Source organism: Vulpes vulpes, chromosome 13 (genome assembly GCF_048418805.1).
Source record: "Vulpes vulpes isolate BD-2025 chromosome 13, VulVul3, whole genome shotgun sequence".
NCBI classification, from domain to species: Eukaryota; Metazoa; Chordata; class Mammalia; order Carnivora; family Canidae; genus Vulpes; species Vulpes vulpes.
The window spans coordinates 39,941,377-40,071,481 of record NC_132792.1 but is presented as its reverse complement, the minus strand read 5'-3'; the positions used below and the strand labels follow the sequence as shown (position 1 = coordinate 40,071,481).

The 130,105-nt window shown below is 40.4% G+C and overlaps 2 protein-coding genes and 1 pseudogene across 13 annotated transcripts; all 3 read left to right on the top strand.

Moving 5' to 3' along the window:
- The first annotated feature begins 3,385 nt into the window (after positions 1-3,385).
- On the top strand, positions 3,386-57,727 carry ESRP1 (epithelial splicing regulatory protein 1). 8 transcript variants are annotated; one of them, XM_026013762.2, is made up of 16 exons: positions 3,386-3,879; positions 4,258-4,386; positions 5,285-5,398; positions 8,337-8,451; positions 20,249-20,347; positions 20,483-20,537; positions 22,168-22,278; positions 22,397-22,529; positions 22,620-22,662; positions 25,272-25,573; positions 28,944-29,162; positions 31,267-31,465; positions 35,411-35,579; positions 43,289-43,439; positions 47,429-47,538; positions 56,199-57,727. In XM_026013762.2, exons 1-15 carry the CDS (start codon positions 3,748-3,750, stop codon positions 47,501-47,503), a joined length of 2,046 nt encoding a protein of 681 aa, XP_025869547.1. In that variant the 5' UTR covers positions 3,386-3,747; the 3' UTR covers positions 47,504-47,538; positions 56,199-57,727. The 8 variants fall into 8 exon arrangements, with proteins under 8 accessions (XP_025869547.1, XP_025869523.1, XP_072590410.1 ...); XM_026013738.2 differs by having other exon boundaries at positions 3,387-3,879; positions 31,267-31,453; XM_072734309.1 differs by lacking the exon at positions 43,289-43,439 and having other exon boundaries at positions 3,387-3,879; positions 31,267-31,453.
- A 2,901-nt stretch (positions 57,728-60,628) lies between these two features.
- Positions 60,629-60,808, top strand: LOC112932708 (U2 spliceosomal RNA; annotated as a pseudogene).
- Positions 60,809-68,545: 7,737 nt separating this feature from the next.
- DPY19L4 (dpy-19 like 4) lies at positions 68,546-129,054 on the top strand. Of its 5 annotated transcripts, none has more exons than XM_072734304.1 (19): positions 68,546-68,708; positions 73,280-73,390; positions 75,993-76,117; positions 79,375-79,402; positions 79,832-79,953; positions 80,051-80,196; positions 90,049-90,172; positions 92,385-92,519; positions 94,269-94,400; positions 94,497-94,595; positions 95,394-95,467; positions 98,991-99,149; positions 100,058-100,177; positions 106,514-106,634; positions 109,239-109,295; positions 113,229-113,311; positions 116,303-116,435; positions 123,110-123,268; positions 124,893-129,054. In XM_072734304.1, the coding sequence occupies exons 1-19, from the start codon at positions 68,693-68,695 to the stop codon at positions 125,055-125,057; spliced, it is 2,109 nt and encodes a 702-aa protein (XP_072590405.1). In that variant the 5' UTR covers positions 68,546-68,692; the 3' UTR covers positions 125,058-129,054. The 5 variants fall into 5 exon arrangements, with proteins under 5 accessions (XP_072590405.1, XP_072590404.1, XP_072590407.1 ...); XM_072734303.1 differs by having other exon boundaries at positions 79,375-79,465; XM_072734306.1 differs by lacking the exon at positions 98,991-99,149.
- Positions 129,055-130,105: the final 1,051 nt, after the last annotated feature.

The window sequence follows — 130,105 nt, the reverse complement described above, 5'->3', positions numbered from 1 at the left end:
AAAAAAAATTTATAAAAAGTGATAAAAGGAAAAGGGTCCTAGGAGTGTAAGGAAAATAATTAAAGGGATGCCTGGGTGGCTCACTGGTTAAGCGGCTGGCTTCGGCTCAGGGCAGGATCCTGGGGTCCTCCAGGGAGCCTGCCTCAGGGATCCTGGTGTCCCTCCCTCTGCCTGTGTCTCTGCCTCTCTCTGTCTCTCACGAATAAATAAAACCTTTTAAAAAAGGAAAAGAATTAAAAGTAGAAAAGATTCACAATGAAAGATTCAAGGGCTTGCAGTGATTTAATCTAAGAAAGTTATTTAAAAACACCCTTAAATGACTTGGGATTGTTATACAAAAAATTCCATGACCTTTATTTCCTTTTTACCCTAAGGAAAAGACAAAGAAAATGGATTCATTCTACAGGAAGAAGGGATTAGCTTAGCATAGAAAGTTATCAGAAAGAGCCTTGTTAAACATCAAATGGTGGTGGCAGCAAAAAGTTCTCTAAAAATTTTTCTAAAAGGCTTTAAAAGTTTCAAGGAATAGTATAAAAAAATTCCTTCACTCAGATTCACCAATGTTAACATTTTGCCAGATTTGCTTTATCATTTTCTGTCTCATCTAGATATACATATATACCAAATATATGGAATCATTTGAGAGTAATTTTTTTTTTTGAGAGTAAAATTATATACATTATTCCTCCTTCTCCCTAGAGTGGGGATTTCCTAACACAGAAAATACTCTCCTGCCAAACCATGGTAATATAAATATCAGGAAATTAACAGATAAAATTTCATTTTATTGTACAGACCTTACTCAAAATTTTCCTGTTATCTCAATAATGCCCATTAAAGCAAAAAGAAAAAAAATTTTTTTGCCCAGTCCAGGATCCCTGTGGCACATAGTTGTCATGTCTCATAAATTCCTTTCACATAGTTCTTCAGGGCACCTGGGTGGCTGAGGCAGGTAAGAGTGTGCCTTTGGCTCAGGTGTGATCCTGGGTTCCTGGATGGAGTCCTGCATGGGGCTCCCCGCTCTGGGAGGGGTCTGCTTCTCTTTCTATCCCCCCCCCCCCATGATCTCTCTCATGCTCTCTCCCCTCTAATAAGTAAATAAAAAGAACAGTTCTTGAGTCTTTGTCCTTTATAACCTTTCATGAATACAGGCAAGTTATTGTGTGGCCGGTCGCGCAATTAGGTCTCTGCTAACACACTCACACTCACACACACTCACACAAAACAGATTCTCATTTGTTTGGGGAGTTTTAGGTGTGGTCTTGAGTGAAGGCCACAGGTAGAATGTGGCCCCTCGTCAAGGACCCTCTTCTAGGCACCTCCTATTGATCACTCCCACTATATTAGAATTATTCTAGATAGTGAGACAAAAAAAAGTTTTGTATTCAGAACTGCACTGTGTTGCACAGATTTTCTTCCCTTGGCACTCGTGCATTTGCCGTATTTCACAAAAGTAGGTTTGTCTGTGCAAGACTTAGCACCTCCTCTTCTTAACCACCGGGAGACTTGGGTTCCCTGTGGGCTCCCGCTCGCAGAGACGAACCCTGTACCCGCGCTAGGAGGCAAGGGCCGCAAAAAATGGGTGGGTGTCGCCCACTGAGGCCTTTGCACAAATATTTGTGGAGTGCCCAGCGTCTGTCCAGCTGCGTCCCGGCCCGGGGCTGCAGGGGCGCCCAGGACAGCGCGAAATCCTCGTCCCCGTCTCCTCGTTGCACAAATTAGAATTTAAATCCAACACCTCAGAACCCGGGGACCAGCTTCCAGAAGCAGGCAGGGGAGCCTGGTCGGGAGGGGCCGCCCCAGACGCGGGTCCCGCCGCGGGAGCCCCGACGGGCGCGCCCAGCAGAGCCCTGGGATCCACCCGAGCGCCCGACGCCCCGGGGCGCGGCGGGGCAGGGGCTTCCCCCCACCCCGCCCCCGCGCCCAGCCCCGCGCACTGCACCGGGTGCAGGTGCCTCCCTCTCCCCGCCCGCGCACCGCAGTGGGGGCAGGTGCCTCCCCCCCCTCCGGCCCCCAGGCCCGCGGCCCCGCGCACTGCACCGGGTGCAGGTGCCTCCCTCTCCCGGCCCACGCACCGCAGTGGGGGCAGGTGCCTCCCCCCCCTCCGGCCCCCAGGCCCGCGGCCCCGCGCACTGCACCGGGTGCAGGTGCCTCCCTCTCCCCCTCGCGCACCCAGCCCCCGGGCCCGCGCACCCCGGCCGGGCAGGTGCCTCCCTCCCTCTCCGCCTCCTGCGCGCCCAGCCCCGCGCACCCCGGCGGGGGGGCCCCGGGGAACCGGCTCCTCCGGCGGCCGCGCCCGCTGCAGTGCAGGCTGGGTGGTTCCGCCAGGTCCCTCCCCGCCGCCTCCGCGCAATCCCTGCCCCCGCGGCGCCGGCGGGCGGGGAGCGCGGCTCGGGGACCCGGGGCGAGGCCGCCCCCCCCCCGCCCCCCGAGGCTCAGGGCTAGCGCACCCGTCCCCGGCCCCGCCGCCCCCTGCACCGCCCCCTGCGCCGCCCCGCCCGGCCCGCGGGGCTCCCCGGACTCCACCCCCGCCCCGCCCCGCCCCGACGGGTTCCGGGTCCGGCCCCGGCTTCGCCCCTGCGCGCCCCGCTGTTCCCGGACTTCGGGCTCCCGGAGCGTGTAAAGCTCGGGCGACGTCGGCCCCGGGGCTCCCCGCGCGTGGCCCGCCACGTGGTCTCCGCCTGTCCCCGACGTGCGCGCCGGGCGGCCGCGGGGGCGCTGGGCGGGGGCGGGCGGAGAAGGAGCTAGTCCGCGGGCGGCGCGGGCAATGGGGGGCGTCGTGGAGCGACGAGGAAGCGGGGCGCCCGGTGCCGGGGGGCCCTCGCGGGGACCCCCGCGGCTCTGCGCGAACCTCGCGGGGGGGCAGCGTGGCCCGGCTTCGGCCCGCGGTGCGCACGCGGAGGAGCGCTGGCCCCGCGCCCCCCCCGCCCCCGCGCCCCCCGGCCCGCGCCCCCCCCCGCCCCCGCGCCCCCCGGCCCGCGCCCCCCGCGCCCCGCGCCCCCCCCGCCCCCGCGCCCCCCGGCCCGCGCCCCCCGCGCCCCGCGCCCCGCGCCCCCCCGGCCCACTCCACCCCGCCCCCCGCTTCACCCCTGGCCTCCTTTCCCCTCCCCGCGCCAGGCCTTCTCCCCCGACCCGAGAAGAGAACCCCGGCCTCCCCGCGGCCCCGGCGCCCCCGGCACCCCCAGCCGCCCCGCCCGGCCACGGCTGCCCTCGAGGTGGCCGCCGCCCGCTCCCCGCTCCCCGCCCCTCGCCCTCCCCTCCCCATTCATCCAGCCATTGTCTCCCGCCCTCTCTCCCGGCTCCCCGGGCGGCCTCCTCCCCCACCGCTGCCACGTCGTGGTTTGAAGGAGCCAATGGGCCGGCGCCGCCAGGTGTCTCTTACCTGCACCACGTGGGGGAGGGGGAAGGGGCGGGCAGGTAGAGCCACATCCCAAAACAGAAAAGCTTTCAGCCATTGCGCGCTCCACCCGGGGTGCAGCCCTGCTCCTGGCTTTTTGCATAGACGCACGGGCGACCGCGTACAAAAAGGGCAGGCCTCCCGCGCCCTCCGTGCCACCCCTCCCTGCCCGGGGCGCGGAGCGCCGGCCAGGTGTGCGCCGGGCGGCGGTGACCGCTTCTGCACCCGCGGCCGCGCGGAGGGGGTGGGCGCTCTTTCTCGTTCTCCAAGGAGCGGCTTCGGCACCGGCCTCCCCGGCCTCGCCCCACCTCGCCGCTCCCAACCCCCCTCTCCCCTCCACGCCTACCGTCATGACGGCGTCTCCGGATTACCTGGTGGTGCTTTTTGGGATCACCGCGGGGGCCACCGGGGCCAAGCTGGGCTCGGATGAAAAGGAGCTGATCCTGCTCTTGTGGAAAGTCGTGGATCTGGCCAACAAGAAGGTATTTCTCTCCAGGTTTCTGGCCCAAACGAGCGGAACGGGGCCAGAAGTTGGCCCTACAAGTTTGGGGAGTCGGTAAACAAGGGTTCCGGTTGGGCCGCCTACGAGGCCGGGCCCGAGGCCTAGGGGTCCGGGCTGCAGGCGGACGCGTTGGCCGACGGCTTGGGCCCCGGTTGGCTGATCTCAAATCCGGCTCGGGTGGGGAGGCGGCGCGCGGAGCCGGGGGACCCCCGGGGCTCGGCCGGATCCGCGTGGGGGCAGGGCCGGGGCGCGCGGGCCCCGCCGCCCGAGCCGCCCGCGGCAGGTGAGCTCTGCTGGGGGGCGCGGGGGGCGCCGGAGCTGGGGAGCGGGACTGACCCCGCCGCTTTCCCGTCTGCAGGTGGGGCAGCTGCACGAAGTACTAGTCAGACCGGATCAGTTGGAGCTGACGGAGGACTGCAGAGCCGAGACCAAGATCGACGCGGACAGCCTGTCCTCCGCGCCGCAGCTGGACCAAGCCCTCCGCCAGGTGACAGCCCCGGGCAGGTGGCGCATCCCCGGGCAGGTGGCGGGACGCCGGACCGCGGGGGCGCAAACCCGGCCTGCAGGCCTGGGTGGGCCCTTCTGCTTGGGGGTCGCCGCCCCTCCCAGCCCCCCAGCCCCCGGGACCGCGGCCCAAAGTCTCTGCTTTTCGGGTCATTCCTGGGGGCGCCCGAGCCCGTCAGGTTTTACCAAATGAATGACGAGCGCACTTTGAATGCTGGCGCCCCAGGCCCTGACTCCGGCGGCGCCTGTCCCCCGCGGGGTTTGGGTTTGGGGCCCGCACCTGTAGGGCTGCTCGTTCGGGTCACCGTGCAACGGGCGGGATCCCCTTAGTGCAGCTTTAGGGCTGCTTTGCGGTTCTGACGGGTTACAGGATCCGGGGGCGGGGCGGGGCGCTGCTCACCTGTGCACAGGTGCGTGTCCGATCTCTCCGGCCCCCACCCCCAGCACACAAGTTGCAAATTATTAGGGGAAAGTTCTCCTTTTGGGGTTGCCAGGCTTTCCCCATTAATCACGTTTGTTTATCAGACGCTGGCATCCTTCTTAATCTCGGAACATACAAACATAAAGTAACAGCGGGGAATGATGTAATCTGAAGGCAACCTGCTGATGAAACGAGGACCCGACTTAAAAGTCTTGAATGTGGATTTGTTGCAAAAACGGAAGAGGGGACGGGCGGGCCGATATAGATACTGAATTCTCCTGTCCGGGAAATGTGGGTTGATTGGAAAGCTTTCCCAGCTAAAGGTCCCTTAGATGGTTTGTGGGAAGGGAGCTGCCCCAGCCCCCCGCCCCCCTAGCGGAGCGCGGTGTTCCTCGGTTATCAACACGTGGGGCCACTTTGGAAATCCTGCATCAGTTGCGTCGCTGTGTCTCGTTTTCAGTTTAACCAGTCCGTAAGCAACGAGCTGAATATTGGGGTCGGAACCTCCTTCTGCCTCTGTACTGATGGGCAGCTTCATGTCCGGCAAATCCTACATCCTGAGGCTTCCAAGAAGGTCAGTGTGCTGGCTTCTCAGGGAATGATTGGACTTTTGGGAGTGACCGGAGGCTTTTTTTTTTTTTATACCTTATTTTTTTTTAATGGTTTATCCAAGTATCTCCATTTTAAAAAGATGCATGTTGGGAGTTACTGTTTCACGGCAGGATTTCAGCTTGAGAAGATGACAAAAGAATGGTGGTGATGGTTTGATAACAATGTGAATGTACTTAATGCCACTGAACTGTACACTTAGATGTCAAAATCCGGTGTTATGGATATTTTACCACAAAAATATTCATGACCCTTCAATAGAGGTTATTTGAGATGGCGGGTAATTTTATAGATGCTTTGTGGTGACTTAATTAAAGTTTCTCTTGATGTTGAGTTTTGACCTAGTCTCCCTTTTCCGGAGCATATTAGCTGAATCTTTGACATTTCATTTACTAGCAAGTAGGAGAGAACATTGACTTTTCCATTTTTAAGACCTTGTAATCTCCTCTGTGTGGAAAATGCCTTATCCTAGAAAGGAAGGAGCAAAGCAAAAAGTTCAATGAAATCTTAATTGTAACTAATTCATTAAAGAGCTTTGTACTGGGTAGAGACTTAGCCATATAACTAGTGAAACATTAATTATAGCCTGCTGCACTTTGACTTAGCAAATGTTCAAAACTGATTAAATATTGTATTGAAACAGTAGGGTCAGCCTCATCTTTTACCTTGGCTAGTCTCCCTGATGTGGAAAAGAATATGGAGTGAGAAAAATACGACTTGACTGCAGCTTTGTGATTTCTCTCCCTGGGAAGGATACCGAGGGGCTGTGAGGAAATGGAGAGCACAGAGGGCAGGCCCAGTGTAGCCAATCATTGCTAATATAGTTGATCTTATCAACGTAATTAGCTTGAGCTGTAACTTTTTATTGTGGGTAGGCAAATACTGCACTTGAAAAGTGAAATATTTTTAAGGAAACTGGATGAGGCAAGTCTTCAAAGAAAGCTCTAGACTGACATTTGATGTCACAAGTATCATGGCTAGTCAGTGCAGACTTCCCTTTTTGACCTCACTAGGGAAGAAATGGAAAGATACATGTTAAATACATGACAATTTCAAAAGTCTGAAGGAGAAATTCAAGTTTCTATATCTTAAGAGTTGAGAAAACCACTCCTTTTACAGCAGTGTCAGTAATTGTTCCATTAAAAGGGGGAAGTGTGTTTCACTCATGCTAGACCAGTTGTTATGCCCTTGATCCAGAAATAGATAAGGATTTTTTTTTCACTCCCCCCGAACTCCTATAGAGAGGCATAAAACTTAATCCTTTCCCTGTTGGGCTGGAGGAAAACAGCTGTTTTTATTATTTTAGAGGGACTGCTTTAAAAATGGGAAAACCCCATATTTTCCTGAGTCACTTCTATTAGGATTGTGATAAAGAAACCTAAAACAATGTAGTATCCGAAAACAAGAAACTAGTTTAGTATCATAAAGTAATTCTATTTATTAAGAAAAAATAAGGAAAATGGTAAAATAATCTTGCCATTCAGAAAACTGTATTTTTCTCTAATATGAACATATTTGAAAATATTTTTCCAGGTTTCTGTAGAAAAGCAGAAAGCTTCTTTCTATTTTTACAAGGAGCATTTATACTACACTTTTTAGCCTACTTTATAATTTAATATAACCTCAGTATCTTCCTTTTTTAACATCAATATCTTTCATAAGAAATATATTTTACGTGGTTACAGCAATTTAAACTAATCTTTTATTGTTAAACATGTGAGTTATCAACAGCTCTTAAATGAGCATTTTTGTAGGTAATTTTGAAGATTCACCATTTTCTCGGTAACTGACCATGGTACAATATTTATTTTATTTTATTTTTTAAAGATTTTTAAAGTAATCCCTACACCCAGTGTGGGGCTGGAACTCACAGCCCCAATATCAAACGTGATATGCTTTACCAGCCGAGTGCCCTGATATCTATTTTAAATATAGCAGAAGCAGGTCTACATCTGATAGAATCCACTTTGGAAATCTGGAAGAAAGAGACATTATTGCGTAAATGTTACAGGTTGCAAACATTAAACAGTCTTTATTTCCTTGACTTTCTAATGTATAGAGGGGTAGAAATTCCCAGTGAGTGAATAGAAACGATTCTGAGATTTTAAGAAAAATCTGAATTCAGTTTTAAAGAATTGATCTTTCAAAGTTATTCAGTGTGGGGTCTCCCCCTCCCACTAGGAGAAGCAAAAACATAATAGTATAATATTTGCCCAAACAGTTGAACGTGCTTAATAACCACAAGAGTGGTGCTAGTAGCTGAGAACGGCAGGTAACTATTTCTCCTTTGCACTTGAGATTTGTGGTATCTTTTAAGTCTAATTTGAGTTCTCATTTATAGCCACAATCTTGGTCGGGGGAAAAATGTGGAACTGTTAACTTGGCACAAAAATCATCCTTTTTGGGTAATTAGGAATTTGCTATCTTACTGTGATTTCAGTACAGAAAATCTGTATTATACAAAACCAATATTTAAAAATACTATGTTTTGTGACTGAATCCAGTATCTAGGTAGACACTAAACATAGGTGTCTTTATGAGAACTGAAAGGGCTGACTGATATTGCTGCCTGAAAATACACAGGTGGGTATGGCTGAAAAGTGTGTAGTTCTATCAGTCAGGAAATATGACAGCCCAAATGTATTATAGCTTGAAAAGAATTTTGAATGGAACGCGTGATGGAACACAAATGTAACCTATTACCTTAAAGTAAGATCATTTTTTCCCATGATACTTGTATATAGGATATGATACTGTGCTAGAAAATAATGTCACTCATATTTGATTTTTAAAAACTTAATTGTGGTAAAATATACTTCCATTTAATTCTTAGGTTTCTAATTATTAAAGATCCATTGAACTAAATTCATCTAGTTAACAGTGTCTACCTTGTCCTTCCTCAGAATGTATTATTGCCTGAATGCTTCTATTCCTTTTTTGACCTCCGAAAAGAATTCAAGAAGTGTTGCCCTGGCTCACCTGACATTGATAAACTGGATGTTGCAGCAATGACAGAGTGTATCCTTTAAGTGATTACCCAAGAATCATTTGAAAAGGTAGCTCCAGATAAAATGGCCATACAAGAGATTTAAAATGTTTTCTAAAAGATTGATTTGAGAGAGTGTGTGCACGGGAGTTGAAGTGGAGAGAGGGGCAGAGGGAGAGGATCTTAAAACAGACTCCCCCACTGAGCTGGGCACCTAGGCAGGGCTTGATCCCATGATCCGTGAGATCATGACCTGAACCTAAACCAGGAGTCGGAGGCTCAACCAAATGAGCCATCCAGGGGCCCCTAAAATTTAAAAAAAAAAAAAAATTTATTTTACAGAGAGAATGTAGGGAGGGCAGTGGGCAGAGAAAGAGGGAGAGAGAGAATCTCCAAGAGAGACTCCTCACTGAGTACAGAGCCAGACTTAGGGCTCCTTCTCACGACCCTGAGATTCTGACCTGAGCCAAGGTCAAGAGTCCGTTGCTTAACTGATTGAGCCACCCAGCTGCCCCACCTCTAATATATATATGTATATATATATTTTTTTTACTTTGTGAGTGTATGAATGAAATACCCTGTCCAAAATTTATCTGTTGTATTAGGAAGAACTAATAGTACAATTACAGGCATTTAGTTAGATGGATTTAGAGTTGGATTTTTGTGAGTTGAACGCATTTAAACAGAATTGAAGTTTGTATTATGGGAGTGTTTGATTTTTGTTGTTGTTGATGGAGAATGTAGAGACCACCTTCTCTGATACTGATTCTAAGGCTACTTGTTCTTGACTTTCCTGGTTTTAGGGCTTACTTTGACCTCTTTTGAATGGATACAAATTTTTTTTAAGTAGTGGGTATTTGCTGTTTACAAATATTTTCATGGGTACTCCTTTTAACCTTCCTTGGGTTTCTTAAATACACATGAGATTGTGGTGACTATAATGAGTCATCTTTTGAGATGGTAAAATGAGGTTGATGTTTTACCCCCAAATTCTTTCATTACCAGGATAGTATATTTGATGCACTGTGTATTATAAAAGTAAATTTTATAATCACTAATCTCGTAGTCATGACTGACGCATCATCTTTCATCCAGTAAGTCTTTAAAGTGCTAACTAATAAGCAGTCATGTGCCAACATCAGATGTGAAATTGAGTAATAGAAGAGTTGGGCAACTCACCCAAAGCCACTATGAGAACGAACTTGAAGTCGGATTTAAGTTACTTTCAGGAACTTGTGGGTTATAGATGTTTATTCTTAAACTTACTCATTCTTTTCAGGAGCTGAAGCCTGATTCTTGTTTTATTTCAAAATTTCTTTTTCTGATTGGAAAATACTGTTTGTACGTTTTTTTCCCAACCCTTTGTAAGCCGGTCAAATCCATTGTGTCTGCCTTCTTTCTGGAAGTAGTTAGCTGGAAATTTGCTTTAGCATCATTAGTGCTGGGGAGAGGGGGTGTGTATTAAGCTCATTTTGAGGGGGTTCGTGTAAGAATTAAAAGGTTGAGACAGCAAAAAAATTCTTACTAATTGTTTTGTTGGTTCAAATGCTATAGTAGTCGGCTAGGGCTACCATAAAGATTCTATTAGACGGTGGCTTAAACAACAAATATTATTTGCTCACAGATTTACAGACTTACAGGGAAGTCTAAGATAGATGAAACAGAGAACCAAAAAAACCTAGAAAAAAAAATAGGTGGAAGGAAAATCTAATTAAGTTATCTAATTTAGAAAAAGACAACTTGAGTAGAAAAAGCAGTGTATCAAGAATTGTTTATTCTTGTCTATTCGGTAGCCTCTTTTTGGCAAAAACCATCTTCCCTTAGTGATTATAGGTCACATGCTGGTAAAAATTTCCATAGCTACAAGCAAGAGGTTCTTACATTTGGGTTTTTTCAGTTTTCTCAATGTGTTGACAGTTCAGGGAAAACTTAATAAAAGTTCATCTGTTTTGTTTTGTTTTGTTTTTGTTTGTTTTTTCTCCTCAGTTTCTTTTTAAGACCTTCACATGAATAAAATTTGGGATAGTAAACATTTTCAGTGTAGTAAACTGGACTTTTTTACTTGCACTGTGCTTTATTATCTACACACCAGCATATAGTACTTTTTAAATTAAAAAATTGAACTATCTGACATTTAAGTGAATAGATGTGATGCTTTGCTGATTTGTTTGCTTTTGTCATTCATTTTAATTCCAGCTCTACAATTATTTGTTGGTAGGTTTTTTTTTTTTCTTTTCTTTTCTTTTTTTTTTTTTTTTTAAGATCTTTATTTACTTATTCATGAGAGACACACAGAGAGAGGCAGAGACACAGGCAGAGGGAGAAGCAGGCTCCATGCAGGGAGCCCAGTGTGGGACTCCAGGATCACGCCCTGGGCCCAAGGCAGGTGCTCAACCACTGAGCCACCCAGGGATCCCCAGTAGTTCTTTTTTCAAGTGCCATGAAGATGAAAATCGGAAATACTTGCCTATAGTAAACAAATTAATTGTGAATAAAGCTAATAACTTGGTCTCCATTTCAGGCACTTGAACTATGGAGAAGGAGCTCATCGCCACTTAATAATGCATTCACTGGAAAAAAATAGGGCATTTTCTATTTCTTAAATTTCTTAATTATATCCTACTTTGGGCTTACATTGGAAGAGTGTTGGATTTACGGTGTTATTACCACCCAGAAAATAGAATTTTAATATTAACTTTTTATTAGTGTTTTATCTGCATATTTATTTCCCATTTAATAGGTAAGGATTCTTAAGCTTTCCTGTCAGTGTCCCCCCCCCCCCCCCCCCCCCACATTGCAGCTGTGATCAATTATTTTATGACTCATGTTGAGAGGAAACATTATTTCCTTGACCGGGCCACCAAAGTCCCCAGGTCAAAAACAATCCTACCCAATTTGACTATGCACTCGCCCTTCTCTATGCTGAGCATTTCTACAGTGTCTGAAGAGTCGTGCTCTTTCAAATCACTAAATATTTCCCTTTCTGATGGGGAAATGACACTGAATTTGGAAACGTTGAGGTGGACATTACACCTCCTCAGTGGTTTTGCCAAGTAGATGGGGAGTCATTTGCTCCTGAGGGATTACCTGTTCAACCAGGTAAACCGGGAGAGGGAGAGGCTCTTGGGAAGGAAAGTTATTTGCCTTTTCCAAGCCTCACTTTTAGCTCCTGTACTCCCCAAACTCCCAGAACCAAAACTCCCAAAAGGAAAGCTTTGTAAACCACCAGCAGCTATGTAAATGAAAAAGTAGGACTCCTTTGATGAAATAAAGGGTTTAGGAATTTCTTGAATGCGGTTCTAGTCCTTAGTTTTAGCACTTATTTCCCTCTTTTGTCCTCAAGTTGGTTCTGAGACCACTTAGGAGTTCTTCAAGTTGCCGTTTTGTTACCTGTGTTTTAAAGTATGTGGTCGCAGGAGAGAAGACCTCTGTTAGCAGGTGAACTGGGGGTAGCGTTTTGTAAGCTTTTTATTTAATCAGGTGAGATGCTAAGGGTGTGAAAATAGGAATTAGGATATCTGATTTTTTTTTTCTTTTAGATTTTATTTATTTGACAGTGAGTATACACAGAGGGAGAAGCAGACTTCTGAAAAGCGGGGAGCCCGACGCGGGGCTCCATCCTAGGACCCTGGGATCATGGTCTGAGTGAGCCCAAGGCAGATGCTTAACCATCTAAGCCACTCAGGTGCCCCTTGTTTTTTTGGGGGTGTGGAGGGAGGGAGGGAGGAGTTCTCTTTGATTTTTTTTGCAGGGAATTTATGCTGGTTTTCTTCTGTGAAAAAGACATTTCAAATATGGGACTGTTTGTATGAATGTCTTCTTTTATCCATTTTAAAAGAAGAGCAACCCTATTCCCCCGCATGGTAGATGGAATTACTTCCTCCAGTCTTTTTTTTTTGTTTTGTTTTGTTTTTTGTTTTTTTTTCCTCCAGTCTTCTTAACCCATGTTTTCTTTTTTTTTTTTTCCCATGTTTTCTTGGCTTTGTGATTCACAAACTAACTTATTCTCACTAATCAAGACCTTTTCCATGGTGTTTACTTTGTCAAGCTTAATAAGAACTTTTTAATAAAGTCTTGACCATGTAAGGAGAGCAGGTAAAAGAAAACGAGGGAGTTAGGTGCTCACCCTGTATGCCACCAGCAGCCTCCTAACAACCGGTAGAGGAACGTCCTCTCCTTTTTACAGCTGGGGAAACTGAGACTTAGAGGTTTTAAGTGGAATCGCCAGCATTTGAGCCAGAATCATTCTGATGTAAAAATCGTGCCCCTTGACCAGGGGATAATATTCTGGAATCTATAAAGTTCATTTGAGGGTGGGGCTGGGTCTTAACACAGAGGACGTCCCTTGTAAGTTCATGTTGTGTTTCCTGAGCACATAATGACCCAAGGAGTGTTCGGCAAGAAAGGGGAATTGATTTTGTAAAATTTCTATCCAGTTGCGTGTGTGTGTGCTGTGTATCATTAGCAAAGGCCAGTTGACTAGTGCAGTTTTCCACTGTCAGGATAAAAAGAAAAAAAAATCCCTAAACTACTCTTGTCTGCCCGTCTGAGGGTCAGTAGGTGTGTGTGTGTGGGGGGGGCGGCTGTTGGGCCACTTCTGATGGGGGTGAAGGATGCGTGTGTACCCACGTGCCGACACCGTGACACTGGCCTATTTTTCCCATACGTTAAAGATGAAGCTAGAAACCTTAATAGCAGAGTGGTGAAGAACACGGGCACTGGAGACCTACTCGTTGGGGGTGAACCTAGCGTACCCCGCAGCCTCCCTTTTTTCCTGTCTTACCATGGGCAGGACCTACGCCCACGCAGCCACTTTCCCACGTGGACTGTGATCCCTGGAGCCTCACTGGGTTGCTAGGGGGTCTCGGATGAAGAAAAGCAGCTTCCGAGGACTTAAAAGGACATCCTTCCTGATTTAAGACCTTATTTAAACCGTCTTACACTTAAAAACATTGAACTTTGAGTGAGGTGGGATACAGACCTTTAAAACCCTCAGCCCGGGTGGCCGCGGCTGATCTTGCAGGTGATTTTGCTTCCCTCCTCGCAAAGCCGGGGTTGGCTCACTCTGCCTGTTCTGACCCACGGAACCGGGTCTTTACAATTGCATAAACCCCCTGCCCTGCCTGAGGAGGGGAGGGAAGTGCTGAAGCCTCCTTGGGACCTTTTTGCGTATGAAAGGGATTTTAAATATCGCCAAGTGTACAGTTAAGCTCGGTTAGTAGTTGACCTTGTTAGCTGCAGGGGGAGGAATTATCTTTGGCATCACGTCGGCGTGATAGCAGCCAAATCCACAGATACTCTGGCTTGTGGTCTATCGTAAGTGACTGGAGAGACTGTATATTCTTGGCCAGCACTCACAGTTTTGTTAATTTTGTGTGGTTTGTTTTTATTATAAAACAATATTCTTTTAAAATAGGAGTTTGGGAATTTCAGGATAATTTTTTGGTTTGATTTAGAAGGTATTAGAACACTTGCTTTCTTAGTTTCTTTCTCTCCTAATTTGTTTATCCCACAGAAGTGTTTTTTTTTTTTAACTAAAGTAAAAATGGTCACTCTTTTGTTGCATTAGCCCCTACTTCTCTTTTTTTCTTTCTTTGAGGGTACAGTCGAGTTGTCAGTTCTGTGTTTTGTTACACTAATACCTCCTGAAGTAGTATTTGTTATGACGGGTCTTACTGTTTTTACTCTTGGAAAGAGTAAGCTTCTGAGGAATAGAGTCGAAACTATGGTTTTAGATTCCCCCCCCCCCCCCCCAGAATTTTATTACTGGTATGAAAAAGCTATTGTTGCCATGACTCCTAGTTATATTCTTGATTTGCTTCTTTGAGAGCTCACTTTAAAACCTAGAAGGTTATTTATAGGACCTATTTTTAATTTTTTAATTTTTATTTTTTTAAAGATTTTATTTATTCATGAGAGATACAGAAAGAGGCAGAGGGAGAAGTAGGCTCCCTGCAGGGAGCCCGGTGTGGGGGTGTGGGACTCCCTCCCGGTCCCGGAATCACGCCCTGAGCTGAAGGCAGATGCTCTGCCACTGAGCCCCCCAGGTGCCCCAGAACCTATTTTTAAAAATTATGTGACTCATTTAAGTGTAATTTATCACTTCTTTCCCTTCTTTCCTTTACACACTTGTAGGAAATTTGGTTCTTCTTTGGGGTACTAATTCCATCTTCCCGAATCCTGTTAGCTAGTCCTTTGTTCATTAACATAGGCATTTTAGCGCTCTTCGTCTGGCAGTTAAGCCATTGTGTTTTAAATAAGAGTAAGGGGAGGAAACAGACTGGTCTTCCGAAGGGTCTGTGGCAAGGTAAAAAAGGCTTGGGGTTAGAATTTTTAATTGGGATGCAGTCACGACAATGTAGCTTAAACTTGATCATCCCCCAATGTGCTTGTTATTTTTATACATGTGATTCTGAGTATAAACTAAAAATTTAGTTTCAAAACAGATTACTTACAAATGAAAATTTATAACCACATGTGTCCATCTGTAGGCAGTCAGAAAAGGTAACTCTTGAGTGGATTGACTCATCGTGGCAAGCCTTTAAGAGGTGGTTTTTGCTTTTGTTTTCTTGAGATGGATGAGCTTATATTGATGGACTCTGTAAAATCTTGCTTTCTGAATTCCACCTTCAGCCAATATAAGTTTGAACTGAATCCTGAAATCCATGTCACTTGAAGGTGGCGCTAGGGAAAAACGTCCCTTGCATTCAAATAAAGGCAGAGCCTGGATTTCTGCGTGAAGCTGTGTCTGTGTCGCATTTTGCTCCATTGTAGCCTGAGATGTTTGTGGTGTTCCCACCACGTCTGGCTTTAGCCTTCCGCATTTCCTCCTGGCATCTCCCATTTGTAAAGCTGGCTAAGCCTGTTCGTGCTGTTGTGGTGCCTCCGGGGCAGAATGAGTAAGTTGCATGATGAGCCATAAATCGGGAGGGTATAAGACTCATCTTTCCTTCTCTCAAGATCAGACGTGCAGCAAGTAATTCAATATATAATTATAAATTGATAGGGCAAAGAGCTGGTACTAAAACTTTTTTTTTTTTTTTTACTCTGTTATTCATGTTAAATTCTGGTAAGTATTAGGAATCGAACAAGCCTTCTGAAGAGAGGGTGTGTGTGTGTGTGTGTGTGTGTGTAAGTTTGGGTTTTGGTTTGGGCATGCAGGAGGTTGGGTGACTTTTAAAAGTTGTCAGGAGCTTAGGGCTGCTGATCCCCGGTGTGTGATGTCTTGAAGGGAAACATGTTGGGACGTGTCATGTAGAACCAAGTTAGCCAAGTGTCTAGAACATATCCCTCCTTGAAAAGTGGAGTTCAGTAAATAATTCTTCGTCTACTAATCTATGTCTACGCAGACAGTATGCTTTATATTTTTACTTTCGTTCTTTTTCTTATTTATTTATTTATTTATTTATTTTAAATTATTATTCATGAGACACACACAGAGAGGGGCAGAGACCCAGGCAGAGGGAGATGCAGGCTCCAAGCAGGGAGCTCGACTCGGGATTCGATCCCAGGACCCTAGGATCACATCCCGGGCTGAAGGTGGTGCTAAACCCCTGAGCCACCCGGGCTGCCCTCATTCTTTTTCCCTTGACATTTATACACACCTTGAGAAGCACCGCTGCTTATCTTAGTGTGGGGACCTCCGTGCCCGTCGTCCTGTCAGAGCTGAACTGTGACCCCGGCTCTCTCCCCCACCAGCCAGGAGACTGGGCGAGTTCCGGAGCTTCTCTCAATCCTAATGTCTTCATCCTTTTGGTTTTACCAGCGTTTACCTGGTAGGGCTATTGGGAAAATCAGAGGAAACAGCCAGTGTTTGGCATGAAATGGTGTTTAATGCCATCCGTTTAGGTCCATAAACTCTGAGACCTGCTAGATGCTGTGGTTGTCGATAGAGATCCGAGGAAGATGGGACCTGCGCTTGGGAGACGTGTAGCCCTGTTGAGGAGACAGTAGAATTTTATAGGAATGGTAATATCTAATCAGCTCTTAAATGGATGGTTGCGGCCCAGCGCAGTTAGAGAAAGTATCGGTGCTGGGTGGCAGTTACCTAGGACCCTACTGGTTAGGGGATTAGGAAGATGCGGGGGCTTCGTGGAGGGATCACCTGAGCAAAGGTGAGGAAGGCGAGATACCTCTTAGTTATAGAGAAGAGAAACCAGTGGTTGGAGTGAGATATCCTCTCCCACCCCTATTCCCTCAAAGCTTAATTTCCCTCCAATATTCTGTTTGGGGACAAAATGTTGTGATGCAGTAAGCATTCCTGTGGCATTCTCTGGTTTGGGCCAGCTGCAAGCAATTCCTTTGGTCTGAGGTCAGCAAACTTTCAGTAAAGGTCTAGATGGTCAAGAGTTTCAATTTTTGTAGACCGCATATGGTCTCTGCTCATAGTCTTCTTTTTTTCTATCCTTTAGCCATGTAAAATCCACTCTTTTTCTGGGCTTCACAAAAAAACAGGCTGAGGACCACGGGTTGACTTCTGTGTTTTTTCTTTCATTTCCTTTTTTTTTTTTTAAAGATTTTATTTAAAAAAAAAGATTTTATTTATTTATTCATGATAGAGAGAGAGAGAGAGAGGCAGAGACACAGGCAGAGGGAGAAGCAGGCTCCATGCACCGGGAGCCCGATGTGGGATTCAATCCCGGGTCTCCAGGATCGCGCCCTGGGCCAAAGGCAGGCGCCAAACCGCTGAGCCACCCAGGGATCCCCTTTTCTTTCATTTCCAAAGGTAGAGAGGGGGTGTGTGTGTGTGTGTGTGTGTGTGTGTGTGCGCGCGCGCGCGCGCGCGCGCGCGTGTACTGACGGGCTTTGAGAAAGCACTTTACTGGGTTTGTAGGTGGTGTTTCTTTGGCAAATTTTCTTGAAAATCTGTTCAGTAATGGTCTCATATATAAGAGCTTTCTCTGATCAGTAGATAGTAAGAGGTGAAGCTGGAACAACTGGGAACTGTTTGCCTCTACTAATGATTTTCAACCTGGGGTGATTTTTGCCCATTCGGAGACATTTGACTATGCCTGGAGATCCTTTTAGTCATAACTGGGGTGGATAGAGACCAGCATGCTAGTAAAAATCCTATAATACACAAGACCCATCCCCCACCCCCCCCCACACATACCCCAACAAAGAATTATCTGGTCTATGTGGCAGTAGTGTAAAGGTTGAAACAAATGGTGATTTATTCAATGGGATTGCTCTCCGTTTTTTGGATATTTTTGTCTTGACTCTGTTGTGTAGCCCCTGACAAGGCTAAAGGCATTATTAGAATCACAGCGTACCCAAGGACTGTTTGGTGGCAGCGTTTGTGTGATAAACTATGGTTACTCACAGCTAATCCTTCCTAGTTCCATACAGACTCTCTTTTTTTTTTTTTTTTTAAGATTTTATTTATTCACGATAGAGAGAGGCAGAGACACAGGCAGAGGAAGAAGCAGGCTCCATGCAGGGAGCCCAACGCGATGAGCCCTATCCCGGGACTCTAGGATCGCGCCCTGGGCCAAAGGCAGGCGCTAAACCACTGAGCCACCTAGGGATCCCCTCCATAAAGACTCTTTTTTTTTTTCCCCATAAAGACTCTTAAAGCCCTCCCACCCCCACACCTGCCTCGCCAGAACATTTAGGGCAGTTGTCTCCCCAAAATATCTTTATCATTTGGCTCTTGTTTCTCTGTCCTGTCATCATATTCCTTGAAAACAACACTGGATTAATACTTTATTGTATACCTTCTGTGGATAATCATTCCATCCTTTTTTTTTTTTTAATTTTTAAGATTTTTATTTTTAAGTAATCTCTATGCCCACTGTGGGACTTGAATGTACAACCCTGAGTTCAGGAGTCACAATGCTCTACCAAATGGGCCAGCAATGCCCCCACCCCCACCCCGCCCCGTAATCATTTTAATGACCCAACCCATGCTCCTTGCTCTGTTGCTTGAGCATCTCTTGGGGTGGTTTTTCTAATCCCTTAGCGGGCAGCGAATTTATTTCATCACTAGATGATGTAAAGGGTGGGATTTCAGGGGGTGGGGAAATGCAGAAATTATCTACCAAGTCAGCTTGATTGTTATCCTGTGAGTATACAAATAAGACATCTGGTGAATGACCCCTCAAAGTATGATTGTCATGGGTTATGAAAGTTGGCCACCCAAGGGTTCTAGGAAGAGGGGGAGGACATCACTTTTTATAATGCCTGCTTTGTGCCCTGGGCTTGTTTTATCTCATGTAATCTTCACAAAAATGCCCAGGGAGGTAAAGATTATCACAGCTTTGGCCTCTCAGATAAGCTGAAGTTTAGTGGGGTTCAGTAATTTGCCAAGGAACTTATGGCTGTATTTCTACCTGTGGCATGTTGAACTGCAGAGAAGTGTAGCTGGATGAGGGACAACCCAAAGTGAATTTGCCCAGCGCAGTGGGAAAACAATGTCTCCTTAGTGAAGCAAGAGGTGGGGTGAAGGGTGTGTAGGGATGAAATGGAAAGGGATATTGCTCATTGAGTTAACTCTTAAGATGTTGGCTATAATGCTTGGTGGAAGGGAGCTCTCTGAACTGTCTTAACCTTGTGTCCTCTGATTGCAGGGAAGTAGTACTTTGATGTCTGTCTTCATTTTTTACCCTTATAAAACATCAGTTAGAAACTAAAAGAAAAAAAAACTAAAATAAAGGCAAACGTTCTAATAACCACCTCCCCAGGTAACTCTTCCTTTTAAACTTGAGGAAAAAAAAAAAAAAAGAAAGAAAGAAAAAAAAAAGGAAAAAAAAAAACCTCGAGAAAAGACAACGTCCCAGAGTGTTACCTGTTGTATGCATTGTACTACGTCACGAAATTTATGCAAATTTACACACAATGCAGAGTGTGACTATAGTATCAAAACTTAAAAATAAAATTAAACATTTAAATAACCGTTAGCTTCTTCATAAAAATACATGCTTATTTTAGAGAGATTATAAGTTAATAAAGCTTGCTGGAAATCGCTTCTGGTTTCACCCTTCAGCTTCTTAAAAGCCTGTTTTCTGGCTTCCCCAAAACATGTATTCACTTGGTCAAATCCCACGTTGGCCATTGTTAGCTCTGAGTGTTTAAATTATTTCTATGAATTTGCCATCTAAGAGGACTATCCTATACGGCTCTAAAATTCTTCCAGTAGGGAAGTTCTCAGTAAGAGTGGCATTCCAGAAATGGTGTCATCAGTAATCTGAAGTGTCTTTTTTTTTTTTTTCAAACAGCCTAAAAAAGCCATTTGATACCTCATGGTCTTGACTATATAACCATGTCTTTAAGTCCACGTGTTCATTGCTTTGCATATGCTATAAAGATAACAGGGGCATGGAATTTACTGCTCTGGTGTATACTTCATGGTTCAACACTAAATGAAAGTGCTTAGTATTTCATGCATTTGCTACTACTCAATTATAGAAATTTTATTTATTCTTAAAGATTTTATTTATTCATGAGAGACACAGAGAAGCAGAGGGAGAAGCAGGCTCCATGCAGGGACTTGATCCCAGGGTCCTGGGATCGTGACCTGAGCCAAAGGCAGATGCTCAACCACTGAGCCAGGACCCAGGTGCCCCTCAATAAACAAATGTTACTACTGGAGGTGCCTCAGGACAGGATTGTTTTGGCCATTTTACTCTATATTTACCCAGGACAGTTATTGGAGACTCTAGGAAGTGTGGGTGAGGTTCAGACTGACACGAAGCGGCCCTTCTGTGATTTCAAATAATGCTCTGTCTTCGAGGCATTTTACTTGGCTTCTTGGCTTTGTGTGCATTAACCCTTGGGTTAGAAGCACTTCACTTTACTTCCTCGAGATGTTTCCTTAACTTGATATCCCAGGTTTAAATTTTGAGAAGAATAGTTTGGTCTCCAGGTATGGAGCCTCCCAAGTTGAAGATATGGGGAATATAATTTTAGCAATGATTTCAGAGCCTTATAGTAAGTATTGCTGTTGTAACAGCTGCAAACCCAGAATCCCCTCCTGCCATGTTTTCCTTGTATACCCTTGAAAGCCCTCCCACAGCTCTGTCTCCTTAGTAGCTAAAACGAGGACTTCTGTGTTCTCATTTTTAGGTCACAGGTTTTCAGATCCGGAGAGAGTAAATTACAAATTTGAAAGTGGCACTTGGTAAGTACTAGAGCGGTAATCCATTTGAGCTTTTTGTTTTGTTTTGTTCATATTCATCATGATATTTAGCTCCCTTTGTATTTCAGTAACTTCACTAAACCTTTCGGCTATCCGTTTTTTAAATATCAGGTTAATTTTATAAAAGAAGGTTGTATCTTAAAGTGAGCTTGGATGTTAGGATTAAACTTAAAAATATCTGCATCCTTAGTCATCATGACCCTTAGGTATCGTGTCGGTGCTTCGTATTTCAGCCTCTGAACTATTCATCCTCTCACAGGAAAACCTACAGAGGGAAAACCATAGGCTTTAAAAGTTCACGAGATTTTTACTGAGATAATTTAAAGTATGTCCTATCAGCCTGTACTTTAAAGCAAAGGAAATAACTGGCAAGAAGTATGAAACGGTGGTATCTCGGGATCCCTGGGTGGCGCAGCGGTTTGGCGCCTGCCTTTGGCCCAGGGCGCGATCCTGGAGACCCGGGATCGAATCCCACATCGGGCTCCTGGTGCATGGAGCCTGCTTCTTCCTCCGCCTGTGTCTCTGCCTCTCTCTCTCTGTGACTATCATAAATAAGTAATAATAAAAAAAAAATTAAAAAAAAAAAAAAGAGAAACAGTGGTATCTCTTCGTGATCACAGGTAGACCTGTTTGCTTGTGAATCACTGCAGTGAATTCCTGAGATTGCCTGGTGCCCAAAGTGAACAAAAACTTCTGACGTCACTGCCCATAGAGAGACATTAGGGTCTATTTAGTTGGGGAGAAAGTGACTGATTTGGAAAGTGTCGTGGGATTACTGGAGATAGGAATATGGGAGGAACAGAGCCCCAAAAGGTGTCAAAATGTAGATAAGGTAATTTGCAAACTGCTCACGGGTGTGGGAACTGGAACTCCGTGCGCTTCCCTAACCGCCCTACTTGATAGGGGAGATGGTTCAGTGGCAGAGCTCTGACTGCATGTGCGGGTCCCTCATGCGGGTTAATTGCCAACTTTATGCAGATCTTAGGTTTTGCTGTCAAACTGGATTGAAACCCCCACCTGGTATACTGGCTAGATCTGATAATCGATTTAAACCTATCCTTGGTTCTAGGAACCTCCTGGCTATCGGGGTTTTGGCAGAACTCTGCTTCCTATCCGTTTAGCCTGGGTCCTTTTGAGTTTATGGCAAGCAAGCGGCAACTCAGCCAGTGATTTGTTAAGTGGGCTAGTTGTGTTAGACCTACATAGGCATTTGGCTTTCCTTCTTTCTTTCTTTCTTTTTTTTTTTTTTTTTTAAAGATTTTATCTACTTATTCATGAGAGACACAGACACATAGGCAGAAGGAGAAGCAGGCTCCATGCAGGGAGCCCCATGTGGGATTCAGTCCCAGGACCCTGGGGTCACGACCTGAGCCAAAGGCAGATGCTTAACCACTGAGCCCCCTAGGTGTTCCAGCAGTTGGCTTTCTTTCTTTCCAAAGAATACTTTGAACAGTGCCCACATAATTTTGAGGTTATCAAATAAATCAGGCAGTCTTACAAGTCTGTCTGAATACCAAATAATACCTTCTGCATAACTAGGAAAATGGTAGCAGGGAATAGGTCAGAGTCTCTAGCGCTGATTAGGCAACCTGAAGTTCTGCTTTACCCACAGCAGCAAGATGGAACTTATTGATGACAACACCATAGTCCGGGCGCGAGGTCTACCGTGGCAGTCTTCAGATCAAGATATTGCAAGATTCTTCAAAGGACTCAATATTGCCAAGTTGGTTTTCTTTAATCTCTACGTTACTTAGTAATCCCAAAGGGATAACGGGTGTCCTATCATTTTTTCCTCACTGTACTTCCCACCCCCCGACCCCCACTCTCTGTCCTTTTCAAAGGGGAGGTGCAGCACTTTGTCTGAATGCCCAGGGTCGAAGGAACGGAGAAGCTCTGGTGAGGTTTGTAAGCGAGGAACACAGGGACCTAGCATTACAGAGGCACAAACATCACATGGGGACCCGGTACATTGAGGTATGTCCTTACAACTTGAGATCCTTGACATGTTGAGTATTCATGTTGGAAGGCTCAGAAACTGTATTTAATTTCCCTTTCTTTTCTTAGGTTTACAAAGCAACAGGTGAAGATTTTCTTAAAATTGCTGGTGGTGAGTGCTTTTTATATAATGTGGATATGAGAAGAATCTGAAATTTATTTATACACCAGAGTAGATAAATAGGGTCATGAATAGTTTTTATCCCCTAAAGAAACCTAGGAATTGACTTTTTTTTTAAGTTGGAAGAAATAGCACGTATTATCAGTGAGTACAGTGTATACACTTGCCCTAAGGCTTCAGTCAGCCAACCATAGTTAACTGGCCATTAAAAATAGTACCATTCAGGGATGCCTAGCTGGCTCAGTCAGCCGGTTGAGTGTACAACTCTTCCTCTGGGTTGAGGGTTCGATCCCCAGGGTGGGTATCGAGATTACTTCAAAAAAAGAATAGGACCCTTCAGGTATGCCTGGCTGGCTCAGTCAGTGGAGCATCTGTTTGACCCTCTTGATCTCGAGAGTTTGAGTTTGAGCCCGAGCCCCACACTGGGTATAGAGATTACTTAAAATCTTAAAGGGAGAGAGTAGTTTTTGAAAGAAATTAAATAGTCTGAAACCTACTTTTATTTATTTATTTTTAAAGATTTTATTTATTTATTCATGAGAGACACAGAGAGGCAGAGACACGGACAGAGGGAGAAGCAGGCTCCCTGTAGGGAGCCCGATGTGGGACTTGATCCCGGGACCCGGGGTCATGCCCTGAGCCGAAGGGAGACGCTCAACCACTGAGTCCCCCCAGGCGGCCCTGAAAACTACTTTTAAACAGCCATACTAGAGTACCTGGAATTGTTGGATATGTGCTTGTAGGATTTTTTTTCCTCCAGCTTCCAGAATTCCTCAATGGCCAGAACACAGTAGTTTTCTGGCTCTGATATATTTGTGAGTACATAGTGTTTGCAATAATGACATCAGAAAAGAAATGGAACAGATACTATCTTTATCTCATTAAGTGATTTGTTACTTTAAAATCTGTAACGATGCATAAAAAATGTTGATATGGTTTGACAGATTTTTTTTCTATACATAAAACTATCTTGTAAGTTTCTAGTTCTCTGTTTATATAGCTTTATAACTTTCTCCTTTTAGTATATTATGAATATTTTCCCACATAACTACATTTTTTAAGTGTTAATATACAGTATTATGTACCATACTTTTAAAAAATATCCTGGTGGACATTTATAGCTCGTTTCCAATTTTTCCCCATAAAGATGTTGCAGTGAATATTTTTGTATCTCTGTATATGCCACTCATTAGGATAATTCTCTAACCTTAGCATAGCTAAATCCAAGAATGTAGGTAGACCTTTTAAGAGGCTTTTGAAAATATACTATTGCCAAATATATACTAGAGTGACTTTCACTTAAATATGGAGAATGTGTGTATCTCAGGGATATATAGCCCTGGTTAAAATCCTTGGAACTGTGAATTCATAGCAAAAATCTCTCATTTGCACAATTTGCTGGTTTATTTCTGTTCTGACAATTCTTTAGATCTACAAAGACTTCCAAATTCAGGGCTTCAGGTTTGATAGTGTTTCCAAAACCCCAAAGTGATGTTTGATACTGGTTGGGGATGAAATATATTGGGAGTTGCATGAGGTTCCATGATAGACAGCAAAGTTAACTCCTACATTAATACCTGAGAGTTCATGGTATGTGGGTAGTATGAGAGTCTGCTCTTTTTATTTTTTAAAGATGTTATCCATTTGAGAGAGAGAGCACGCACATGGAAACAAATGGGGACAGGGAGGCAGGCTGAGAGAGAGAAACAGACTCACCAAGCAAGGAGACAGATGTGGGGCTTGATCCCAGGACCCCAAGATCACAACGCTTAGCTGACTGAACCATCCAGGCGCCCAGAGACTTTCCTCTTAAAGGAAAATGTTAATGGGACATCTGGATGGCTCAGTAGGTAGAGCATGCAACTCTTGATCTAGGGGTGATGAGTTCAAGCCCCACGTTAGTGGTGGAGCCTACTTTAAAAAAAAAAAAAAAAAAAGGAAAATGTTATGTGTACACGAGCTTGAAGGATGTGCCTCTGAATATTTGCTACCTGACAGTACTGTACAAGATGCTTTATGAGAGGCAGGATGTTATAAATCTTAAAACTGGCTGCTGTGCATGTTCATTATACTCCCTTTTACTTGAGTAGGTTTGAACTTTTCTTAATAAAAAGTGATCAGGAAAATAATAACAAAAATCACCAAAGTGCTTTATGTGTAGTAACTTATTTAATTATCATAATCTATGAGGTAGATGATTTTTCCCCCATTTTACAGATGAGGACATTAAAACATAGAGGTTAAACTAAAGTCCTAGCCTAGTACATAGCAAAGTCAAGATTGGGCCCGGGCTCCTTGACCTGTGCTCTCACCTAGCATGATGACTTCCTCTCCACGAGAAGAATACAGTGGTTTTCCATGATTTAATTGTCTGGCCACCTTCCTAAGTTAAGAAGTGCTTTATGAAAATGGTAGGGGAATAGTTGCAAATTGTTGAGGAGAGAATTTGGATTCCTAGGATGTTGTCATGAATTCAGTGGGAGTGGGAGTTTTAATTTTAAACTACTCAAGACACTGCCAAGAATCTTACCATTTTAAGTTTGGTAAAGTTGACGTCTTAACCATTTCTCCCCATGCTTCCTGGTATTTGTGTTTCCTAGGTACATCTAATGAAGTAGCCCAGTTTCTCTCCAAGGAAAATCAAGTCATTGTCCGCATGCGGGGGCTCCCATTCACGGCCACGGCAGAGGAAGTGGTGGCCTTCTTCGGACAGCATTGCCCCATCACCGGGGGGAAGGAAGGCATCCTCTTTGTTACCTATCCAGACGGTAGGCCAACAGGGGATGCCTTTGTCCTCTTTGCCTGTGAAGAATATGCACAGAATGCATTGAGGAAGCATAAGGACTTGTTGGGTAAAAGATACATTGAACTCTTCAGGAGCACAGCAGCTGAAGTCCAGCAGGTTGGTTTTTAAGAGCATTTTGGTGGCTTTGTGTGATTATTCTATTTATTTCCAAGAACAATCCAACATTATTGTGTTAAAACTTGAAAAATACAGAAACTACAGGTGCATTTTTTAGAAAGAATTTCATTCTGTAATTAAAAGATAACCACTGTAATTTTCTATACACACAGAAAAGATGCATGTGTTTTTATATAATTAGAATATTGCTGTAGATACACTTTGTATTCTTTTTTAAAACTACATATCTTGCAAGTTTACCCATGGCTAAAAAGATTTCATTTTTAATGGTATGTACATAGTTTATTTAGAAATTCTGTTGTACATTTAGGTTGGCTTCTTTTTCCCCCATATATAAGAAATTTCTAGATACATATGCTCATAAAACTCTCAATTTCTGATTCCTTACAACTGGATAGGATGAGCTCTCTTTCTTTTTTCTTTTTTTAAGACATTTATTTATTTATTTATTATGAGACACACAGAGGCAGAGACATAGGCAGAGGGAGAAGCAGGCTCCATGCAGGGAGCCTGATGTGGGACTCGATTCTGGGACTCCAGGATCACGCCCTGAGCCAGAAGGCAGACACTTAACCGCTGAGCCACCCAGGCGTCCCTGGATGAGCTCTAAAGGTTTTTTTGTGTATGTGTTTGTGTGTGTGTGTGTGTGTGTTTTAAGATTTTATTTATTCATAAGAGACAGAGGCAGAGAATTAGGCAGAGTAGCAAGCAGGCTCCCTGCAGGGACCCCAATGTGTGACTCAATCCCAGAATCATGACCTGGGCCAAATGCAGATGTTCAACTGCTGAGCCACCCAGTCTTCTCAGGGTCTTTAATATTGTACCGAATTTATTTCCCAGAGGCTTGATTAGTTCCATACTGCCAATGATGATGGTGTGAAGCACTCTTTTGTCCTATTATTACCTTTCAGAATTTAGAAATGTTTTTGAGGCACAGATGGGACAGTCAGTTGCCCAAAATGATCCAGGAAGGAAGCTACCTGTGGAGCTTCAAACTTTTTGGCTATTCTTCTTGACTTCCCAGCTGAAGGGGCTTTAAGGGTCTTCGTTTTTCTTGTGTATCTGAGGTTACGCAGACTGTTTCATGTGTGGCTCTTCCAACTTATTCCACTTGGGTCCCTTAATAGAACAGAGCAACTTTAGTGATACATTTCATCTTTTATTTTTACAAGCAGTTAGGATGCTGACTCTACTATTATTTCTTTGAGTTCATAGAATGACTTTGTCTAGCTTCTTTCTGCAAAGCCCATGGTGTATTGTGACTTGAAATAATTGCCCAGAGTTGAAAAGAACTTCCCATGTCAGGATACTGACATGATATTTATACCTGTAACAAACGCAGGTGACATTTTAAGCTAGTTCTGCATCCTCAGGTACTCGTGTTCTTGAACCCTAAACTGTGAGCATACTTAAAATTTAAACAATTCTGTTCCTTGTTGAAAATAAGTATTGTAAATTCTGACTTTCTGGGCAGCCCGGGTGGCTCGGCGGTTTGGCCCTGCCTTCAGCCCAGGACCTGATCCTGGAGACCCAGGATCGAGTCCCATGTCGGGCTCCCTGCATGGAGCCTGCTTCTCCCTCCACCTGTGTCTCTGCCTCTCTGTCTCTCTCTCATGAGCAAATGAATAAAATCTTAAAAAAAAAATTCTGAATTTCTAAAATATGCTAAATATGATCGAGGTTTATAACACTAGACACATCAGTGCCAAACTAGTGGAGGGGAAAATGGGATTTTAAATCTTTAATTGGGGGATCCCTAGGTGGCTCAGCAGTTTGGCGCCTGCCTTCGGCCTAGGGCGTGATCCTGGAGTCCCAGGATTGAGTCCCACGTCAGGCTCCCTGCATGGAGCTTGCTTCTCCCTTTGCCTGTGTCTCTGCCTCTCTCTCTCCCTCTCTCTCGCTCTCTCTCTCTCTCTCTCTGGGTCTCTCATGAATTAAAAAAAAAAAAGATCTTTAATTGGAAGCATAGTTTTATGGAAATCTTGGCCTAGAATTGACTCCTCCAGGGTCTTGGCCACTATATATTGTATTGGTTTGGGTGTAGAGTACGCTGCCAGAATATGACTTTACCATAATGCAGTTTGGGTGATAGATGAGCTTTGTGTCCAGCCCCCATCCTACTGATTTATGTAAGGAATGCTGAAGTCATCATATGCTCTGCACTGTCATCATTTCATTATTAATAATCATTTCGTTCAAGAACTACTTGCTCACCTCCTATTTGGTAGGTATCAGAAGGTGCTTGACCATTTTGTGTGCTGAGTTTGTCTACAACCACATGTATTTTCTATTCGTGCTTATCCTATAACATTTGTGCTGGGTCTGGATTATTTGTATAGTTTTTAAAAATTCTTGCTGTCTCTGAAGTTTCTTTGGCTGTGGTGTATTTGTCCTTTGATTTGTCACCTCTTAACTTTGATAGCAACTGGACAGGGTGGGAGTGGGGAATTTGTGGGGAGGGTTTTGAGTCTACATTTTCACTTTATGGGATGATTAAGGCTATAGTAGTAAGTTCGAGAAACCTAGTGATGTCACACACGCTATTTGCACAAGTATCTCCTACTATTATAAACTAATAGGCATGTTCCAAACTAAGGCAGAAGGAGACCAGAACCCTATAACAGAGTGTTGCTTGGGGAATAATCCTTTCTCCTAAATGTAGCAAACCTCTCATTCATTTTCAAGATAGCCTAATTCCATGACTTTAGAAGATAGTCAAGATGTTTTGTCTTGCACTGTCTCAAATTCACATCAAAACTGGTTATTTTTGAATTTTTTTCATTTTACATTACCAGCCATTGTCTTGAATTTGTTTTATACGATGTATATATTCATACATGTAAATACTTGTTTATATGTATAAACCCTTGCTTGGGTTTGGAGGTAGGATGTGATGACAATATTAAGGGGAAGGCTGTGCTTAGTGAAACGAAATCTAAGAGATGGCTACAGGAGTCCACATTTAACAGTATGTTCAGGTTTTTATAAAAGCAGCATACTTTTTAGGATATTTGTCCCAAGACAGTGATGTCCTTGTCCAGTAGACAAGCCCTTAATCTAAGCACGTTGTATTGCATATGGCATGTGCCTCAGCATGCATTTGACGAAAACGTGGGTATCCTGCTTCCCCAGCTAAAAAGTATGAAGCTCTTTCTCCATAAGTGCTTCTCAAACTTTAATATGCCTACAAATTACCTGGGGATCCTGTTAAAATGCAGGTTCACGTTCACTAGGTCTGGAGTAGAGCTGAGATGATGCATTTCTCGCGAGCCCCACAGTGCTTCTGTGGTTTGCAGACCACACTGGAGGAGCAAGGCTCTAAATCCCCTGTCTTTTGCTTTGAGTACAGGTGCTGAACCGATTCTCTTCGGCCCCTCTTATTCCACTTCCAACCCCCCCCATTATTCCAGTACTACCTCAGCAATTTGTGCCCCCTACGAATGTTAGAGACTGTATACGCCTTCGCGGTCTTCCCTATGCGGCCACCATTGAAGACATCCTGGACTTCCTGGGGGAGTTTTCTACGGATATTCGAACGCATGGGGTGCACATGGTATTGAATCACCAGGTAAGAAGTAACTTAATGGAAAGCCCATTTGCTTATTCTTAGGATCAGGCTCTCTTTCAGTTAAAAAAAAAAAAAAAAAAAAAGTACAGGCGTTCATCAGCTGTCTAGTGAGTCTTTAAGGAGAGCTTTAAGTGTAGATGCAGGAGGTCTTTAAGATAAAGTCCAGAAAGGATGCTGTCGTTGGTATGGTGATTTAAATTCAGCTCTGATTCCATCATTTATATCCATCAAACTATTAGTCTCAGGAAGGATGCAAATAATATTCTCTGTCTAATATTAACATTTTACTGTTGCAGCTACTAAGCTTTGTTTGCTATTGTAGCATGAAAGCAATTGTTAGGCTGTGTATAAACCAATGAGCATGTCTCTGTTCCAGAGTATTTTATCTATAGACTGTTTAGAAATTGTTTATTAAAAAACATTATTTTCTATATATGACATCAAATGACATTGAGTAGAGTGCGAACTTAGTAAAGATTTGTTGGAATGGTATGTGATCATAACAGGCGCTCAAATGTGTTAATGAATTGTTGAAAAGCCTCCATCGAAGGATAACCAGATTCTTATAGTATGCGAGTATCTATTCGAAGCGTATTAAAAATAGTTCCTGCCTTGGTGTCCCTTGATTAAATAAAATTAATCCCATTAGTTGCTGAATAGTTTACCAGCATTGTGTGCTATCATAAGCAGGACAGAATTTTTTAAAAACCTGTAAACCAGGTGATTCTAATTAAGGTTTTGAAAATCTTAAAAGCAAGGTTGCATTACTTTTTAAAAATGTTTTCTGAGCACTATGGGTTGAATATAGGTTTGTATTGGAAATACCAACGCTTTTTAAATTGCTAGTCTGAGTATGAGGAATCAGAAAAGCTTCTGAGCCCCTGGCTTGGTTTCCCACACCGGCACATGCTCATTCTAACTCTTATGTCAATATTAAGCTATGCAACTTTTAATCTATATACCCTCTCAGCATGCTTCACTGGTGGGAGTCCTTTTGAATAAAACTTCCCTACAATTCAGCATCGCCAGGAAATTGTTTGGTTTCTCTTTGAGCACCATTTCTAATAACCTAGGGGTTATTATTGTTCTTTGATTAACCACAGTGGACATATTTGCCTCTTATTGACCCACGTGACCTATTGTGATTGCATTTGGGAGAAATGCTTCTTTAATGACGAGCTTTTAGCTGCCTTGAAGATGTTAGGTTTCCATCTTGGACTGGGTCTCCCTGGTATCCCTAATTTCCCTGGTATGGTAACTCTTATGGTAACTTGCATGGTTATAATTTGCACTAAATAGTCCCTTAGAGACTTTTAAAGAAATCCATAGAAAAAAGAAAATCTTAAAAGCTGATCCTGTCTTTTTCTCCCCCATAAAATTTCCATGTTAAAGAAAAACCAAGGTGTTCTGGTTCTGTGAAACAGAAATCGACCAGCTTGGTTTTAAATAGGCTTTTTAGCAAGCTATTAGTAATCGAGGAAATACCTTTAAACACCTGTCCAAGGTTTAAGGTGGTGGTGAGAGAAGGACTCCTAAGCAAGGCGATGATACAGCTTTCCCCCACCCTCAGTGTGCCTTTAGTTCCCATTTCCTTATCCCCACATCCCAACCTACAGGAGATGTTGCAGGGCAGCGACGGACAACTGAGAGCCAAAACAGAACACTGGCTTATTCGGCTTCACATAGGAGCATACATAAAGCTCTTATACTGGTTCTGTTCCTAGCTTTTCTCTGTCACATAAGATTTAACAGGGTTTTCCAGAAAGGTGCAAAACCCCAATATACGAGCCTAGACTTCGAAGCCTCAGTTATAAGGAGACCCTTTCAAAAAGCCCTGTACATCTGATACTAATTAGCAGAAGCAAGAAAGGATCATTTTCGACTGTGAGCTCTCAAAACTTTGTCCAAGGTTTTTGTGGGCCATTCTGCTGATCAGGTGATAAAAATGCAAGTTAGATTTCAGTAGACAACACTTGTCACCCAGATTTTGTGGCTAAAATGTCTGTACTATGGGTGATTGTCACTTTGCATGTTTTATAAGCAACCATTTCCTTGTTGAAGGAGACAGTCTCCTTTTGTTTTTATTCTTCCCCCACACGCTCAGGGCCGCCCATCAGGAGATGCCTTTATCCAGATGAAGTCTGCGGACAGAGCATTTATGGCTGCACAGAAGTGTCATAAAAAAACCATGAAGGACAGATATGTTGAAGTCTTTCAGTGTTCAGCTGAGGAGATGAACTTTGTGTTAATGGGGGGCACTTTAAATCGAAATGGCTTATCCCCACCGCCATGTAAGTTACCATGTAAGTTTTTCTTGGGTCTTGGCGCTATTCTACGCTATATGCTGGTAGGTGCTTAAGCTGCTTTCATAACTTTCTGTGCCCCTGGTTCTTTCTAAGGCAGGTGAAGTGGTTACATAAGGCTTTCCCATCTGAAATCGGTAGTATCTGGTAATCATTTAAGACCTTGGTTGTGGACACCCATAATTAGAGATGCTATGGAAACCTCCTTTCAAATTATATTCTTGCTTTTCCAGTGATAAGCACTTGATTTCTGAAGCTTAGTGTGCTCAAGATAAGCACTGACTCTGGGAGGCAACCTGGCTATGTAGATATTTTAATACGCATTTAAAGGTAAAATAAGTATGGCTGGATCCTCGTTCTTGTCTTTTTTTTTTTTTTTAAACTTTATATTTTGATTTTTGAAGGGTGATTTGATGCCCATTTTACATGTTCCATTTTTTGAGCATTAAGTATTTCTTTGGAACGGACAATCTGGGGAGCACTTCTCTTGGTCTCCAGGATATCTGGAATAAAAATACAAATACAAATGCGTAAATAAATTAGCCAAAGTTTCCATTGGATCGCAGGATCAGTGCTTAATTTCAAGGCATGCTCTTGCTCATTGGCATCTGGGTGCAAGCCATCTGAAATCCTGTTTGAGAGGAATAAGCCCTTTAGTCTGGAGACTATGTTATGTGGTTAGTGACTAAGGAATATTTGGGGATCTGACATTAAAATTTGAATCTTTTTGACACAGTTTTCACTTTTGAATAAGACATACCTTGTTAGAAGCCATGCTGGGTATGTTTAAAGAATGTTGCACTTGGAATGTAGTCCAAAGATAATGGAGAAAGCCAACTGGATTATGTACTTGATCCCAATAAAATGGAGTGTGTTAGGACATTACTTTCTATACAGAGGGATCTATACCAATAAAACTATTTGATAAATTATTTTTCGTAGAACATTTGGTGGGGCTTAATCCTTTTTTTCCCCTCGGACTTCCTAAATGCTAATACTCCATTCATCTGCTGCTTGCTGTTGGTGAATATCTCAGAGTTGATAACTGATGAGCGTCAAGTTCTAAAAACTTATGATTGGGTTTAAGTGGTGTCTTAAAGTAATCTCAGTCCTATGTATTCTGTCCATAAAGCACTGATAATATCGGTAACTTTTATGATTTCCTTTAGTGATAATCTTATCAAACATTGTGAGATAAGGGAATTTCTTCATGCTGTGTAACCCAAATTATTCTGCTATGGTATCCTTTTATTTCTCTCTCTTCCTGGTTGAAAACTGGTCATTACAGACTTTCTTCCTAAGACTTTCATTCTATTCCTCTTTCCCTTTCCTAAAGCCCTAAAGTAACAGGAAAAAGTTTAACATGCCTTTTTCCACATAAAAATAGATTTTGATGTATTTTAATAATCTCCAAAAATGTTAACCAAAATTGACTACTTGCTATTTTAGTGAAAGAGTTTACTCATTAAAAAGAAAAAAAAAGTTGGAATTCCGACTGATACATGCTAATATCATGCCTGTTCTACTGGACTTTTTTTTCCTGCCATCTCCCTTAAGGTGATTTCCTATTTTTACAGCAACCAAAAAACTTAGAGAAATTGCATATGCTTTTTTAATCTACTCAAAACAACTAAAGAATTTAAAATAGTGATTGGTTAATCTGCACGAAGGAATTTCTTATTAAATCTGATAAAGAAAAAAAAATCTGGGAAAGAAATGCTATTAAGGTTTTTTTAACTTTAAGTTGTTTATTGACATTTTAACTTTTTCAAAAAGTTGACATTAGAAGGTAAATTCCACTTTTCTAATCGATGAATATACACATCTGATTCTCTTTTAGGAGTGTCATAGCTGTCCTTCCACTTGAGGAATATCCAAATCTGGGCAGCCTAATCTATTATCAAAAATTTCAACCTTTCTTTATATTGTCATAACAAATTGCATAGTTTTGAAAGCGAGATAGGGGCATAGGCTTATAATTTTCTATATGACTTAGGTGCCCCCATTTGTTTGCCCTTTTGTGGAGTTTTTAAGGTCAGGAATTATCATTTTAAATCTTTTTTACGTTAAGTATCGAGCATGCAGCACAGTTTTTAGTGAATTCTGAAGGAGATCCCTAAAGGTTGAATATGAAATCAATATGTTGGTCTTTGGTTTATGTACCCTGTACAGCAGACTCTCTTAGCCCTCCATACACATGTAGAAACTCATAAGAAATGAAAAAGACGGGCAGCCCAGGTGGCTCAGCGGTTGAGCGCCTGCCTTCAGTCCAGGGTGTGATCCTGGAGGCCTGGGATCAAGTCCTGCGTCAGGCTCCCTGCATGGAGCCTGCTTCTCCCTTTGCCTGGGTCTTTGCCTCTCTCTCTCTCTCTTTCTCTCTCTCTATCTGTCTCTCATGAATAAATAAATAAAATCTTAAAAAATGAAAAAGACAATAGAGATTTTTCTGTGAAAAGTTATTCCTTGAGCCTCTGCTATTTGCAAAATGTATTAGATGGTTATAGGTTTAAAAGTTAAAGACAAGAATTCCAAATTCAAGCAACCATTCAGTTATCTCTCCTGTTGAATGCAGATGGCCTGGATAGTTGTGTTCATTTCACATGTTAAAGCTACTAAGCCGTGACTAGTATCACTTAAAAGAGTTATGTGGCCTGGAAGATGTTGAATAACTAGAAGATAATAGAATTTCATCCTTTCTGTTTTCTATTTAACCTGAGTCCACTTTTTATCAGCCGACCCTCGGCTTTGATTTCCTTCCAAATCAGGAAGATTTGGGTGTGTATTCTTTTAGTTATTTTTCAGGTTGGGTACTATTTTTTTTTTTTAAAACCAGTCCAAAGATGTAGATTAGCTTCAAAGCCCATCTTCTGGGATTCATTTAGATGGAAATAATAATGCAGAGTTAATCTACTTTTAGGTCCGTTCACTCTGGCACCATCTATGCTTTGGCATAATGCATGGAATTCGTGAAATCATTTTTATCGTAACTTTTTCATCTTACACTGTACTACAGAATAGATAACAGGACGAAAGAGAAGCATAGCTCTCAAAAAAGCAACAATAGCAGCCCAGCTTTTAGTTTGAAGTTACACTACGTGTCAGTCCTATGTTTCTTTCCTCAAAGGGTTAGATTGTGGTAACTGGCACTCAGGAGTAGGGAAAAAAAAATCACATGTCATGAAATGGTTGAAAAGACTTTAAAATCCACTTGATAATCGTGTTTTCCCTATTTCTAGGTCTATATAGGTTTTGAGATTATCTTTAGGTGTTAACTATATAATCAAAAGTAAGTTGCATGGATGTTTTAATCACATTTTGTGTGGAAGATCAGGATTCAGTGATTGAGTTGAAGACTCACCAAAAAATGACCAACATTAAAAAAACTTTTTCAGGGTTCCTGGGTGTCTCAGGGTGTGACCCCAGGGTACTGGGATCGAGTCCCACATCATGCTCCCCGCAGGGAGCCTGCTTCTCCCTCTGCCTGTGTTTCTTCTTCTCTGTGTCACTCATGAATAAATAAGCAAAATCTTTAAGAAAAAATTTAACTCCATACTTTTAGAAATTTGAGAATTCACATGGTTCTAACAATTTCAACAAAGATTAAATATATACAAATTTTAAAAGTTGCTTGGGCTGACAACCTGTTAAAATGTTCATGTAAGAAATAAAATGTACGTACGTATGGACCAGTGAGCTTCTGGATTTTTTTTTTTTTAAGATTTATTTATTTTTCATGAGAGACCCAGAGAGAGGTGGAGGGAGAAGTAGGCTCCCTGGGGGAGCCGGATGCGGGACTCGATCCCAGGACCCCAGGATCCCACCCGCAGCCAAAGGCAGCTGCCCAACTCCTAGGCCGCCCGGGCCTCCCCAGCTTCTGGCTTTAATGCTAGCACGTGTGTCCGTTGTGACAAACATGTCTCAAAGTCTCTCTCTTTGCTTATCTAGGCCTGTCTCCTCCCTCCTACACATTTCCAGCCCCTGCAGCAGTCATTCCCACGGAAGCTGCCATTTACCAGCCCTCCGTGCTTCTGAACCCTCGGGCGCTGCAGCCCTCCACTGCGTACTACCCGGCGGGCACCCAGCTCTTCATGAACTACACCGCCTACTATCCCAGGTAAGGCCCCGGGGGAGTGGGCGTGAGGGACCGAAACAAAGGGCCCCTTTGAGCGCAGCGCCGGAGCTCACAAAAGAATATTGTCTGCCGCTGAAGGTGAGAATGGCAGGCAGCAGCTCTGTCCCAGCTCTCTGACCGACAAGGCTGTTTCGAGACCCAAGAAGTTCATTTTTTAACCGTATATTGAGCAGGATCTTTCAGGTCACCTGCGACGTTCCTCTTTTCCTCCTCCCATCTTACTAGTGGCACTGTCAGCATTGCAACACGTGGCAGTCTCCTGTGAATGGATTATAAACCCAGAAAATCCTTCAGAGCAGTTCTATTTTTAAGTAGCATCAATTCAGATGTCAACCCGTAATAAAAACTGTTGTAAATTTTATAGGACTCCTATTAGTTCCCCCCTAGATTAGTACGGACCAGTCCGAGATGTGATTCTTCTGTACTTTCTTAGAATCAACAGATTTTTAATCTGATTCATTCTTCTTAGTTGTGCTCAATTTCTGGAAGGCAGCAGGTATGATGGAGAGAAAGCCATTGGTCTGGAAGTTGAGAGGCCGGAGATTAGTCTCAGCTCTTATTCTTTTTTTTTTTTTTTTAAGATTTTTAATTTATTCATGAGAGACAATGAGAGAGGCAGAGACACAGGCAGCGAGAGGGGCAGGCTCTCAGCTCTTATTCTAACTGGGGCAAGTCACTTAACCTTTCTGGTTCTTATAAAATGATGCGATTGGCCAAGTTTTTTGGAAGTCCCTTCCGGGTCTGCTTGCTTGTGATTCTAACTTGGATGTATAATGATCTCTTGTTCTCAAATTTTCTTTTCAAAAATATCTGTTAAAAAAAAAAAATCTGTTGAGCCAGTAACTGATTCATTATGAAAGTAAACTTTTATTTCATTTTATTAAAATTAAAAATTTATTGAGATAGTTTTTTATTTAAATAAAATTTTACACCTGCTCGAGTGATATTGCTCAAAATTTTAAAAATTTGGCCACCCCTTATTTTTCCTTCCCCAGCTGTTTTGACATGTTTTGAGTACAGCCATAAATATATAAGCAAGATTTTTTGATAAGCCATCTGGAGGGAACCTATCTGATCCCTAGTTGCTATGTCACATTGTAGTTTTCTTCACTTTCCAATCTAGTTTTCTGGAAGGGAACAGAAACTGTAGACTCTCAGCAGTGAAGCTTGTAGCCTCTGTTTGTTACTTTGTTGTGTATTTTTATTTTTTTATTTTATTTTTTATTTTTTTAAAGATTTTATTTATTTATTCATGAGAGACACAGAGAGAGGCAGAGGGAGAAGCCGGCTCCATGCAGGGAGCCCGACGTGGGACTCGATCCCAGGTCTCCAGGATCAGGCCCTGGGCTGAAGGCGGCGCTAAACCACTGAGCCACCCGGGCTGCCCTGTTGGGTATTTTTAAAACATTCATAAAGGCTATTACACATATTCTTTATTCCGTTGGGGAAGAATGACGAGAAGGCCATAATGATTGTCAGTTGGTCGCCTTGAAGGTTTGAAAAGGCTCAGAAGCATGAATGATTCCTCCTGGTTGCGTGCTGTGTGAGGCGCCTAGGCCAGGCCCAACCTGTCACCTTCTGTGGATCCTGTGACAATCACTTGCTAGTTAGTGGACTCTGGTTATGAGAAAGATCTTTGTCTACCTTTCTTGCACCCTCAGAACGTCAGGAGTCAAATGCATTGTTCCTTTGGGTGCCTGTGGCTGCTTTTCCACTCTAGGATACATTTGTAGGGTATCCAATTCCATCATTGCCTTGAAATCTGGACCCTATGAGAAGAAGGAGTCCCTTAGAAATAGCTGGCATTTGTGACAAGATGGGAACTTGAGTCTTGAATGGCAGCCCCAAAGGCAAGAGGAACTGATGTTTCTGGTGTAATAGCTCCTGTAATTTTGGGTCCGTGCCTATAGGTTGATTTTTTTTTTTTTTCCCCTAGTAGTTTTAAAGTTTGTAAGGTCCTCTTGGTTAATTGTAAGAGTATAGAAGTATAGTGAGTGAAAGTAGACTCCCATTTGATACAGCTCTAAGTCTAGAAGCAGTCCTGGTTTGGTTTCATTACTGATTTGGTGATATATGGACACACGTGTGTACTTCTAAATAATGTGCGATACGATACTTAGCATGTACTGCTTACGTGTCCCTTTCTTTCTTTCTTTCTTTCTTTTTTTTGTTTTTTAACTTGCCACTATGTCCTTGACATCTTCCCTAAGGAATATTTATATATTTACCTCATAACTTCCACATGATGTCACAACGGTGGAAATACATCAGAATTTAACAATTCCTTTATTTTTAGACCTCTAATTTAAAAAAAAAAAAATTTCCCTATTAAAGAAAGCTCATATTGATCTTTAAATACTTTCATTTCTGTAAAATGAAAATTTTACAGAAATTAAGGGGAGGGAAAAGAGGGAGAGAGAGAAAGAAGCAAACTCACCACTGAGTGAGGAGCCTAGTGTGGCACTCAGCCTCACAACCCTGAGATCATGACCTTGAGCCTAAATCAAGAGTCGGATACTTAACCAATTGAGCCACCCAAGGGCCCCAGAAATGAAATTTTTAATTGAAGGTCGTGTGTATTAAATTTAAGTTTTTTTTTTTTTTTTTTTTTAAAGATTTTATCTATTCATGAGAGACAGAGAGAGAGAGAGAGGCAGAGACCCAGGCAGAGGGAGAAGGGCTCCATACAGCCCAATGTGGGACCCGATCTTGGGACTCTGGGGTCATGCCCTGAGCCGAAGGCAGGTGCAGGGATCCCTAACTTAAATACTTTCACGTAACTCCTATATATTTCATTATTTTAATTGATGTTTCCCTAATTGTAGTGAAATTACCCACCCAAAGTGTTTAAATATGGGAATGTTCTCTTATTCTGCAAAATCTAGAATAATTTAAAAACCAAAATCCAGAAAACTCTAAGAATAATTCATGGTTTTGTCAGAATTCCACTAATTTCTAATCTGCCACGACTAAAAGGCACTTGAGGCTATTAAAAAAAAAAGCTGTGTAAGTTTTCAAGTATATTTTGACCATATTCCCTCATGAATGGGGAAGGTTTAAAAGCGTATCTGTGAGATTTAAAAAGTATATTAATCAGACTAGAATTTTTGTCTCTTTTTCAATTAAAGTTTTTTAAATTCCCTCCTTTTTTATGAAATATGTCCGTTTGACTTGAGATTCATTCAGCGTGTTCGTTACTTTAAGAGGCTAATGTATTTTGCAGATTTTTAAAAAGATTTTCTTTGAGGGACGCCTGGGTGGCTCAGATGGTTGAGCGTCTGCCTTCAGCTCGGGGCGTGATCCTGGGGTCCTGGGATCGAGCCCCGCATCGGGCTCCCTCCTTACCAGGGAGCCTGCTTTTCCCTCGCCGCTCTCCCCTTGTTTGAGCTCTGTCTCTCTTTGTGTCAAATAAATAAAATCTTAAAACTGGATTAGTTTTATTTTGTTCCAGTTGTAAGATTTCTTTACATATTCTAGATGAGAGACCTTATGAGATATGATTTACAAATACCTTTTCCCAGTCTGTGGGTTATCTTCATTTTCTTGAAGGCGTTCTTTAAAGCACAAAAGTTTTAAATTTTGATGACAACCAGTTTATCGATGTCTTTTTTTCTCACTTACAGTTTTGTTGTAATATATAACCCGAGGTTGTGGAGATTTACTACATATTCTTGTAAGAGTTTTGTAATTTTAGCTTCTATATTTAGGTATCTTATTCAGCTTGGATTAATTTTTTATATAGTTTGAGGTAGAAGTATAAATTCATTCTTTTGTGCGTGGATATTACATTATTCTAGCACCATTTACTGGAAAGACAACAGGCATACCTTGTTTTATTGTGCTTTGTTTTATTGCACTTTGCAGATACTCGGGGTTTTGTTTGCTTTTTTGTTTTTAACAAATTGAAGGTTTTTGGCGACCCTGTATCCAGTCTGTCAGCACCATCGTTTTCACAGCATTTGTTTACTTTCTCTGTCACATTTCAACAGATTTTGAAATACTTCATGGTTTATTATTTTGTTATGATCGTCTGTGATCAGTAATTATATCTAGTGGAAAATTCAGGTGCTACTTGGCAGTTTTTAGCAGTATTTTTAAGGTACATACACTGTGTTTTTTTAGACCTAATGCTACTGCACACTTCATAAATTACAATACAGTTTAAAAATATGTCTGTTCCCTGGGAAACCAAAAGCTTCATTGGATTCACTTGTTTTGCAGTGGTCTGGAACCAAACTCACGACATCTCCAAGGTTTGCTTTCATATTCTTTCCTCATCAAATTGTCTTAAAACCCTTGGCAAAACTCAAATGAACCACACATGACAAATGTAAGGGTTTATTTCTGGCTACTCAATTCCCTCTCATTGACCATTGCCTACCTTTATGGAAAGACCACTCCGTCTTGATTACTGTAGCTCTACAGTAACTTTTGAATTTAGCAAATGTAATTCTGGCGTTGTTCTTTTCCAAAAGAGTGTAGCTCTCCTGAGTCCTTTGCATTTCCATGTATGTCTTAGGTTCAGTTTTTTTTGCTTTGTGTAAAAAACCACTTGAAATTTTGATAGCTATTAAATTGAATCTAGGTGTCAGACAATGTCATTTTAACAACATTAAGCCTCCTGTTTATGAACACGGGTTGTCTTTCCTTGTATTTAGATTCTTATTTTAAGCAATATCTTTTAGTTTTCAGTGTACAAGTCTAGCCATTCCTGAGTTATTTTTTCCTTTTTTTTTTAATGCTATTGTGAATAGAATTGCTTTCTTTCTTTCTTTCTTTCTTTCTTTTCTTTCTTTTTTTTTTTTTTGAAGATTTTATTTATTCATGAGAGGCAGAGGGAAAGAGGCAGAGACACAGGCAGAGGGAGAAGCAGGCTCCATGTAGAGAGCCTGATGCGGGACTCAATCACACCCTGGGTTGAAGGCAGGCACCAAACCACTGAGCCACCCAGGGATCCCCTGGAATTGCTTGCTTTCTTTTTTTGGAATTGCTTTCTTAATGTCCTATTTGTGTTTTCACTGTAGTGTGTAAAAATGAAATTGATCTAGTTTATCTATTGATTTTTTGTATCTTACAACCTTACTGAATTGGTTTTTTGGGTTTAGCTTTTTTTTTTTTTAATTCTTGATTTTCTACATAGGAGCTTACTCTATGTCTTATCCCCCCTTTATTGAAAAGATTTTATTTGAGAGAAAGAGTGAGTAAGAGAGAGGGCATGAGCAGGGGCAGATGAAGATGCGAAGCAGATTCCCCACTGAGCTGGGAACTTGATGCAGGGCTGGGTCCCAGAACCCGGAGATCATGACCTGAGTGGAAGTCAGACACTTCACCGACTGAGCTACCCAAGTGCCCCCTATATCTTGTCATTTTTATTTTATAAGTTATTTTTGTTGATTCTTATTTCAATAATCTGAAGGACTTTAGCATTTAGGTTGTTAGAAAATGCTTATTCTCATGTCCTGTCAGGTAGATACACAATTATTTAATTTTCTTAAGATGCCTCGCGTCTAGCAGGAATCCTAATGCAATAAACAAGGATGTGATTCCAAGGTTAGGGTTCATGAGAATGGGTGCTACCTTAGAGATGCTGAACATAATTGTCACTTAAAACCTTACATTTCCAGTTGGGTAACTTTTATTTTTCTATTTTGTCCTGTTTGTATTTTGAAAGTACTAGGCAACTAGACTTAATTTATAGGAGATCTTTAGCCAGAGAACTAGAATGTGCCAGGACGGAGTCACAGAAGTAAGTTGTAACAATCTGAGTCTCTTACTTAGTCCGTGTGAAAAACCTAATAACTATTGAATATACAGAGAAGGCTTGGTAGTCTTTGAAAATTAGTGTCTATCATGTATTTGACATGAGCAGAATATGGTCTTTGAGTGAATGGTGGTTGAAGAATCTAGGTGACTCTTCTGGTTTGGTGAAGAGCTAACTGGTTGTGTGACCTTTGGGAAATTACTTAACTCTTAGTTTCTGTTTCTGCCTCTGTAAAAATGAAGAAGTGTGTCTGAGTGATGGCTTAATTTCTACTCAGGTGTAAAGTTCAGCATTCCCTGTCTGTGCTCTCCTAGTTTGCACGTAGTCTCTAAATAGGCTCTCCTCATACAGAGTTGTAAACATCTCGCAAGTAATTCTGTTATGCAAACAAGTTGAGGCTCACTGTTTTATAGATTTAAAAGTTAAGGGCAGCTTGATGTCACAGAATATTTTCAGGCTCTGATATTTTTTTAAAATGATGGAATGATGGTTATGGAAATAATAACAAGAATGAGGTAATAAATTACTTCTCTTCTTCATTTTAATGATTTATGGAATAATTTTGATATATCAATAAATCTGAAGAACAATTCTGTGAAACTAGGAAAGTGCTGTTATCCCCATTTTGCAAATGATGAAATCGAATTTCAGAGAAATTAAGTGACTTGCTTAAAGTTCCTATGCTAGTAAAGAAATGGAGTCTGGAACTATATGCACATCTTGCAACATTCCTATTAACCCCTCAGTTTGGATTATGTGGGATAGATAATCTCAAAGATTTTTCGTCCCTTCCATTATGTGTTTACTGGTCTTTAAAATTGGATAATTACCTACTTAGATTTATGAGATTTAATAATCTGAAGCTGTGGGTCTTTATTGCTCTTTAAGCTAATAAGGTCTTTAAAAAAATTTCTCTATATATTTTCAATTATGGGTATCTGGCCACTAATTGTGATGGAAAACAGATTGGTGGGGGGATAGGATGAAACTCATTTCATAATATGGTAATCACTAGAGTTGCCACATAAGGAATAATTATGTATTCACTTGGCTTGTTCTCCTTGGAGATAATTGCTGCAGATACATTAGCAGATGCAAGCATCAATTTTCCCCTCGTGTTAATGGTGATTGATTTAATTTGTTATGCGTCCCTTCCAATTTACCCACTTTACTACCTTTTTTTTTTCCTGTCAGGTTGGAAGAACTAACGAGTGCTATAGTACTTTGTGTTTTGTGCTGCACAATTGCTTGTATATATGGGTAGAGCCGTCTATTCTTTGGAGCAAAAACTTTGGATACTTTTGGTCACTGTGGCTATGGTTCTTAGAAGTCCTTTGGATTCATGCCTTTCCATGCCTTACTCTTCTGGTAACAAGCCAGTTAATCATCAATGAGCTGGGCTTTGGAAATGGTGCTTTGTGGTTGAGTGACTGTGAAGGCTTAATTCTCTCCTTCCTGGCCCTTTAGGAATCTCAGAACCAGATCTCTGGGCACGCTTTGCACTTAACTCTGTATTAACTGTTCTACTTTTCAACTTTTGGCTTTTGTGGAAATGTGGGGCAGATGAGCTACGGTGTTCTTACCTGTCCTGGGAGAGAGATCTGAAAATTCTAAGAAAGAGCACCTTGAGAAAGTCTGTTTCCTTAAGTAACGGATGTTTTTATTTTTTTTAATTTTTTTTAATTTTTATTTATTTATGATAGTCACAGAGAGATAGAGAGAGAGGCAGAGACACAGGCAGAGGGAGAAGCAGGCTCCATGCACCGGGAGCCCGACGTGGGACTCGATCCTGGGTCTCCAGGATCGCGCCCTGGGCCAAAGGCAGGCGCCAAACCGCTGCGCCACCCAGGGATCCCGTAACGGATGTTTTTAGAGTAAATATTGGATATTGTCTATTCCTGTTGGTTCACTGTGCTTTCTCTCCCTTTAGCTCCCCAGGTTCGCCCACTAGTCTTGGCTACTTCCCTACAGCTGCTAGTCTTAGCGGCGTCCCTCCACAGCCTGGCACGGTGGTCAGAATGCAGGGCCTGGCCTACAATACTGGAGTTAAGGAAATTCTTAACTTCTTCCAAGGTTACCAGGTCAGTAGCTTGAAGAAGAAAAATACACAGTGCCCTTATTACTTAAGTTGGTTTGCCTAAAAAGAATGCGGCCAGGAAAGAAGCACATTCTCCAAACCTTGTGTGTACCTGGGCTAACAGATTTGCGTACAGAGGCAAAAAGAACCAGTGTCAAAGTCAGGGGGACTAGCTGGTTGTCTGAGTGCTGACTTCAGACTCACCCCTTTGACAAAATGAGGGCTTCTCCGTGCTCTTCGGATTGTCTCAACGTGATCTGTTGGTGCTCTTCTCTGAAAATTGGGCTACTTTGGGAAAGCTCTTTAGAGCACACAGTAGTGTGGATCATTTCATCTAGAATAGGATTGGCTGAGAAGGAGTTTTCCTCAAGGTCAAATTCTTAACTAAACAACACCAAAAGGTACTTAAACATGAAGTTGGAGTATTTAAAAAGTGGTTAGAAGCCTCTGCCTAACCTGGAAAAAACCAAAGGAGACTGAATTTTTAGATGCTAACTTACTAAAATGAGCTGTAGGATAATTAGCCTTTTATGAAATGATCTGCCCTAATTCTTGTGAAACGAATTTACTCCTACCAGATTTTTCTACCATTGCCCATGTCCATCAGTTTTCTGACTCAAGCTAAAAAAAAAAAAAAAAAAAAAAAGAGGTGTTTCTTGATAAGAGCTCTTTAATGTAAGAATTTCCTCAATGCCATCTCATTTGAGCACTCGCCATTCCTTCCTCAAATCATGGAATTATCTAGAACCCGAATTCCTTTCCTACGATGTCTAAAAATCAGTATCCTGAAGCTTTTTATATTGCATTCATAGCAAAAATTATCTTTCTTCTTGGAGCTGAACTTTGCTTGAGTCTCTAGAGCTGAGAAGTGTTTACAGACATAAACGTCAAATCCTAAAATAGGCCTTGAGCGTTTACAGTACAGCGTTGTATGGGTTGTGCCTACAAAGGCTGTTTCGCTATTCGAATGGGTCTACAAACTTGGCATCCGTGAATCATGGAGGATTGTCGAGTTCAGCTAAAATGATCTCAGTGGAGATGCTGCAAAGCCACCAAGTTGCTATGATGGTCTTATGGGCTTTTAACATAGAAAGTATTTTCTGGCAAATGAAGAAAATCTAAGGAAGGTTGGACAAAGGTTTTTTTTTTTTTTTTTTTTTTTGTTGTTGTTGTTGTTGTTTTTTGGTACTGTGTGGCTTAACACATTCTTACTAGAAGTAAGATTTTTTCAGAAATCAGTGAGTCTTTCTCCCATTATCTGGGAGAAATCTTCTAAGACCTGCCCCCCCCCCCCCTCAGTGGATGCCTGAAATTGCAGATAGTATCAAACCCTTCTTACATATGCTTCTTACTTTTGCATGCCTATGTTGTTTATGTGAGGTCCAGTGAGAGATTAATAATAATGAAGTACTGTAATGAGAGAGATGTGAATGTGGTCATTCCCTCAAACTATCTTACTGTAGTGTCCTCACCCTTGTTATGATAAGATGGTATGGGAAGATAAAATGCCTGTGTGGCGAGAGGAAATGAGGTGGGTGATGTAGCATGGTGATGTAGTGTTAGGATCCTCTGCTTCCTTTGGAGGGTAACTGAAATTGCTGATAAGGGGGACTATTGGAGATACTTTACTTCTTCCCTAAACCATTATGCTGCCTGTCGGGAGCTCTTGCAGGACTAAACAAAGTGACTTTCTAACCTTCTTATGAGATTCATGAGATTATGAAAGGAATAGAGCATATTACTGAAGGCTATTGAAGAGACTGCTTAATGTGACCAAGATTAACATTGGAGTTTATATTTTCTCCCAATGTTTTCCAATTCTAGAAAGTTACAGGCAGTTTTAAGTTTTAGGAGTCAGCTGAAGTAATTTTCTTTTTTGTTTTGACTAGCCAACTTTTACCTCCACACTGAATAGAATTAAGTGGTCGTATGCATAAATTAATCATGACATTAAACAAAATTGCTGTCATGAGGAATTCGGTGACTGGCTTTTGTGGGTATTTATTTTACTAGAAACAAAGCAATTTCTAGATTTATTGCTAAAAGATTGACATGCTTCAGAGTTGAGATCAGATAACTTAAGTTTGTAGCAGTTTATCTTCTAGTAGCTTCTTGGGAATCATTGAAGGTTAGAGTTATCTGGTATAATCAGAACTAAGAAGATTGTGCAAAATTATTTCATCCCAAGGCACTTGGCCTTCATTGCTCAATTGCTTAGAGTTTATGAACTGGATCAACAAACTAGGATTACGTAGGAACCTGTGGTGCTTGGCTAGCTCAGTCAGTAAACCATGTAACTCTTGATCTCAGGGTTGTGAGTTCAAGTGCCATGTTGGCCATAAAGCCTACTTTAAAAAAGGAAAAAAAGATTACGTAGGAACCTCACCCAATTAAGAATATCAAATTATTCAGTGTCTTCAGTAATTTGAGCTTTAAGGCACTTCCAGTGCATGCATCCAAAATCTTTTGTATCATTCTTAGGTAAAGGCTCTTATTTTCTGTCTTTTTTTTTTTTTTTTTAAGTACTCCGCTATTTTGGAACTAGCCACTAGCTATAGGATTTCAGATTGTTCAGGTGTAGCTTTACCATAAGACTGAATCAGTGAAGGATGACTTAAACAAAACTGTTCTCTTAAGTGTATTCTGTGTTTGTCTTTATTTACAAGCATTTTTCTTGATTTTTTTTTATTTAATAAGTTTTCATTTGATTTCTGGTTATTTATGATAATATGGTTATGTAATATATTCAAATAATTAAGCAAATATGTGGTAATAATTGGTTGCATGAATGAAATCTCTTGATAGTTTGATTCTGCCTTTAAAAAATATCTTGAGGTAATAATGGCATATGTCATTTTCTATAAACCTTATATTTAAATACAATTTTTGGATGAATGTTTCTTCTACCCTTAGCAAAATTCCTTGTATTTCAATTTATTTTTTCTATACTTCATATGTGGGGAGGGGATGTAAAGCAAGAACGGGCAAGGACTTACCAAAAGGGAAGAATTCTGACAGCCAAAACAAAATGAAGGAAGTGGGTTCTGCTTTCAAATCTAATTTGAAATGTGAGCCAACCACCTGGTTGGCTCAGTTGGAAGAGCATGTGACTCTTGATCTCAGGGTCGTGAGTTTGAGCCCCACATTGAGTATGGAAATTATTTTTAAAAAAAAATATATAAGACAAATTCTGTAATTTTGTAAAGTTAAAGTGCCCAGGTTGGGCCCATTTTGATAAATGAGATTTATAGAATGAGGACTGAATATAAGAAGACAAGCTACTGTGAAGATACTTGGTCAGGAGAATGTCATTTTGGTCATGAAAATAAATTTGTATCTATATTTTAGTTAATAGGCCTCTTAGCCTAGACTCTCCAAATCCTTACATAATTCCTTTAACTCTATTTGCTCTTTGCTTTACCCTTGACTGTTAATGGTTTTGCATTTTCAGTAGTGGTAGTTTTGTTTCTTTTCAAAATACTGACTTTAATCAGTAACCCTTTAGGCCTTTCACTGCTGATATTTTTGCTTACTGTCCTTCTGAGAGAATTAGGCTGATATTACAAGTAGCATCTAATATTTAAAGTTCACAGAGTTATTTGCAGATGCTAGCCTTATTGAGCAATACCTTGCAAATCGTTGGTACTCAGCTATTTTCTATCTAGTCACCCCGTGGTATCCTGGAAACTGTACTGTTAGCAAGATCTGAAAGTTTTGGTGTTTATTGTGTTACGTTATTCTTTTCTTATCCCTGTGTTCAATCTAACTTCTTTCTTAAAAGGAAGTTTTATGATATTTAGACATGTTAAGTTGGACATGGCGACTTGGGATGAGTGGTTACGTATGTGGGTCATACCAGAGTTTTAACCTGTTTCCTATAGTCTAAGTAGAGTATGATACTGTTGGTAGATCTATTCACTTGAAATACTAATTATCATCCATAGTGGCAGTTTGTCCATCTTTTGATCCTGTTTGTTCTAACTTGCATTTTAGTATGCAGCCGATGATGGACTTGTACACACAAATGACCAGGCCAGGACTCTACCCAAAGAATGGGTTTGTATTTAAGGGCCCCAGCAGTTAGACCATCCTCAGAAAAGAAGGTAAGGCACTATAATGTGAAAGCTAAATCAAAAAGGGCCAAATAGAAATCACGAATCTGAATTTTTTTTTAATGGATTGGGTCAGAAGTTTCCCCTTTTATCAGGTATGATGTAGGAGTGTCAGAAATCCTGGAAGAAATGGGATACTGGAATTTAGTGTGTCATCCAAGTGTCAAAGCAACATTTATGAATATTAATTTATGCTATTTTGAGCTAAGGGAAAAGTTTTCCATTTGGAAATTTATTTGCTGTTTTTCATGTGGAATGCAGACTGGGTATGCTGCTTTTTTTTTTTTTTTTTTTTTTTTTTAACTGTGATAAAAATCACGTAACATAAAATCCATAATTTTTAAGTCTACAATTCCTGGCATTTAGTGTATTCACAACATGTGCAACCACCATCTCTATATAGTTCCAAAACCTCTTCATCTCCCCAAAAGGAGACCCCATGCCCATGAAGTAGTATCTCCCTATTTTCCTTCCCCGTGGACACTGGCAACCAATGTGCTTCCTGTCTGCATGGATTTGCCTGTACTGTATATTTCATATAAATGGAATCCTATGATATTGACTCTTTTGTGTCTGGCTGCTTTTCACTTGACACATTTTTGAGGTTGATCCTTGTTGTGGCATGTAATAGTATTCCATTCCTTTTTGTGGCTGAATAATATTCCATCATATTGATAATACCGCATTTTGTTCATTTCTCTACTGATAGACGTTTGAGTTTGTGTCTACTTTCTTGCTATTATAATAGCAAGTGCTGATATGAATACTTAATATACAAATATTTGAGTACCTGTTTTTAATTATCTTGGGTATGCATCTAGGGGTGGAGTCACTGAGTCCTACGGTAATTCTATTGAGTTGGGTGTACTTTTTCCCTTTTTTCTTTTTTTAAGTAAGTATACATAGCATATAATTAACCATTTTTCAGTGTATAGTTCAGTGGCATTGAGTGCATTCACATTATCATGTAACCATTACCACCAACTAACTCCATCTTCTCAACCTGAATCTCATTTCCCTCTTCCCTCAGCCCTTGGCAACTACCTTTCTGCTTCCTGTTTCTATGCATTTGACTATTCTTAGTACCTCGTAAATGAAATAACATAATATTTGTCTTTTCATGATTAGCTTATTTCCCTTAGCATAATATTTTTAAGGTTCATTGTCTAAATCTAGAAGAAAGGGATCCCTGATTGTTTTTGAAAATAGTGTTTTCGGGCAGCCCCGGTGGCGCAGCGGTTTAGCGCCTCCTGGAGACCCGGGATCGAGTCCCACGTCGGGCTTCCTGCATGGAGCCTGCTTCTCCCTCTGCCTGTGTCTCCACCTTTCTCTCTCTCTCTCTGAACAAATAAATAAATTTTAAAAGAAAAAGAAAAGAAAATAGTTTTTTCATTGATAACCTTTTCTTAAAGGATATTGGCTTTCTGTGTGAGACTGCTTGAGAGAAGGTATTAGAGGGACATGGTCAGGAATTGGTATAGCTTATTAATTTTTTTATTTTTTTATGATTGGGCTTGCTGAAATTGGTTTCCTGGCATACCATTTTTAATGTTATCATTTTCATGGCTGAGGATCCTATGGACTTTAACCATATGGATTCTAAATTGGAAAATGTGGCTCCCAGTAGTATAATGTTGTTCTTGAGAAATGACAATTGGGATCTTAGACTCTCCTTTAGAAGTTTTAGAAACCCCAGTTCTGGAATGGAGGTGATGATTCTCTGTGATTTTCTGTGAGGTTTCAAGATCTCTTGGGTACCAGAGAACATCATCCCCACATACTTTGCAGTGAGAGGTGGGCTATTTTCTAGTTTAGCTCACAATGATGGGAGCACATTATTTCGGCCTTTTGTTTTAAGATTTTATTTATTCGAGAGAAAACAAGAGGGGGGAGTGCAGAGGGAGAAGCAGACTCCCCGCTGAGCAGGAAGCCAGATGTGGGGCTTGATCCCAGGACCCTGAGATTATGATCTGAGCTGAAGGCAGCTGCTTAACTGACTGAGCCACCCAGGCATCCCTATTCCAGTCTTTTTGATACTCTTTTCGGTACACACTTTGTTATTTAAAATGTTTTTTGGTTTTTTGTTTATTAGAGAGAGAGGCAGAGACACAGGCAGAGGTAGAAGCAGGCTCCATGCAGGGAGCCTGATGTGGGACTCCATCCCCAGACCCAGGATCACACCCTGAGCCAATGGCAGTTGCCCAACTGCTGAGCCACCCAGGCGTCCCTACCATGAAATGTTCGTTATTTAACTCTTAATGCTGTTTAATGGATTTGATAAGCATACTATCTACGTAGCAAAATGAATATATTGAATAAGAAATGGCTAGAAGTGAAACTTTTTGCTATTACATTAGAAATATCTGGGGTGCCTGGGTGGCTCCATTGGTTAAGAATCTGCCTTCAGCTCAGGTCATGATTTGGGGGTCCTGAGATCAAGCCCCATCCCACCTCCCAGAAGGGAGCCTGCTTTTCACTTTTCTCTCTGCTATTCCCCCTGCTTGTGCTCTCGCTCTCTGTCAAATAAATAAAATCTTATAATTAAAAAAATATATCCTAAATTGACTATAACCATTACTCACCCTTGATTCTATCTTTTTTTTTTTTTTTTTTTTTTTTGATTCTATCTTATGCTTGGAGTTATGATAGAATAGCAAATCAGATGCCCTGTTAAAATCCAGATTTTTGCATTTTATTCTAATTTTAGATTAATCTGCTTTTATGTTGAGAATTTTTAAAAATTCACATGAATTACTATGTGAAACACTTGGCATAAGTAATAAGTTACCTCATTTAATGATCTCAGTAACCCTGGGAGGTAAGGATCACAAAAGTATTGCGTGCTCATTTTTAAAAATTTGGAACATATAGACCGGTACAAAGAAGTCTCTAAAAATTCCGCCCTCCAGATATAACCACAACGAATATTTCTTTCAGCCTCTTTTTTTTGTATGCCCTCATGCAGTTTGGACCTAGTTTCTCTCCCCTTAACCTTATAGTGTGACTATATATTAATAATCAGATGTGTCATCACCAGTCATCTGTTATACCAATAGAGTGCCCTGTGCTCTCTAAGCAGTTTTATGTGTCCAGTGCTCCTTGGGCCTCATCACAGCACCGTGAGGCATCGGGGCAGGTACCCCATGCTCCATCTGACGGATGAGGACGTGAAACCCAGGAGGCTGGATAACGTTCAGAGTCACGTAGCTTATGACCAAGTGGACCAAAAGATCCATCACTTCTCGTTTCAGACTTGGTACTCTTTTTTTTTTTTTAATTAAGCAAATAAGAACATGCAGAGTCAGTACTTGTAGTGGACTGAATGGTGGTCCCAAATATATGTGTGTGTGTGTGTTTTTAAGATATTTATTCATGAAAGACACAGAGTGAGAAGCAGAGACACAGGCAGAGGGAGAAGCAGGCTTCTTGTGGGGAGCCCAAGGGGGACTCAATCCCAGGACCCCAGGATCACGACCTGAGCCGAAGGCAGATGCTCAACCGCTGAGCCACCCAAGTATCTCCCAAATAGATGTCTCAATTCCTGGAACCTGTGACTGTTATCTGGCCCAAAATGTAAATTAAGGATCTTGGGAGGAGGGGTTTATCCTGGATTCTCTGGGTGGGCCCTTAGTGCATAGAGGCAGAAGGAGAACAGGCAGATAGAGAAGAGGAGACAGTGCAGCTCTGGAGGCAGAGATTAGAATGATGCAGACGAAAGTCAAGGGGCATCTGAAGCCCTCAGAAGCTGAAAGAGGCGATGAATTTTCCCCAAGAGCCTCTGGAGGGTGTGCAGCCTGGCTGATGCCTTGATTTCTGACTTCTGGCTGCCAGAATTCTTTCAAGCCACCCAATTGCAGTAATTTTTTAAAAAGACTTATTTATTGGGGCGCCTGGGGGGCTCAGTGGCTGAGCATCTGCCTTTGGCCCAGGACATGACCCCAGGGTCCTGGGATTGAGTCCCGCATCGGGCTTCCCACAGGGAGCCTGCTTCTCCCTCTGCCTGTGTCTCTGTGTCTCTCATGAATAAGTAAATAAAGTCTTTATTTTTTTTTTAAAAAAGATTTACTTATTTTAGAGAGAGTGAGAAAGCGCACTTGTGGTTGCAAGTTGAGGCGGGGAGGGAGAGGATCTAAGGCAGACCCTGTGCGGGGCTCAGTCTCCCACCCCTGGGATTGTTACCTGAGCCACGATCCTGAGTCAGAGGCTCAACCGCCCCCTGAGCCACCGGGGCGCCCCGAAATTGCTGTCATTTGTTACAGCAGCCACAGGAACCTGGTAACAATAAAAATGTCTTGAAAGAACAAGGATCCCTGGGTGGCTCAGAGGTTTAGCACCTGCCTTTGGCCTGGGGCATGATCCTGGAGTCCCGGGATCGAATCCCACATCAGGCTCCCTGGGTGGAGTCTGCTTCTCCCTTTGCCTGTGTCTCTGCCTCTCTCTGTGTGTGTCTCTCTCACACAAATAAATAAAATCTTGAAAAAAAGAAAGAAAGAACAGCGTGGTTGCTGTCACAGCGTCGGGAGCGATGGTGAAGCCCACGAGCAGCTCAGGTGGAGAAGTTCTGCTTCACTTCTCGCATAGCTTTGTCCGATCTTTGCTGCGGACCCCAAGAACTACTGGGCTGTGTCTCTTTTTTGTCCTTAAAGACCCCCGAGGTCAGCTCACTGGCTCCTGGAGATGCCCCTGGGGAAGGAGGGCTGGGGGCTGGCTGGGGGAAGCGGTTCCTCCAGAGGCCACACTTGTGGGTGCCCCGGACCCCGAACCTCCCCCCCCCCCGCCCCCGTCTCCAAGCTGACACTCCCAGTGCGCCCGGGGGCCAGGGCAAGCTCACAGATTTAAATTTGTCAGCAGATGCTTGCGTATGACCATATTTTGCGTACATGGGAGATGAGCGTATAGAGGTGCTGCTTCCCTGCTCTGTAAGATGCACGTGAACATCACTTCTTCGCATGTGACCCAACCTTGCTAGGGGGTAAGAATCCGGTGGATTAATGTGTAAACAAGTCTGGCAAACTGTAAAGTCCTATAGGTAGACAGATAACTATTTTGTTGCTGTGATCACCATCATCATTACAGGAGCAGTGCTTGTGACTATGAAGTTCCAGACATTATTCAGATTTCTACCAGTTTTTCTATTAATGTCCTTTTTCTGTTCCCTGTTGCAGCTACCTGGCCTGTCTCCGTAGCGTCCTCTAGTCTGGGTTAGTTTCTTGGTTAGTTGTTTGTCATGACCTTGACAATTTTGAGGTATTCCGCTCTCGAGGTATTTTGTGGGTGCTCCTTCAGTTTGGATTTTTTTGATATTTTTCTTGTGGCTATACCAGGGTAATGGGGTAAGAATAATAGAAAATGATAGAATAATATTTACATAACAAATATATAATTCATGTACTATAATAAAAGAATAATTACGAAAGGATAATACCATAGAGGATCACCAAATATCCCAAATATCCCCTCACGTGGTATTTGGGTTGTTATACCCACGTGACATTACTGGCGGTAATCTTAATCTTGATAATTTGCTGAGTGAATATCTTGGTCCATTTGGGCTGCCGTCACAAATTCCATGGATTGGATGGCTTACGAACCACAACCTTCAAGTTCTCACAGTCCTGGAGGCTGGGAAGTCCAAGATGAAGTGCTGACAGTTTCCTTTGCTTTTTTGTGAAAACTTTTGTCTGTACTAGGTATTTTTGGAGGCTCTTACAATCTCTTAAGCCTGGTTATTCCCACAACAGTTGGGTTTTGTGGAAAGACAAAACAAGACCCAACAAACAAAAACTATGTCGCTCTCGTTTGGAGGGAGGGTATCTTCCATACCTGGCCTCTTCAGTGTATCGTTTAGATGGCTTTGTGGATGAAAATGATCTGTCTTTTGTAATATATAATTTTTGGGGGGGGGGGGATCAGTATAGTGACTCATTTTAGTTTCTGGCCAAAAAAGAAGCTTTCAAAAGTAGAGAGGATTTTTCTCTTTCTCTTCCAACTAGTATTTATAATATTGGGCAACAATAGCTAAGTAAATGCTTATTGTTGATTTAAGTAACAAAAAGGCTATCAAACAAATTTTCTTTAAGGAATCTGAGTTATGGGTTTTACTTTATCTTACATATGAGGAAGAAGAAACTGTTCCTTTGTCCTAACAAAGAAATCTCACAAAAGACTTAAATTTTTCAGAAAAGAGATTTCAGAATTACTATAAAGAAATAAAATATTACAACTAATCAGAACTGTAGGCTTTTTGAGGGGTTAGCTTCATGCCACAGGGCTTAACACCAATTGGTGAAATCTGGATTTTTTTTTTTTAAGGTTTATTTATTTTTAGAGAGCATGGGGGAAGGGCAAATGGAGAAGCAGACTCTCATGCTGAGATCATGACCTGAGCCAAAATCAAGAGTTGAACATGTAGCTGCCCGAGCCACCCAGGTACCCCAAAACCCAAATATCTTAAAAGATTTCTTTGGGGACGCCTGGATGGCTCAGTGGTTGAGCGCCTGCCTTTGGCCCAGGGGGTGATCTTGGGGTCCTGGGATTGAGTCCCGCATAGGGGTCCCCACAGGGAGCCTGCTTTTCCCTCTGCCTGTGTCTCTGCCTCTGTGTGTGTGTGTGTGTGTGTGTGTGTGTGTGTCATAAATAAATAAAATCTTAAAAAAAGATTTTTTGTACATGGTACTTTCGATGACAGTATGCAAAATAAAACATTTTTAAAAACAGATTTCACTGGAAAGGAATGACAGATTTGTGAACATTTGCAGTTGTAATTCAAAATTGTCTTTGCATAATAGTTTCCTGTTTTACTGTCCACTTTTCTGCACCTAAAGGAGAATAGGAAACTTTAGTTTTTTGTTTGTTTTGGAGGTTTTTGTTGGGGGGGGGGGCAGTTGGAGGTTTTTCAGGGTTTGTCTTTTGCTAGCAGCTTAGAGTCTACAGTTTCATTGCTAAATACTAAAATTGCATTAGATACTACTGGGATTAAAAAGCAGGCTTGAGAAGGCTAGACTTCTAATTTCTTTCAGACTTTTCTACATTTTCACAGAATATGAAGGTATAATTTTCAGCAAATAAGTTGGTTTCTTACTAGAATAACAATAATACGAGCTGGGAATGAGGAAGTTTTAATTTATTAACTGATGACAGACCCAGGGTTGACGGACTTGCCTGAATCCAAGGGTACTCTTGGCCAACCTCTATCCATGACGTACTCCCAGCAACACTTGGATTCCTGGGAGTCCAATTTAAGTCCAGAAGCAAGCCAGGAACTGAGCTTCACTGGCCTGGCCTTAAGTCCGTTTCAGAAAACACCATTGCCAGAGACATACAGGGCTCTGATTGGTCGTGTATGTCATTGTTGGGCTCCATTGTAAAGTTGCCGTGTTATGGGCTTGAGGATGGATGATGGGACAGATGTCATTTAAGGAAAATCCAAGTGTTCTTGCCAAAAGTAGGATACAGTAGATCTTAGACAGTTGTATTGCTAGGCCATTGATAGAAATTTTATTTGTATTTGGTATCCAAGGAGAAGGTTTCGATGTATTGTGTTTAAAATATGATCACTTTGTAAACCACATTTTAAAAAAAATATTTATTTATGAGAGACAGAGAGACAGAGACACAGGCAGAGGGATAAACAGGCTCCTCACAGAGAGCCCAATGTGGAACTCGATCCCAGGACCCTGGGGTCATGTCCTGAGCCAAAGGTAGACACTCAACCACTGAGCCACTCAAGCATCCCTGTAAACCACATTTTAAGGATGAATTCTAACAAATATTTCTGTTTTTTTAAATACCTGATTCTAAATTTGTATCAGTTTTTGAATCTCTTATTAAAGGAAATCTAACCTTGGCTACAATATCAAACTGGCCATACGAACTTCTGAACTCTGAAGAGCTGTTCTCGTTTCTATCTGCAGTCCTGTTTCCCATCTATGTGTGAAAGTATGCACGATATACCCAGTTAAAGTTTTCACTTTAAAGAAGTTTTTGTGTGGTGTGTAAGTGAAATAGCGTAATAGAGCCAATCTGCGTTCACATTCTGGACCTGCTGATTAGTGATTTAATCGCTCTGGGCCTCCATTTTCCCATCTGTATAATGGGGATAACATGGTAATCCAATAGGGTAGTTGTGTGGATAAATGAATTAATCCACAGGAAGGTTGTTAATTAGCTAGTCACTGACATACAGAGTTTTTGTCTCCTATAACGCCATGCCCTGGGGCTTCTTACTCAAATATTTTTGTTTCACATTATTTGAAATTTCTTCTACTAGAATTTAAATTTTTAGAATTTCGAATTTTTTAAAAATGGTCTTAATGGTTTTAATAATGGTATCGAGCCTCTGCTGTCAAAAGAATGCTGTGGTAACGTGGGGACCCAGACCAAGGAATGTCTGTGTGTGAATAGACGTAAAATGGTCTCTGCACAGAGGAGCTGAGTGAAGGTGAAAACATCCACGTTATCACACGTGGAAATACAAAGGATTGGGGAATTGTGGAAATGCCAGCTATGTCCGTGTAAAATAAAAATTTGGACCACCTTAAGGCTTTTTAGACCTTTTGTAATTCAAAATTATTTTTTTATAGCTCCCAATAATTGAAAAATTTAGAGACTAATATTTCCATTTGTTTTTTTTGTTTGTTTGTTTTCCCCAGTGTTTGAAAGATGTGTGGTGATCCCGAAACCGTCAGATACGACAACTTCTAGCAACGTCAGGGGAAGTTTGTCTACACTCAGGCTGCAGTATTTTCAGCAAACATGATTGGACAGTGGGCTTTTGCCCTATATTTGGGTAGAGTAAAAAATTTGAGCCAGTGAAGCCAAATCCTTGTAGCAAGCAGCATGCCTGGCTCCTTGCTGGTTGCAAATAGGCATTTAAAATGTGAATTTGAAATCGGGTGATGCCATTACTTCCAGCTAACATGGCATCATGAGTATTTCCTAAGTTTTAAGTCTTGGACCAAAAAAAATATTAGCGTCTACCATCTCCATGAGGAACTCTGTCGTGGAAGCTTCCTTCGTGTGTTTCCATTGTTCGTTCTCCATCTCCCAGTCTTCTGCACAAGCGTGCCCTCTTCCTAAGTCATTCAAGAATAAGGTCTTGGGATCTTTAAGTCACAAACTTAAGAAAAGAAATAAAACGAATATTTTCCCACTGCCTTGGCCCTCATGATGTCTTGCAGTTAAGCCAATGAAACTTGACTTTTAACACACCTTGGGATAAATCAGAAGATCTTGCGCACCCACCACCAAACATTCATAGCTTAAAAGTCGCATCGTTTTCTTCACGTACCAGTTTGTAAATAAGAACTAACTAGGGGCCAAAATGCGAAACCAAAAATGAAGCAGCTATGTGTAGTTAGTCATTTCTAGTTTAAACTGTAACGGAACATTGTGGCTTCGTATGTGTTATTTTATATTGTACTTTTCCCATTACTGATGGTTTGGACTTTAATAAGAGAAATCCCATAGTTTTTAATATCGTAAAATGAGACTATTTGAACAGTGTATTCTAGAAAGCAATATACTAACTGAAGTGAATGCTTGTATATATTAAGATAGAGCCTTAAACCTTTCTCTCTAATGCCTTAACTGTCAAATAATTAAAACTTTTAAAAGCGTAGGATTATAGTCAGCATGCTGGACTGAGAGGTAAACACTGAAGCGGTTAGAGCAGCTATTGATGCTGTCAGTGTTTAGCACTATGTGTTTAGCTACAAAAGTGCAATATTAGACACTAGCTAGCTAGTACTGCTGCCTCGCGTAACTCCAAAGAGGAAAATAGGATCTGATTAAGTGTACATGCGTTTCTTAAGTTCCTCCTGTTGTCCTTAGCGTTTGGATGCAATGCCCTGCAGATTTATGTGGCTGCTATTTTTATTTACTTTGCATTACTTTGATTAACATCTTGAATGGAGAGCCAAACGTTCCCTCTTCACCTAACCAGCAATGGCCCTTTAACTGCAGTAGGAAAAAAAAAAATAGAAAACCATTTTGTGTGAAGATTGGTGACAACTGGCACTTAAGATCGGAAAAAGAGTTGTTTATACCGGATGCTTTAAGATGCTGTCTGCCCAAACCTCTGAAAGACTTTAAGATAGGAAGTAATATCTAACCACACAATACCATTGAGTTTTCGTAGAATTGTTACATTTGATAATAAAAACCTGCCCGTTTAATCTCAGAATGTGTGTTCGTGCTTATTACTGAAAGAGTTCGGGTCATGGAGGAAGGGTAGGAGTAAGCCGTCTTTTTCCAAGGTGGTAAGCTTTTGTTTTGTTTTTTCCCGTTTGCCATAAGGATTTGTAAAAGCTATCAAGGAGAAATGCACTCCACATACAGTTCTTTTTCTTAAGATTTTATTTATTCGTGAGAGAGGCAGAGACCTAGGCAGAGGAGCCCGACGCGGGACTCAATCCCAGGACCCCGGGATCATGGCCTGAGCCAAAGGCAGACACTCAACCACCGAGCCCCCCGGGCGCCCCCCAGATACAGTTCTAACAAGTACCTTTAAAGCATAAATCATTGAAACTTTGATCTTGAAATGTTTAGCTGTTAAAGAAACCATTTTGCCCTTGCAGTGTATCACTGGTGCTCTGTTTGACCACGTAAAAACCCACATAAGCCCCGTAAAGCTAGCAAGACCTAGCGCCTTGCCTCCGAGTCCCACCTGGGGCTCCTGGGGCTCCCTGGGGCTCCCTGGGCTCCCGGGGCTCCTTGCCGGCTCCGAGTCCTGCAATCTTCTCAAATCCGAATTCTCACCGGTCCTCAGGGCCCCAGTTAGGTCTTGCCTGAGCATGCTGCTTGGGAGCCGGTGTGTTGGCATCACCCGGCCCGCACCAGCTTGTTGCAGGCCCAAGCACATCACTCCCACTCGAGACCGTGACCACCCCCCTCCAGTGGGAAGTAAGCCTGCATTTCCGTCTGTCCAGCCCCTTTCTGTCCTCACGGGATGCGAAGTGGCGGCCACCGGGGAAGGGTGCTCAGCCCTGCCTCGCCCATGCCCCTGGCACCTGACCTCACTGCGTCTCTGCCATCCTCCACAAGGGTGCAGCTCTGACCACCTTCCTCGTCTCTGCAGGCATTTAACATCGTCCAGTCCCCCCCACCCTTTTTTTTTTTTAAGATTTTATTTATTCATGGGAGACGCAGGCAGAGGGAAAAGCAGGCTCCCTGCGGGATCACCACCTGGGCCGGAGGCAGACGCCAACCCCTGAGCCACCCAGGCGCCCCTATTCCCATCCCTGAACCAAAGAGTTGTCTGTGCTAAGCTCATTGTTCCATTTACCTCCCTTACATAGCACACATGTAGCTGCTCTTCTCATGGCAGAAAAAATTAGGAAGATGTGGAGTAAGGGAAGGAAGAAAACGTGAGCGCAAAGAGGACTAGAGTATATGAGACGTTTAAGGCCCATCTCCTGGTTTGTAGCTGATGGCACAACTTCTCTCTACTTTTCCCAGTGCCTGGGGACAGACGGAAGTAGAACGCGGAACACTTTGTACCATTTTCCCGGCCTCCACTATGATGAACTCCAAGCCCATCTTGCCTCACGTCCCTTTCCATTTTCCCTGTTGTGTTCTTTCGGAGCAAATCCTTTGGGTCAAGTTTAAAATGGGGCACCTGGCGGCTGCAGGCCAATACTCCGTTGGAAGCACATGGGACTCTCGATCTCAGGGTCGTAAGTTCGAGCCTCACGTTGGGTGTAGACATTAAAGAATAAACGATCTCCAAGGTAAAAATTGGGCTACCCTAGTAGGTGATGCTGACAAGCAGAGGAGAAGAACCGAACTGAACTGGAGGAGCCCCTGGGTGGCACAGTTGGTTAAGTGTCTCACTTAGGTTCAGGTTGTGATCTTGGGTCCTTGGGGTCCTGGGGTCCTTGGAGCCCCGGGTCAGGCTGTGCACTCAGCAGGGGAGTCTGCTTCCCCCCGCCCCCCCCCCCTGCTCCCTCCACCCTGGCTCATGCTCTCTCTCAAATAGATAAAATCTTAAAAATCACTGAACCGAAAAAAAATTTTTAAAAAAAATCACTGAACCGCTGGAAATAATCTGTTTATGGGTGTCTTCAGTTCAAGGCTGAATCTGATCTGTTCATGCTATAGTCTCTGTGCTGATCCAGGGGGACCAAGACTAGACAGGAGATGATCTAAACTCTCAAGACCAGAAGGCAATCAGGATGAACCTGGAGAGCAAGAGCACTAAGTGGGTGCCTTGGGGAGAGAACTGGTTTTCTACATTGGTTCTGCTTCCTTGGTGTGGAGAGACACCGTGAGAGCCAAGATCCCAAAGCGTGGGCCTAGGGGGAAGGAAAGGTTCAGAAGCAAACTGCTTGACTTGCCCTGAGCTTAGACCTAACTTTTGTCCTTCTTTCAATGTAGTTCAGCACGTTTCCATTTGGTGGAACGTGGAGGGATATTTAGAGCCAAAAACCAAGCTGGGAGTCATTACATTGGAAGAGTAAGGTTTGGAGACGGTTGCTGTGGTTACCACTCCCACTTGCTCCTCCTCCTAGCACCGCACACACAGTGTCGCAGGGCAGGGCTTCATGGTGCTCCTTTGGCCTTTCTACTTTATCGCCAGCCTGCCACTAAGTCACCACCTGAATTATTCAGTAGCTGCATGTTGTTGCTGTTTGAGGAGTGAATGCAGGTAAATGGGTAACAAAACTTCTGGTTACACACTTGAATCTGAGCCAGTGTTTTATTTTTTTTAGACTTTTTAAAGATTTTATTTATTTATTCATGAGAGACACACAGAGAGAGGGAGATTGAGAGGGGCAGAGGGAGAAGCAGGCTCCATGCAGGGAGCCCAATGTGGGACTTGATCCTGGGTCTTCAGGATCACGCCCTGGGCTGAAGGCGGCGCTAAACTGCTGAGCCACCCCGGCTGCCCTGAGCCGGTGTTTTATAACCCAAACCCGGATGGCAGTAGAATGCAACAGCAAAAAGCACATTTAAAAAATTAATGTAGGGGCTCCTGGCTGGCTCAGTCAGTGGAGTGTGCAACTCTTGATCTCAGGGTCGTGAGTTTGAGCCCCGCATTGGGTCCAGAGATAAGTCAAATAAAAAAAAACTTAAAATGCGTATCGCTTCTCAGCCTTTTGGCTAAGATCAAGTGTCGTATGCGTTCTATCAGTTTAATATCTGTTACGTCTTCTCTCCAAGGACAATATATTAAATGGGTTTTTGGAGCAGGGAGATGGAATAGGAGTTTGCTCCGGGCACCGTCCTGCTCTTGCAGGTATCCAGGAACAGCGCACCTCCTCCGGGACAACAGTGGGAAAAAGGAAAAAATCAATGTGAAATTCTGAGCTTGTTCTTGTAGCCTCCCTTGTGATTCGCTCTTCCCTTCCTTTTTAAAATTTTTTTATTTTTTTTTAATTTAAAGATTTTATTTATTTATTCACGAGAGACAAAGAGAGAGGCAGAGACCCAGGCAGAGGGAGAAGCAGGCTCCACTCAGGGAGCCCAACATGGGACTCGATCCCGGGACCCTGGGGTCACGCCCTGGGCCCAAGGCAGATGCTCAACCACTGAGTCCCCCAGGCGGCCCTGAATGAACAAGTTTATGTTCATTCCCGAAAGTGAAAACAAATGGGATTCTAAAAAATACTACTAATAAAAAAGGTAATTCTATACAGCTTTAAGAATGTTTATAAATTTCCTCAAATTAAAAAAAAGAATGTTTATAAATTTAAATGTTACTAAATAGCAAAAACTGTTTTTCTTTAGCATCATTAAAAATGTAAAAATATATCAATCCGGTTATTTGTGAGATGCTTTTTATATTGAAGTCCGCATCCAAAGAGAGACAGTTTGGTATAAGATGCACCTAAACGTGATGATTTTGGCTGCTTCTGCCGCCTGCTGGACATGCAGTGCTACTGGTTCATCGGGGTCCTATTCTCAGCCCCAGGGTTTATCTAAGATTCCAAAAGGATTTTAAAAATTTATCTATAAACCCCTGGGTGGTTCAGTGTCTGCCTTAGGCTCAAGTCACGACCCCAGTGTCCTGGGGTGGAGCCCATGTTGGCTCCCAGCTCAGTGGGGAGTCTTTCTCCCTCTCCCCTTCCAGCTACTTGTGCTCTCTCAACTAAATTAAATATATATATTTTAAAGATGTTTTTTATTTATTCCTGAGAGACAGGAAATTATTTATTCCTGGGCCAAAGGCAGATGCTCAACCACTGAGCCACCCAGTCGTCCCTCAACTAAATAAAATCTTAAAGAAAACATTATATTTGAATTATGTCATAATTGATGGACTTTTTACAGTATTTAAAAAATAAATGTTATTCCAATTCACCTATTACACATAAACTGTTATGTTGCTGAGTCATGATTTTGGTGGAAAACAATTTTCCTCCCCAAATCATTATGCTCTTTTGGTTTTAAGATACCTATAATTTGGAAGTGTGATTAGTTCTCAACAAGGGCAGGTCTAGATATGCCTGGTAAGTCATCTGCCCCGGCGAAGCAGTAGTGCAGTGTTAGCTCCAGGAGAGCTCAAGGCCAAGCCAGGTCCGGCCTGAGCGCTTCACAGCCTGCTGAAACAGCAGAAACAGCTTGATATGTTGGGGCTCTAGAAATGACAGATTCTTCTTCCGAGTTAGTGCAATTGAGGTGTTCCAGGAGCACCTGGTATCTCACTGCCTTCCCTCTAGCATAAGAAAGAATTTAATCTGTTAATGACATGTTCCCAGAAAGCCTGAAGGTGGGACACCTGGGTGACTCAGGGGTGGAGCATCTGCCTTCAGCTCAGGGCAGGGTGACCACAGGGTCCTGGGATCCAGTCCCACATCGGGCTCCCCGCAGGGAGCCTGCTTCTCCCTCTGCCTGTGTCTCTGCCTCTCTCTGTGTCTCTCATGAATAAATAAATAAAATCTTAAAAAAAAAAAAAAGAACCCTGAAGGCAATCAATGCTAGGTGGCTTTCAGGAGGCAGTCTCCATCCATATAAATAGAGCTGCCACAGTTAGCAAAAACAAAACACCAGGCCAAACTGAAGGAAAAAGCTAAATACTCAATTAAATGGGAATTTCAGACAAAAACATAATTTTTAGTATTAAATATGGCCCAATATTACATGGGACATAGTTATACTAAAGCGTCCCGTATTTTATCTGGCAACTCTAATATAATTCAAATCAATTCAATTTCACAACTATTTTGAGGGTTTACTATCTGAAAGAAGGGAGGAAAGAATCTTGGTACAAAGTCAGCAAACTATGTCTACTAAAATAGAAGCTTTGCTGAGAAATTCTCAATAAGAGACCACTAAGTACCAAAAACGTTTCACTTTTATTTATTTATTTATTTTTAATTTTTTTTCTTTCACTTTTATTAATGGGTATTGTTTCATATGACCAGTTTGGTCAAAAATCTCTTCCTAGAGGAGTTTTAACTCTAGAAAAACCTGAACGCCAGAAAATATCCTAAGATACCTAATATGTCCAATTAAAACATATATAAATAGAACACACAGGTTTAAAAAAGATTTTATTTGGGGTTCCTGGGTCACTCAGCAGCTGAGCATCAGCCTTCAGCTCAGGGCATGATCCTGGGGTCCTGGGGATCCCCTGCAGGGAGCCTGCTTCTCCCTCTGCCTGTGTCTCTGCCTCTCTCTGTGTCTCTCATGAATAAATAAAATCTTTTAAAAAGAAATAAAAAAAGATTTTATTTGAAAGAGAGAAGGAACACAAGCAGGGGAAGGGCAGAGGGACAGGAGAGGGAGAAGCAGACTCCCCACTGAGCAGAGAGCCCAACGGACACAGGGCTCGATCCCAGGACCCCGGATCGTGACCTGAGCCAAAGGCAGGTGCTTAACCCACTGAGCCACCCAGGCGCCCCTAAAGAGAACACACATTATTATATATAATTGGGAGGATTTAAAAAAAAAATAATTGGGAGGATTATACATTTCATAGTTCGACTCTGCTTATATGCCTGTCAGTGGAAAAGGACAGCACGTCCTTATGAGGAGTGACCATAGGGAGAAGGTATTCAGGAGGCTGGGAAGCCACAGCTTCAAACAAGGAGGACAAAGTGAGGCGTGAGGCACTTGAGAAACAACCGCAGGAGCAACTGACAGTATCACCCTTCATCCCCTTTCTAAAGACAAGGTACAGGGAAGAAAAACCCTCATTAAGCTAAAATCACAATCAGAACTAGTGAACAGAATAGCTTCAAACCAAGGGGTTTGTTCTCATCGATACTGCCGAATATACAATTTATGTTGGTCTTCTAAGTCACACCTACATTATCATCAACTTTTAAGTCAATCTCCAAAATATTTGTCTACAATGTGTTTTCAGAGAGTTGAAAGTATGGGGATCAAACATGACCACAACACAAGCCTGAATATAATGGTGGTAAAGGTGTTACATGTTTCAAACCTGAATTGATCACATTTGGTTCAGACTTCACAAAGGAGATGGTGTTTGAGAATAATGTAAATATGCTGCTAACCAACAGATCATTAAGGCTTTATTATATAATAACGATAAAACAAAATTCCATATCTTTAATAGAAGAAAAACTGAACTGATACAAGGATTTACTAATTCTGTTACTACTTTTTCTTTTTTTTATTTATGATAGTCATACAGAGAGAGAGAGAGAGAGGCAGAGACACAGGCAGAGGGAGAAGCAGGCCCCACGCACCGGGAGCCTGATGTGGGATTCGATCCCGGGTCTCCAGGATCGCGCCCTGGGCCAAAGGCAGGCGCCAAACCGCTGCGCCACCCAGGGATCCCTGTTCTGTTACTACTAATAAGATGAAGCATTTGGTTTTTCTTTTGATTTCTTGAATTCATTTTATTTTTTTATTTTTTATTTTTTAAAAAGATTTATTTATTTATTTATGATAGACATAGAGAGAGAGAGAGGCAGAGACACAGGAGGAGGGAGAAGCAGGTTCCATGCCGGGAGCCGGACGTGGGACTCATCTCGGGACTCCAGGATCGCGCCCTGGGCCAAAGGCAGGTGCTAAACTGCTGAGCCACCCAGGGATCCCTGTATTTTTTGAATTAATTTTAAAGATTTTATTTATTTGAGAGAGAGAAAGAGAGTGAGAGAGAGAGAGAGAGAGGAAGCAGGAGCACAGGGGAGGGGGAGAGAGAGAAGGAGAAGCTGACTCACTGATGAGCAGGTAGCCAGATGCAAGGCTCCATCCTGGGACTCTGGGATCAAGACCTGAGTCAAAGGCAGATGCTTAACCATCTGAGCCACCCAGGTGCCCCAAGTTGAAGCATTTGATAAAAGAATGTTTTTGAAATAGACTTTGCCTGCATTTTGTTGGTTTCAAGCAGGTAAGTCCCCAGGGGTTTCTATTTTATGTTCTTCTCACATCTTGGCAGCACACTATACTTGGCATATAAAAACTACATGATTAATTTCAAAATAGAAACCTCAGGAATCATCTTCAACTCATCACGTATCACGTCCAATTTGTCATCAGGTGCTGTAGATTTTATCTCCGGCATTCTTTGAGTCCATTCTCTTTGAACATTTTTGTTTCCATGACCTTATTCCGAGTCTTTGTTCCTTACCCAGTGTACTGCAATAACCTCCTAAGTTCCATTTCCATGATTTAACTTCTTAAAACAAAGAGCATTTTATATCACTCCCTAAAAATATCCATTGCGTACAGAAGGGATCCTGAAACTTCCAAAGTTGGCAGAAAATCATACTGTTCTTCGAGAGCATATTGCAAATAAAAGACCACTTGGGACAGCAATAGGCCTTTAGGATTGGTCAAGGTGAGGCAAAAGGCAATGAAATGACCCTTCAGACTTTGGACTGAAAACTGGCAGTGCATGATTGCAAAGGTAAGATGATAATCAAGTTATCACCAGAAATGATCTTTGGGCCATGCGTCCCATGCCTGTGCCCACTGCCATCTGGAAGCAGCTGGTATTAGAGAATCATGGATTGAGCTGCTGAAAACTCAGGTATGATGTCTCCTGCAAGGCAACATCTTGAGCACTTAGGGTTCTATCTTTTCAGATTACATATATATTTTGGGAAAAAAAGCCTATTTCTCTCAGAGCAAAATGAGAGATTGGGGGGAAATAGAACGTTCCATTGTCATTTTCCTTATGTGGAAGTCTCACAGTTCAGGGAAGAACAATGGGGAACACAGTCAGGATTCCACTGATTCCTTTTTTTTTTTTTTTAAAGATTGCATTTATTCATTCATGAGAGACACAGACAGAGAGAGAGAGAGAGGCAGAGATACAGGCAGAGGGAGAAGCAGGCTCCATGCAGGGAGTCCAATTGGGGATTCGATCCCAGGACTTCAGGACCAGGCCCTGGGCCGAAGGCAGCGCTAAACCGCTGGGGCCCCCCTGGGCTGTCCAGGATTCCACTGATTCCTAACTCAAGACTGAATGATGATCTTTCTTCTTTCATGATTCCGTTTCCGTTTAAGAGGCTGTTTTCCCTCTGTGCCTGCTGCTGTTTAGAGCAGGCACATTTGCACGTAAGCCCCTCACCCGGAGGGGATCATGAGGGAACTGTAGGAGGAATGGCCATCACCCCAAGACTCTTGGAAAACAGCTGGCCTCAGTGGCCACGTGCTGTTCTCCAGGGAGGTGCAGCTGTCGCAGGAAGGGTCATCTGATAAGGCGGACACTCTGGTATCTCTTGCCCATGACTATGCATGCCCTCCCCCACCCTGTGGTTTCAAGGTCCACACGTTCTGTTCTCTCTGCTTTGATTCCCCGTCTTTTTGGGTCTACGGGCAGCCTCAGCCGTGATTCTTAATCCTGGTCCAGTGTTGTTTCCGGGCAAGACATATATACAGGCAACCAAAGGCATAGAAAGCGTTCCTGGAACGGATTTTTGCACAGCACTGACATGTAATGCACACATCCTCATTGATTTTTCTTTTCAGACTCTCAATGTTTTGCAAACCTGCTGGGTAGAAGTGTGATGTGCGTAAGTTGTTTTAACTTGCACTTCTGTGATTCACGTTCTTACACTTCAACCAGATTCGTATGCACTGAGTTGTCTGTTGTCTTTCACGTCTTAATTTGTAGTTCTTTATATATTTTAGAATATTTGTACATTGTATGTGTGTCAAATGTGTTTTCACATCCTTGATTTTAAATATATTTTTTTAAATTTTTATTTATTTATGATAGTCACAGAGAGAGAGAGAGGCAGAGACATAGGCAGAGGGAGAAGCAGGCTCCATGCACTGGGAGCCTGATGTGGGATTCGATCCCGGGTCTCCAGGATCGCGCCCTGGGCCAAAGGCAGGCGCCAAACCGCTGCGCCACCCAGGGATCCCGATTTTAAATATTTTTAAGGATGTCTTTTATGCCACCAAACATTCTAATAATACTACTTTTGAATGTAGTAAGCATTCTTTTCCTTCATGGTATGTACATTCCATTGCTCCTTTGAAAAATCCGTCCTGCTGAAATAATAAGGCATTCTCCACCGTGTTTCTTTTTTTTTTTTTAAGTTTTTATTTATGATAGTCACAGAGAGAGAGAGAGAGAGAGAGAGGCAGAGACATAGGCAGAGGGAGAAGCAGGCTCCATGCACCGGGAGCCCGACGTGGGATTCGATCCCGGGTCTCCAGTATCGGGCCCTGGGCCAAAGGCAGGCGCCAAACCGCTGCGCCACCCAGGGATCCCTCCACCGTGTTTCTAACTCCTGGTCCAGTGCTGTGTCCCGGCAAGGCCTACTTACAGGCGACCGAATGCATAAAAAGAGTTCCTGAAACTGTTTTTTGCCCAACTCTGAAAAGCCATAGCTTCTCTCAAACTATCCTAACTTGACAAGGGCGCTATGAGGGGAATCCTGCCGCCTGCTCAGAATGGGACGTCCATAATTACCCCAGGACTGGTTTTTTTTTTTCCATGCTCTAAAACGAGCATTTTGTCACTTCCTAAGTCTACTTCTGAATATTGTTGGGGAAAAGTTCCTGGTGTTTGTTAGAGAATGCCCAGATGCAATACAAGCCAGGGCATAACAAGTTAAAACTATGCTCCCCCGCTGTATCTAAATGCATCCTATTCCCTCCGCATCGACCCTAGTATTAATGGTTCTTTTTTTTTTATTTTTTAAAGATTTTATCTATTTATTCATGAGACACACAGAGAGAGGCAGAGACCCAGGCAGAGAGAGAAGCAGGCTCCCAGCCTGACGCGGGACTCGAACCCAGGACCCCGGGGTCACGGCCTGGGCCGAGGGCAGCCGCTCCACCGCTGTGCCCTCCGGGCGGCCCTGTTTCTTTAAAGACTATCATGAAATGCAAGTGAATTTAAGCTGTGTGGGGCGTTAAAAGCCCTCGATTCCACCTAGAAGCTTCTCTCCTCTACGGACCAAGTGGCTCGGAACCCGGGCGCTCGGCTGAGCTCGGCCTGCGGTGCAAGGGCGCGCGGGCGGGGTCGGACCTGGGGCAGGAATCCGACGGTTTCTCCGCCTGGCGGGAGCCACACGAGCCGCGGGGGCCGCGGGGATCCCACCTTCCCCTTCCGGGCCGGGGCGTAGGGGGGGGGCAGGCGGGGAGGCGGGGGCGCACGGAGGTCAGGGGGGCGGGGCGCAAGGCGGGAGGCCGGGAGGGCGGGGGCGGGGCGCCGGGAGGTCAAGGGGGCGGGGCGCCAAGCGGGAGGCCGGGAGGGCGGGGCGTCGGGAGGCCAGGGGGCGGGGCGCCGGGCGGGGGCGGGGCGTCGGGAGGCCAGGGGGTGGGGCCCCGGGCGGGGGCGGGGCGTCGGGAGGCCAGGAGGGCGGGGCTCAAGGCGGGAGGCCAGGGGGCGGGGCGCCGGGCGGGGGCGGGGCGTCGGGAGGCCAGGGGGCGGGGCTGAAGGCGGGAGGGAGGCCGGGAGGGCGGTGCGCAAGGCGGGAGGTCAGGAGGGTGGGGCGGGGCGCCGCGCCGGGCGCGTCGGCCGTGGGCGGTGCCAGCGCGCGTCGGGCCGTCTTCCTGCGCGCGCAGGCCTGGGTGCGCCCGCAATACGCTCCGGGCGTCCTCCGCTCCCGGCTCCCTGGTTCCCGGGCCCGCGGCGGGACGCGGTTGGCGGCGACACCCGGGGGGGCGGGTCAGGAAGTGGGGGCGCGGCGGCCGGAGCGGTCCTGGGGCCGCGGAGGGGTTCGGCGTCGCGGGACCCGGAGGGGCAGTCCGGGACTCCGCGGAGACGATGGCGGAGGAAGAAGGTGACGGCCCCGGGGTCCCCGCGCCAACCGTCGCCCGAAGTCCCGGGGAGGAGGGGCGGGGGGACCGGGGGGCGGGCTGCGGGCGGGCGGGCGGGGAGGCGACGTGCGGGAGCCCAGCCGGTGCCCCAAGTTTGGTCCGCCTGCGCGGGAAGCAGAGGTGGAGCTTAAAGTTGGGAAGCGGGTCGGAAGAGCCAAAGCTGGGGGGCGGGGAGCGGGATGGAGGGGGATGGGGGAGGGAGTGCGACGGGGAGGAGGTTGGAGAGGAAGAGGGGTGCGGGGAGGGGAGGGAGGGGTGCAGGGGGAGGGGGCCCAGCCGGGGTGAGAGGAGCGCCTGCGGGCCGTGCTGGCGCGGGACCCGGGCCCCTCCTGCGGGCGCCCCGCGCAGGGCGTGCAGGAGCCGGTGGGGCCCCCGCGCGCCCCCAGGGCTGTGGGGGTCGCGGTCGGGGTTGGGGCTCGGGCGGGCAGCAGGGAGGCGGGTTCCCGGGGGGCCGCGGGCCGACGGGTGGAGGGGATGGGAGGGGTTGGGCGCAGCGGGGGCTGCAGACGCTGGCCGGGACCCCCAGGGCCGCCGCTAACAACGTGGATCTCCTCCGTCATTACTGTTTTCCAAAGGAAAATGATGCGACGAGAGAGAAACGGGGAGCCGGAGGAGTGCTCTCAGGAGAGCACTGCCCGGGGCGGGTGTTGCAGGGAGCGTCCGGGGCGAGGTACCGTCCCGCCCGCGCCAGCCTCGGGGGCGGGTGCACGTGGCGGCTGCGCGGCCCCTTGCGTCCTGGGGCCCGGGGCTGAGCGGTGGGGCGGCCGCCTCGGCCCAGGGTGACCCCGGGTCCCGGGACCGAGTCCCGCGTCGGGCTCCTCGCAGGGCCTGCTCCTCCTCTGCCTGGGTCTGCCTCTCTCTGGGTCTCCCAGGAACAAATAGAGAAAGTCTTTTAAAAAGAAATTTGTATTCTGGGGGGAAGCCTACCGTGTACCTTCTCGAGTGCACTTGTGCATGCGACCTCCCTGGGGATGAAGCTATAACCTGAACCGGGAGTGCGAGGACCGAATGGCAAGGATCCAGCGGGAAACAATTTTTAAGAAATTGTTCTCTGTTCTTTGGCTCGCCGCCCTGTCCCGCTGCTCGCCCTGGCTTCGTATCCACCGCCTCATTCTTGAATTAGCAGAGTACTAACGCTGTTCTAAATTTAGGACTCTCTACCTAAAAGCAACTTTGAAATCAAGGCTATTTGTATTTTGTAAGGACGAATGTAATTCCATTTGTTATCTTTGGTTCCGGTGGGTGTTTGTTTATTTTTTATTTTTTTAAATTTTTTTTTAAAATTTATTTATGATAGTCACAGAGAGACAGAGAGAGAGGCAGAGACACAGGCAGAGGGAGAAACAGGCTCCATGCAGCGGGAGCCTGATGTGGGATTCGATCCGGGGTCTCCAGGATCGCGCCCTGGGCCAAAGGCAAGGGCCAAACCACTGCGCCACCCAGGGATCCCCATGTTTGTTTATTTTTTAAAAGATTTTATTTATACCTGAGAGAGGCAGAGACAGGCAGAGGGAGAAGCAGGCTCCAGGCAGGGACCCCCACGCAGGACTCGATCCCAGGACCCCCGGGTCACGCCCTGGGCTGAAAGCAGATGCTCCACCGCTGAGCCCCCCAGGCTGCCCTGGTTCCAGTAGTTTAAAATATTTCCTGACTGTCTTTTTTTCTGAATAGTTGCAAATCTGTGGAGTAGGTTGATAAGCTAACTTGTATGTTTCCATGAGCACTTTGATGCTTAAGCTAAAGCATGAAAAAAAATTATTACTGTAATACTAAGTCTTTAATAATATACATCATGCGAAATGAGAAATTATTTTAGGAGATTATAGTTACATTTTATATGGAACAATTAATGGAGTGAGGTTCTGTTAAAATATACTTCCATTCAGCAATTTTTTAAAAAGATTTTATTTATTTATTCATGACACACACAGTGAGGCAGAGACACAGGCAGAGGGAGAAGCAGGTTCCCTGGGGGGGGAGCCAGATGTGGGACTTGATCTCGGGACCCCAGGGTCCCGCCCTGGGCTGAAGGCAGATGCTCAACCACTAAGCCACCCAGGTCCCCCCATTCAACAATTTTTTAGTTCCATAAGCATTTGAGTGCCTACTGTGTTAGGTGCTGGGGATACAGCAGTCGACAATAAATGAGTATTTTATTTATCATAATAATTGTAATATCTATGGCAAACATGTCTATGTGTTAGGCATTCTGAGTGCTTTACATTTATTTGGCACTCTACAAATTGTTTTCAAAATACGTATTGTATTAAAATTAGAGTAAATGGGGACCTCCTGGGTGGCTCAGTCAGTTGAGTGCCTTCAGCTCAGGTCATGATCTCTGGGTTGTGGGATCAAGCCCTGCACCATGCTCCCGGCTGAAGGGGAGCCCACTTCTCTCTCTCCCTTTGCCCCTCCCCATCATCCATATTCTCTCTCTCTTCCTCAGATAAATAAAAAAATCTTTTTAAAAATGAAACTCTGTGGTCTGCTTTACTTGTATCTAGATGTTCCCTATATCTTTTTTGCTTATCTTCACATTCACTTGGATGTATTTCGTTGTCTCACTATTAACTCTGGGTGAATGATTTTTTAAGAATCTCCTCTGGCAAAAAAATGTCTTCCTTGATGCGGTAGAGGGTCAGGTTGTTCACATTGGTATTTCCTGAAAGAAATGTTAGAGCAAAGAAAGAAGTGGCAGCTTTGAGTACAGCAGTATTAACACTTCATTTAGAAATTGCTGTTATGTAGTCTGGATGGACATTTGCAGGCCTATTTGTAGCTCTGCTAACTATCTCGTGTGGAGAGCACTAGACCAGAGCCTGAAATAGTGGGTTATTTTTGTGTCTGTTATCATTTTCATTTAGTTTGACTTTTTCTTAACAATGCTAAAGATGTAAGAGGGAGGAGAAACTTAAATTCTATCCTAGAGCTTTCCTATCAGAGTTAATCTAAATCATTCATTGCTTTGGCCTTTGCTGCTTTTCCACCGAGAGATTCCTGGTTTTGTATTTCAATTATGAAGTTAGGAGATCAGTATAAAGAAAATTAGGTAAATTTGGATCTAGTCAGTTTTGTTTCTCAGTGACAGGTAAAAAAATATATTTATTTATTATTATCTATCTATTTATTTAAAACTATTTATTTATTTAAAACTAGACTCCATGGCCAGCATGTGCCATTCACGTCATTGCAAATGGCAAGATTTCATCCTTTCTGAGATGATTTCATCATCTTTCATTATAGTTGAATAATATTCTACTGTATATATACGCCACGTCTTCTTTATCCATTCCTCTGTCAATGGACATCTGGCCTCTTTCCATATTTTGGTTATTGTGGACATTGCTGCTATAATCATTGAGGTGCATGTGCCCCTAAATCCTCATTTTTGTTGGGTGCTTTTAAATTTTGCTTTATCTCAGCAGAGGAAAATTAAAAAGGCATCATGAAAAAGAAATATAGTAATATGTATCAATTGACCCAGATTTGTGTGCAAAAATACTGAAAATCTGGGGCCTTTAGGTGGCACAGTCAGTTGAGCATCCAGTTCTTGGTTTTGTTTTGTGTTGTGATCTCAGGGTCATGGGATGGAGCTCAGTGTTGGGCTCCATGCTAGGTGCGGAAGCCTACTTAAAAAAAGAAAAATATATCTCTAGGAAGAAAAGTAGTTAGGTTGAATATAGTAAATTTTTGTTTCATTTAGAATTTAGTTTACTGGTTTGGAGATACTTTCTGCTTTATTTTTTTTTTTTTTTTTTAAGATTTTATGTATTTGTTTGAGAGAGAGTGTGCATGAGCAGGAGTGAGGGACAGACAGGGAGAAGCAGACTCCCTACTGAGTGGGGAGCCTGATGCAGGACTCTGTCCCAGGATCCGGGGATCATGACCCCAGCCAAAGGTAGATGCTTAACTGACTGAGCACACAGGCACTCCTGGGTTCCATTTTTTATCAGACATAAAAGGGTAGCCTAATACTGGGAAGTTTTCTGACGGCTTCCCACATATAGGGATATGCCATTTCTAATACCTAAACTGTGCAATGGTAATATCACAGCACTGTGAAATTCTGCACAACTGCAAGATTATTTTAAAAATGAAGTATAGTCTTATGATCAATGTATTGTATTATATTTTGAATGATAAAAAAATTGTTAACCCTTGAATGATGAGTGTGATACTCTCAGGAAACTAGAATAATACACTAATATATTAAATAACACCTTGCTCCCCAGTTATTCTGGAAAGGAGTTTACTTATTTTGGAATATTTTGAAAATAACATTATCTCAGGAGAAGAGCTTATTGATTTATCAGTAGAACTTTGAAAGCACAGCTAGAAGACACAGTCTAAATCTTTTTGTAGGAAAAACAGTTTTTCTGTCTAAATGATTTATTCAATTGTGAAAAGTTATCTTTTGTACTAAAAGGTCTCCAACTGACTTCTGCCTTAGTATAACAAAAGTGGATTCTTTTGGGTTATAGATTAGAAGAACAACTTGATACACATGTTGTAATAACATCTTAAATATTTTAAGGACCAACAGTAGAACTGCGCCAAAGAAAAAAGCTGAAGTCTTCAGAAAATAAGGAATCTGCCAAAGAAGAGAAGATCAGTGACACTCCAATTCCTGAAAAAGCCCCGAAACGTAAGTTAGATAAATTTGGAGTTTTTGTGCTATTACAAGAATGGCTTTTTGTATACTAGGTATTATATATTAATATATTTTTTTAATTTAAAAATTCATTTGAGAGAGAGACAGAGTACCAGCAGGGGGAGAGGCAGGAGAGGGAGAAGCAGACTCTCCACTGACATGGGCTTGTTCCCAGGACCCTGAGATCATGACCTGAGCTGAAAGCAGACATGTAACCATCTGAACCACCCAGGCACCCTTGTTTTATATTAATATTTTAAATGTGTATAACTACTTTGAGATTAATTATATTGTGTTATCAGTCAACTTTCATTGTTTTTGTTGTACAACTCTAAATCTCACGGTTTTACAAAAAACGCTTATTTCTGACTAATGTTCCATGTTGTGGCTTCAGGTTGGTTGGTGTAGCTTCATGTGTCATGAAGGAACGCCCCTTACTTGGGATGTTTTCTTGGGCCCGATGAAAAGAGCAGGAGAAGAGGCAGCACTGTCTCTGAAATTTTCTGCTGAACTGGCACTCTGTCACTTGTACTCTGTTGACCCAAAGTCCTATAATCAACCCAGAGTCAGATGGAGAAGTACACTCTGACTACAGGGAAGCATTGCAAGCCACATGGTAGTGGACAGAGATGATTAATCCTTTTATAGGAAAGGACAAAATAAGTGGGAATAATAATATAATAGTTTACCACATTCTTTCCTTTTGGTCATAAATATTCACTTTTCTTCCTCAAACAAAATATACTCACTACCTCTCTGACCCCAAGGAAGATACTCAGTCTTACCCAGTCCTGGCCGCAGTCTGGAGGCCCAAGGTCTTCTTATCTCTGTCAGGGCCAGTTGTGATTCATTCTAGTCCAGAGACCAGTGAATTAAAAAGTTAAGTTACGTGCTTTATGTTAGGGGTCCCCAAGACCACTCCCATATTTGATGATTAACTGGAAGGACTTGCAGGTCTCAGAATATTTACAGCAATGATTTATTACAGTGAACAATACAAAACAAAATCAGCAAAGGGAAAAGGCCAGTGGGCTAAAGTCTGTAAGGAAATAGGTATAAGCTTTCCTGATTTTTTTTTTTAATATTTTATTTAATCATGAGAGAGAGAGGTAAAGACACAGGCGAATGGAGAAGCAGGCCCCATACAGGGAGCCTGATGTGGGACTCAGTCCTAGGACTCTAGGATCATGCCCTGGGCCAAAGGCAGGCACCAACCGCTGAGCCACCCAGGAGTCCCGCTTTCCTGATTCTTTTCCTAATGGAGTCACACGGGATGCGCTTAACTCCTTCAGCATCAAATTGTAACATTTGTAAAGTTTTGTGTACCAGGGAAACTCAGTAATGACTGCACACAATTGGTTTATTTTTTTTTTCCCTTAAGATTTTATTTATTTATTGAGAGAGAGAGGAGAGCATGAGCAAGCACAAGCCAGGAGGAGGGGTAGGAGGAGAGGGAGACTCCACGCTGAGCAAGGTGTGTGATGCGGGGCTCAATCTCAGGGATCATGACCTGAGCTGACTGAGCCACCCAGGTGCCCCTGCAGTTTTTATTGGCGGCTGGTCATGTCCCCTCTACCTACCACATACCAAAACTAGATTCCCAGAAGGAAAGCAGCGAACATGAACCACATGGTTTGTACATACAGGTCAGGCATAGTAAACTAACTGATGAGAGAATGGTGGGAACCCTCCTGAAATCCAAGTTCCCAGATTCTGACAAAGAGCTTACCTTGCAAGCAGGCTTTTCTCCACAAAGCAGTTGCAGGGCTGCTGTGTTAACTTTTCTGCACAGGCCCCCTCTCCCAGTATGTTGTTGGACAGGGACAGGATAAGCAAAATAAATGCTTCCATTCAGAAAGAGGAAGAGTGAGAGGCATATCAGCCATTGGTCCATAACAGTTTTAAAATCCTGCCAGATGGATATGAGGGCTTCTTACTCTGGGGTAGGGATGTTTCTTGATTAAGCCCCAGTTGTTTCCTTGGGAGTAGCTTCCCGGCTCATTGTACTCTGTGGTTCCTGGTTCCACCCTCTGGAGGTCCTTCCTTTTCTATTATCCTACTGAACTATATATGAGCATGGCTTTGTAGAATGTGCCATCCAGATAGTGCAGCGTTCCCTTCTTACACCCTCCTTCTGCCCACACACACACAGTTTTCACTATTACTAACATTTTGTATTAGGATGGTATTATTGTTATAGATAATGAACCAGTATTAATTTTTAAATAAGACCCAGACTTTATTCGGATTTGCCTAGCTGCTACCTAATGTTCCTTTTCTATTCCAGGATCCCAATTACATTTAGTTGGCATGTCTCCTCAGACTCCTTTTGGGGCTTTCCTTGTTTTCAGTGACCTTGACAGTTCTGAGGAATCCTGGTTAGGTATATTTAGGATGCCCTTCTATTGGAATTTGTTTGCTGTTTTTCTCATTAGACTGGGGTTATAGGTTTTGGGGAGGAAGAATGCAGAGTTAGAATGCCATTTTCTTCACATCATATCAAGGGTACATACTACCTTTTGATTACTTTTTAAAAATAGAAGTGCATAAATATAAATATCACCTACATCTGATTACTTTTAATATGCTTTTTCAGATGTATTATTTCAGCGCTTTGCAAAGATTTTCATTGGCTGTCTTGCAGCAGTTACTAGTGGTATGATGTATGCTCTCTATTTATCAGCATACCATGAACGGAAATTCTGGTTTTCCAACAGGCAGGTAAGAAGAAAGAATTTTGAGCATATGAAAGTTGTTTTAGTATTTAATTTTAATCTAAGTAGTGTGTTTTTCAGGGAGCCAAAATATATATTTGTGATAAGTATGACAAATGCTTTCTTATTTACAGGCATTAGAAAAAATGTTGTAGGAACTATTTTGAGAACACAGTCATAGCATCAACCTTAAAAAATTTAGTACAGTGTATTTCCAGGCTATGTAAGAGAAGCTTTATGGATGCTTTTCTTCATGCGACTCCTTTACGTGGGGCTTTTGATGACAGTGAAATGTTACGGAGTTTAGTCACACTTTCAGTAGTTTTGGTTGTTTGTTATTTACATTTCCAAAACAATCTGTAGAAGTTTTGGTAGTAAAATAATAATTTTTAGATCATGGGATTAGAATGTTTTGGGGGCTTGGAAATTATTAACATGCATGACAGTATTTATTAAGATGTCTCTTCATATTAGTATGTTTAATGTCTGGTTTTAAATCATGTGTATTCCACAGACCCTTAGTCACTCTGGCTACTTATGTAATTGATAATTTAACCTCTGAGTAAATTTGTTCTCTTTTACAATCAGATACATATCTTTCATGCATTGACAAAGTCCACAGTGTTACAGGTTGACTCTAAGAGCTTTTTCTTTTTTAGTCCAAACTGTGTTTGTTTGTTTGTTTGTTTTAAGATCTTATTTATTTTATTCATGAGAGACATAGAGAGAAAGGCAGAGACAGGCAGAGGGAGAAGCAGGCTCCCTGTGGGGAACGCGAGATGGGACTCAATCCCGGACTCGGGATCACGTCCTGAGCCAAAGGCAGATGCTCAACCACTGAGCCATCCATGTGTTCCTATTGTTCTTATTTTTGAGCAATAGTCAAGCTGACTGGATGTTTTTAAGCTATCGATTGACCTAATCCTCCCAAAACACCAAAACATTTAGCTGATTAATTACCTTTATTGATCTGACAAAAGCTATTACTATAGCATATCCTATTTCCTTGAAAATGTTATACATATTAACTATTAGTAGTTTTCAATACAGGATGTACAGTAGGATTATCTGATGAGCTTTTAAAAAATAACCTCCCTCTCAGATTTTTACGTGGGATGGGGGTGGAAGGGTAATCTAGGATCAGCATTTCAAAAGATGTCTAAGCAAATCTGTTGTGTAGGCAGAATCGAGAACAACCAAGAGTTTGAAAACATCGAAGTCATTTTTAAAACACTATGTATGAGTCAGGAACATTGACTTTACCTGGGAACTTTCTCAGAATTGCAGATTCTCAGGCCCCACTTTAGAAGCAGAATCTAATCAGAGATCTTTTAATAAGATCTCTAGGACTTTCATAAGAACATTAAATTTGAGAGAAGCATTGATTAACAATTTACATATTTGAAATCTTAGAAAGAAATCTGTTTCCATTCATAAAGAATCATTTAAAGAAAATTTATCAGATTTTTTTGTTAAGGAAATTTATTTAGATTAATAAGCTCTGAAGGAGGAAAAAAAATTCAACGATCAAGTAGATCTGGGAAAGATTTCCTCTTGGAGATTCACAATATATAAGGTATACTGAAACTCTGAAAAGTCTTGCAATAAAGAAACCCATTAATTTTTTTTTTTAAGATTTTATTTATTTATTCATTCATGAGAGACACACAGAGAGGGAGAGAGGCAGAGACACAGGCAGAGGGAGAAGCAGGCTCCCTGCAGGAAGCCTGTTGTGGGACTTGATCCCAGGACCCCGGGGTCACGCCCTGAGCCAAAGGCAGGTGCCTAACCGCTGAGCTACCCAGGCGTCCCCATTAATTTTCTTTAATGCTGCCTTTGCACAACTTATTTAACCATAGAACTCTTTAGGTAACACCTATTTATATCTTAGGAAATTCTGTTTATCAAACTTAGGAAAAAATGCTCTGATATCTTTTGTTTTATATTAATTGATAAATATGCATGAAAATAAAGGAGTTTTGTTTTCAAAGACTATAGATTTATGAAAGCATGGTTTGTCATACAATGCACAGAACTTTTCAGTGTTTTTGGATTACTTATATTCTTGGTCCTGTATAGCCCAATATTTTATGATAATATTTTTAAAGATTTATTTATTTTGATAGAGACTATGCGTGTATGCACGCACACGTATACACTTGTGCGGGAGGGGCTGAGGGAGAGAATCTCAAGCTGACTTCTCACTCAGCATGGAGCCCAGTGCAGGGCTCAGTCTCACCACCCTGAGATGATGATTTGAGCTGAAATCAAGAGTCGATTACCTGACTAAGCAATGCAGACACCCGTATAGCCCAGTTTTAGGAACTTAAGATATACTTATATTTCTGGAAGTTCTTTTGAAAAACACTGATTACGTATCTGCTACTCTTGAAAAGAGTTAAGGGTTTACAGTTCTGGATATATTGCTTTTATATATAAAATATATAAATACTAATTTCTCCTTAAACTTCTCTTTTTATTATGGACTTTAATACCTCAACCATCATTTTTTATTACTTACCTTACTATTCTTGCTGTCCTTAGGGCATTTTTTCTGGTTTTCCTTCTAGATTTTCCTTATACATAATAGGTAAATGACTTATGAGCTGCAATCCATTTTACTTTATTTTTATTTTATTTTATTTATTTTATTTTATTTTTATTTTATTTTATTATTATTATTTTTTATTAGAGACATAGAGAGGCAGAGACACAGGCAGGGGGAGAAGCAGGCTCCATCCAGGGAGCCTGATGCGGGACTCGATCCCAGGATCCCAGGGTCATGCCCTGAGTTGAAGGCATTCACTCAACCACTGAGCCACCCAGGCGTCCCTAGAATCCATTTTAAACCTTTATGTTTTTTTTTCTTTTTAAGATTTATTTATTTGAGAGAGAAGCATGTAAGCAGGAGGAGGGGCAGAGAGAGAGAGAGAACGAGAGGATTTCAAGCTGATTCCACTGAGCACAGAGCCCTATGCAGGGCTCAGTCTCATGACCCTAAGATCATGACCCAAGCCAAAATAGAGGTGGATGCTAACTGACTGAGCCACCCAGATGCCCCAAACCTTAGGTGTTTCATTAAAATGACTGCCAGATTATTGAAAATTTAACCTCTGTAATGTGGCCACTAATGACCAAAGGAAAATTCAAACATTTCTTTGAATAAAGGATAAATAAATAGCATTAATTTAGAAGAGGAGAGAGAAAGATTGCAGTTGAAATTTAGGATACTGGTATTTAAATAATCATTTCATTTTCTTGTAGGAGCTTGAACGAGAAATCACATTTCAAGGTGATAGTGCCATTTATTACTCTTATTATAAAGATATGTTAAAAGCACCCTCATTTGAAAGAGGTATGATAACCACATTTGTATTTTTTTCTTAATTAAACTCTACCCCCAACTTGGGGCTCAAACTCAGGACCCTGAGATCAAGAGTCATATGTTCTACCGACTGAGCCAGCTAGGTACCTCCCATGTTTGTATTTTTAATAACAACATTTTTCTAAAATACATTGTTCTATATGGGAGCCCTTGAATGTGGAGATTTGTCTTAGAATATAAGCATTATTCTTTCTTATACTTAATAAAAACATTGGAAAAATGCAGTGTTATGTTTTGAGATTTTTCTTAGTAATTTAAAATATTTAATGAGCTCTGAATGATATATTTAATATTGTAAAAGCAGAATAATCTGGAGAAAAATTTTTCTGTCTCTAGGTGTTTATGAATTGACACACAATAACAAAACTGTATCTCTGAAGACAATAAATGCAGTGCAGCAAATGTCTCTATATCCAGAACTTATCGCCAGTGTTTTATATCAAGCAACTGGTAGCAATGTATGTTTCTTTTGACTTTAATGTTTATTTTTTACATATTTACAAATAACTAAAATTATTCAATGTTGTCCTATTATCTCTCTTTTTTTCTAATTAGGAGATTATTGAGCCAGTATATTTCTATATTGGCATTGTTTTTGGATTGCAAGGAATATATGTTACTGCTTTATTTGTTACAAGTTGGCTTATGAGTGGAACATGGCTAGCAGGGATGCTTACTGTTGCGTGGTTCATTATTAACAGGTAAGAAATGTTTAAGTGAAGTTTTACAGTTTTTTTTAAAAAGATTTTATTTATTTATTTATTTATTTATTCATGAGAGACAGAAACACAGGGAGAGGGAGAAGCAGGCTCCATGCAAGGAGCCCGATGTGGGACTCGATCCCGGATCTCCAGGATCATGCGCCAAGCTGAAGGTGGCGCTAAGCCACTGAGCCACCAGGCCTGCCCAGTTTTACAGTTTTCTTATGGCTGTGGTATTTGGTTCTAAAAATGCCACCCCCCCCCAGAAAAAATAAAATAAAATAAAAATGCCACCTCCCAAGTATTCCACACCCTAATCCCCACCTGTGAATATGATGAGAAATCAGTCCTGTGATTGTTTTGTTAAATGGCACAATTGACCTTCAGGTAGGAAGCTTACCTGGTGGACCTGATCTAATCAACCAGATGAGTCATTAAAGGTAGAGCTCTTTCTCCGCCTGGTGCAGAAGGGGAGGTCAGAGATATTTGAAACAGGAGATGGATTGCTGCTCTGTTGCTGGTGTGAAGTGAGGAGGAAATGAATTTTGCCAGTAAGCCTGTATGAGAGGACCGCAAGCCCTGGATGAGAACGGCAGGCCTGGCTGATGTTTTGCTTTTAGTTTAGGGAGGCCCTGAGCAGAGTATTCAGACATACTGGGGTAGGTTTGTGAGGTAATAAATGTATGTTGTTTTAAGCCTATACATTTGTGGTCCTTTGTCATGCAACAACTGAAGGATAGCCCATCTACCTCATATCTCCTTTTTTGTCAGACATAGTAACATTGGCATACATGGATATGCCTTTTCTTTACTCTTTTATTTAATTTGTTTTTTTAAAGATTTATTTATTTATTTACTTATGATAGACCTAGAGAGAGAAAAGAGAGAGAGAGGCAGAGACAGGAGGAGGGAGAAGCAGGCTCCATGCCGGGAGCCCGACGTGGGATTCGATCCTGGGACTCCAGGATCGCGCTCGGGGCCAAAGGCAGGTGCCAAACCGCTGAGCCACCCAGGGATCCCCTACTCTTTTATTTAAAACTGATGACACAATTTCATGAAAAGAAGGAAGAGGCATCAGATACATTACTATCACCACAGATAAGGATTCTGTAATGATCTATCACAGAGTACTTGGAATTAATAAACTCATCACTTTTGGTAACCAGAGCAGCCTCTGTTCTTTAATTGTGAGTAAAAAAGAGAGTAGGCAATGAGGGCTTCTTTGAACTGGAAGGCTGGTATGAGAGAGAAATATTTTCTTGGCATTGGTCATTGTCAAAAGTATATTTTTGAAGGATGAATATTCTTTCTTTCCTTAACACTTTTCTCCCCTAAAACTTACCATTACCAAATTTTTTTAAATGAAACATTTCTTCTGTTCTAACATTGACCTTTGGGGATCCCTGGGTGGCTCAGCGGTTTGGCACCTGCCTGGAGTCCCAGGATCGAGTCCCACGTCGGGCTCCCTGCATGGAGCCTGCTTCTCCCTCTGCCTGTGTCTCTGCCTCTCTCTCTCTCTCTGTGTCTCTCATGAATAAATAAATAAAATCTTTAAAAGAAAAAAAAATTACCTTTGGCAATTGCCAAATAAAAAATATGATACTTTCAAGTTACTGAGACTCAGCATTAAGGTCTATGTCTCTTCCTGGGGTTTGTCTACACTTAGTCACATGGTGCCAATCATTTGATAAAAGGATTTTTAAAAAATCTTTCTTAGGGGCTCCTGGGTGGCTGAGTCGGTTAAGTCTCTGACTCTTGATTTCAGCTCAAGTCATGATCTCAGGGTCATAAGATTGAATCCTGCTTTGGCCTCCATTCTGGGTGTGGAGCCTGCCTAGGATTCTCTCTCCTCCCCTCTCCCCACTCTGGTTGGATACTCTCTTACACACTCACTCTCTCTAAAAAAAAAAAAATCTTACTTAGAAGTTTTCAAGTACAGCTGTTCAGCTTTATGGGTAAAGCATATCTATTCTTATTCTTTTAAAAAATTTATTTTGGGAAGGCACCTGGGTGGCTCAGTGGTTGAGCATCTGCCTTCGGCTCAAGTCGTGATCCTAAATCGAGTCCCACATCAGGCTCCCCAGGGGGAGCTTGCTTCTCCCTCTGCCTGTGTCTCTGCCTCACTCTGTGTCTCTCATGAATAAATAAAATCTTTTTAAAAATTATTATTATTATTTAAAAAGTTTTAAAGATTTATCTATTTGAGAGGGGGAGAGAGAGCATGAGTGGGGGCAGGAGGAACAGACGGAAAGGGAAAAGCAAATTACCGGCTGAGCAGGGAGTCTGACATGACTGGGGCTTGATTCTAGGATCCTAGGATCATGACCCAAGCTAAGGCAGAGGCTTAATGGCCTGAGCCACCCAGGCACCCCTGGTTTTAAGCTCTCTCTCTCTCTCTCTCTTTTTTTTTTTTTTTTAAGATTTTTTATTTATTTACTCATGAGAGATACAGAGAGAGAGGCAGAGACACAGGCAGAAGGAGAAGCAGGCTCCACAGAGGGAGCCCGATGTGGGACTCGATCCCGGGTCCCCAGGATCACGCCCTGAGCCAAAGGCAGATGCCCAACCGCTGAGCCACCCAGGCGTCCCTTAAGCTCTCTTTTTAAAGCATATTTCTCTACTTTGGGATTTTCATTGATTCATTAGGGCTAGGTCCATTACTATCATTTTTGTTGCTCAAATTGTCACAACTTTGATTAATACAAGTCCTTTCAGGCTGACTGTTGAGTTCTTTTAACACATCTTCATTAATCTTTGAAAGTTTTCTTATTTTCTGGCTCAGTTAGATGAATGGGCTCACCTTATACATTCCCTGCAAGAGATTTGGAATTAACCACTAATTAGTTCCTTAGAGAATTGATATGGATGCCAGGGGGATAAGATGATTTCTTGTTTAAGTTCCCATGTACTTTTCTAAAACTCTATTAGGATTCATTGAGTGAATCCTACTGGCTACTACAGATTTAGTAGCCCACTCAAAGTATTTCAGAATTCATAGACTAGAAAGTTTTGCTTTTTTTTAGAATGAAATATATTTAGTACAAAACTAGCATTGTTTACAATAATGAAAGGATTACTTTCTTAATTATGTGATGTATTATTGCTTCATACCAAGTCATCCTAAAATTTAACAGTTTAAAACAATAAACATTATGTCATAGCTCTGATGGTCAGGAATCCACAGTGGCCTAACTGGGTCATTCTGGTTCAGCGCCTGTTATTGAGGGTGCAGTCAAGAGTTGCTTAGGGCTGTAATCATCTGAAGGCTTGACTGGCCTGAACCACCTACTGCAGTCTCATTCATGTGACTTTTACAAGAAGCCTCATCACTGTTTGTCATCACATGAGCCTAGCCATAGAGCTGCACACAACTTGGCTGCTGGCTTTCTCTACAGTGAGTGATCCAAGGGAGTGTGGAGTGAGTGTGCTATAGTGGAGGCCAGATCTTATTTATTTATTTATTTATTTATTTATTTATTTATTTTTAAGATTTTATTTAAGAGAGAGAAGGAGCAGGGAGAGGGCAGAGGGAGAGGAAAAAGCAGACTCCTCACTCACTAGGGAGCCAGATGTGAGGCTTGATCCCAGAACTCCGGGATCCCAGCCTGAGCCTAAGGCAGACGCCCAAACGACCAAGCCGCCCCAGTGCCCGAAGCCAGATCTCTTTTATAACCTAATACGAGAAACGATACGTTATTCTGCTATATTCTCTTGATCCTGCAGACTAACTCTGGTATGTTGTAGGAAGTAACTACACAGTGTCAATACCTTCCAGACAATCTTGGAGACTGGCTACTATAGACATTGAACTTTGTTTTTTTAAGTGGGCTTCATGCCCTTCACATGGGGCTCCAACTCAGGACCCTGAGATCAGCACTCACATGCTTGCTTGGGACTTCCGTTATAAAAAGAATTATATGTATTTTATATGGCAAAAAGAAAAGTTGATTACTTTGTTCCAAGTATGGGGGTAATTTTTTTAAAAGTGGAAGAGGAGTGAATCATAATAGTGGTAGGGGAGGTTAAGGGTCTCCTGTGAAGTTCAGTGGTTGAGCATCTGCCTTGGGCTCACGGTGTGATCCTGGGGTCCTGGGATAGAGTTCCCCCATCGGGCTCCCCACAGGGAGCCTGCTTCTCTCGCTGCCTCTGTCTCTGCCTCTCTGTGTGTGTCTCTCATGAAGAGAGATTTTTTAAAGATTTTTAAAAAGATTTTATTTATTTATTCATGAGAGACACAGGGAGAGAGAGAGAGGCATACACACAGGCAGAGGGAGAAGCAGGCTCCATGCAGGGAGCCCAATGTGGGACTCATCCCGGGTCTCCAGGATCACACCCCAAGCTGAAGGTGGTGCTAAACCGCTGAGCCACTGGAGCTGCCCAATAAATAAAACCTTTTAAAAAATAGAAGTTACATTTAAGAATGACTATAAAACTGAATCAGGGGATCCCTGGGTGGCACAGTGGTTTGGCGCCTGCTTTTGGCCCAGGGCGCGATCCTGGAGACCCGGGATCGAATCCCACATCGGGCTCCCGGTGCATGGAGCCTGCTTCTCCCTCTACCTGTGTCTCTGCCTCTCTCTCTGTGTGACTATCATAAATAAATAAAAATTAAAAAAAAAACTGAATCATAATTATAGAGAAATATTTTGTTTTCCTGTTAGCTATTTCTAATTTTTAAATAAGATCAATATTTAATAGAATTGCATTTTAGTTACTCATTTTAAAAATAAATAAATTATCTCATTATTTAAAAAAAAAAAAGTCTAGGATCCCTGGGTGGCTCAGCGGTTTAGTGCTGCCTTCGGCCCAGGGCATGATCCTGGAGACCCAGGATCGAGTCCCACGTCAGGCTTCCTGCATGGAGCCTGCTTCTCCCTCTGTCTGTGTCTCTGCCCACCCCAAACCCCCATGTGTCTTTCATGAATAAATAGATAAAATCTTTAAAAAAAAAGTCTTTGGCCCCCAAAAAGTAATTGTACATTGATAATAATAAAGAGGTAAAATGCACATGTCCTAGAGGTACAGCTAACAGAAAATTTAATGGTGACACACCATCCTGGTTCTGTTATGAACCTGGAATACTCATGGAGGTATAAGCTTTTTCAATTTTAGGTGATAGTTTTTCCCAGGAATTCCAGTTTATTGCAAGGCAGTAATCCAGAAAAGGAAGACAATAATACAAAAAAATTAGAAAACCATTTAAATATAAGAGAACAGTTAGGTAAATTGTACTACATCAGTGCAAGGCAATACGCTGCCATTAGAAGTTGTACTGATACTGTGTGTTTTTCAACTTTCACACATTATACATTGATAGGACAACTGTTTTATGTTATCCAGCTCAGTGTTACTTAAACTTCAGCTCTTTATATTTAAAACTTAATTCTCCTGGGTTCCATGTGTTGACTTAAATATTTTGAATTATACTGCTGTGTTTACATATAAAATAAAACTAAGTTATGCTCTGAATGCTTAAAAGCACTTAGGCTACTATAAAACAAACCAATTTACTAATGAAATAATCAAGGGACACCTGGGTAGCTCAGCGGTTTAGTGCCTGCCGTCAGCCTGGGGTGTGATCCTGGGGTCCCAGGATCGGATCCCACATCAGGCTCCCTGCATGGAGCCTGCTTCTCCCTCTGCCTATGTCTCTGCCTCTCTCTCTCTCTGTGTCTCTCATGAATAAATAAAATCTTTAAAAAAAAAAAAACCAACAAAATAGTTACTGAAAAGATGAATTTAATGTGAAAAATGATATTTTGCTAAAACCAGATTTCTATTATTAGTGTAAATAAGGTACCGTGCCAGCAGGTTCTTTTGAGTGTGGCAAACTCACACAGGTGGGTACTGTGAGATGACTCATTTCATCATGTTGCTTTCTTCAGTCCACTATGAAATCTTTTTTTTTTATTACAGTGATCAGGATATCATTTTGTTTTTATTTGGCAGTACATCATTTGGTCTTAGAATCATCTCTATTTTTTCCAATTAACTCAAGCCGATTGAAGTAGTCCTATGTTGCCAATTAGATTGTTTCTTTTTTTTAATTTATTTATTTGAGAGAGAGAAAGATAGAGAGCACATGCAGGGAGAGGGGTAGAGGGAGACAGAGAAGCAGACTTCCTGCAAACATGGAGCCTGACCCCAGGACCATGAACTGAGCCAAAGGCAGATGCTTAACTAACTGAGCCACCCAGGTGCCCACCAACTAGATTTTTTTTTTTTTTTTAAGATTTTATTTATTCATGACAGAGAGGCAGAGACACAGGCAGAGGGAGAAGCAGGCTCCACACAAGGAGCCCAATGCGGGACTCAGTCCCGGGACTCTGGGATCATGCCCTGGGCCAAAGGCAGGTACTCAACTGCTGAGCCACCTGGACTTCCCACCAACTAGATTGGAAGTGAGCACTGAAATCTTTGGCAATAGTGGATTACAAGATGGTCACCTAGATGATCCCAGTTATGCTTATACTATGATGTGTCTAAAATGAAAACTCTGGGCGTTCCTTGCTGGCTCAGTCGGTAGAGGCTGTGGCTCTTGATCCTTGAGATCATGAGTTCAGGCCCCACATTGGGTGTAGAGATTACTTTGAAAAAAAAAAGGAAAACTCAAAATCAAACTCAGAGCTTGCTAATCTCTGTGAATATATCTATGGGCCTATGAACCCTAGTGATTTAAATAGTTATTTTGAACTGCTCGGGGCAGCCCAGGTGGCTCAGTGGTTTAGTGCCGCCTTCAGCCTGGGGTGTGAACCTGGAGACCCGAGATTGAGTCCCACGTCAGGCTCCCTGCATGGAGCCTGCTTCTCTCTCTCTGTCTCTCATGAATGAATAAGTAAATAAAATCTTAAAAAAAAAATGAGCTGCTGGTTTGTGTTGCTGATAGACTCTGCCACTGGGAAGAAAAAATAGGTCTCATTTGATTTTGTCACTTCCTACTGTTAGCCTTCTGTTCTTCACAACCACCAAGCATGGTGAGGGCAAGCGAGAGTAGCTCAGGTGTTCAAGAAGGTAACAATGGGGTGGCCTGTCCAGGTGAAGAGAATAACTGGCGGAGATCTTACTCAGTTTGTGTTGCAATGACTTCCTTCTGCAGTGCATTTTTGTGTGTTTTTTTTTTGTTTTTTTTAAAGATTTTATTTATTCATGAGAGACACACACACACAGGCAGAGAGAGAGAGAGGCAGAGACACAGGCAGAGGGAGAAGCAGGCTCCATGCAGGGAGCCTGACGTGGGACTCGATGCTGGGTCTTCAGGATCGCGCCCTGGGCCCAAGGCAGGCGCTAAACCGCTGAGCCACCCGGGCTGCCCTGCAGTGCAGTTTTAAAGATTCATTGCCCTAATCTGTGACTTGGGCAAGGATAGTGAGTGAACCTTCAGAAAGGTGAGTGCTGGGTCCAGCTTCCAATTCTGGGCTGATGGAGTAGCTGGTAGAGTCCTGAATGGAGTACAGATATCTTCTCCTTCCTCCCCCATTTCCTGCCTTATGACCCATGACTTTCTCATTTGTCTTTAGAGAGTTAACTTTTATAATTTTTCAGGGATAATATTATATGAAAATAGATGGTCTTTAGAATAAATGATGTTCAATTAATGGTATTGGAACAATCATCTGGAAAAGAAATCTTATTGCACAGATACTAAAATTCCAAATGGATTAGTATTTAAAAGTAAATAGTGAAACAAATGATTACTATACAGAAACATTGGTTCAAGTTTGTTGTTTCTGGTGCAAAAGGCATTTTTTATGAAAGCAGGGTACTTGACCTATGGGCAGAAATAGCTGTCAACATTGGTTCATGTTTAAAAAATCTTTGTAAAGGATAATATCAAACAATATAAGTATATAACAATAGAAATTGGTTAGATTATGATAAATCTATATAATGATGTGTCATGACCATTAAATATTCTTGAAGTGTATTTATTGATACATATGTAATGGAAAAATACTCCTAATATATAGTTAGGTGAAAAGTACTTCATTATGGTATTATATATATATATATATATATATATATATAAGAACCAAGATCTAATATTTACTAGGTTGTAGACTTACACACTGCTAAGTTCTTTACAGCTTTTATTTGATGTTCATGTACAATCCTTTTTCATATATATGTATTCAAACATATATACATTCATAGAAGATAAGTTTTCTTGTAATACTTTTTAAGTTTTAATTGAGGTATGACTGACATAATTTACATATTTAAAATGCACAATTTGATCAATTCAGGCATTTAGATAAAACTCATGAAACCATCAACAAAATCAATGTAATAAACATATCTATCACCCCCAAAAGTTTCTTTGCGCCCCCCTGGTAATGCTTCCTTCTTTCCTCCTCTTACCCCATACCTCTACCAACTATTGCACTGTACCCAGAAAATCAGTGATCTACTTTCTGTCATTATAAATTAGTTTTCATTTTCTGGTATTTTATATAATGGAATCATACAGCACATACTTTTTTGTTTTGTTTTTCTTTTTCACTCAGCATAATTATTTTGAGGTTCTTGTATGTTGGGCATATCAATAGTTCATTCCTTTTCATTGCTAAGTAGTATCCTATACCATAATTAGATTGAACTAAGTTACGTGTAAATATATTAATCACCATTATTTAGGAGAGTTATACAGCAATTTTCATAATTTTTTTAAAAAAGATTCTATACACTTATTCACGAGGGACACAGTGAGAGAGGCAGAGACACAGGCAGAGGGAGAAGCAGGCTCCCCACAGGGAGCCCATTGTGGGACTCAATCCCAGGACTCTAGGATCACAACCTGAGCCAAAGGCAGACAGTCAACTACTGAGCCTCCCAGGTGCCCAATTTTCATAAAATTTTTAAAGCAGCAGCATCTTTGTTTCTGCATGGAAAAAAGTCATGGAGTGTATGAGTTTCAAATTTAACGATTGTTGGAAAGATAGTCTTCTTGAGGTGTCAGAATATGTGTAGGAGATAAGTTTCTGTCTGTGCAAATTGAGAAACTTAGGAAGAACCTGGAAAGACATTCTGTATTTGTGATTGTGGGAATTTTTTAAGGTTTCTGGATATATCACATGAAGGACTACAGTAATGGTAATTCCAGGTAACCTGCGGATATATTTTTAAAGATTTTATTTATTTATTTATTCATGAAAGACACAGAGAGAGAGGCAGAGACAACACAGACAGAGGGAGCAGCAGGCTCCATGCAGGAAGCCCGATGCAGGACTCGATCCCAGGACCCTGGGATCACACCCCTGAGCTGAAGGCAGGTGCTAAACCACTGAGCCACCCAAGCGTCCCTAATCTGCTGATTGAAAAGATTATTAAACTAGATATTAGAACATAGGCATTTAATCCCAGTTGCTCTATGACCTTGTTTAAGTCACATCACCTCTCTGAGCTTCATATTTTTTAAGGGAGGATAAGAACCCTGGGTCCGTCAGGCCTGCTAACTATCTAATGCAGATTGTCCTCTAGAGAAGGGTAGCCATCTCTTTAAGGGAAGTGAGAATGGGACCTGAATCCCATGTCCTCTGCAACAAGCTGTGTCCTTTAATATGAGGTGTCTTCTGCTCAGAGTAGGCATACCTTTTTCAAGTTTTCACAGAGGCCCGTCTGTTCACCAAGGAGTACGTAGCAGCACTAAGCCTTCCTGGAAGGGAGGTAAGGGGAGCTGGATGAGATGCTTAAGTTGCTCCAAGATGCTGTATAGACAGTAGTGGTTCCATCTATGCCTACCTCACAGGATTGGTAGAGAAAACAATGAGATGTATGTGTAAGTGCTTTGAAAAGTATAGTGTTACACAAATGTAAAGTCTTGCTATTTTGTTGTTCATTTGTGGTTTACTTTAGGGTAGATACAACAAGAATTGAATACTCCATTCCTTTAAGAGAAAACTGGGCACTACCATATTTCGCATGCCAAATTGCTGCACTTACAGGCTATTTAAAAAGCAACTTAAATACTTATGGAGAGGTAAGATACAAATTTAATTGTCACAGTTAATATTGATATATTGCAAATGTGTAAAGTTTTAAACTTAATCATATTAACAGTTATATTCAGTGAAGCCTAATTACTACATAATAAAAGATGTATTTAGGTAGTCTGTTATATAACACTGTTAGTCTAGTCTGATATCAGATGGTAAATTATTTTTAGGAGAAAGGAGATGTGATATTTCAGTGCAGGCACTTGATAAATATTTAAGAACATATTATTATTTTAGAAAAACATATTATTTTGATAATCTCTCATTTTACCATTTCTTTCCTGTACTAGCTTTTAGTCATTGCAAGTTAAGGAAATACTAGTGAAGCTACAGAGTGACTACAAATGACAGCAGTGTTAACTTTCATGGTAGCACTGCATATTTTCTGTTTTCTGGCAACCACTGCTCTGTTCTCTATCACTGTGATTTTGTAATTTTGAAAGATTATATAATTTTGAAGATTTGGAAGTGGAATTATATAGTATGTTATCCTTTATGACGGACTTGTCATTTAGCCTAATACCCTTGACATCCATCTAAGTTGTTGCCTTGTATCAATAGTTTGCTCATTTCATTGCTGAGTAGTATTACAGCAATATGTATATTTTAATTACATATTTAGATCCTATAGTACCAGTCACATCAGGATTATCGAAGCTCAGATCTTTTGTGCAAATATCTGAAGCCATCTAGAGACATCTGTGGTTGATTACTGAAATGCATTTAATGTGTCAAGTGATATGTATAAAATAGTTCACAATAAAGGCATAGTTGGACATGAAATGTGCAAGGTAGGGAGGTAGATAAGAGTGCACAGAATTTTGAAAATGTTCAGAGAAAGGAAAAACATAGCTAATTGTCCAGATTATGTTTAATATATATTTCTATCTCATTTCACTGCATGTTCTTTAGAGTAGTTTGAGAATAAACCCTTGGAATTAGCAATTTGCTTCATTATATTATAGCTTTTTCCTAGTATCCTTGAAGTAATATCCACGTGTCCAGTAGATTAAATAGGCTGGATCTAGATCTGAGCCTTCATTGATTTCTGGAACTGGTTTCTCTGGGGATGATGGTTTCAGGCCTTGTTATTACAGTTCTGGTTGTTCCACATTAGAAGTTGCCAGAACACTTTTTCTTATAGCTGTGGTGATAAGAAGAGCAGAAGCTTCTATATTCTATCAGTGCTGAGCTCTTCTGGGCCTTGCAGCTGGTATTCTTCTCTTACATTCTCTTATTCAGAGTGCTGGAAAATCCCTGTATCTGCTGATGGCCTGAGTGAGGTGTTTCTGACTCTGAAATTTATCATTCAGTATAGTCAGCTGAGTCTGAAAAATTAAGTTTTAGAGAGCACACTTGTTATCTTAGGTTTCTTGACTAGACCCTTATTGCACTTCTTCTTTGCTGTTATCAGAGTAAAGTCATTTGAAATCATGGCTGGTGGAGAAATTGAGAACAAAAATGTACTCCCTGGAGGTTGTTCGAAATATGCTAAAGAGCAGTGGATTTGTCAGATTTGGCCTCTTACTAAGGGATCACTTGAAAGCTGACATTTGGAAGGACGGAAATGATTTTAGCCAGGTATTTTTCAGGCAAAGGCAAAAATCCTCATGTTTAGTACCCTAGCAAGGAAAAGAGAGTTTTATATGGTTGACAGTATACACACTGGGGAAAGATAAGGGCACACTTTTGCTGAGAAGCAATAAAAAAAGCAATGGACTTTTTTCCATCGACTCCGTAATAGGCTGAGACATAAACAGACTATTTAGATGGAAATTCTTAGAGAAATATGGAGCAACACAGAAATGAAAATATTTTCTAGGGTGAATGGAGTTACTTTCACAATAACAAAAGCCAGTCAGCCAAGTCTAGCAAAAGCTACCATTTTCTTATATTTATTACTTCACCTGAGATGAAAGGAAAGTGTACTAAATTTTTTCCCTTTGTCATCGTGAAATTCTCAATATGACGTCAAACTTTGAAGGACAAGTGGTTGATTTCTGTCTGTGTGCTTTATTTAAGATCTTATTGTTTATTTAAGGATTTCATAATTATTTGACTTAAAAACAAAGTTTCTAGAATTATATAGCTTAAAGAAGAACCAGTAACAGAGCTGTAACTTTGAGGTAACAACCTCCTAGATTCTTATATTAATAAAGCTACTGATACTTAGTTTCTTTCTATTGTTTTCCCTAGAGGTTTTGCTACTTGTTGATGAGTGCTTCAACTTACACATTTATGATGATGTGGGAGTACAGCCACTATCTCTTATTTCTTCAAGCAATATCTCTGTTCTTGCTAGATAGTTTTTCACTGGAGCAGAGCGACAAGGTATTTTGAATTTTGAAATTGTTATTTTTAAATTCAGAGAATAAATGCCCTTACAGTGTTGTATCTTAAGATCATTTAGCTTTTAAGCTTTATTTTGAAATGTTTTAATAGGCTTTGACTTCTATTTCTACTCAAAAGATTGCTAAACTCATTCACCCAGCCCTTTTATTTATTTATTTTTTTCCCAGCCCTTTTAGAAGCACTTTGAAATTCCTTTTAAAGATCTACTTAAGGGGATCCCTGGGTGGCGCAGCGGTTTGGCGCCTGCCTTTGGCTCAGGGCGCGATCCTGGAGACCCGGGATCGAATCCCACGTCGGGCTCCCGGTGCATGGAGCCTGCTTCTCCCTCTGCCTGTGTCTCTGCCTCTCTCTCTCTCTCTCCCTCTCTGTGACTATCGTAAAAAAAAAAAAAAAGTAAATAAAGATCTACTTAAAAATAAATAAATAAATAAATAAATAAATAAATAAATAAATATCTGCTTAGCCAGAGTCATCTGTGCTTCTGCTCCATTTCTAGCCATTGCTCCTTCCCTATTTCTTTTTTTTTTTAATATTTTATTTTTTTTATTCATGAGAGAAACACAGAAAGAGGCAGAGATACAGGCAGAGGGAGAAGCAGGCTCCATGCAGGGAGCCCGATGTGGGACTCGATCCCAGGACCCCGGGATCATGCTCTCGGCTGAAGGCAGGCACTAAACCGCTGAGCCACTCAGGCGTCCCCCTTTCTATTTCTTTAAAAAAGAAAAGTGAAATACACAACATGCACAGAAGAGTATATTTATTATACATATATTCTATAGGATAAAATATGAGTATTTGACCATCCAGGCCAAGAAATGGAACATCGGAATACCCAGAAGTCCTTCTGATATGCTTTTGAGATTCATCCATGATGATGTACAGAGCTATTTTATTCATTTTTATTTATTTATACATTTTATTAATGGACATTTCATTTTTTCCAGTTTATTGTCCATTTGACAAGTGCTGCTGTAAACATCTTTACTGGCACATAACTGCAAGATTTCTCTAGAGTATATACCTCATAGTGGAATTACAAGTCAAAGGTTATGTGCATATTTACCCTAAGTACCAAGACTTTGTCCAGAATGGTTACAGCAGTTTATATACCTGCTAGCAGTAGTTAAAGATTCCCATACAGCATTGGTTCCTTTCTTTATCTTTTTCTTTTTTGCCCCTCTTTTATCTTTCTTTTACTTATAAACATTTATTAAGTATTTGATATATTGCCCAAGCCAAAAATTTGGGAATCTTCTTGCTCTTTCTCTTCTTAATCCTGTATATTTAGATGCTCCAGAATCCTGATGAATACAAACGTTTAGGTTAATTGAGTAGAGAGAATTTAACATAAAGAATAATTTATCAAATATAATGCCCTTATCTTGTAAGCAAAGTGAAATGAAGTCAGAGCCTGGGAAGAAAGCAGTTTGTTTTAGTCTGGCCTTAGATGTCCGTGGGTTTAAAGCTTTTCACTTCATTTATGAGAATTATTTCTAAGTAATACATTTATTATATGCCATAATATTAAAGATACAGATTGAACATTTGTAGGATACTGTCCTAAATTATAATAGAGCATTTATTTTATTTTATTTTATTTTATTTTATTTTATTTTATTTTATTTGAGCATTTATTTTATAATTGGAGTCAAATCTATTCTAAACAAAACTAATGAAAAAATGTACAATAAAATTAATTTTATTCTCATTCATCTTTTGTCCCAACAGGTTCATGAAGTTTATAAAATCTATATATTTTCTCTGTTTCTGGGATATTTACTGCAGTTTGAGAATTCAGCTTTATTGGTGTCTCCTTTATTAAGTTTAGTAGTAGCCTTAATGCTTGCTAAGTGCCTTCAGGTAATGAGAATTACCTTTTTATCATTCTTGAGATAAGTTTTTTAATTGCTAATTTACCATACCTCACTTCTTTGTTCATGATTTTTTTCCCCACAGCTGAATGTGAAGAAAGGAACTTTTATAGCTAAAATAATGAAAGTGATTAACTTTTACTTGGTGTGTATTCTGACAGTGATACTGAATATTATAATGAAGGTAAATAACTTGGCGTGTGAGATTCATGTAGTAAAGCAAGTTGAATAATGAAATAACTGGGCTAGGGACACCGGGCTGCTCAGATGGTTAAGTATCTACCTTCAGCTCAGCTCAGTTCATGATCTCTAAGTTGTGAGATTGAGCCTCACTTCAGGCTCCTCCTCACCGGGGAGCCTGCTTCTCCCTTTGCCTTTGCTTCTTCCCCTGCTCATGCTCTCTCTCTCTCTCACTCTCTCTCTGTCTCAAATTAATAAATAGAAAATCTTAAAAGAGAAATATATTGGGCTAAATTTTAATGAGACTAATGAGATAATAGAGTTTGTACGGTAAAATTTTGAGTTGATCACCATCATATTCACAGGAGAAATTAGGATTCTAATTCTTTTCTAGATATACTTAAAAGATACATTTTATTTTCCATTTAATTGAAAATGTCATTGTTACCCATTTAACTAACATTAAGTAATATAATAAATTGAGATGAGTAAAAGTTTTGAAAAGAGTAGGTAAGTTATTTAAGTCGTAAGATAAGTGGAAATCTTACTACCCTGTTAGGATTTATGATTAACTATAAAGTAATATTACTGACTTAGGTCAGTAAGTCTCCGTGTTTCATAGTTACACCATGTATTATCTAATTCATTTTTATTTTTTTTTTATTTTTATTTTTTCTAATTCATTTTTAATTTATATTTTTTATTTTATAGTCTTGCTGTGTTTTCTATTTCTAGACAGAAACATATTGCTGTGAGCACAGCTGTAATAGTTCTTTGTTGTAACTAGTGTTTTTTCTTACAGATGTTCGTCCCACACAAAGAAAATGGGCACATGCTGAAATTCCTTGAAGTAAAATTTGGACTAAATATGACTAAGTAAGTTTTAGATTATATAAAATTTTACCTAACTCTGTATCACTTAGGACATAAAGAGCAGAAATAATCCAAGGAGTAGTAGACACCTAATTAACACTTAGAAAATAAATAATTTGGAATAGTGTAATATCTAGAAGAAATAGAACAATATTTTTTCTCATTAAAAAAATCTCATTTAGATGTTTTATAAATTAGATGTACTTGAGCCTTAATACCATCACAGTGTTTGGTGGCCATTTTCTCCTTTGATGTGGAACAGTGATATAATCTAAAGTCAGAATAAATTAAAGATTTAAAATGAATTAAAAAAAAAAACAATGTAATTTTAACTACTACATCAGCAAAATGCTTGCATTAAAAAGGGGTAGGCAGGGCAGCGCAGGTGGCTCAGCAGTTTAAGCGACGCCTTTAGCCCAGGGCCTGATCCTGGAGACCTGGGATCAAGTCCCACATCGGGCTCCCTGCATGGAGCCTGCTTCTCCCTCTGCCTTTGTCTCTGCCTCTCTCTCTCTCTCTCTCTCTCCCTCATGAATAAATAAATAAAAATCTTTAAAAACTGAAAAAAGGTAGGCAGTCACATACTTATTTCATAGCAAAGACTGTACGTGGGATCATAATAGTGGATTAGATCAGAAGCTGACTTTAAATTCAAGAGTAATGGTGTGCCTTTTGTTAGTAAAATGCATTTTTTAAATCTAAAGTGAAATAAATGACTTATGTACTAATAATGTCCACTTGCATAACAGAAAATACGTATTTAAGTTGTTATGATGTATTACAATTAACAAGTGTTAAACACTGGAGAAATCTTCTAAAGTGTAAGTCATATATGGATATCTACTAAAGTTAAAGGATCCCTTAAGAAGTCACATGCTCCATAAGGGCAGGGACCATGTCTTTTTCAGGTGTATATATAGGCCTGTATATACAGGCAAGGAAAAATTGGTTACTGATCTCCATAATTGACTGGCCTTTCCCCTGACTTTATCTTTACCCCCAAAAGACTCTAGAATGCACGTAGAATAAAGGGCTGCTTTTGTCTAACATTTCTTAGTTTATGTTATGTAGGGCCCCTTTGCTCAACACATCAGGTACTAGATTTACTTGACAGAGTAATACACTAGGTGTTTTAAGACTAAGACATGATGTCTGTCCTTGAGAATATTGACATCTCATTATATGGTTTTTATATAGATAATGACATGAGTGGTATAAATAGTAAATACCTTATGCTCAAATGTGCCAACTAGATACTAGGATTTGTAGTTCATCAGAATTTCAGGGAACATTTCTGTTGAGACAGACTCTCAAGAACCACTAAAGAAATGTTAATTAGTTTTTATTGGATGTTCAGAATACTGGGCCAGGTATTGTGAGAGATAAAAAAATGACTATAATCTTAAACTAGCAAATTGTATTAAGCACTAGAAGAGAAAAATAAAGTGCCATGGGGATATAGGGAAAGAAAGATTTGAGACTGAGATATGGAGAAGAATATTCATTAAATTGAGATTTGAAACGGATCTTTTGGAATGCCTGGGTGGCTCAGCAATTGAGCGTCTGCCTTGGACTCAGGGCATGATCCCAGGGTCTGGGATCGAGTCCCACATCAGGTTCCTGCGGGGAGCTTGCTTCTGCCTGTGTATCTCTCTCTCTCTCTCTCTCTCTCTCTCTCTCTCTCTCTCTCTCTCGTGAATAAATAAAAACCTTTTAAAATAAAAAAAAATGAAATGGATTTTTTTTTTAAAGATTTTATTTATTCATTCATGAGAGAGGCAGACTCAGCCCAGGACCCTGGGATTACAACCTGAGCCAAAGGCAAACACTAGGCACCATCCAGGCACCCCAGATTTGAAATGGATTTTATAGCATTAGTAACTTTAATAGGTAGACAAGAAAGATGTGATTCATCATATAATCATACATACAAAACATTTTGATGGCAGCCTCTTTGATACAGCTGTATTACTGCTTGACACATTGTAAAACTTTCACCCAATGATTTGGAAAGCAGGCATTCTTAGTCCACCCAAGAGCTCTCCTGAAGATCACTCCATCTCTTACATTCATTTCCAGGGCTAGGGATTGAGGATAAGATGGAGGTTACAGATGGATCAGGTGTGAGAATGCAGATAAAACTGCATATAAGTAGGAGTCTTGTTGATCATATTTAGCTTTGGGTCAAAAAAAGTGTATCCATATTCTTATAGCTCAAAATGTTTGTTTCAAATTTTATGATTTCTGTCTTAGTAATTAGACTGTTCTTTTTAAAATGTGTCCTAGTTGAATTACTTTTATCCATATAAAACAGTACTATCCAGTAATAATATGAGTCCCATATGCAATTTTCTAGTAGCCACATTTTAAAAAGCCACATTCTTTAAAAAAAAAAAAAGAAAGAAACAAGGGAATTTAATTTTAATAATAATACTTTTATTTTATCTATTAAGATTTTTAAAAATATTTTATTTGTTTATTCATGAGAGACCTGGAGAAAGAGGCAGAGAGACAGGCAGATGGAGAAGCAGGCTCCCTGTGGGGAGCCTGATGCAGGACTCAATCCCAGGACTCCATGATCACAACCTGAGCTGAAGGCAGACACTCAACCACTGAGCTACCCATGCATCCCTGATTATTAAAATCTTATTTTAAAATGTAAACAGTATAGGAATCCCTGGGTGGCGCAGCGGTTTGGCGCATGCCTTTGGCCCAGGGCGTGATCCTGGAGACCCGGGATCAAATCCCATGTCGGGCTCCTGGTGCATGGAGCCTGCTTCTCCCTCTGCCTGTCTCTGCCTCTCTCTCTCTCTCTGTGTGTGACTATCATAAATAAAATAAAAATTAAAAAAAAAAGTAAACAGTATAAAAATTATTAGTGAGCTATTTTGTGTTCTGTAGTCCTTTTTATTCTTTTTTATGTTTGAAATCAAGAGTGTATTTTGTATTTAAAGTATATCTTGGGCAGCCCTGGTGGCCCAGCGGTTTAGCGCCGCCTTCAGCCCAGGGCATGATCCTGGGGTCCCGGGATTGAGTCCCACATCAGGCTTCCTGCACTGAGCCTGCTTTTCCCTCTGCCTGTGTCTCTGCCTCTCTTTCTCTGTGTGTCTCTCATGAATAAATAAATAAAAATCTTTAAAAAAAAACGTATATCTCCATTTGCTTTGGTTATATTTTAAGAGCTAATAGCCACATTGTAGCTAGTAGCTACCAGAGTGGACACTGCAGATAGGGAGGTTGGATGACTGAATTTTTTTTGTCTTCCAGATAAAAATAGAAAGTAATATTTCCTTGAAACCGTATTGGGTTCTAGAGATGGTCACATTATTGGATAATAAAAAAGCAGATGTTTTACATTTATTAGGGCAATTTATATTATCTTTATAAAAGGTAGGGCCTTGCTGTTACAAGTGAATAGATTTAGAAATGTATTGTTTTGGCTTAGTTTTCATTGATATAAAAAATACTCTTACATAGTAGGTTATATCATCTATGATTTCAATTTCCTGTTTTTTGTTTTCTGTAGGAATTTTACAATGAATTGGCTTCTATGTCAAGAATCCCTGCAGGCACCATCTCAAGATTTTTTTTTGCGATTGACACAGTCTTCTTTATTACCTTTTTATATTTTAGTGTTAATTATTTGTTTTCTTTCTATGATGCAAGTTATTTTTAGGAGAATTAAGTAAGTACCTATGAGAGTCAATCACATTGCTAATTTATACATTATGAAAGTAAACTATTTTTAATATCTTTCCAATATTTGTATATTTGGTTTAGAGTTTCTAGATCCATTCTCTTATTATCAACATGTAAAATATTCAATTTTGTTAAAATTGGTAAAATTCAAATTTGTTTTTACATCTAAATATATAATGTCCAAATTTAATGTAGGTGTAATAGTTAAATTGCCTACCAATTTAATCATTTTTACCTACTGTAAGGATATTTTTTTTTATTTAGCTTAAATGAAGCTAGTAGTATAAGTGATTTTAAATTATAAAGACTTCCAGAAAATTTTTGTCATGTTTAAAAAAATAGGTTGTGTATAGTATTTTAATCTTGAGAACTTAGCTATTCAAATTATGATTTAACTATATTGATGAAAGTAATCACTAGTTGAGTGGTAATTGATTTTGGAAAAGGAACCTAAAAATCTTTTTTTTTTTTTTTTTTAAAGATTTGTTTGAGAGAGAGACAGAGAGAACCCGGGTGATAGTGAGTAGGGGGAGGGGCAGAGGGAGAGAGAATCCTAAAGCAAACTCCTTGCTGAGCATGGAGCCCCACTTGGGGCTCGATCTCAAGACCCTGAGATCATAACCTGAGCTGAAACCAAATCAGCTGCTTAATCAACTGAGCCACTCAGGCGTCCCCTAAAATCTTTTTTGTCGTATTTCCTGAACTTTCCTGTTTAGTCTTCATTGAGTTCATTGTCTTCAGGTTCTAAAAACCTTGAAAAAAATAGATCTGTAAGTTAGGTATTTGACTAACCATATACTTTAAAATTTCAAGGACCCACCTATATTTTTTTTATGAAGAAACTTAAGATCTTTGATTTTTCAAAATAGTAAAATACATATTTCCTTTGTGTAGTGGCAAGTCCTTGAAAGAAACCATTACTCTTGAAGATGGACGAATTGGAGGAAGGCCAGAAATAATTTATCATGTGATTCACACTATTTTATTGGGCTCTCTTGCAATGGTTATAGAAGGGTAAGTGGACTTTATTGGATCTGTTTTTACAAAGAATTATCCTTTTTAGTAGTAATAAGTGGATACTTTCAAGAATATATTTATGAAACTATAAAAACTCAAAATCTACAAACTTTCTTAACCTAACTGGGGTTTACAGAGATTGTTATAGTATAATGAACTGACATTTACTTGTTCACTCGTTTGCTCAAAAATATTGAATGTATTCTAAGGGCTAGGCATTGTACTAAGTGCTGGAGGTACAGTGGTGAACAAAAGTGGATACACAATCTCTAACCTTATGTGACTTATGGCCTAATAGAGGTAACAAACATTAATCACACAAAAGTAAAATTACAACTTTGTTGAGTGAAACAGAATAAATAATGCTGTGAGGCTAAGAGTTCAATGATACCCTTTTCCTTGAAGTTTAGACTCATGTAAAATAAGACATAGGAGTATAAATGATTTTGAAAACCTGATTTCAATTTGAGGAGGAGCTTTCCCCACACCAGTAATAAGCCGTTGTTCAGGCACCAGCTGAGTGTCCTACAATTTGACTTAATTCTGGCACTATCCACCTGGAGATAGCATCAGATTCCACAATTCAAGGGTTCAGTCCTATAAGATTCCACCCTACCCCCACTCAGGTGCCAGTTGCAAACCTAGGTTACCTGTGCTTCTAACCAATTGGCTATAAATCAGAAGTTCCCAGGACCCTCTCCTTGGGTTCAGTTAATTTGCTAGAGTGGCTCATAGAACCTAGAGAAACATTTTATTTACTAGAGCACCAAGTTTATTAGAAAAGGATAGAACTCAGGAACAGTGTGGAACAGATGGAAGATATGCATAGGGCAGGGGTATGGAGCTCCCCTTACCTCTCTAGGCATGCCACTCTTCCCAAGTATCTGTGTGGCCACCAACCTGGAAGCTCTCCAAACCGTTTTGCGTTTTTATGGAGGCCTCATTATATAGGCACGGTTGATTAAATCATTGACCGTTGGTGATTGAATTCAAACTCCAAATCCTTTTCCCTCCCCACAGGTTTGAGGCAGGACTGAGAGTTACAACCCCCTAATCACATGGTTGGCTCCACTGGCAACCAGCCCCATCCTTGGGTACCTTCCAAAAGTTACCATTAACACAACCAGGGCCACCTTTCCAATTTCATCAGTTAGGAAATTCCAAGAGTTTTGGGAGCTGAGAAATATATTTGGTCATCTGAATGATTCTGATCCTGATAAATGTTGCATTGGAGAACACCTCATGTGTGACAAAAGGTCTCTACTGTTTTCCACCCCAAATTGAGCTTGGTCCTCAAACTTCAGGCCATCCCTTTCGAAAGAGCAGAGCCTTGGGAAGTTTATGCACCTATCTATACCCTTCTTGCAAAAGGAAGATACAAAATGTGGAGGCCTGGACATGTTTGGGATGGATACACTCAGTCTTTTCTCTTGCCCACAAATCAGATAAATCACTCCCATGAGGAGGAGCCATTAAGGTTCTGAGGTGAAGGAATAGGAGGGGAAGTAGGGAGAGATGAAGAGTATTGATCCTAGTATAAGATTTCTCAAGTTAAATTTCTTTTTTTTTTTTTTTTTAAAGATTTTATTTATTCATGAGAGACACACAGAGAGAGGCAGAGACACAGGCACAGGCAGAGGGAGAAGCAGGCTCCATGCGGGGAGTCCGATGCAGGACTCGATCCCAAGATCCCAGGATCATGCTGTGAGCCGAAGGCAGATGCTCAACCACTGAGCCAGGCATCCCTCAAGTTAAATTTCCAGTAATTATGAATATAGATACTGAATCACATTCGTTTGTAGCAGTACGTGTGGTGTTTTCCCCAACAGATAGCATAGCTATTTTCTTATTAACTTTTTATTTTGTTTTTTTTTTTAATTTTTTTTTTTTTTAATTTTTTTTTTTTTATTTATTTATGATAGTCACAGAGAGAGAGAGAGAGAGGCAGAGACACAGGCGGAGGGAGAAGCAGGCTCCATGCACCGGGAGCCTGATGTGGGATTCGATCCCGGGTCTCCAGGATCACGCCCTGGGCCAAAGGCAGGCGCCAAACCGCTGCGCCACCCAGGGATCCCACTTTTTATTTTGAAGTACTGTTTTTACACTTCACAACTTCAAAGTTCCAGTTATTAGATCTCCATTTAATGTATTAAGTACAAATACTGCTGTATAGGAATTTATTTTTAATATTTGATATCAGTATGTCAATATAATTGATTTCCTTTGTAGGCCTATGTATTTTATACATTTAAAACATTTTCTTTTAAGGCATCCATGCATTCATAGACTTTATCAGACTGCCCAAGCCATGATTACTAGGACTCTCTTATTTTTTTTATTTAATTTTTTTATTTTTAAAGATTTTATTTATTCATGAGAGACACACAGAGAGAGGCAGAGACACAGACAGAGGGAGAAGCAGGCTCCCTGTAGGGAGTCTGATGCAAGACTCCATTCCAGGACCCCAGGATCAAGACCTGAGCCAAAGGCAGATGCCCAACCGCTGAGCCACCCGGGCTCCCTGGGAAGCTCTTTATTGAAACATGAAGCAAGAATGATGGTTCACTCTAATAGTTAGCATTTCATAATGCCTAATAAGCGAATGAAGAAATGTATTAAACCTTGAATATTTTAAGTGCATGTTTTGATTCTCATTTCATTGCTTGGTAATACTAGAATTTTGATGCATGGTTTGCCTTTTTTTCCCCTTTGTGTTCTCAGTTTTATTTCTTTCTGCAGAAGAACTTTTTGTTGTTGCCACCATTATTGTAACCATTCATCCTTGTGTCTTTGATTTGCTCAGTAGGCTTATAATACTGTGATCACCTGTTCATGCAAATAAAATACATAGTTGCTCAGAAATTCCAGGCACTCTACTAAGTAGATAGTAGGGATTAAAGAAATATAAAACCTACTCTTTTTTTCAAAGAGTTCCTATCCTAGGTAAGTAAACCAAGAGTTAGAGCAAAGTAAAGTACTATGAAAAAGGCATACACAAAGGATGCTTTGGTCACTCAGAGGAGAGGTCCTCAGTTGTAGAGGGTGGGTAGAGGAAGTCAGTTTAAGGAAGATTTCCTAACTGGGGTGACAACCTTCAGAGATAAATAGAGGTTGACCAGGCTGTTTTCTTATGTGCCTGTGTGTGTGTGTGTGTGTGTGTGTGTGTGTAATAATCTAGACAGAATAAATATTCTTTGGGAACTAATAGTATAAGATGAATGTGAAGTTAGTATGAGAAATATGTCTCGGGGCCCCCAGGTGGCTCTGTTGATTAAGCATCTGCCTTCAGCAACTGGTCATGATCTTGGGGTCCTGGGATCGAGCCTCATGTCAGGCTCCCTGCTCAGCAGGGAGTCTGCTGCTCCTTCTTGCTCTGCTCCTCCCCCCACCCACACTTAAGCTCCCTCGCTCTCTCAAATAAATAAAATCTTAAAAAAAAGAAAAAAGGAAATATCTCTGGAAAAATAAGCAGGGACCAGATGAAGTGTTTAGAAATTTGATATCAGATTTGCTTTTTGGTAAGATCTGTCTGTCTGACAGCAATGATTGAGTAAAGCAAGATTAAAGGAAAATAAGCCAGTTGAGAATTGTAATAGTATCTAGAAGTGAGTAGCAATGAAGATGGAGGAGCCAAAACTAAAATATTTGGGAATTGGAAACTGAATAAGTAGTAGTAGGGACTGTGGTGGAGGGACTCTAGGAAGAGTTGCAGCTCAGAAGCTACAAGAGTTTTTAAAGGAGTACATGATCAGGAAGTAGAAGGCAGAGAGTTAAGTGTGGACTTCAAAGAGTCTCGCTATAAAGGGAATCAGAGTCTAAGGTAGCACTAGACGGGTATGCTTGTGTCAGGAGGGAGAAACTTATGTACATTATGGGACAGACACACTGAGATTGTTCTACAAACGCTGTTAGAACACTAATCATATTTAGGAAAGTTACAGGAGAAAAACTGAAAAGGTGAATCGAGACCATACTTTTTTTGTAAAGATTTTATTTATTTATTCATGAGACACAGAGAGAGAGAGAGGCAGAGATGCAGATAGAGGGAGAAGTAGGGTCCCTGCAAAGAGCCCGATGTGGGACTTGAACCCCGGAATCTGGGATCACGCCCTGAGCCAAAGGCAGGTGCTCAACTGCTGAGCCACTCAGGCATCCCAAGACCATGTTTCTTGAGGGCCCTAAAAACCATTTGGATGAGTTTTCATTTATTTCAGTAGATTCTGGGGAACCACTAATGATTTTTTTTTCTAAAGATTTATTTATTTATGATAGACACACACACATACAGAGGCAGAGACACAGGCAGAGGGAGAAGCAGGCTCCATGCCGGGAGCCCGATGCAGGACTCGATCCGGGGACTCCAGGATCGCGCCCTGGGCCAAAGGCAGGCGCCAAACCACTGAGCCACCCAGGGATCCCCCCCACTAATGATTTTTTAACAGAAAATGTAATTAATTACATTTGCAGATGATTAATCTAGCATTTGGTTGGAGGAGAGTCTAAAGGTAGAGATGTTAGGGCGCCTGGTTGGATCAATCAGAAGAACATTTGACTCTTGATCTTGGGGTCATAAGTTCAAGCCTCACATTGAGAGATTACTAAAAATAAATAAACTTAAAATGTAGAAAGGTTCATTAGCAACTATTACAATGAAATGATAAGGAAGAGATGAATATAGAGAAATCAGTGGATTGGACATAATGGTCTAACCTCTAGAACAGGAAGTTGGTGTTTCAGGGAATGTTATGTATGTATAATTCAACCTGAATGGTTTCTCCTGGAATTACAAACCAGACTCTCATTTGATTCTGGCTGACTTGAAGAATAGTAGGAATGAGGAAGTTAGGAGGAGATACTAGTTGACCAGAGAAAACTAATGCAGTTCCTTTGTCTTAGCAACATGTATTCTGTATACATCGACTACTTCTCTTAAAGTCCAAGTCAGTATTCACTTTTTATAGAGATTTATTCTTTTAATTTAAACAATTTTTAAAAATATTTATTTGAGAGAGGGAATGCACAAGCAGAAAGGGCAGAGGGAGAGAGAATCTCAAGCAGGCTCCACACTGAGCACAGGACTCAATCTCAAGACCCCGAGACCATGACCTGAGCTGAAACCAAGAGTTGGACACTTAACCAGATGCTTAACCAACTGCACTGCCCAAGCACCCATAAAGTTTGGTTTTTTAGTAATCTCTGCGCCCTACATGGGGCTCCATCTTAAAACCCTGAGATCAAGAGCCCCATACTCCACTGACCAAACCAGCAAGGTACTCCTACATTTTTTTTTAAATAACCAAAAAGGATAACAGTAAACGGTACCTGAAATTTGGCATTTTGCTTTGTTGTCATATATAATTATTAATACCTACTGAAGGACAGCCAGGTTTCTAATTTTTTTGCTACTAAAACAACATATTGTAGTTAAAACTTTTGTATTTAGGGCAGCCCTGGTGGCTCAGTGGTTTAGTGCCTCCTTTGGCCTTGGGTGTGATCTTGGAGACCCGGGATCGAGTCCCACATCAGGCTCCCTGCATGGAACCTGCTTCTCCCTCTGCCTCTCTCTCTCTCTTTCTCTCTCTCTCTGTCTCTCATGAATAAATAAATAAAATCTTAAAAAAAAAAACTTTTGTATTTATCTCTATACACTTATGCTATATATCTATAGGCTAGCTTACGAGAAATGGAACTGTCTTGGGTTTTCAAGGTTTTTTGAAGGTTCTGCAAAATCATTTTCTGTAAAAATATACCAGTTTTAATCTCTCCAAGAGTACAATTTTATTTATTGATTGATTTTTAAAGCTTTTATTTATTCATGAGAGACACAGAGAGAGAGGCAGAGACACAGGCAGAGGGAGAAGCAGGCTCCCTGTGGGGAGCCCGATGCAGGACTCGATCCCAGGACCCCGGGGTCATGCCCTGGGCTGAAGGCAGACACTCGACTGCTGAGCCACCCAGGCGTCCCCCAAGAGTACAATTTTACTACAAACTCATCTATATCAGTGCTCTTATTTCATCCTCATTTTAGTAACCCACGTGTTGTCTTGATTAAGAAATGAATAACAATTTGATGCTGAAAATTAGAGCTAAGATTTTTATTTACTCTTAACAGTGGTATTTTCACAAGTAGTAGGAAAGAACTCAGAAAAGAGAAATCGGGGCACCTGGCTGACTCAATCAGTGGAATATGAAGCTCTTGATCTTGGGGGTTGTTAAGTTCAAGCCCCATGTTAAGTGTAGACGTTACCTAAAAAAATAAGAGTCTAAAAAAAGAGAAATGAGATAGTAATAATGTTCGTGGGATATCTCATATGTCTCTTTTGTCTTTTCTAGCTTGAAATACCTCTGGACTCCTTATGTATGCATGTTAGCAGCATTTGGTGTGTGTTCTCCTGAACTTTGGATGACACTTTTCAAGTGGCTTCGATTACGAACTGTACACCCAGTATTGCTGGTGAGTCATTGTTATTTTGGGTTAAGTTCTTGTTTCTCTTTCAATTATATAAATGGAAACCACATTGAATACAATTAAAATAGCATGAGTAAATCATATTTTGACTTGCAGGTGAAAGAGAGATCCTGTGAAAAACTGTTTTTTATATAATCTCTGATATAAAAGTAATGCATTGGGATGCCTGGGGGGCTCAGCAGATGAGCGTCTGCCTTCAGCCCAGGGCGTGATCCTGGAGTCCTGGGTTCTAGTCCCACATCGGGCTCCCTGCCTGGAGCCTGCTTCTCCCTCTGCCTGGGTCTCTGTCTCTCTCTTTCTCTGTGTACATCATAAAGAAATAAACTAACTAACTTTAAAAAAAGGTAATGTATTTAAATGCAGATGGATAGGGACACCTGGGTGGCTCAGCGGTTGGGCATCTGCCCTTGGCTCAGGTCATGATCCCCAGGTGTGGGGATAGAGTCCCACATCGGGCTCCCTGTGTGGAGCCTGCTTCTCCCTCTGCCTGTGTCTCTGCCTCTCTCTCCCTGCGTCTCTCATGAATAAATAAATAAAATCTTTTTAAAAATTTTTATAATTAATAATTAATAATTTAATAGTATTCTTGGTTTGATTTAGAACTATTTTATGTTTTCAATGCAAATAGAACATTTTCACTGTGTCTGCCATGTACAATGTGCTTATAATGCAAATTAATTTCATCATGTCGATTACAGTCTCCCATTCATAAAAATGAACAATAAGAAGTATCGATAGGGTGCTGTTGGAACACAGAGAGGGGCTACTTAATTCAATTTTGTTAGGGACTCAAAGACTTCAATCTGAGATTTGAAAGATGATGATTGGGGACGCCTGGGTGGCTCAGTGGTGGAGTGGCTGCCTTCGGCCCAGGGCCAGACCCCAGAGTCCCAGGCTCTAGTCCCAGTCAGGCTCCCTGCTCCTCCCTCTGCCTGTGTCTCTGCCTCTCTCTCTGTGTCTCTCATGAATAAATAAATAAAATCTTTTTTTAAGAAAAGAAAGATGATAACTTACTCAAATGAAAGGTAAAGAAAGGGTTTTCATGGTAGAGGGAATAAAAACAGGCAAAGAGCATGTTGTCATCAAAGGAAATGAAAGCAAAGGCAAAGAAAAGGCATGATATATTTAATTTCTCTGGCACATAAAATGTGAGATGGGGTGGTCAAGAAATGATACTGAAGTCCAAGAGGGTAGGTAATGGAAGCCTTTGAGTATTATGCTGTGGTGCTTAGTTTTATACTGGAGGCAGCAGAAATGCATTGAAATGTTCAGGCAGGGGCGTGAGAGAGTCAGACTTACATTGTCTCTTAGTTCATGCTTACCATTCTTTGAAGAATAGACTTAACGGTGACCATCTCAGTCCAAGAAGGAAGCTGTTGCCCAGGTACTGGCCATGGTAGATGGAAGTGATAAAAGCTTCAATATATTGAGTGTTCACCACATGTCAGGTACTGTTTATAAAACATTTCATGGGGGATCCCTGGGTGGCTCAGCAGTTTGGCGCCTGCCTTTGGCCCAGGGCGCGATCGTGGAGTCCTGGGATCGAGTCCCACGTTGGGCTCCCGGCATGGAGCCTGCTTCTCCCTCCTCCTGTGTCTCTGCCTCTCTCTCTCTCTCTGTCCATCGTGAATAAATAAATAAATCTTTTTAAAATAAATAAATAAAATAAAATAAAATAAAATAAAATAAAATAAAACATTGCATGTGTCGATGCTTACAAAGACCCTAATGGCTAAGTTCTATCATCTGTAGGTTGTAGACAAAGAAACTGAGACTTAAACTGGTTAAGTAACTTGCCTGAGATCACATAGCTTATAAATGTGGAAACCATGATTCACACCCAGGTTTTTCTGACTTCAGAGCCCATTTACTTAATACTATGCTATATTGGGGTGAAAAAAATAATAAGAAGGTTAATAAGACTTGGTGGCTTCATTAAATTAAGTATGGCGAGTAAGGAAGAGGGAGAAATCATAGATACTTCCTAGGTCTCTTGTTTGTGTGACTGTGGGTTGTGTGGTCACCAGTAGACATGGGACAGGAGGAAGAAGAAGAGGTTCTGGCAGAGAGGTGATGAGTAAATATCTTTAATAATAGTCCTGTTGTGTTTTGCCAGTCTTTCCAGAGGAATTTGTATGTTACTTTAGCATACTTGTGCATTGTTACGTATTGGCTATTTTACCTGTCTTGTTGTTAGTTTTGTAAGTGGCCCAGTTTAGTGTCCTTTGTAAGCTCTTTATAACTTAAATTCCTGGCAGAATTGTCAAATATTGATTTGTTACATGAAATATTACTGTTACCTTTTTTATGTTTTGTCTTTAATTTATATAGTAAATGTTTATATAGTAGTGTATAACTATCATAATACATATAGTAGTATGTTTCACTTTATCTCCAGCTTAATGTATCTTAAATGCCTTAGTCTTCACTCATCTCACTCTGTGAATTAGGTTCCACACTAACTTCAGTTTCCCTGACTGAAATTTTTATGACTGTAAGAATCTGTGATTGGTCATGGAGTTAATGTCTAATACTTCTAGTACCTTCTTAGATGTATTTATCCATAATCATTTTGTTTCAATGTTTTAGGCTCTTATTCTGAGCATGGCTGTTCCCACTATAATAGGTCTCAGCTTATGGAAAGAGGTAAGAAAATCAGATTTTTATATTATTAAGATGTACTTTACCTACAACTTAGTGATAAATTTGTGCAGGTGTAACATATTTATATTGAGACACTATTCTAACAACATAAAGTATGATATTCTTAGTATGCTTAATTTTTTATCAGGAACATAGATTCTGTTAATTCTAGTAATAGAGCTAAAACATTTTTAGAACGTCATGTGATGCATGTAGTCTAATGCTATTACTAATTCAATTTATAATTGTCAAAGGAAATTACTGAATAAATAGGTGATAATATTAAAAAGTATTTTGGCATGAAAAACTGACAGCTAACATCATACTCAATGGTGAAAAACTGAGATTGTCCTCTAAGGTCAGGAACGAGACAAGGATTCCCACTCTCTCCACTTTTATTCGACATAGCCCTGGAAGTTAGAAGTCTTAGCCATAGCAGTCAGACAAGAGAAAGGAATAAAAAGCATCCAGATTGGCAAGGAGGAAGTAAAATTGTCACTGTGTGCAGATGACATGATACTATATATAGAAAACTCCACAAAGACTCCACCAAAAAAACTACTAGAACTGGGGTGCCTGTGTGGCTCAGTTGGTTAAGCATCTGTCTTCAGCTCAAGTCATGATTCCAAGGTCCTGGAATTGAGCCCAGCATCAGGCTCCCTGCTCAGCAAGGAGTCTGCTTCCCCCTTCTACTCTCCTCTTGCCTCCCCCTGCTCGTGCTCTCTCTCTCTCTCTCTCTCTCAAAGAAGTAAAATCTTTGAAAAACTACTAGAACTGATAAATGAATTGAGTAAGATTGCAGGATACAAAATCACTGTATAGAAATCCATGGCATTTCTATACACCAGTAATGAATGAAGCAGCAGAAAGAAAAATTAAGAAAACAATCCCATGTACAATTACAACAAAAATAGTAAGATACCTAGGAATGAACCTAACCAAAGAGGTGAAAAACCTGTACTCTGGAAACTATAAAACAACAATGGGAAAAAAAATTGAAGATGACACAAAGAAATGGAAAGACAGTCCATGCTCATGGATTAGAAGAAAAAATATCATTAAAATGTAACTACCCAAAGCAATCTACACATTTAATGCAATCTTTATCAAAATACCAACAGTATTTTTTGAAAATGCCAATAGAATTAGAACAAAAAAATCCTAAAATTTGTATGGAACCAGAAAAGACCTCAAGTAGCCAAAGCAAGTGTTGAAAAACAAAACCGGAGGGATCCCTGGGTGGCGCAGTGGTTTGGCGCCTGCCTTTGGCCCAGGGCGCGATCCTGGAGACCCGGGATCGAATCCCACATCAGGCTCCCGGTGCATGGAGCCTGCTTCTCCCTCTGCCTGTGTCTCTGCTTCTCTCTCTCTATGTCTATCATGAATAAATAAAAAAATAAAAAAATCTTAAAAAAAAAAAAAAAAGAAAAGAAAAACAAAACCGGAATTACTGCATTTCCAGACTTCAGGTTATATTTACAAAGGTGTAGTAATCAAAACGATATGATACTGGCACAAAAATAGGCACATAGATCAATTGAACAGAATAGAAAGCCCAGACAATTAATCTTCAACAAAGGAGATAAGAATATGCAATGGGAAAAAGTTTCTTCAACAAACGATGTTGGGAAAACTGGACAGCTAAAAAGAATGAATGTGGAGTGCTTTCTGACACTACACAAAAATAAACACAAAATGTATTAAGGACTTAAATGTGAGACCTGAAACCATAGAAGTCCTAGAAGAGAACACAGGCAGTAATTTTTCTGACATGGATCATAGCAACATTTTTCTAGATGTGTCTCCTGAGACAAGGTAAACAAAAGCAAAAATAAAATACTGAGATTATATCAAAATAAAAACCTGAACAGCAAAAGGTATAGCCAACAAAACAAAAAGACAACCTACTGAATAAGAGAAGATTTTGCAAATGATATATCTGATAAGAGGTTAGTATCCAAAATATATAAAGAACTGGGGCACCTGGGTGGCTCAGTTGGTTAAGTGTCTGACTCTTGATTGCAGCTCAAATCATGATCGTGGGGTCCTAGGATTGAATCTGTGTCAGGCTCCGAACTCAGTGGGGAGTCTGCTCCATATTCTCTCTCTCCTTCTGCCCCTTCTCACCCACCATCCTCTCTCACTTGCTCTCTAAAAAAATAAATCTTTACAAAAAATGGCAAAAGACATAATTCTCCAAAGAAGACATAGATGGCCAAGAAACACAGGAAAGATGTTCAGCAGCATCTTTCATCATCAGGGAAATGGAAATCAAAACCATAATGAGATAACACCTCACACCTGTCAGAAGAGCTAAACTAAAAAACACAAGAAACAAGTACTGGCAAGGATGTGGAGAAATAGAAACCCTTGTGCACTGTTGGTAAGAATGCAAACTGGTGCAGACACTCTGGAAGACAGTATGGAGGTTCCTCAAAAAATTGAAAATAGAACTACCTTATGAGGGGTACGTCAGGCTCCTTGCTCGGCAGGGAGGCTGCGTCTTCTTTCTCCCACTGCCTGCTGCTCCCCCTGCTTATGATGTATCAAAAAAATAAATAAAATCTTAAAAAAAAAAAAAAGAACTAACTTTAGATCCAGCAATTGCACTACTAGGTATTTACCCAAAGAATACAAAAACACTTATTCAAAGGGATACCTGCACTCCTATGTTTATTGCAGCATTATTTACAACAGCCAAATTATGGAAACAGCCCAAGTGTCCATCGATAGATGAATGGATAAAGAAAAAGTGGTATACACACACACACACACACACACACACACACACACAATGGAATAATAATCAGCCATAAAGGGACGCTTGGGTGGCTAAGTGGTTGAGCAGCTGTCTTTGGCTCAGGGCATGATCCTGGAGTCCCAGGATCGAGGCCTGCATCGGGCTCCTTGCCTGGAGCTTGCTTCTCCTCTCTCTGCCTCTCTGTGTCTCTCATGAATAAATAGAATTTTAAAAATAATAACCAACCATAAAAAAGAATCATGCCATTTTCAGCAACATGGATGGATCTAGAGAGTATGCTGAGTGAAGTAAGTCCATCAATGAAAGACAAGTACCACATGATTTCATTCATGTGTAGAATTTAAGAAATAAAACACAGGAGAAAAGAGAAACCAAAAACCAGACTCTTTAGAGAACAAATGGTTACAGGAGGAGAGGGGGTTGGGGAAATGATTGAAGTAGGTGATGGGGATTAAGAGCACACTTAACTTGATGAGCACTGAGTAATATATGAAATTGTTGAATCACTATATTGTACACCTGAAATGAATATAACAGTATGTTAACTACACTAGAATTGTTGAAAAAGTATTTTGACAACTCCAAAATTTAAATATTTATAAAATAATATAAATCCTTTGGTTTATTATAATGTGAAACGAATTGCTAATAAACCTGTGAATTATTTGACCTGAAATTAATTAATTGTGTGTTGAAAGATACAACTGATGATTAGTTATTTGGTAATGATAAAAATATTTATTGAGTCTAGGCAATAAATTAACCATTTAAATAGATTTAATTATTTATTTTTAAGGATTTATTTATTTATTAGAGAGCGTGTGCACAAGTGGGCTTAGGAGCAGAGGAGAGAGAGAGGGAGCCGCAGACTCCCCACTAAGCAGGGAGTGCAATGTGGGTCTTGATTCCAGGACCCTGAGATCATAACCTGAAATGAAGGCAAACGCTTAACTGATTGAGCCACCTAGGCACCCCTAAAATAGATTATTTGGGTTATTTGGACTGAGAAGGATGAGCAGCACTGAAAGAAAGTAGAAAGATCCATGAAATTTTCCTATGAGCACAATGTTACAATATTGTCTGTTAGTCTCTTAGTCTTTTGAAATACTCTGTAGCAGTTTTAAACTTTCTGGATACTTATGCATACTTCTTGGAAATTTTGTTTTGCATTTTAGTTTTTTCCAAGATTAATGACAGAATTAATGGAACTACAAGAATTTTATGACCCAGATACAGTGGAACTTATGACCTGGATAAAGTAAGAATTGAACTGCTTTTAAGACTAATAATTGATTATTGCATGCTATCTGATTTCAGAGGAAATAATAAATTAATCCTTTTCCACATTCTTCTCATAAAATTCAGAATTTTATTCCCATGCTTTTAGGGCTATTTAGTTTTCGATTGACTTAACAATTCTAATTTTCTAATTGAACTCTCCACTGAAAATATAGCATTGAGGGGCACCTGACTGACTCAGTCAGAATAGCATGTGACTCTTGATTACTTGGTTGTGAGTTCAGCCCCACGTGGTTGTAGAGATTACTTAAATAAATAAAAAAACTTAAAAAAGAAGAAAATATAGCATTGATAAATTTGAGACTCTTGGCATCAAATATCTAGAAATGTGGAATATAAAGGAACAAGTATTCCTTTAGATAATCAAGAGGATGCTTCTTTTGCTGTGGGTTGGAAATGGATGAGTGGTGGATTGCTAGTCTTGGTAACCAAGTATACCAAAATTTAAATTTTTAATTTTAATACCAATGCCTGTTTTAATGCCCACACAGTACAGAAGATGTGGTCTTGGGCCAGTGGATGGTGGGGACTATAGTTAAGATACCTTTTTTCCCTTTCCCAACATAGGCATATAACCAGGGGACTGTCAGAAGGCTACAGTATCAATGATAGACTAACAAATTACCCATAGAGTGCTAGAAGAAGATAAGAAAGTATGTCTTTCTTAGCCTCAGCTCTTGGTCAAAAAAAGTCTCTCTGAATTTGTATCAGTGGATCTGAATTCACATGTGTTTGCAGTTTGAAATTAGGCTTATTTAATCCAGAAAACCCCCAGGCAAGAAATTATCATAAAAAGTGGCCCTGGGTTGGTTTGGAGGGCCTGATATGTTTTCAACCCAGGCTATACAGGTTTCCACAAATAAAACTTCATGAAAATGAGCTCTAAAATTACAAAACACATGAAGAAATAGTCTAACACAGCAAGAATCAACTGTTGTTTGTAATAAACAGCAGAATTAGACCTCTAGCTACTTTTAAATTTATTTATCTGTTTATTTACTTAAGTAATCTCTATGCCCAATGTGACCCTGAGATCAAGAGGTGCATGCTCTTCCGACTCTACCAGCCAGATGCCCCAGACCTCTAGCAATTTCTAATAATAAAATTTGTTTATGTCAGTTTTTGCTGCATAATAGACTGCCACAAAACTTAGTGGCGACAAATGATAAATATTTTTTATTTGTACCATTTTGACAGTCAGCTGAATGGGGGCAGTGGGGAGGATTCTTCTGGTCTGGGGCAGCTGATCTGGGCCTGGGTAGTCTGGCATGGCCTCTCTCACCTGTCTAAAGGTATCAGCTGAGAGGATGGAATTGACTTGGCCCTGGGCCTCTCATCATCCATCCGTGTAGCCTGGGCTCATTCACAGGGTAGTGGTTATAGAGTTCAAGAGAGCATAAAGAGAGCACAAATGTCGTTGTCAAGCATTTTTAAAGTCTCTGCTCACTTTGTTGTTCTATTGGCCAAAGCAGGTCACTGAGCAAGACCAGCATTTGCTCCCAGAGCACAGGTATGGGAGGAGAATCTTTGCAGCCATTTTGCAGCTAGTCTACCCCATGGAAAGACACTATGAAATAACTACATTGAAAATTATTTAAGACATAGAAGAAGAAACTAAAACATGAAAAAGAAATGAAACACTATCAAAAATAGTCAGGAAAATATGGAGGGGAAAGTAAAAATGTTTCTAGAATGAGGAATAAGTTTATAGAAGTGAGAATTGGTCTTATTACAAGGTCTTGTTACTGTAAATACACTCTTCATATTTCTAAGAATTGCTGTCTTTTGATCTCCCTTAACTGCTGCCCTTTAATGTTTTTTGTGAATTGTATTTACCATTGTGGAAGACTGACTATATAGCTTTGTGTTATCAATTAACAAAAGAGGAAGTTAAGTCTGGGTGTGTGATTTATCACAGTATTTTAAAAACCACAGAGGCCTGAACATTGGACATTGTACACCAGGCAATAGGACATATATATTATTGTGGTATAATTATCCTGTTTCATGTTTGTTTCCCCATTACTGGGTACACCCTGAGGACAGTAGCTGTGTGTCTTCTTTTATTTCCAGAGCTTGGCATTGTCCCTAGCATGTAGTAGGTGAATATTGAATACTGAAAGTGATTGAACAAGTAAAGACATTGGAGCAATCCTTTGGGATCTGCTTTTAGATTTCCTAGTTTTGTAAGTGGCATCTGTTTGGGACTTTGGATCATGGTTCAAAGAGAAGTTCTAGGGACCCCTAGGTGGCTCAGCAGTTGAGTGTTGGCCTCGGCTTGGGGCGTGATCCTGGGGTACTGGGATTGAGTCCCACGTCGGGCTCCCTGCATGGAGCCTGCTTCTCCCTCTGCCTGTGTCTCTGCCTCTCTCTCTCTCTCACTCTCTCTCTCTCTCTCATGAATACATAAATCTTTAAAAAAAAAAACACACACACACACACAACAAAGAGAAGTCAAGTCCTATATGTGTTATCTGTAGACAGGTACATGGTAAAGGTAGGGAAGAAGCAGGAGACGAATGGATTGAGAAGGAGTGGGGTTGTGGTGGGGGATAAATTTGACAATTCACACTATCACCATTGAATTGACCACTCTCTATATAAAGGTAGTAAATTCTTGTCACTATATATACCCTGCATTATTTTTTAATAGTATATTTACCATCTGGTCTATATGTTTATTGTCCTTTTTCCAATCTCTCTCAAAAGCGGAGACCTTGTCTCCACCCCACTTTTAAAAAAATGTCTATATTTTCAGCATCCAAAATACTCCTGGCACATAATAAGTATTCAGATTTTTTTTTAACGAATTCATAAATGAAATAAAACCTGACATTGAAACTCAAGTATACAATCATTGTTGAGTTGCCTGCTTTTTCAGAGTTGGTATAAATCAGTGATCTAAATAGTAGTACCTTTTCAGTGTGTAAATCTGTGTGCTTCTTTGCAGAAGGCAAGCTCCGGTTGCAGCTGTGTTTGCAGGAAGTCCACAGTTAATGGGTGCAATTAAATTATGCACTGGATGGATGGTGACCAGCTTGCCTCTTTACAATGATGATGATCTTCTCAAGAGAAATGAAAATGTAAGACATTTTAGATTACACATTTGGATCTTTTTAACATTGCTCCCTATTTTAGTATCGCTCTGTAATGATGCATATGTTCCTGGTTAGCTAGGAAAATCCAAACAATTTTAGAGTCAATTAGCTTTAGTTTTTAAAAAGCTGTGTAATATGTTTAAGCAGGAGGAGAGCCAAAATGAAAATACTAAGTTCCTTATTTCATGAATAGTAAAATGATACGTTTCTAGGAGAAACATTTAATTTTCCACGAAGTTTCAAAGGAACTGCTATGTCCTATTTGGAAAATATCTTTGTTCTCAATTACATTATTGAAGAAAGGCTGTCAGTTAATATCTTTTTTTTTTTTTAAGTTTTTTTTTATTTATTCATGAGAGACACAGAGAGAGAGAGAGAGAGAGAGGCAGAGACACAGGCAGAGGGAGAAGCAGGCTCCATACAGGGAGCCCAATGCGGGACTCGATCCTGGGTCTCCAGGATCACACCCTGGGCTGAAGGCAGGCACTCAATGGCTGAGCCACTCAGGTGTCCCTGTCAGTTAATATCTTGATACACTTTGTATTTCCAAGCTAAAATTGTATCTCATTTTGGTTTATTTTTCAGTATGGGCTGTTTAGATTTAAAAACATTTAAAATATATATATATATGTTTTTAAGATTTTATTTATTTATTCATGAAAGACAGAGAGAGAGAGAGAGAGAGAGAGAGAGAGAGGCAGAGACACAGGCAGAGGGATAAGCAGGCTCCATGCAGGGAGCCTGATGTGGGACTCGATCCTGGGTCTTCAGGATCAGGCCCTGGGCTGAAGGCGGCGCTAAACCGCTGAGCCACCTGGGCTGCCCCTTAAATATATTTTTTAAAGATTTTATTCATTTATTTGACAGAGAGAGATTACACAAGCAGGGAGAGGGAGAAGCAGGCTCCCTGCTGAGCAGAGAGCCCAACTTGGGGCTCGATCCCAGGACCTTAGGATTATAACCTGAGCCGAAGGCAGATGCTTAACCACCTGAGCTATTCAGGTGCCCCTTTTTTTGTTTAACTTTCAGTTAACATACAGTATAATATTAGTTTCAGTTGTACAATATAGTGACTCAACACTTCTAATCTCTGTACCCAATGTGAGGCTCAAACTTACAACCCCGAGATCAAGAGTTACATGCTCTGATGACTGAGCCAGCCATGAACCCTCTTTTCTTTTTCTTTTTTTTGCGTTTCCACAATGGATTTTTTAAAAAATGGAAGTATAATTGACACGTAACATTATATTAGTTTCATGTGTGCAATGTAATGATTTGGTATTTATATACAATATATATAAATATAAATGATTATAATAAAAATGATTATCACAATAAGTCTAGTTAATGTCTGTCACCATGATAGCTATAAATGTTTTTTCTTGTGCTGAGAACTTTTAAGATATACTCCCTTAGCAATTTTTGAATGTGCAATACAGTGTTACTGCTGTATTGCACACTCAAAATACTGTAACGTAGCAATACACTATGCTCTACACTTACTTTATAACTTTATGTTTGTGCCTTTTGACTCCCTCTACCCATTTTTACTGACCTCCCATCCCTTACCTCTGGCAACCACCATTCTTTTTTCTGTATCTGTGAGGTTGGTTGTTTTGTTCTTAGATTCCACATGAAAGTGAGATCATACAGTATTTGTCTTTGTCTGACTTATTTCACTTAGCATAATATCCTCAAGGTCCATCCACATTGTTGCAAATGGCAAGATTTTATTCTTTTTTGTATATTCTTTTTTGATTTTATTTTTTTAAATAGTTTTCTATTTATAAGTACACATACACATATATACTATGTTTTCTTTATCTGTTCATTCATTGATGAACATTTAGGTTGTTTCCATATCTTGGCTGTTATAAATAATGCTGCTGCAAACATGGGTTGTATATATCTTTTTGAATCAGTATTTTCATTTCCTTTGGATAAATACCCAGAAGTGGAATTGTTAGATGATGTGGCAGTTCTATTTTTTATTTTTTTTTAACGATTTTATTTGTTTATTTGAGAGAGAGGGAGAAAGCATGAGCAAGGGGTGGAGCAGAAGGATAAACAGGCTCCCCAGTGAATGGGGAGCCCCATACGGGGCTTGATCCCAGGACCGCGGGATCATGACCTGAGCTGAAGGCAGATGCTGAACCAACTAAGCTACCCAGATGCCCCTATTTTTAATTTGTTTGAGGCAACTTCATACTGTTTTCCTTAGTGGCTATACCATTTTACCTTCCCATCCACAGTGCAAGTGTTCCCTTTTCTCCACAGCCTCAGCAGTACTTCTTATTTTTTGCCTTCTTGATCCTAGCCATTCTAAGTTATGAGATAATATCTCATTGTGGTTTTGATTTGCATCTCTCTGATGATAAATGATGTCAAGCACTTTTTCATGTACCTGTTTGCCATCCATTTTTCTTCTTTGGAAGAATGTCTATTTAGATCTTCTGCCCATTTTTTTTTCTGCCCATTTTTTAATCAGATTTTTTTTTAATTGAGCTGTATGAGTTTTCTATATATTTTGGATATTAACCTCTGATCAGTTATGTGATTTGTGAATATTTTCTCCTATTCATTAGGTTGCCTTTCATTTTGTTGATTGTTTTCTTTGCAATGCAGAAGCTTTTTAGTTTGATGTAGTCCCACTTGTTTATTTTTGCTTTTGTTGCCTTCATGTTTGCTGTCAAATCCAAAAAAATTATTGCCAAGACCAATGTCAGAGACTCACCCCCTGGGGTGCCTGGGTGGCTCAGTTGATTGAGCGTCTGGCTCTTGGTTTCAGCTGGGGTCATGATCTCAGCTCAGGAATTGAGCCCCAGATCGGGCACTATGCTCAGCAAGGGAATATGTTTGAGGATTCTCTCTCTCTCCTTCTCTCTCGGCCCCACCCCCTGTTCTCTTCATTTTGCAAATACATAAATTTTGTTTTAAAAAAAAAGAACTTACAAAAATAAAAAAAATAATAAAAAAAAGAACTTACCAATTATGTTTGCTTCTAGATATTTTATGGTTTCAGGTCTTACATTCAAATTTCTAACCCATTTGGGTTAATATTTGTGTATTGTGTACAATAGCAGTTCAATTTCATTCTTTTGCATGTTGCTTTGCAGTTTTCCTAGCTTCATTTATTGAAAAGATTGTCCTTTTCCCATTGTATTTTTTTTTTATTCCTCTGTTGTAAATTAATTGACCATGTGTGCGTGGGTTTATTTCTGGACTCTCTGTTTTGTTCCATTGATCTACGTGTCTGTTTATCCTGGTTTGATTATTGCAGCTTTGTAATATAGTTTGCAGTTAGGGAGCATGATTCCTCCAGCTTTGTTCTTTCTCAAGCTTTCTCTGACTCTTCAGGGTCTTTTTTGGTTCCATACAAAATTAGGATTGTTTGTTCTATTTCTGTGAAAAATGCAATTGGAATTTTGATGGGGATTGCATTGAATCTGTAGATTGCTTTAGGTAGGTAATATGGTCATTTTAACAGTATTAATACTTATAATCGATGAAACTAGAATATCTTTCATTTGTGTCTTCTTCAGTGTCTTTAATTTTGAGAAGTTTCTGAATCTGGAAATAATAATAGTTCTTAAGTCCTAGTTGTGAAAATTAAATGAGAGAATGCATTATGCCTGAAACATAGTAAACCTTAAATATTAGTTATTATTATGTTCTTATTTACTATTAAATTATACATGCACACACACAGAATCATTGAAAGTATGAAGAGGAGCTCAAAAGCAGGAATAATCAGTTCTGCCTTCAAAAACCCAAGTCTTCATTAATGGCATTCCATTGATCTGGGTTTTGAAGAACTCTTAGAAACTTGTTTGGAAAAAGAATGCATGTGATTCCAAGCTGAAAAAGTAACATGAGCTATGAAATTTGTATAGCCATAGCCATGAAACTAAAAAATAAAATGAGGCCAAATTCTGAAGGACCTGGACTGTCATGCTGAAGAATTCAGATTTACCCTTGAGGCATTTGGGAGTTATCAAAGACCTTTAATAAGACTGGGAATGGAATGCTTAGATCTGTTTTTGAGAGTTAATTATGGTCAGAGCAGAAAGAAGATTGAAGCAGGGAGAGGTCAGAGATGAAGAGATCTACCTGGGAGTGATTTGTGTGAAAGACAACAGCTGCCTTTGACTAGTATTTGCTGTACTTTGAAAGGGTAGAGTCTCTTAGAATGTATAGAGCATATTTCTGAACTTTATTTTTTGTGAATTTCTTTGTTGTCTTATGATTAGTCTTTTCCTAATATAGAATTTCAAAATCACTTATAATTAGGTCAAACTTCTAATTAGGTTTTAATTAAATTTAAACATTTTAGAATTTAATGTTTTATGTAACTTGACTATGAGAATAGGAACCATTTTCTTTTCCAAAACTTTGTCTTTCTCTATAGTGTCTAGTATGTAGCAAGTACTGAATAAATTTATTGTTAAACTAAAATTCAAATCAAACTCCATAAATGAGACCATATAATTTGAATTAGGTACTATCTATAATTCATGACATTTAACTAATCTTTGTATAATCTCCTAGGCCAGTGATTCTCAAATCTGGGACTGTTAGGCCCCTGGGGGCATTTGGCAATGAGTAGAGACATTCTGACTGTTATAACTATAGGAGGAATTCTACAGATACCTAGTGGGTAGGGACCAGGAATACTGCTGAATATCCAACAGTACACATAACAGTCTTCTTCTGTCCTAACAAAGAATTATGTAGCTCAAAATGTCAATAGTGCTGAGATCGAGAAACCCTATCAGTACTGTTATTGACATTGCAAAGAAGTGGGCTTGCTTATTTATTTATTTATTTATTTATTTATTTATTTATTTATTTATTTATTTATTTTTAGAAGTGGGCTTTTTTAAATGCCCCATGAATATGTTACAGTTTCTCAAAATTTAAGAATATATGTGAAAAACAATAAATAGAAATAGACTGGAAAGAACTATTTCCATTGAAATGTATTTAAAAGTAAAATGAGGGGCACCTGGGTGGCTCTGTGGTTGAGTGTCTACCTTTGGCTCAGGTCATGATCCTGGGGTTGTGGGACGAAGTCGCGCATCATGTTCCCTATAGGGAGCCTGGTTCTCCCTCTGCCTATGTCTCTGCCTCTCTCTTGTGTCTCTCATGAATAAATAAATAAATAAAATCTTAAAAAAAAAAAAAAAAGTAAAGTGACTTGAGAAATTTCCTCTTGGTTTATTAGCATTCTGTATACCAGAATATTCAGGTGAGTATCTCTATCATATTGGTGGACGTCCATTGGACCTGATGGCGCTGGATAGACGACAGTCATAACATGTAGTAGGTGGCTGCTGAGTATCAAATAGTTTAGGATCTTATCCAATCTAGATTTCAAATCAGTATTTTTAGGACATATAGTATATGGTGCTTGTGGTTTAACATTTCTGATTTTATTATTTTCTAAAGGGTAGCAAGAGTTAGTCCAATGTTAGCATTTCAGAAAACCTGAAAAACTTTATTATCTAGTAAGATCCAGAACTTACTATCTGAGAAGATCAGCAAAATTGTAATGAAAAATAGCACAGAATCAAGACAAGTTTTAAGCATTTTTATTCATTGAGTATTTTGTGACAGTGGTCAAATTATATTTAATCTTGCTGATTTTATCTCATGTATAAATGAGTATAAAATACTCTGTACATGGGGGGGAATCCCTGGGTAGCTCAGCGGTTTGGCGCCTGCCTTCGACCCAGGGTGTGATCCTGGAGTCCCGGGATCGAGTCCCATGTCGGGCTCCCTGCATGGAGCCTGCTTCTCCCTCTGCCTGTGTCTCTGCCTCTCTCTCTCTCTCTCTCTCTGTCTCATGAATAAATAAATAAAATCTTTAAAAAAAATACTCTGTACATGCTAAGAAAGATAGTAGAAACCATTCTAACTCAATAATAAAAAGACAAGCCAATTAGGAAATGGGCAAAGCCCATTTGCAGCAATGTGGATGAATCTTGAAGGCATTTGCTAAGTGAAAGAAGTCAGATAAAGACAAATAACTGTATGATAACCCTTAAATATGGAATCTAAAAAAGCCAAATTCATAGAAACAGTAGTATGGTGGTTACCAGGGGCTGGAAGGTAAGGGCATGGGGACATGTTGGTCAAAGTGTACCAATTTCCAGTTATGAGATGAGTAAGTTCTGGGGATCTAATATACAGTATGGTGATTATGGTTAATAGTACTCTATTTAAAAAAAATACTGAATTTACATACTTGAAAGTTTCTAAGAGAGTAAATCTTAAATGTTCTCATCAGAAAAAAGAAATGGTAATTATTTGACATGATGGAGGTGCCAGGTAATGTTATGGTGGTAATAACTGTGCAGTATTTAAGTGTGTCAAATCAATATGTTGTATACCTTAAACTTGCAAAATATTATGTGTCGATCATATCTCAGTAAAGCTGGGGGGAAAATGGCCAAAGGATTGAATGGACATTTCTCCAAAGAAGACATACAGTGGACAGTGAGTGAATTGTGTGAATGTAAGCTTCTTGAGGGCAGGAATCAAGTCTTAGTAAATAGCTTTATTTTCCATAGATAGTGCTTAATATTAAGTCTTAGTAGATGTTTCAAATAACATATTTTAAATGTTTTTGAATTACTGTTTTAATTCTATTCTTTCAGATCTATCAGATCTATTCAAAGCGATCTGCTGAGGATATTTATAAAATACTGACATCCTACAAGGCTAATTACCTAATTGTAGAGGATGCTATCTGCAATGAGGTGGGAACCATGAGAGGCTGTAGGGTGAAAGATTTATTAGACATTGCAAATGGCCACGTAAGTAACCACTTGAGAGGTTAAATCTCTTTGAGAAAAAGACATTTTAACTTTTACTCTTCAAACTTATTTTTGGGACTTAACTAAGAATATAATTAAAAGTGATATAGCAGCGTGGGGGGGGGGAGCATTAAAAGTAGTTTGAAGTATTTTTTTCAATGTACAAAAGAAAATTTGGGCATTTTTGCAGAAAAAAATGTTACCAATACCTGGATTCCTTATTCATTGCCTATACTTTGTTTGTATTCCACATTTATGTACAAAAGATGGCATAATTTGATTTGAATAATGATTTTATTTTAGCTTATTATAATCTAAAGAGCAGCTGGTTGCATTGTTACATTATGTTGAGAATTTTCTGATAATTTGATTTATAGCTAGAAAAATTGCTTACTAAATCATCACAGTCCCTATTATCCACAAAAATTAGTGTATTCAGAGCTCCTTTGGTTTTTAGGATTTAGCTATATTTTAACTTTTCATTGACTTCGGCTATTTGACCAAACCTTTTTACTTCTCAGCCTGTAATGCATATATTATATATCTGGCAGCTAAAAAGAGGAGTTTATATATCTGGTAATTAGTGTTATCTGGAATGGGTGCCTTTACTCCTGGGAAGTTGCAGTTGGACGACCTTAGAATTTCAGTTGGCCATTTTGAGTTGATATGCATGTTCTATTCAGGTAGCAACCAAGATTTTTTTTCTGTCTCTTCCTAAATAATAAGCTCTTTCTCTTATTGTCCCAGACCAGTTTGGAGGTGAGAAATTAGTTTTTATGATTTCCACCTTTGTCTTTCCTCATGACCCCTTAATTCTGGAAAATAAGTGTATTCTGTTTTCTGCTTCATGTATTTTGAATTTCCTCTTTTTGGTACTTGATATCTGTGATCTTTGGCCTAATGGGTGACACCCTGGAATTTTATTAAACATCAGGTATTCAATAATTACTGCTGTGTTGCTGCCAGCTGTCTGGAGCCTTTTAATTCTGATCTTGGCTATCTTTCTGTTCCGTTTTAAAGATCAAATTACTTCTTGCATATAATACCAGGCACGGACTTAAAGCTACTTCATTTTTTTATTCTAAAAGATGGTTCTCTGACATTTTTCCTCGGCATTAGGAGAATGTTTAACATTTTAGTATAGAAAACCCTTCAAACTAGTTAAGCTGTCTTAGTGAACATCATTAAGGTGAGAATATAAAGATTTTCACTGGATAAGTCACAAAAACTTGATTACTAGATAATTGTGAGTCATTTCTACATTAGAAGAGTTTGAATATATATTAAGAATGTGTCCATTTCTCAGTCTTAGTAGGCTCCATGATAAGTTAGAGGAATGATAATGAACTAGGGAGACAGTCTTCTATATTTGAGGATTTTTATATCTTTTTGAAAATTGGAAACACTTTTTACTGATTTCTCAATTTCAGTGAGAAGCTGAAGAGTTTAATGGAAATGATAACTCTCTTAATAAAGTGGGTTCTAGGGTTGCTCAACAATGTAAGATCATCTTAGTCCATGTATAGCAATAATATATTTTTTATATCAATAAGTCACTTGTACATTGTATTTCTCTTATAAACTTAGTAGCTTTTTTAATATCGTGTTTCATATCTTTCGCTAGGTGGTTTGTGAAGAAGGTGACAAGTTAACCTACTCAAAATATGGGCGATTTTGTCATGAGGTCAAAATTAACTATTCTCCATATGTGAATTATTTCACTAGAGTATACTGGAACAGATCCTACTTTGTGTATAAAATCAACACTGTGATATCCTTTCAGTCTTGAAAGATAGCAGAGCCTTCATTTCAAAGACTTACATCACTTGAAGTAAAATGTGATTTTCTTCTTACCTACAAGGTGTCTTTTAGAAATCAGAGAATGGACGTTTGAAATGTTGCTGCTGCTTTTTCCCTCTTTGCTATTAACTGGATCCAGAGTTCTGTGGGGTATAGAACATCAGGCATTACTGTCCTTTGGTAAAATGTCACATCTACCACTCTGTAATATTCTGGTCAGATGTTTTCCTTATCGTTACATGGTCTTTAAAGACTTTATCTTCTCATTATCTTCTCAACTATTATAAAATTGTCCTTATAAATCTTCATTCTGTCATAACATAGGTCTTGAATTTGAGTATGTTCAATGTCAGAGTATATTTCTCAAACATAACATTTAATAAATATGTCATTTAATGTCATATAATTATAGACTAGAAGGAAGGATCTCTTCTTACCCTCAAGGCAGTTCTGAAGGTATTTCATGGTTTATAATAGAATTGAAATGTTAAAATAAAAACCAATTTAAATGTTAGCTGAAACTATGTGACATTTAAATTAAAATTTATAAATTGTGTAAAGGAATGTGATTTGATGGATATACACATAAAGATATATCCAGATTTTCCATGATACTGCTCATCATCTGCTGCTTATATAACCATGCACTTTCTTAGTAAAATATAGTACATGATATTGCATTTTATTATTTTACAACTATTAAGTGGTTAGCTTTTTTCACTTATGCTCATAAATTTAATATCAATTTAATCATGATAAAACAGTAACTCTTGTTACCTAAATATTTTTAAAACAGACATTTAAAAGAATGTTGTTCAGGTTTTTGAAAGATATGGAATGGGATATACAGCCTATTCACATTTTCTACTGAAGTATTAAGTGAAAAATTAAATCTTCACAAGAATAAGAATATTCTGACATTAGTGACTAAAATGACAAACTAAAATGAACAATTTCTGGGGAGAAATGGGCTGATGCTATTAAACATATTTCTGAAAAAAAAAAAAACATTTCTGCATACAGATCTGTTTATTATAAAACACAAATGCTATTATTTAAGAAACAATGGTACAGTCTTCAACATTAAGAACAAAATGACAATTTTAATAAAATTCACAACCTAAACGCAACATTCCTTTAGGTTAAATGTTTTCATATTTTTAATCATTTATTAAAAGAAATTATTAAATGATTAGTTGGTCTGTATAAAGAGATTCAGGATAGATGTATCATTTTAATAAGATGGGATGCATGTTTAGTTTTACCTTATACATATGTTTAGTGAACAGATTTCTAAAATTTTCACTTGTTAGCGTGCTGTAAAATTGCATTTTCAGTACTCTGAATTAACTGCATTAGAAGGGAGCATCTTTTCATTATCTTTATTTTATTGTTATATATATATATCTTTGTTGTTTCGTTTTTAAGTAAAAAAGCACAAGCATTCTTAAGCTCTAGGATGCTTTGCTTTTTTGGAGCCTCATAATTGTTTGATGGCAGTGTCATATATCTAATGCACTAGTTTTATTTGTTCTCATTTCATGCTTTATATAATTTGTAACAGTTATATTAACATAGTTGAAGGTAGGGCATATCAGGTTATCTATACATTTTAATAGTGAGTCACTAGTATTTAGCTTCAAGCCTTATGAAAATATTACTGTGGTTACCTGAGTACACAGTGAATAGTTACCTGGTGGTCCTTGTGATCAGAGCATGTAAAACAATGCAATTTCAAAGTCAGCTTGCATATTTTGAAAGGGAAATAGAATAACATAAATAGCATGAAATATTTAATTGAATTTTTATTGATTTATATTATCAATTATGCTGAGTTATTTTGTGTGTTTTTTGTTTTTGGCTTTTGACATATACATACTAATAAGTTTCTTTTCCTTCTGTCAACTTTTTAAAATAGATTTGGAGAAACTTACTTTTTTAAATGATAAATTTTTTAGTCAGCATCAGTTGAAAAGGAAAATGTAAGGTTTATTATAGAAGTAACAATACTGGATATAAGAAATTAGCTTACTTGCTCCTATTTTAACTGTAGTTAAAACAGTAGCAGTAGAAAACTTTGAGTGAGGAGCATTTAATTAATTTCTTTGCTTATTTGTAGGGTAATAAATGATTTAAAGTTTTGCAAGTAATTCCATTTGGGTAACTTACAGTTGATTTAACAATAAAAATCTATGAAAGGAAACAAAGTGTATGGTTTTAGGATGGAAGCAGTTTCTCAAAGAAATACAAAACATACTTTGCCCTTGATGTTGCAAAAGCATTGAAATAAGTGCCTTAACTTTTGTTTACTTATTGTTCAAAAATTACTATTGACTTTTTTCTTTTCTGTAAGAAGATTTTGATATCTTTTTCCTCATCATTAAGCACAGAGAAAGACTCCTCACTATGATATTTTCAGTATTAACTTTATTTCATTAATAAGCAAATCTTTGGTAAGGGTCCCAAGGGGATTTCTAGCCTGCTAAATTAATTTATTTAGCTTCCCAAATGCCAGTCTAACAAATAAATATTGATAAGGTGTATGGTATTGACTCTGTGCTGGTTTATGTTTTTTTCCAACTTTGAGACCTGTAACTTGGTGCTTTTTGTTAGACTATCCCGGTATCACAGCCTTGGGAGTATGCATTGTACTTCAGAACTAACTTTTTTTCTTCATTTCTTTTTGAGTACATAGATGGCATGTTTCTTCAGGACATTAACCCAAACCACCAGTAGCCTCACTGTTGTGGCGCTCTTACATGTACTCCAGGTTGATTCAAGGAAGAGCAGAAATGGAGGTCAAAGTGTGTTACATGTTGGGGCTGGAAAATATGCTTTAAAACAGTAGGTTATTAATTTCTTGAAGGGCACAGTGAACAGCCATCTTACTCATCTGTTTTGTTTTTGGAAAACCACTTGTTTTTTGGCCCTTTCTATTTTTGAACTGTTAAAACATTTTATTGCCTTTAGTGTGTAGATAAAAGTAGTGCCTCTCTTTATAAAATTGATGGGATTTCTAAAAGTTGTATGTAAGTTGATCTTTTTGGTAAATTTATTTTAAGTGCATGAATATTTAAAAATCACGTGTTACAAATTATTCTGTATATTTAAGAACCTTTTGTAAAGCAAGGAACTACTTCATAATTTATATCCCAATATATGCTCTCATTTGTCCACTTTTAAAAATATATAGTCTCTATTGTTGCTATTTGTTAATAGTTTTAGATCACGACATGTATTAAAATCACAACTTTAAAAAGTTGCAAGTGAAATTGAACAATTTCTTCTTAATATAATAGCTCATTATTAACCTTTTGAATGTTTAGAGTTTAATATTTTAAAATTAGATTTGAAAATCACAAAGAATATATTTTATTCAACTATTTTCCGCCCATTAAGTTTTCTATACATTATACCTACTTGTTTTCTGTAATAAAAAAGGGTTATTTAAACACCAGATTTGGCGAATTTAGCAAAAAGTCCTCTTTCAATCATTTGCTTATGTCCCTTAGAATTTGTAACATTTTACTCTTGGCTTATGAAATCCTAAGTGCAGTTCTATGAGAGATACAGTGAACATCTGACCACTATATTTAGTGGAATAATGGTATCAGATAGAAAAATGCATTCCAAACTTCTAGTTTGAGATATCTCATAAACAACTTCTTAATATTTTAAGTTGGTAGCTTTGTACAGCTATTTAGCAAAGATGAATACAGCTGCTATTATGTATGTTGACTTCTGAATCATATCGCTAACAATGTATAACAGATTAAATGTGTTCCTCCTGTACTAAAGTTACATCTTTCCAAAAGAATAAAAGTTAATTTCAATAAATATAAATCCTTTAAAAGAGTTGGGTTATAAAGTAGTTTACTTCAGATTTTGTAACATTAAATGTACTTTTATCAAGAATGAAATTATTTATTTCATGCTTAATTACACTCCTTGTTTTGTTTCTATAATAAAACTTTTTAGAATTTTAAGTTGTCTTTCATTTATGTGTATCTTTTTTGTTATAGCTTTAATGAGACATAACTTATATACTATTTAATTCACTCATTTAAAGTGTACAGTTCAACAGTTTTTAGTATATTGAGTTGTGCAGTTATCACCACAATTAACTTTAGAACATTTTTAGCACCACAGAAAGAAACCCCATACCTTTTGGCTGTCACCCTAAACCACTCTATCCTTAGGCAACTCTTACTAATATACTCTCTGTCTCTGTATTTGCCTATTCTGGACATTCCACGTAGATGGACTGGACATTCCATATAGATGGAATCATGATATATGGTCTTTGGTGACTGGCTTCTTTATTTAGCATAAGGTTTTCAAAATTCATTCATGTTGTTTTAAGTATCCCTTTATTGCCAAATAACATTCCACTGTATGGATGTACCACATTTTGTTTATCTGTTTATCAATTGGTGGATGTTTGGGTTTCCACTTTCTGGCTATTACAAACAGTCCTTACTATGAACACTTGTGTACAAATTTTGGGGTGGTATAGGTTTTCTTTTTTCTTGAGTATATATCTAGGAGTAGAATGATAAACTGCTTACATCCACTAGGATGGCTGTGATCAAGGAGCAAGGTAATGAGCAAGTGTTGGCAAGGAGAGGGAGAAGTTGGAAAGCTCATACATTGCTGCAGGGATTGTTAAAGTGGTACAGCCGTTTTGAGAACCAGTCTGGCAGTTCCTCAGTTACCACGGTTTGTAGAACCCAGAAATTCTACTCAAGAGTTGGATGCTCAACCAACTGAGCTACCCACGTGTCCCGATGGAGCATTTTTACTATGTGTTTGAAGTAGATCTTACATTGAAGTAGATCTACAAGTATCCTACTTGTAGTTTGTTGAGCTTCTCGGTTACATACATTAAGAATTTTCTTTAAATCAAATTTGCAACTATTCATATTCCTGTTGTACTTACGGTGGTGTGTTTAATGCTGACCCACATTTCCCTGAGGCTCTGTTCACTTTTCATTTTTTTCCTCTTTGTCCTTTGAATTGCATAACCTCTATCAATTG

Bases quoted from the DNA above. Each gene is read 5' to 3' on its own strand.
- ESRP1 (XM_026013762.2), top strand. From the start codon at position 3,748: ATGACGGCGTCTCCGGATTACCTGGTGGTGCTTTTTGGGATCACCGCG. The intron at 31,466-35,410 runs GTAAGTTTTTCT...TTGCTTATCTAG, and splicing joins ACCGCCATGTAAGTTACCAT to GCCTGTCTCCTCCCTCCTAC. The intron at 35,580-43,288 runs GTAAGGCCCCGG...CTCTCCCTTTAG, and splicing joins TACACCGCCTACTATCCCAG to CTCCCCAGGTTCGCCCACTA.
- DPY19L4 (XM_072734303.1), top strand. The intron at 80,197-90,048 runs GTAAGAAATGTT...GGTTTACTTTAG, and splicing joins GCGTGGTTCATTATTAACAG to GGTAGATACAACAAGAATTG. The intron at 92,520-94,268 runs GTATTTTGAATT...TTGTCCCAACAG, and splicing joins CACTGGAGCAGAGCGACAAG to GTTCATGAAGTTTATAAAAT.